Raw genomic sequence first — 144,179 nt, 5'->3', positions numbered from 1 at the left:
TTTGCCCATGTTCACGCATACACTGTGATTTGACCCCTATTATTTGACAATAAAGGTAGTCTATCAAGTCTCGTGGTCTGTCGTTGTCATTCCTGCTTGCGTACTACAAATGTGTATTCGTATATGCTTCTCATCAGTGGTTTCGGTAACATGACACTCCCCCTCCCTACGTCACGTCCCTTGCTGGTATTCCCCTCCAGACAGCCAATGGTTTGTACCTTACCTGCGTCGTCGTCCATAGTAGGCCATGACTAGGACGTGGTGGATCGCGAAGAGCATCGGGAAAGCGTGTAGCGCCGGGTCCATGGTGGTGGTCAGCTTGCGGTGGGTATCTCGGCTGTGTCACCTATGTTCGCTGTGGGGATTCCGCCGTGTTAAGACAGGTTGTTTTTCCGCAGCGGTTTTATGTGTGTTTTCCGCCATCTTGATTTGGGGGACGGTCTTCGACGTCAGTGCGTACGGCGGAGCGTCCGGATGTGTTCCGTCCGCCGCGTGGTCGTGTGTAGTTGGCCGGCGGAGCGTGTTTTTCCGTCGCGGACGGAAATTTGACACGTTTTCCTATCCTGATATGGCGGACGGAGTATCCGCGGCAGGCGGACACGGAAAAGGCTTTTTCCGCCTACTCCAGGGCCGCGGTGGCTCTTCCGTCCGCCATCCTGATCGACCCCATAGTTAGTTGCACTAACTATATATCGCGCACCCGCAATCCACTGCTGATGATGTCACATATTACATCATTCATGACATGGTCAGTGACATCACTGATGACATCACTGATGACATCTCAAATGACATCACTGATGACATCACTGATGACATCTCAAATGACATCACTGATGACATCATGACACACCAATACCAGTTACTACATACGCACTCACTGATTCCTACGTCTACACACACATTCACTCATTCACCCATACAATCACTCATACATACAGTCACTCATTATTACAACACTATCATATGCACTCATACACCTATGCAGACAGTCACACACTGCCACTCATCCATGGAGTTACTCACACACCAAGTCAGTCCTGTAAAGAATCAATCACACTTCCATTTCCTCATCTATACAGTTAAACACAGAACACCATACTTCAGTGACATCACTGATGACATCACTGATGACATCTCAAATGACATCACTGATGACATCTCAAATGACATCACTGATGACATCATGACACACCAATACCAGTTACTACATACGCACTCACTGATTCCTACGTCTACACACACATTCACTCATTCACCCATACAATCACTCATACATACAGTCACTCATTATTACAACACTATCATATGCACTCATACACCTAGTCAGTCCTGTGAAGAATCAATCACACTTCGATTTCCTCATCTATAGTTAAACACAGAACACCATACTTTTCACACATATACTAACACATACTTACTCTCTTATACAATCACTGATACAAGTACACATTGATATGCACAGAGTCACACACCTCCCAGCCAGCCACACACACACTCAGTCTTCCATACATCCACTCATTCTTCAATATGTAAAACGTATTTAAACTTTACAAAAACACACAGACACTAGATGATGTCATCAGTGATGTCATTTGAGATGTCATCAGTGATGTCATCAGTGATGTCACTGACCATGTCATGAATGATGTAATATGTGACATCATCAGCAGTGGATTGCGGGTGCGCGATATATAGTTAGTGCAACTAACTATATATGGAATTTCAATGGTTTTGTGTGAGTAAAATAAGGTTTTCTAAATGCTAATTCCTAACTATATATGGTCTATAACCTATGGTTTTTTCAGTGAATTTTCAATGTTTTGTAAATGCTAATTCCTAACTATATATGGTCTATAACCTATGGTTTTTTCAGTGAATATATATATATATACTAAAAAAAAACATAGGTTTCGATTCTAGGGAGGAAGCAAGATGGCGTTTGGCTGACGGCGGCGGGTTAGATCGCCCCAGATGCCGGGAGAATAATCGCGGCTTTATGCGCTGAATCACTGGGAAAAGAAAAGAAAAAAGAACTTTGCATCACCAACCAGAGCAATTCTTACCTGATGACATACGGCGTGGAAGATTTTTTCGTTGCGGCAGAGAGGCTGGTATCGGCAATCCTGTTCTCTGTGTCAGCAGCGCTCGAGGAGCTCCGAGAGCACAGAGGAAGAGCCAGCAGAGCCCACGGCGGAGCCGGCGAAGCTAGAGGCGGAGTCAGCCAAAGCCAAGGTCAAAGATCCCAGAGCCAGAGCTTCAATGGCGGAGCTCAGAGTAGCGGACCAGGACTAACGGGACTGAAAGTACCGGCGACCCAATCTGTACAGGGTGCATCGGGGGTCAAGCCTGAGACTAGCTGCATTGGCGAGCAGCGGGAGCACACAGGGAGAGCCAGTGGAATCTACGGGACCGGCGGACCCGGCGAACCTGGAGGCGGAGACAACCATAGCCAAGGTCGACCAGCGGGATTGGTGGCCCAACCTGTACGAGGTCCAGCGGGGGTCAAGCCTGGTGCAATAGAAATGGCGGAGACTGTCAGGATGGCACCCAAGAACACCCGCGGAGGACGGGGAAAGACCCATGAGCCTGAGCAGGGGGGCATACCCCAAAAGACAGTACTACAGACAAAAGATCTTGGCAAGGAGTCGGGGAAGGGCAAGAATAACCAAGCTGAGCCAGTGGAAACGCTTAAGGGAGTGGATTCAGGGGCATGGAATAACACGAGGGGGAGAGGACCCAAACCAGGGGAGGTGAACAGTAGTACGCGAAAGAATATTATTGGCTATTGTTCCCCTGCTAACCAGTCTGGTCAGTCAAAAAAGGCACATTGCTAACAGATAAGGATAGCACAAGCCTAAGAGGGAAGAAAGATGTGCTGACTAGCACCCAACAGACCCCAAATAGAGTAGCCTCCCCAACATGCCCGGCCGCACTCACGGAGCTAGGACAAAAAGCGCAAAAAGAGAACGTACCAAGAGCCGAATGGGGGGACAGTGAAATAGATACAGAGGTCCTTGCAACTAATATAGAGAGATGTGTGGAGGATTTCGTCACTCAACCCTCTGAATGAGCCCAGGAAAAGGTGCAGGAACAGCTAACCCAACAGGCCATAATAGAGCCAGGCCCAAATAAAGCATCTGTAGATCTCCTAAATGAAAACCAAAGGATTACGAAGGCATTAACCCAGGAGAACAACGCCAGCAGCGGAACAAGTGGAGCCGAGGACAATCCAGAACCTGGGGACCATTATTTCTCCGTGAGGGACGGATCAGAACCTACTACCTTTGAGGCAGAGGGCAGTGAAAAAGGCTCACAGCCTAGCTCAGTTATTAGTTCAGAGGTTGGAGCTGAGGCCGGGTTGAGAGATAAAGATGCAGCAGTAAGGGAGAAAAAAAGGCTGACAAGGAGACAAAGAGACTCCCTTTCCCAGGAAAGAATAGACCAGCCTCGGCAAAGTAGAGCAGGCTCCGATGCAGCCCTTAAGTGGGATTATTCAGATACCAGGAATGTGTACCCAGAACATCCTGCACAGGAAGCAATAAGAACAGACGATAAAGCCCCTTCCCTACGTACAATTCTGGAGTCTATAAAACAATTTCAGGAAGAAGCAAGAATAGAGGGGAAAAAGAACAGGCTGGCTACCAAGAATTTACAAGGAGCCGTAAGAAAGGTGGCAAAAATTTGCACTGACACGAACGCTAGGTTGGCGCAACTGGAAGAATGTACAAGCCAGCTGGAAGTTTACCAGGCTAAAGACACAGCCAGACTAAATTCATATGATAAGCAATATTCGGACTTGCAGTGGAAATTAGAAGATTTGGAGAATAGACAAAGGCGGAATAACCTCAGAGTCCTGGGAATAGAAGAAGGGGAAGGAGGAGATGATATCAGGGCTTTCGCTTTGAAATTAATGAAGGGTGCCTTCCCGGAATTGACCCAGTGGGAGTGGGAAAAAGAAATACAAAGAGTCCATCGTTTTCCACTAGCCCTCAAGAAAAATCATGCTAGATCACAGGAAAGAGCACCAAGACCTAGAGCTATTTTGATATATTTTGGGAACTATCTGCTAAGAGAGGAAGTCTACACTAAGGCTCGTCCAAACGCCAGAAGATCCTATGATAACCAGACATTTTTCAACACCCCGGATTTTTGCCATCTCACAGTCGAGAGACGCTGGCGATTGAGGGAATTGATAGAACCGTGTCGGCAGATGGGCCTACAGGCATACCTCATGAACCCGGCAAGGCTAAAAATTGTCTATAAGAATAACACAAGGATGTTCTTCTCGGAAATCCAGGCCAAAGTCTATATGGACACATTAAAATCACAAAATGGAAACGGAAATGCGGAAACCCGGCGAGAAGGAGGAGAGGGTTGATAAACGGCCTAATTTATATGCATAAAAATATGGATATTGACTCACTATGACAAGACTTGGCAAATATAGGCTGTTAAAAGAAGATTGAACAGCACTGAGGGGGATGAAGGGTGGGGGAAGGTGGTATAGTATTACACATATAAGGGGAACATCTTGGATATAGAAGCATAGTGTTGGGGGTGATTTTAAGAGTAAGCACTAAGGAGTGAAAAGCATAAAAAATGTCTTTTCTTTTTTTTTTTGAACACCTGCCATCTGGTGGACGTCTGCCAGGCACCATCACAGAGACTTTCAGTGTGCTTGCTTTCATATGCAGGGGGGGGAGGGAGGGAAATCAGGGGGAGGGGACATTTCAAAGGGGGGGGTGGGCCCTGGGGGTAAAAGAGGGAAAAAATCATCATCAACAGTGAACGAAAAAAAACAAAGTGGGGTACATATGAAGAGAGAAGGTGAATCTAAACAAACTTCATGCGGATAGTCACCTTAAACATATGTGGTTTGAATAATGCAGGGAAACGCAGGGATTTGAAAGAATATTTGAGGACTGTACGCGCTGATATAATATGCTTGCAGGAAACGCACGTAGAGGCCTCTCGCAAGGATTTATTAGAACAGTTGGGCTATCAACTTTTAACATATACCACGCAAGGAACTAGAACAAGGGGGGTGGCGATATTAGCTTGAGCTAGGATGATAACGGCAAAAAAAACACTTGCAGATAAATTCGGGCGTTGGGCCAAGGTAGAATGTCAGATACAGGGATGGAACTTCACTTTATGTTCTATTTATGCCCCCACAACAGATGACCCAGAAATATTGAACCAAATCAACAACCAAATGGCGTCTTGGCCTCTCCCAATAATAATGTGTGGGGATCTAAACATCAATGGTCTAAATGGCTTATGGAAAGATGATCCGGACAGATTTAAAGGTAGAAAGAAAAAAAGTCACAAAGCTCTTATTCAATTAATGAGGTATAGCGGCCTAATAGATATGTGGGAACAACAGCACTCAGTAGGGGGGGCAGCACATATTACTCAGCACCACACAAGGCAATAGCACGATTAGATTATTTTTTGATTTCTCCAACATTGATATCACTTTCTAAGATAAACAGGTTGCCACGGGTAATCTCGGATCATAATCCCCTCACATTAGATGTAGAAATTTCAAATAATCAAATACAAGCCACTAGTTGGTCATTTGAGAGATCCCTTTTACTGGACACAAATTAAGTCACACACATGGAAGGGTGGCTTAAATAATTTTTAGAAATAAACAGAGGGTCTGCACAGCTTGGGATAGTTTGGGATGTATTGAAAGCGGGTATCAGGGGGCAATCTTTGAGCTATTTTATCAAGGGCAATAAGGCGGAAAAACTAGGGATGGAGGAAAAGATGAAGCTGATCATGACACTGGAGGAAGACTTAGTTCAGGTTCATAGGCCGCAAGGCAGATCTCAACGAGATACTACAAAAACTTGCCTTAGCAAAAGCAGCAGTGGGGGAGTCAATTGCTTCTAAATCAGCAGCAACATTTTTAGCCTGGAAGCAGGAACGGTACGAGTATAGAGAACAAATAGGGCGCTTGTTGGCAATCAAAACTAGGCAAGTGGCTACTAGAGGGGATATCTCAAAATTAACATCAAACACTGGGGTAACAGCTACTACACCTAAGGAGATCTGTTTGATCTTCCAAGAATTTTATCAAAAGCTATACAATGCAGACAGGGGGGAACTAGAGAAGAAATAGATCAGTATCTGGAGTCAACATCTATGGAAAAATTGGGATCGGCAGATAAAGAGGCAATGGAGATATGCTTCTCGTATGAGGAGATACAGAGAGTGGTCAGTGACTTACCCGGCGGGAAGGCGGTGGGCCCGGACCTTATCCCATTAGAGTTTTATAAAAAATTCCTGCCGGTTATACAAGAGGACATATATAATATGCTGACTCAAATTCAAAAGGGCGCTGAACCCCCACCATCTTGGGGATAGGCTACAATGGTCGTATTCTTGAAGAAAAACAAACCTCCATCCCAACCTGGCTCTTACAGGCCAATTAGCCTTATGACTAGCGACACAAAAATTATTCAAAGATTTTAGCAAATCGACTGAGCTCCAAAATCGGGAAGATAATTTTGCCCAGGCAGCATGGGTTTATACGTGGCAGGGGTACCGCGGATCACATCAGAAGAGTTTGTACGCTCTTCGATGGGGCGGCAGCCTCACGAGACCCTATGGCCCTCATCTTATTAGACGCTGAAAAGGCCTTTGATAGGGTCTCGTGGGGCTTCCTATGGGCTGCACTAGAGAAAGCTAATGTAGGTAAGGGGTCTATCAAGGCTCTGCAAGCATTTAATTTAGATCCTAAGATAAGACTAAGAGTAATGGGTGAGTAAGTGGAGCAATAAACATCGGACGAGGGACACAGCAGGGTTGTCCCTGCTCCCCGTTACTCTTTGCTTTCTATATCGACTCTTTTATAAGAAGAATAAACTGTAATAGAAACATCTTACCGGTAATAACAAATGGGCATAAGACCAAAATCTTAGGTTATGCCGATGATGTGGCGATAACATCACCTGAACCAATGTCGGCAATGGTAGAAATAGAACGGGAGGCAGATATTTTCGGGCTATTATCAGGGTAAAAGCTGAATCAAGGGAAGACACAAATTGGGGTAAATGGAAAAATCACATGGGCAGATCAAAGTGTGACAGACTCAGCGGTCTATTTGGGTATAACGATAACGGCAGATCTAACGAACTTAGTGGAGAAGAACCTCACCCCAGTGCTTAAGAAGGCAAGAAAAGATTTGGACAAAATGAACAACCTACATTTGATAATATTAGGCCGCTGCAATATAATAAAAATGGTATACCTACCTAAAATGTTATATGTTTTTAGGACGATCTCATTAAGGTTTAACAGGATTTGGTTTAAAGAGATGGAAGGAGTCACGAATCGATTCATCTGGGCAAAAGGCAGAACGCGTAGAGCTATAAAATTTATGTCTTTGTCTAAAGAACGGGGGGGTCTGACAGTGCCTGACTTCAGGGTATATTATTGGGCAGCAGTTCTTCAATATGCAAGAGGCCTTTTAGGGGGAATTATCGAAGACAAGTGGAGAGGTAGTGAGAGTATCCCTGACACTTACGAGCTTATAACAACTATGGCTAAAGGCTGGCTTTTAACTTACAACGAGGCAAATTACTATAAAAAAGTAAAATTTAAGACACTGGGGGCCGCAATGTCAGTATGGACCTCGGTCCGGAAAAGACTAGGCATTGTCAGGATGAATTACTATACTTCATTATTCAAGAATCCCTCGCTACTGATGGTATTTCATGTTAACGTAATGAAACGGTGGGACGGGCTTGGCATTAAAACTATAGGGGATCTTGTAGATCCCACTGGCATAATTACATTCGATAAAGCACAGCACTTATACCATCTAGAATGAAGAGAATTTTTCAAGTACTTGCAGGTCAGGTCTGCCCTATCAAAATAACATGGAGGTAATATGGTATTTAATAGAGAGGATGTTATGGAACTAGCACGGAGTGAGGAGGGATGCACAGTCTCACATATATACGAAGAGCTGAGTCAGTATTCTGAGGATAATCAGGGGAAAGTTGCTGGAAAATGGCGAGGGAAGCTAAATTTAGAAGGGGGCAAGTTTGAAAAGTCTCTTAAACTGGGCAATACGGTACTAAAGGTAGCGAATCTTCAGGCGCAATATTTCAAAACTATTCATGGGTATTATTATACCCCACATAGAATAGCACCTTGGGGGGAACAAATGGTACAACCTGCCCACGTTGTCAGAGTGACAAAGCTGACACAGTACATATGTTCGCCTCCTGCCAAGGTTTGGATCCATTCAAACAGTCATTAGAACAGTTTCTAAGTAGAACATTAGGGATCACAGTAAATTTAACTGATGAATTAATGATATTGGGTGTAGTTAAGGAGGGTATCTCAGTAGACCATCACAAATTTATTTTCTTAGCAATGTCAATAAGCAGGATCTGTATAGCTTGGTTAAGGAAAGATCCAAACCCGCCAACTTTCCAACAATGGATTTCGCTGCTTCTAGCTACATATAATTATGAGAAAGCATTATACGAGAAAAAGGGCCGGAAAGCTAAACAGCTGGGGAGCCGTATCTGGACTCCAATAGCAGAATGGAAGCAGAGGTTGGAAGGAGGTTAGGGCTGTATCTGCGCATGGTGGTAAAAAGGATGTACTCTGCTGCTGAGAAATTCTTATCTTATCTTATTTTCTCTTTTTTTTCCTTGTGCTATTTTATGCAATACTGAAAATATTGATTCTTTGGGCCTTCTTCTTCTGGACAAGAAGTTCTAAAATAAATCAATTCACTCTCTGTAATGACGAAATATGATATATGAAATTTTGCTTTGATGATGAACAATAAAAAAAAAATTTAAAAAAAAGAAAAAACATAGGTTTCAGGGGCGTTATAGTTAGTTGGACATTTCACTCTTACAAAACCATTGCAATTAAGCATGGGCGTAAAATCCGTTCCGCTCGTGGATTTTGCGGGTTTTCGGCAAATTCGCAATCCACGAACTCTCGCGAATTTCCCGAACATTTGCAAATCCACGCGAGGCGGATTTTTTGCTTGGTTGCACTTGCCAAATAGAATACTATACGATTTTGCAGCTCGCAGTGTTCACTTACCGTCATTCAGCGTTTGAAGAGTTGTTTTTCTCCATGTTTGCGTGTGCTGCGCCATTTTGGATCTTGCTGCGGGATCCCACGGGAGTTTGTCGACCGCTATTGACTACGACGAAAGAAGGCTATGCGGAAAGATACTGAAAGATACTGCCATAATTTAGCTGCGTGACTGAATGCTAGTAACGCTGCTGTATTTGTACTTTTAAAATTGTGACCAAAAGCGCTGAAAACGAACGCTGTTCGAGCGCCACACTTTTTATTTCACTGCGCCGATTTTATTTTAAAAAACAGCACTGTGTGATCTAAACTGTGTAACTCACCTGGGAAAACTTATGTCCCCTGTAGCCCCGGTCCTCAGCAAGCGCTAGGCTTGTTTGTGGGGAATGCACAGGGCGGTTCCTTCTTCCTGCCTCCTGGCTGGGGCAGGCACTGATTGAAGAAATAGAACCATTAGAAACAACCTGGTTCATACATATAGGGAAACTAATCGAACTATCCAACCATGTATTGACAATGCACCGATGCCTACAGGAACCTTTCCCTGCTCAGGTTGCATGAACTGTAAAAACATCATTCGTGGTAACCCTATCACTATTAAAGACATTGTGCTAAAACCAACGAGCTTTATGAACTGCAGAACATGTAGTGTAATCTACCTTATGAGTTGTCCCTGTAAACTAATCTATATAGGAGAAACCTCTAGAGAAGTTCGAACAAGAATGAATGAGCACAGATCTGCGCTTCGAACGAATAGAGTAGGGGCCCCCCTTACTGAACACTGGAAGGCAGCCAAACACGATATTAATGATTTACGTTGGTGCTGCCTGGAGCATGTTACCCTGGGCACAAGAGGTGGTAACTTAACCCAAAAAAGAAAAAGACGTGAGCAATTCTATATGTCTAAATGCAACAGTGTCCGTGCAGGCCTTAACAGTAGAGAAGATTGGGAAAGGATAATCTAGAATCGTGACCATGTAACACTGTGATCGATCAACACTATTGATGAGTTAATTCTTTATATCTGTACCTAATTTTTGGTTCTATTTTTAAATTTTTTTCTATTAATAAATTTTTTTAACATGCATAGAGTCTAGCCGTATAATAATAACGGTTTTTCGGGGTGACATAATATAAAAATATCACATGGGCTGGAAACCGTTGGCGAGAATGACAGTAGTTTTATTCTTTATCCTTCTTCTACTTCATTTCACAACCCTTTGGTCTCCAGCTGATAGATAAAAAATGAAGCGGCTTAGATCGTGTAGTACCTCATCCTGGCCGCGTTTGCTTGTAATCAACACGAGAGATCAGGTAACAGCCTGCCCACCGAAATTATTCTCGTGGCATATAAAATATAAAACATCACATCACTTAGCACCCATGAACAGGATTGACATTAGCTATATATCGAAGTTGCTTGTATAATAGATATTTTGAGCTGGGTTAACATAAAGCAAGCTGCTTACACCGCGAGGCATTATTCTTTGCCGATGCATGTTTGTCCACAATACGAGTGGTCATGTGATCGCGTGTAAACCAATATAAAATGAGAAGACCAAGTAAACGTGGGCGTGATTGACATCTGCTATATATGTATTTTGCCTTGCAACAAATTAATCTCTAGCCGATATACAATAAACCCAGGTGTATACATCGCGAGGTATTATCCTTTACCCGCGGCTTGTTTGTGTACAAAACGGGAGGTCACGTGACAACGTGTCAACCAATAGTAAACGACAAGACTAACCGTCCAATTAATGACCTCGTACTATATAAACAGTGAAAACAGCGGTCGCTCGATATCTCCATTCCTAACGAGACCCGAGGATACGCTGACGTAGTAGGAGCAGGGAGGCCGAATTCTATGCCCAAGGTGAGCAAAGCAGGATAGATATTACTGCCTGTCGGATTAGCCTTCGGACCATAGAACTTACTACACTGTAGTGCTGGTTTGCCGCATATAACTTATTACGATGTATGGTAGGTTTGCGCTCCCCTAAACCACTTCCTTCATGACTGGTTGTAATGGCGTATCTAACCAGACTGATAGGGCATTGTTAAATAAATATACACGAACCCTTTGTTGCCAAATAACCATGGTATGCCGGAGCTTTGCCTGAAGCACTAGCAACCGCGAGGGCGGCGGAAGCAAAGCACACCCGAAGTGCGGCATAATCAATATAACATGCTAGTTATATGTCCGCAAAGCTAAAGACCCTAATGCTAACAATAACCATGACATGCCGGACCTGTGCCTGTAGCACTAGCAACTGCGAGGGCGCCTTAAGTAAAGTATACCCGAAGTGCGGCACAATCAACAGAACATGCTAGTTAAATCTCCGCAAAGCTAAAGACCCTAATGCTAAAAATATACTTTTTGAACAATACGGGGACTAAAATATAGGTCTTTTTAATACTGGCAACCTGGAACAGAGGTAACAAACCTAAGAATAAGTTAATTGCCACTAGAAACCCTGTAGCATATAAACATATATTAAAGTAACAGAGAGGCTGCTACTATTAATTTCGCAATACACCAATAACAGTGGCTCGTTGAAAATAAAATATCCCATTTTTTAATTATACAGTGGCAGGATGACCCCCACCAAGGAATGAATGCCAAAACTGACACACAAGCCCATTGAAAAGCTCGTGTTATCAATTAACCGCCAGATATTATAAACTGGGTAAGCATAATTAATTACAATTTGATGTGACAATTGATAATCACTCCTTTGGTTACAATACGGTAAAAGAGGTGTATTTACTTACAGTACAACTGAAGATACATATCGGTGGCTCCTACTACCAGAGCGATACTTATTCTCAGAACAATATAAGGTAGTGTTGTGCTATATTGATCTGTCACACCCAATATTGAATACCAATAGAGCACACATATTATTGATCGCCATCTTATTATCACTCACAGATATCGATACAGCGATTGTCACAATTGAGTGAACTGACAACATCTCCTGACCGGATTCTATAACCGGCACCCAGTATTCCAAGACTCATCTGGAATCCTTTTTTTAATAACACAGGTAACCTCACCCTCAGACATTTTTCACTAAATGTCTAGCCTTTGAAAAATGAGCCCAGTTATTATTGACTGGTGGCATGGTACTATTGCCGGAATGATATTAGTGTTAAGATGTTAATTTTTTCTAGCAATACCAATAATGCTGATGATCCACCTATGTTTGTAGTATAATTCACAGAATAATTGTAGCCAGTGTACAAGTGTTGTTCTAGTAAAGTGCTCTGTTTGAAAAATTGTGAAGGCAAAAAAGTAATTTTCTGTTTCTTTTTAGAACTTGGTCCTGAAGAAGGTTGTCTATTATTAGCCTGTAACCGAAACGCCGCGTCGACCCTTGTTCGTTTTGAACTTTTTAACTGATGTTTTCTTCATGTGATTCTCAATGTTTTTTAATGCTATGCTCAATGTACTTTACGTATATTTTTTAATAATTTATTATCACTGTGTACAAAATGTTATTATTTGAATAAATGCATAAAGTATATATATTTTTCCATACAATTACTTTTCTGGCTTTCCTTTTTATCTTGATTTGAAATATATGTGCTATAATGGTTTAACATTGTAAATCTCTGGTGGATTATTGACTATATCATTTGACCTATGCTCTGTAACGTAGCCTCCTGCATTATATACAATTTGTGTGATTGGTATTGCTAGACATCTTGCAACTTGGTACTTTGATTTCGCTCTTTAAAAAAATAACCTAATGGCAAAACCTGTGGGACAATAACTGGTGGGCAAACTAACTTTGAAGAGGCGGAGCTGAACTAAAGCACGTCCTCTACATAAATCAGTCCCACTGTATGACGCGCAGCGAATACGCGCAGCACCCGCGCCAAACACCGCGCCAAAGACTAGCCTAAGACATGCCCGTCTGGGCCCGTCCGGGACAGGACGGGGCATGGGGCAGGACATCCTACATCCCTCGTGTTGCAGGTATGACCTCCTTGCAATTAAAAGCGTTGCGCCCTAATTTACACCACGACTGTATTGGCCTCTCGCCACTAGGGGACACACATTGTAACAACTGCAACTTAGAACTTACAAATATCCAACCCTATTCGGACCCAATACCTACCTCCCAAATCACAACTAAACGCCCAAAACGCACTAACCTCAACTACTCCTTTTTTAGCGTTAATTGCAGATCCCTACCTCAGCACAAACTGGACATCCTCACCCTTTTATTGGATGATGCTCCAAGTGCCCTCTTCCTAACAGAAACTTGGCTACACGAAAGCTCCGGACCGGATGTAGCCATGGCTCTTCCTGATAACTATGCTATCACAAGACAAGATAGACAAGGCCAAGTGGGTGGAGGAATTGCAATTATATATCTTAAAGAATTTACTTGCAACTTGCTCCCAGTTAATATCCCAGACTGTGAAGCCGCTTCTTTCCAAATCGCCCTCAACCCGAATTTCAATCTGTCCGGTCTTCTAATATATAGACCACCCGGGAACGCAAACTCCTGGACAGACAACCTAGCAAACCACATTGCCCCACTTTTGTTAAATTTTAAAAACTTTACACTTCTAGGGGACCTAAATCTGCACCTTGAGGACCAAACAAATGTGGCCTGCTGTAATCTTATAGACGATTTCACTGCTCTAAACCTACCACTTCTCAATGTTGGTCCTACACACAGGGCAGGTCACCTATTGGACCCTATTTTTTCTAATACCCCTGACCTAAAATGGACCCAAACCAGCCCCATATGCTGGTCAGATCATCATCTTGTTAGTTTTAGCCTAACTAGACCATTTCCTCCCAGGAATATTACCTGGCCTGCGCAATCCATGAGGAATTGGAAATGATTAGATATGAATAAACTGAACAATGCACTTACAATTAGCACCCCCTCCCATGATCAAAATATGGAAAATATTGTCATAACTACCAACCAGTGGCTAGAAACAGCAGCAAACCAATGCCTTCCTTTAACGGAGGCAAAAAGAAATTTCCACCGCCCCCCTGCCCCTTGGTTTAATGAATTTCTCAAAACTGAAAAATCTAAATGCAAAGTTTTAGAAAAGGAAATGGCGCAAAGACTACAACCATGAAAATAAAATAATTTACAACAATGCAAGAAATGCGTATCATACCTCCTGTAGGAAAGCCCGAGCCCTTTATGTGGCAAACACCATCAACAATGCCACAAACAAAACAAAGACTCTATTTAGCATAGTAAAGGATCTAGCAGGTGCTCAAACAACGGTTACAGCTCACCCGTTAACAAAAAAACAATGTCAAGACCTGGCGACATTCTTTAATGACAAAATAGAAATCATTGTCACAAACTTCACTGCTAGACCCCAGGAAAACGTTTCAGAGCAGTATATCTTAAAAACCCCGGAGAAAACAAATTCTCTTGAGAAATGGCCTCCCATAACTTTGGACTCCCTAAAAATGTCTTTGAAATCCATTTCATCAGGATCCCCCTGCGATCCTCTCCCAGTCCGTTTTCTGAAACAACTTGACACCTCCCCCTTAACCACTATAGCAAACACGCTAATTACTTCCCTTCTAACTTCCACTGTCCCGTCAAGCTGGAAGCACGCCATCGTGACTCCATTATTGAAAAAACCTTCAGCCGACCCCACGGTCCTATCGAATTATCGGCCCATATCATTACTCCCTGTTTTTTCTAAATTGATGGAAAGACATATCCATGCCGCCCTCACTTGCTTCATGCAGAATAACAACCTCCTTCACCCATCGCAATCAGTTTTCCGTGCAGGACACTCAACGGAGACCGCTCTATTGGGTGTGACGGAAAAAATTCGAAAGCTCCTGGATGAGGGTCAAACAGTCGCACTCATTCTTTTAGATTTGAGTGCGGCGTTTGATACCATATCACACAAAACTCTCCTGACCACACTAGAGAGAATTGGCATCCGTAATGAGGCCCTTCAGTGGATAAAGTCTTTTCTAACCGACAGATCTTTTCAGATCAAATCTAGCATTGCATGCTCAGACACGTTCCCCACCCCTTATGGAGTCCCACAGGGCTCCATCTTGAGCCCGCTGTTTTTTAATTTGTACCTGAGACCACTGGCCGATCTAGCTGACAGCGTAGGCCTTACCTTAATGTCATACGCTGATGACTCTCAGATTATTTTTTCCCTATCTGAGTCAAACCCCTCAACCCCATCTGTTCTGAAAAATGGTCTCCAGGAAATCTTCAACTGGATGACAACCAACCAGTTGAAGCTAAACGGGGACACAACTGAGGTCCTCCTTCTAGGAAGAAATAAAGAGCTTTGGTGCCCCTTACACTGGCCACCAGAGATGGGTAACCTTCCCATCCCAGCCACACAAGTAAGAAATCTAGGAGTGATTATTGACAATACTTTGTCGATGAAACAGCAGGCAAATAAAGTGGCTGGCCTCTATTTCACCATAATAAAATGGTTAAAGAAAATTATTTGGATGTTGCCCCAAAACACCCCAAAAAACGTAGTCAACGCACTAATAACATCACGCATTGACTATGGTAACATTCTTTACTTGAGCTCAAACCTAGCAGTGATCAAACGACTCCAAATGATCCAAAACGCTGCTGCACGAGTCCTGTGTAGGATCCCAAAGTTTGATAGAATATCAAAACATCTGAATGATTTACACTGGCTCAGGATAGAACATCGGATCAGCTTCAAAACCCTGATATATATGTTTAAAATTAAAACCAGAACTGCGCCCGGCTACCTACAAGCTTTGGCCTCCCCCTACCTCCCAACAAGAATTCTTCGATCCCAAACAGCAGCGAATTTCGCTGTTCCGAGATTCAAACTGCAGAGAACGGGAGGGCGTTCTTTTGCTGTGAGAGGGCCCACTCTATGGAACTCACTCCCCCCGCAGATCCGGAAAGAAGAAAGCTATACGAAATTCCGGAAACACGTAAAAACCTGGCTGTTCCAGAAGCAGCTGCAGTAATACCACAATTCAGCAATTTTCCTTCAATTTAATCGAATGTCACAGGTGCCGGGAAACCCTTTTTGGGTAGCTGTAGCGCCATACAAATGTAAAAAATAAATAAATAAATAAATTACGTCATCGCGGCTTGCCACCTTGCACAGCGAGAGTTTGGCAACGCGAGTACGTCATAAAGGCCCGTGATCACGCATCGCAGGAGTAAACACTTGCGAACACGTAGATGCGGCGGGCAGCGACAATCTCGCAATTGCGAAATTGCAAAATTTTCAATTTCGCACAAGAAATCCACCAGCAGTCAGCATAAACCTTCTGAAAATGATTTGTTATCAGAATAACTCCTCAGGTTGACATTTGCCTGCACTTTTCTTTGCAAGGAGTCCATTTCGGGGGGGTGGGAGGAAGGAAGTGCCCCACAGTCTCCAACTTCCTGTTCCTGTCCATCAGGCTCCTCCCAGTGCTTTGTTCATGTCCTGGTCACTTTGATTTGGATCTTGACCTGGAAGGATTACTTTTTGTGGATGCTGCTGGATATTTGGATTTGAGGACTTTTTGACTTTCTTTGGATCACTTTTGGAGTAGAAATTTCACAAGTAAGTTTGTTTGGGGCATTACAGTTGCTGCAACTCCAATTTTGGAACTTTGTCAGAACATTAAATAAAATATATTGTGCAGAAAAACGATTTTTGCATTACTGAAAGCACTCAGCAGGTGCAAAAGTTCAATCTTATCATTAGTAACTATTCCCTGTAGTGCTTCCTGAGGGGCCCCTCCAGAGTTCAGTTGCCTACTTGCAACTAGTCTATGACTCTGCTCTGACCCTCACAGCAGGCTCAGAGAATAGCTACACGTATGCCACAAAGGTCCTGTTAAAAAAAATTACACTGCAACAGAAAGCAATTACAGATAAGGAAGCAGGTGCCAGACTGGAAGTTCAAATTCAGTGACACATTAATCAGCCCCTAATTCATTCATGTCAGTTGAGGCAGGGCAGGTGTGCTTTTCCACCCATAATCTACAGTGATGAAACAGAGGGTGACATAGGTGAGCCAGAGGGTGGCATGGGTGAGCCAGAGGGTGGCAGTGGTGAAACAGAGGGTGGCAGTGGTGAAACAGAGGGTGCTGTGATGAACCAGATGTAGAAACAACATGGTCGCGACCGTTGCTACCCGACAAGTAAGTTCGCGTTTGCGAACTGGTAAAAAACCCTTGCGAAATGGCAGAAACACTTGCAAACACAAAAAAAAGAGAATCCGCAAAATTCGCGAGAGTTCGCGGATTTTGCGGATTGCGAATCCGTAAATACGCAATTTCGCGGATTGCCAATTCGCAAAATCCGCCCATGCTTAATTGCAATTTCCCCATTATAGTTAGTTCAGCTAACTATAACTCACACGCCCGCAATGCACTGCAGATGACGTCACATATTACATCACTCATGACATGGTCAGTGACATCACTCCTGACATCACTAATGACATCTCAAATGACATCACTGATGACATCATCCAGCGAATGTGCGTTTTTCTGAAAATTAAATATGTTTTATATATGTATATCTCAAGGTCGATGGAGGAATAAATTGGTATATAAGTGTCTAAAAGAATGATTTGTTTTTTAAATTGATTGTGTAACTAACTGATTAAGTGTATCATAGTGAATACATGGGTTAGTAAGTAATGTTTAAATCTATAGATATCTGTATCAGTCTCTCAACTTGTATATTAGTGGCTGCATGGGTCGGAGAGTAGCTACATGAGTGTCTGCATAGGTTATTAGTTGTTTTTTTAGTATCAGTATGAGTGTCTGTATGGTTCGATGGGGAGTATTACATAGTGCCTAGATGCAGAATGAGTGACTCACTGTTTGTATGTTTTGAAGGCCGAATGTGTGTAGGACGGTATGGGTGGATTAGTGTGTGTATGGGTGTGTTAGTGAGTGAATGACTGTCTCAGTAGTGTCTTTATGAGTAACTACACATGTTTTAAACTAGTATATGTGAGTTTTGGTGTATATAAGTGAGTATATGTGAGAGTGAGAGATTGGAAGAGTTTCTGTACAAATTAGTCTTTGTTTCTATATGTGATTGCTTAAGAGAGTAAGTATGTACAAGTTTCTATAGCAGTAAGTGTGGTGGTGTGTGTATTACTGTATATGCAATTTAATGGATATTTGATACTTTGTTTGCATGTGTGACTATGTGTGTGAGTAACTCTATGGATGAGCGTCAATGTGTAACAGAATGTATAGGTGTATGAGTACATATGATGAGTGAGTACATGTATGAGGGACTGAATAGGACTGTTGGTGAATGAGTGGATGTGTATGTAGATCTTGGTATTACTAAATAGGTGTGTTGTAAGTGGTATTAGCATGTCCATTGTTTTGAAAATGTTAGTTTCCATTTTTGAGTGTGTGTATCAAATTTTATATTAGGGTGAGAGGAGGTCTGCCACTCTATCACAAGGATGATGTCATCAGTGATGTCATCAGTGATGTCATTTGAGATGTCATCAGTGATCTCATGAGTGATGTCGCTGACCATGTCATGAGTGATGTAATATGTGACGTCATCAGCAGTGCATTGCGGGCGCGCAAGTTATAGTTAGCTTAACTAGCTATAACGGGGGAATATCAATCCACCACTAGGTACCTCCAGTAAGCAACACAGAGCTGCGTTGCACAGAGGTGTAAAATGCGGCACGGCCTGGACCACCTCTCTGCAACGCAACGCAGTGGCGGTTACTGGAAGCACCTGGTGGGCTAGTTGCCCCCCAGGGGCCCTCAGGTTTGATGGGGAATTATTTCCCTAACTGAAAACTTGCCACAGGACATGTTTGCACACGTTACCTCAGGACCTGTCCCCTCCCTTCACCACTGTGTAAACACTCCCTGTGGCCATTTTAAGTTGAGAGATTAAGTCCCCTTGAATCCTGAGGGTCCCTAGGGTCCAACGAGCCCACTAGGTACCTCCAGTAAGCGCCACAGAGCTGTGTTGCAGAGAAGTGTAAAAAGGGGCATGGCCTGGACCACCTCTCTGCAACGCAGCGCTGTGGCAGTTACTGGAAGCACCCGGTGGGCTAGTTAGCCCCCAGGGGCCCTCAGGATTGAAGGGGAATTATTTCTCCAACTTAAACACGTCACAGGACATGTTTGCACATGTTACCTCAGGCCCCCTCCCCTCCCTTCACCGCTGTGTAGACGCGCCCTGTGGCTGTTTTAAATTGGGAGTTTAAGTCCCTTTGAATCCTGAGGGTCCATAGGGTCCAACTATCCCACTAGGTACCTCCAGTAAGCCCCACAGGGCTGAGTTGCAGAGAGGTGTAAAAAGGGGCAGGGCCTGGACCACCTCTCTGCAACGCACCGTTGTGGCGCTTACTGGAACTGCCTGGTGGACTAGTTAGCCCCCAGGGGTGCTCAGGATTGAAGGGGAATTATTTACCCAACTTTAAACGCACCACAGGGCATGTTTGCACACGTCACCTCAGGCCCCGTCTCCTCCCTTCCCTACTGTGTAAACACACCCTGTGGCCATACTAAGTTGGGAGATTAAGTCCCCTTGAATCAATCCTGAAGGTCCCTAGGGTCAAATTAGCCCACTAGTAAGCGCAGTTGCAGAGAGGTGTTAAAAGGAGTACAGCTTTTTTTTTTTGTGGTGATAACTGGATGTACCTGGTGGGCTAGTTGGCCCCCAGGGACCCTCAGGATTGAAGAGCAATTAATTCCCCAACATAATCCGTTCCACAGGGTGTGTTTGCACACATGTCAACTCCGGCCCACCCCCCTTCCTTCACCACAGTGCAAAGGCGCCCGTGGCACGTTTTAAGTTGGGAGAGCGGGCCATAAGTTTAGAAAATTTGGCGCAGATTAGTCAATCGGCGCCAAAGTTATTGCAAATAGAATGTTGCAAATTTCCTACGGAAAATAGGTCCTCACTATAACTATCTACTGGCGACCTCCAGTAGGTTATATATATATATATATATATATATATATATATATGTATGGCGGAATGCACAAAATAAAAATATTGCACGGAGAAAAACTGGTGTCTGTCCTGTTTCTGGCTCTATGGACATGGAGTGATGAAGATACAGTTTATTTGCATTCATATATATATTTATTTCTTTATTTCGGCCAAACGGCCATAAAAGACACACATATATACATACATTAAATCATATATCATAACAATATACGTGCATCAATTCATTTAAAACAATAATTTCAGTAATGGAGTGCAAGTTAATTTTCACCAATCAAATCATAAACATCATTCATTTAGCAGCAAAGTTCAGTTTTTAGCAGCAAAGTTCAGTATTTAAAATTAATCCAGCTTTAAAGGACCTGTCCCAATTTCTTTCGGACAATAAACACAGAGTAGAGAAACCTACTGATACTGAATACAATAAACTGTGCAGTATTAGTTTTTAGGATCCTGTATGCTGTTAAATAGGATCTGGTTCCTAAGAGGACACACATGGGTTTAAGCCATCTTTTCCGAGCTTTCAAATATGCTTTGCATATAAACAGCATATGGACCTCATTCTCCTTACATAAATCTGAGCACATAGGACATCTCTCACTTGTACTATTAGGACAATCCGGTTTTTTCTTTGTCCAACGCTCAATGTTGGAATTCAGCATGAGATTCCCATACCTAAACTTCAGGAAAAGAGTCTTAGCAACAGGGGGCTCTATTTCGTCCAAGAAGGATTCAAAACACGGTTCACTTTTGAAGGATAAAAAGTGTTTAGTTAAAGTGCCAATTCTACTTTCATGAACATATCTATTATCCATAAAGCACCAGTAGGCACTTTTTACCATGGTTTTAGCAAAGGCGGGTAGATTCTCTGGGTTTTCCCAGAACGAACGCAAGCCCAGATCAACGAGCCATTTTTTAACATGCCCGAACCACCGAAGGGAATTGAAAGAATCTAAATTCAATACTTCTCGAAGACCATTCCTGTAATCTATCAGTTCTGGGGTGGACCAAATCCTTATCCAGAACATTAGTGGTCTTATGATAGTTAGGTGGTCGGTTCGTTTGAAGTTCAAATCGAGCTGGAGAGGTATTAGTGGTGTACTGGTTGGGACCTTTACAATTGTTCTCATAAATTTGTTATCAAGGCCTTGGAAACTCTCCCTGGCCCAAGGTCCCCATATCTCAGCCCCATATAAAGCGGCAGATTGAATTTTAAATTTGAAAAGTTCAAGTACAGGTGTTATACTTTTACTTGTACTGGCATTCAATCTACAGATTATTGGTTTAGCATTATGGGCATATGACACCTTACTTTTCTCGATTTGGGCCTTCCATGTTAACTTAGAATCGAGTACTACCCCCAAATAAGTAAAATTCTCCACAGTACCTAGAGTTTCCCTATTCAGGGTCAGGTTCCCTCTGTCCGGTCTACTAGGATTTAAAGCCATACATTTTGTTTTATCAACATTTATTTCTAGCCCTTTGGTCACACAATAACTGCTGAAGGAGTTTAAGAGTGCCTGGAGGCCCTTCTTTGTTTGGGATATTAAGATGGTATCATCCGCGAAGAGCAACGCAGGCACTCTCTCTCCATTCAGCTGGGGCGAATCATTGTTACAAGCATTAAGATAATCAGGGACATCGTTGATAAAAATGGAAAACAGGGTGGGGGCCAAGACGCATCCCTGTCGGACACCACGCTTAATCGGGATATCCCGCGTCAGTTCGCCATTCGGACCCCATCTGATGTTTGCATGATTTCTAGCGTGTAACTCGATAATGTGGACCAAGAGGCTTCCTGGCAGGCCGGCTTTGTTTAACGATCTCCAGAGCAGGTTGCGAGGGACAAGGTCGAATGCCGCCCTCAAATCAATAAAGGCTACATACAAATGACCTTTCCTGATGTGAACATACTTCCAATACAGACAGCAAAATCTAAAGACCTGGTCTATCGTGCTGGTCTTAGACCTAAAGCCTGCCTGTAATTTGGAAAGTATAGCTGACTCCTCCAACCAGTCATTTATCCTAAATAGCAGATGCTTTGCATAGAGTTTTTGCAGGATGTCCATTAAACTAATAGGTCTATAATTTGAGGGAACAGATCTTTTTCCCTTTTTAAAGATCGGGACAACTTCTGCTGCACGCCAACTATCAGGAAAGTTACAACTTACAGACAGAGCATTAAACAAACAATTAATATAGGGAGCCCAAACTTCAGGTTCATGTTTATAGAGGTCACCCGATATTTTATCTGGACCAGGAGCTTTATTATTTTTTAATTCATTAATTGCCCTATTTGTTTCTTCCAAGGTAAAATCAAGACATACAGGTAGTGGAAGTGAACATGAGAACTCCTCCTCCTCGCCATTATCATACTGTTTATACAAGTTGGTAAAATGCGTCACCCATGTCATTTCATCAATGAACGAGTCCTTCACAGGTCTTCCAGCATGCCCCCCGTTTGCAACCAACCTCCAAAAACCAACATTATCATTATGTTTTGCAGCAAACAACATGTCAGCCCAAATTGACTCTTCCCATTTTCTTTTCGATACCCTTTGGACTCGCTTATACTCCTCCCTGGCGAGTCTAACATCATCTTGGGATTGATTTCTAATCGCATTTAGGAGCTTCCTCTTAGCCATTTTACAAGCATAATCATACCAAAGTTTTCCATGGCATCCCACACGTACATTTTGCTGTTTCTTCCTTGGCAATTTGGACATGTGGATTCTTAATTCATCGAAAAAAACCTTGTGTAACTCAACAAAGTGGTCACAATTGTCAGTAGACAAGGGTTGTCCTACTAAGGGTGTAAAAATCCTATCAAACAATGAATAAACTGCAGCCAGGGTCTTGCCTTCACTTAGGAGATGCGGCCATTTTAAAGCACGTCTGTTATTATTAATTGTATGTGCATGCTCGCATGGATCATCAGCAACTATCTCACTTTGGATGGGGCCGTGGGTGTCTCTGATTATGTGTGCATCAATAAAAAGTTCCAGAGGAAAATGATCACTCTCGACCCTTGATGATACTTTAAAATCAATCATAAAATGCCAAATAGTTAAAGAAACAAAAATAAAATCTAGCCTGCTTTTTGATTTCCCAAAAGTAGGTTGCTTTGTTAGGTCTGAGGGAAAACGACCATTACACGCTCTAAGACCGTGATCAACTGTTAACCTCAGTAATTGAACCGCCAGAGTGGTACACGGGACAAAGTTCGAGGTCTCAAGCTGAGGAATATTATTTGCTTGATCCTCATCTTGGAAAACATCAGAAATCCCAAGGATCGGTTCGAAATTACAATTCAAGTCACCCCCCAATATCACAGGGACTTCGCCCACCACCCTTTTCAGAAAGGTATCTAGGATTTCCAAGGTGGGCGAGACCTTGGAGTGCCCTGTAGGTCTGTTATAGACATTGACAATATAGTATTCACCCCCTTTTGCTGAATCAATTTTTAGAGCCAGAATATCAGGGGTTCCTGTGTCTATGAGATCAACTCTTATGGCTAGAGTAATTTTAAGCCATATGATCAATCCCCCAGATGGCCTTCCCCTATCGGACTGAATGGCCTCAATGCCAAAGGTTTTATATCCCATCCTGTGCGGGATATCCAGTGCCCAAGTTTCTTGTAATAGGCAGAAATCACTGGAGTCGACATAATCTGCCCATTCTGGGTCTTTCAGATTTTTGCCTACTCCGGCGATATTCCATTCATATATATATTATAGTGTCATTGCGGAACCCACTGTGGACAAAAACGAATGGCAGCAAGTACTTTATGTCCCAGAATTCATTGCGAGGGATCACGTGCACCAAGCACATACTAAGCTGCACTACTAAAGACAGCGGAGACTGCCTCACGATACCGCATTGCCATGTAGCCCTAGAAGAAAGTGCAGACAGCACTGAAACGCGTCGGCTGACAAGAGAAATTAACGGGAGCTGTATCACCCTCAAACATGCAATAAATGAAAGTTTTCAAACTTGCCTGCTGTCGAGTGCTCCTTTGCTGCAGAGCCTTTGGAAGAAAAAAAAAATATATATACACACACACACACATATATATATATACACACACACACATATATATATATATATACTTCGAGACTCGGGGTACCGAGATGTCCAGTGTCCGCCACTTCCTACAGGACGGCCCAGGCGGAGTGAGGAATTTTACCTCCAACAGGACGCTGTGCTGTTGCATGGCTGTCCCTGCTGAATCGCTATCTTGGACTAATGGGCGGCAGCAGTCCGAGGGGACCCAAGGAAGGCCATGTGGACTTCAGTTTTACCCCTGGTATTGCTTCATCACTTACCTGCACATTCCGGAGAATCCTGCTTCAATTGGTCACGCATCCCCCGTACCGCCGACCCAGATGCATCAGCATATTGTATCTTGGGAGTTGGAGTTCTTGCATTTACCACTACAGCCAAAAGGTGATCTGATTCAGCAAGGGGGAGGAGCACACTGGCCATTTCAGAAAGAAAAGCAGGACTCTAACATTAGGATGAAGAATACCATGCAGTGCAGGGCGCTGAGGAAGGCTAGATGCCGAAATGCATTCGCCGCCACTGTTTGTACTGAACAATAAAGCATGATGTTTTCCATGGATTCCCCTCTAGCCTCTGATTCTTCTTTCGTGGAGGGATGTGATGGCATACATTATATATATATATGTATATCTCAAACAATACCTTTCTTTCAGGCAAAGAGTGGCACATACATTTTGCAAAAAAAGAAGCAGGGAGCTCTGGGTAGTTCCCACTTTAAAATAGAGGGCTTGCTCCTGTATAGAGCACAATACAACACCAGCAACACTCTGACTTTACTCACCTCAAATGTCTTATTTTTTTCTATCAAAGTCTTTAAGCACAGGATTAGCACAGTGCCACACCAAGCTGTAAAATGACAAAAGCCTTTCACCACTCCAGGCACAGTAAGACAGCATTGGAATGGTAAAAGACCATCCAAGACGACCTGGAATGCACAAAAGCAACCCATGACACATGTATTGTTATTATTTTAGCTCTTCAGAGATGTTTAGCAGACACAAGGATGCACCCGGTATAAGTTAAAGCAATACCCTAGCAAGCATTAAATGCAACATAAATCCAAAGCTGCAATGCTGTGCCTGGCGTGGTGAAAGACATTTCTCATTTTACAGCTCAGCATGGGTGACACTGAGTAGAATACAATGAAACTACCTCAAGATTACTGCAAGAATATGATGGGACTATAAAAAAGGCACAACGTTTGGTGCTGTCTGTTGCTGTTTCACAACTGTGGGGAATTAGCCAGCAATCGGGTGCTGGCCAAGCTGAACTGCCTTAAATGTTTTTGTTGGAAATGTAAATGAAGACTCATCAAACATCACCAAGTAATGGCAACTTTCTAGGGGTTAGGCCCTACATCCAACCCCATACAGCATATGGCTGAAGGCTATGAGCAGCTGGGGTTGCTCACCTGGGAGGGTCTGGTGCTCATGGGAGTTGGTTCACAGAGTCTGACCCCTTACAGGTACTTAGAGGTGGTGTATCTCACACAGGTGTTGCAAGCATTGTTCTTAGGTTGTGTGCCATCTTCACTATCTCAGGAATGTGTGTAGTCTTTTATACTAACTATGTAGGTTTGTCCATAAGACCTAACAGGAGGAGACTTTTTTCAGTGAACTACTTTTATTAATGTAAGGGAAGATTTTATTACCATATCAACTTAAATCATATTTTTAACCTTTGGTGTTCAGTGAATATCTGGGCACGCCCGATGTGTACAACTAACCCCCTTTGCCACATATCCTGAGTTCTGGCCAACCCCCCCCACGTGCAGCCAACCCCCTGTTGCATGTGCAGTGGGGAGTTGATCAAAGGGATACAGACATTGGAAGTTTAGCTGCTGGGCCTGATTGGAGTCCAGAAACTGCTGTCAATACCCCACAGATGGCCAATCCCTAACTGTACACAACAGTGAATGATGCAGGACTTGGTCACCTGTTAGTTAATACACCCAAACTCCTACTGAGGCCCATGCCACATGGCACCTATCTCACATTTTTTTTTTTAAATGGTTGTTTTTATGAGGTACTCTGTGGTACCAGTGTACAAACTTCACTCTCTTGCTACTGCAGTACCTTGCCAGCTTCCCTGATCACGCGTGCACACTATCACAGAAGCATGATGGTGAAGCTTTAGCTGCGCCTCCCCTAGAAGTGCCACAGTAACTCGCAGGAGAGCCTTGCTTGGTCCCATGGTAGTATCTTTGTAACCAGGGAATTCATTATTTCTTTTATTTTTTTCATTTTGGCCCCTCTGGGGTTCCCTCTGGTTCCCTTTCACATGTGTAGGAGGCCAGGCTGGTCCTAACCTGACCCCTTGGCCCTATTGGTTTAAATTTTCAGGATGCAGGGACTGCGTCCTCAAATCCTGTAATAGTGGCTGCAATATTTTTATTTAGAGTGCCTGCAGTTGATTGCATCAATCTGTAAAATGGGACTGGCACCAGTCCCATTGTACCAAAAGGACAGGTGGAAGAAAAAAGAACTGCTGCCAATCACAGGGCTCTGTCATTTGAAATTACGTTACCGTGGAACTCTTGCAGGAATCCCATGGGACCAACCTTCCAAAATACCTAACTTTTTAACGCCTTGAAGACCAACCTAAGCACCTATTTAAACATACATTACATGAAAAGCATTGAATAGATTTGCATTAACTCGCAAAAACTACGCCTTCTAAGTAAAGTTCAACAGGTTCCAAATTTATTTTAATTCTATTCAGCGGTTTTTCCATATCAGAAAAGCAAAGCTTAATTTTGGAAGTAAAGTCCCTCCCCCCACATTTTATAGGCCCTAACTTATAGAATGGTGGAAAACTTTCCCGGGAGGATCTGAGGTGTATGAACGTCTTTCCTGGAAGGTTTTTTGTATATACACATATTACCTACTGGCGGTCGCTTATAGTTAGGACCAAAGTTTCCAATGGAAAAGCATTTATTTTTTGACGAATCCCTACTAAATGTTAAAAAAAGTCCCCTTTCTGGTTCTGCTGCTGTATTCAAAGTTTTTGTATGATCCGTCAAGTGGGGTCCGAGAAAAAGCAGGGTCCAAAAAGTCATTTTCACCATGTCAAGTCTATGGGGATTTTAAATTTTTTGAACACGACACAGTCTGAACTGCAGAACGGAATTGTACCAAATTTAGCAGAAAGCTAATTGTTGGACCAGAAAGCATGCTTTTAGTGATGTGGTGTAAGTCCATTTAGTAGTTTATGAGATATCTAACTTTAAATAAGTAGATATCTGGGGACACAAGTTCCAGTAGTGGACTTGTGGATCCCAGCAAAATTTTATTGGCTGCCCATAATTCAACCAGGAAGTGTTGGCAGCCGTCTTGGGACTCAACTTGAAGCTAAGTCCCAGAAAAAAAGTTAAAATAAAGTAAAAAGGGCAGATAGGAGCAGACAATTCAGTATTTTTTTTATTAAAGATTTGGAACTCCCAGGAGGTCCACATAAAAGTACATGCATATTATTACAAGTAATAAAACGTAACAGAACTCATTCCACTAACCATCATAAAATCATCAAGGACCTGCGTTGTCAAAGCTAGAATTCCTTTAAGTAAGAGGACCATATTATACAATAGCAGGTACATTTAGGTAAAATTAATATGCAAAAGCTCAGTGCTTAGAGAAGATTTTTCAATGATTTCGGCAGCAGCACATAGCCATTTTGACAAAAAATAGCATTTAGGATTAGCAACGTAAGAATTGAAATAACAGAGCATATCCTAGAATGTGCAAAGGACGTTACATAGCTGCCTGTTCATAAAAAAAATAAAGTCCTAAATTAACTGTTGGCTAAAAGATCAATTAAGATTAGCAGCAAGAAGAAAGTTATAAAAGAGCACCTCCTAAAATGTGTAAAGGGCATTAAGTATCAGACAGTTCTTATACAAGACGGAATCCAGAGTTCAATTTCCGCTAAAAGGTTCAATTTAAAATTAGCAGCAAGAACAATAAATAACTAAGCCTATTCAAACCTGTGCAAAAAGCAATTCAGTAGCAGGAAGTTCATGTTCAGAATACATCCAAAATCTCACTTCAATTACGTTTTGAAGTTAGCAACAAGAACAAAGTGGGAAAGAAACGCAACATATCCCTTTTGTTCAAAATAGCAGTAAGTAGCCGCCAATCACTGTGCAAAATACAATTTGAGAAAGGACGAAATACTAACACTTCGTAAGAGTATGACAAACAAGGGGGTTGGCCAACCGATTAAAAGGTATGTAAGAGATTTAAAATATATACATAAACTCCTTAAAATAATTAGAAAGTTTTACACAGACTGCTTCGTTTTTTGGACAAAAGAGATGGTCTTGGGCTGATGCTACATTTTTAACACAATTTTGTAAAAATGCGACTCGAAGCCAGTACTAGACAGACAAAGAAGACATGGTCCAGGGTCTGAATGTTCAGCTTACACAACTACACATTTTTACATTTTTCAAATTCCGGGATCAGTTTGCTGTTAAGTAGTTTAGAGGTAAGAGAATCATACGACATAAAATGAGCAAACATTGAGTTCCGTGTTCTAAATTCCAAAATAAGTATTTTTGAGCCAGTTTCAGAGAATTTGACCTGGCTTTTAGCTTTAATCTTTCTTAAGATTTGCAAAATGCAATCTCTCTATTCAAGCTGATTTTGCAATTTAAGGTTTTTAAGAGAGATTTAAATCCTAAAGATGGGAGTGTGAACACTGATTCTTCTTGTATACCGAAGATATTTAGTGCCATTGAGGAATCGCGGCAAAAAAGTAATTACCTGCCTTAACATTGAAGATTTCATGACACATAAGAACTCTTAATGAATCTGGCTCGCTATTTTTTAGCTGATATCCCCAGCGTAAAACCCTGGATAGACCTTGGTTATAGGAGCTTATCAAGCCAAATTCCAGTCTAATTGTGCCGTTGGGACTAACATGTTAAAATTACATATTTTAAATAATATCTGACCTTCAATCCCATTGAAGAAACTCCAGTCCTTAACAGGGATTGATTCAATCGCATAGGGTTGGAGGACTTTTTGCCTTAAAAACCATCAGTAGATGTAAAAAATGTCTTCTGTCCATACACTGTAAAAATACACAAAACATTGGTGTGGGTTTTAGCTTTACAAGTGCTATGTTTAATATGAGGTTTATACTTCGTACTACCTGTTAAAAGTTTCCCTAAATAAATGTATGAGTCTAGCACCTCCAGCTGTTCAGGACCAATTTGCTACTTAAAATTACATGATTTTCTACTTTTATTACTTTTACTACTTTTCATAATTAAGATTTTACTTTTAGAGACATTTATTGTCAAAAAGTGGCCCACTGTATATTTTTGTAACGATAACAGCTTTCTGTTCAACCCAATAGGGGTTATGTCCATTACAACTATATCATCTGCATATAAAAGACATGAAAAAGGCTGGGTACTCTTTTTTGGCGCATCTCCATCAGTTTGAGCAAAGCAATCGGGTAAATCTGCTATATATAGAGAAAATACCAGCGGTGCTAACAAGCAAGTGGGCAAACCCATTTTTTGCAATTTTTTCCATAACAGAGGTTGATCTACTCTATCGAAGGCTTTTGAAAAGTCTATGAAAGCCATCTATACATTTGACATCCGACAAATTGTGTATTTTTTCTCAAATAATTTCAACATAGAGATATTACCTAGATTGGAATGATTTTTCCTAAAACTAGCTTGTTCTATGGTAAGGACTTTCTTCTCCGTCACCCATTTCGTAAGGTGATCGAAAATACTACGTGCAAATATTTTCCTCGCCGCAACCAGCAAGGCTATTTGCCGATAATTACCTGAGTGTGTTCTAGGGCCCTTTTTGTACAAAGGGATAAAAATACTTACAGACCAAGATGGTGCTGTCTTACCCTGGGAGTAGCAAAGATTAAATAGTGGAGCTAGATAAGTAGCCCACAAAAGTGGCTCCTTTTTAATTACCGTCATGGGAATTTCCTCAAGACCCATTGCTCCTGAGGATCTAATTTTTTTTATTAGCTCCGGCCACTTCATTGATTAAATGAACATATTTGGATACAGAGGTTTTAGACTGATCGTGTGCCACTTTAGTTGATCTGAAGGAATTTAGATTTGCAGAGTACAGTTCTAACAAGTGAAGTTTCCATTCCTCTTCTTTTGTGGGTCTAGGGAGAGATTTCACTCTAGTGCCACAACAGTCGGCAAATATTTCCCAATACCTTTTGGAATAATTGTTAGAGGCTGCCTCTTTTAGCCGTATTCATGCAACATCTTCCTTTATTTGTCTTAGGGAGCGTTTTTTCCTCTGTGTTTTCCTCCTTAGTAGGTTTATTAAATTACTTTGCTCACATGAAAAAAATCAGTAACTGGGCCCTCACTAATTTGTTTATTTCCCTATTTATAGTAAGCAATGGGTTAAAATATGATCTTTGTTTACCAGGAGCATGTGTTAATATACAAGAATTAGCCAGGAGACCTATATTATTGGAATAGACTTCAAGTAAATCTAGTTGGAGAGAGTCACTCTCGACCCTTATTAAGTGTTGCTAATCTTGAGTATTCGAGTGTATTCTGCCATTTGTTACATTGAACCCTACTGTGTCACCTTTGAAGTTCCAAGGGCCTACCTTAGAAAAAGTGAAATCGAATTTAAAGCAAATCAGCACATGGTCAGGGAACACATTTCCCAAAACTTCCATTTTTAAAAGTTTACCGAAAAAATCAGCAGGAACAAGTAAATAATCTATAAAAGATCTCTCAGTTGGCGTCTTATGAGTGTAGTTTGCTGGAATATCTTTTTCTAGCTTCACATTAGCAATTATGAGAACTAACCTTCTCAAACCTTCGAGTAATAAGAGTCCTATTTTTTCTGTCCTTCTGTTATTTGGAAATTTGGCAATGGGTATATTTAGGGCCTCGTTTTTTTGTGGTGTTAGCAAGTACCCTTATTATTATTATTATTATTGGGACATTTGTAAAGCGCTGCGTTACGCGCACCGGCGTGTCCACGCGCTGAAAGTGAGAGAGGCAGCAAACAGGGAGCACAGTAGCTTAGTAGCCATTTACTTCGCATAGAGGTGGTTTTTAATTTCGCTCGAAACCTCGCTTCTTCAGGTTCCAGACGCAAGTCCACTGGAAGTTTATTCCAGTAGTTAGCCACTAGACACCTGAAAGATCTGCCTCCCATGCGCGCTTTCTTCACCCTGGGGACCCTAAGCAGACCCCCATCGGCGGATCTGAGCGCTCGAGCAGGTATATACGCTTCAACCAGTTTCCTCAGTAGTCGAGGAGCCCTATCATACAGGATACGGTGATACGTACAGAGGGCTTTATATTCAACTCTGCGCCTCACCGGAAGCCAATGTAGCTTCTGCAGTGCCGCCTTCGAAGGCGCCCTTTTGGGCAGCCTGAGGATCAGACGAGCTGCCGCATTTTGCAGCACTTGGAGGCGAGCCATGCTCTTCTCTGGCACCCCCAGGTAAAGCAAATTCCCATAATCCATCCTGGCGGTTACCAAAGCATGTACCAGGGTTTGGCGAGCTTCCATCGGCAGTAGGTCCAGGACTTTCCTCAATCTTTTCAGTACCCCAAAACACACGCCAACCACACGGTTGATCTGGGGCCCGAAAGTGAGACCTGCATCAAACCATACCCCTAGATTTTTTGCCTCCTGGCAAGGGTTGGGGGTTGGTCCTAAACAGGGTGGCCACCATGCCGATGACCATGCAGACTGGGCTCTCCCTACCACCAACACCTCTGTCTTGTTGCCATTGAGTTTCAGACAATTGATGGCCATCCAGTCGGCAAGTTCTTTCATGCACGACCGGAAGCCATCTGCAGCAAGACAGGGTGCGTGCGACAGGGAGATGACCAGTTGCGTATCATCGGCATATGATACCAATTGGAGACCATAGTTCTCCACAATGGAGGCTACCGGCGCTACATAAAAATTAAAAAGGGTTGGACTCAGGGACGAGCCCTGAGGCACGCCCTGGCCCAGAAGTACCCCTTTTGAATAGCAGTCGCCTTGCCTCACTTGAACGCTTCTTCCCGTGAGGAAGGCCTGGATCCACCTCAGCGCGGTGTTGGTGATACCACCTCTGTTCAGACACTGTAGCAAGGTGGTATGTGCTACAGTGTCGAACGCCGCACTGAGGTCTAACAGGATCAAGGCCATCGTTTGCCCCTTATCTACGCCCTGTCTCAGATGTTCCGTTGCCATAAGAAGGGCGGACTCGGTAGAATGGCGCGGTCTAAAGCCAAACTGCGTGGCATGGAGCAATCCCACCTCCTCCACATGTTTCATGATTTGGGTGTTAACCACCTTTTCCGCCACTTTGGACAGAAAAGGCAGGAGAGAGATGGGCCTCAGATTTTCCAACACCTCAAAACCAATGTGGGATTTCTTCCGGAGAGGGAGTACCACAGCCTGTTTCCACCCTTCAGGTAACATACCCGATTTGAAGGAGGTATCCAGGACATGCCTTATGTAAGGCTCCAACACTTCCAGGCTGTCCCCCAAATGTTTAGGGGACACCGGGTCCAAGGGGGAGCCCGATTTGACAGAAAGGCATACCCTGACTAGCTCTTCAGGAGGAGGGGTGCTAAAGGTCTCCATGCCCTCCGATGTTGCCACAAACTCAACCCCTACAGGGGGAGGATTAGGAAAAGTCGAATAAATTTTCTCGACTTTGGTGGAGAAATATTCGGCGATTCGATCGCAAGTTTCGGGCGAACAACTCTCTGGGTCTGCCGATGAGTCTAGAATAGTCAAAGACTTATAGATACTAAAAAGTTCTTTGGCCGAGTTTTTTGCCCCTAAAATTTGTCCTGCATAGAAGGCTGCCTTAGACTTTTTAATCAGCCTATGATGCTGCCGCCTTTTTTCTAGGAACAGTCCCCTAGCCTGGGTATCATATGTCACCCTCCACACTCTTTCGGCTCGCCTGCACTCCGCCTTTGTTTGCCTCAGCTCTCCACTAAACCAAGGGGCAGATCTTTCTTTACGGCCGGATGCAGATGTTCGACAGAGTGGGGCGGTCTGGTCCAGCGCTTGAATAATGCGCTTATTGAGGTTCGAAACCGCCGTTTCAATATCCTCCCCTCCAGGTTGGCCGTCTCTAATCAGAGCATCATTAAAATCCTCCAATGAGAACTTAGCCCACTTCCTCCTTAAATAATTTAAGGGTGCCTGACTGGGTTTAGTGGTTTTAGGGGTCTTTATAGAAAAGACCACCAGAGAATGGTCTGTCCAGGGGATTGGTTCAATAGTGGACACCTCAACCCCTTCCCAGTTAGCAAAAAACGGGTCCAGGAGGTGCCCCTGCCGGTGCGTGGGGCTCGAGAACTTAAGTTCAAGCTGAAGGGCTTGAATATCCCGGCAAAATTCCTCCACTCCTTTATCCTCCGGGCAATCTAAATGCAAATTCAAATCGCCCAATAGGAGGAATGTGTCCCTACGCAACGTTGCCTCTGTTAAGTTTTCTAACAGACTCTCCCTGAACTTGGCACAAGGCCCTGGGGGTCTATAAACCAAAAAGCCTTTGATCGTCTTGCCCCCATTAACTTGTATAGTGAAAGCTCCCACCTCACTCTCGGCAACCAACGTGCTTTCCAACAAACATCCCAAAGGTTTCCTAAAAATAATTGCAATCCCCCCTCCCCTCCCTACTGGCCTGTCCTGCCTAACCATCGAGTAGCTCTCAGGCATAGCCTCGATGATGTCCGAATCAGAAAACCGGTCTAACCATGTCTCCGTGATGAACAATAGGTCATACTTTCTCTCCGCAAGCAACTCGAAAATGTCGATTCTGTGCCTGCGCAGTGACCTCACGTTAAGGAGACCACAGTTAAGAGCAGCTAGCTCCCCGGCGTCTGGCAGCATGGTGGTAAAGCAAAAGCCACAATGAGCATATTATACTATGAGATGAGACTTTAGAGTTCAAATTTCCAACTAATGATAAGGATCTGCAGTCTTCAATTTCCAGGGTAGAGGAGATAAACAAAAATAGATATTTTAATAGGTAAGAATAAGATACGTCGGGAGGTAAATATGTGTTTATGATCAACAAGGAGTCTAAGTGAACCTGGCCATCCTTATGATCTAGCTCAATCGGCTGAATTATGTTAGAGGCAAGAAAAATGTTGTTATATAACCAACTAAGGCTTGTACTTAACAATGTATAATACCTTCTTTAGTGTGACCTCTATTTACAGGGAGCGCAGGCCAGCTCAGCACAATATAATCTTCGATAGACCAGTTCTCTGTGATCCAAATCTCTTGTAGACAAATAATATCAGCATTCTGCTCTTTCAAGAATAAAAGTTTGTTTTTATTAGTGCTTAATCCGGCTGCGTTCCAAGATATCACATTAATATCCTTGCTAGGAAGAATTCCCACATTTTAAGCCTAAGGGTCTATTTGAATTAAGAATGCCTGCAACACAACTCCATTTCTTATCTTCCTCCTCTACAAGAAGCACATACTAAGTTGTTTCTCTGTATGGAGCGAGGCCCTCCTACCTTCTTTACCGAGGAAAACCTGCAAAATACTCTCTTTCTCTGAGAAAGGTTTGCGTCTTGCAGATGTTTTGATATCGGTGTAAGGCAGCTTATTTTGGGCCACTTTTTTACTGAGAGCTCCACTTCTGGTATTAAAACATCAATGCCGCAACAACGAAGTTTATCGCTGTGTGCCATTATCAGGTGGGAGATAGCTTTGGATTCAAATGTTACTCTTGCACCCCTATGATTGTTATATTTTTGAAAGTCAACCAGAGTGATGTCATTACTATCATCTGTAGGCCCGAAATTTCAGCAAAGCAACCCTACAATAAAATACCTATTCATACATAGTTCACGGTCAAAGATAAACGAAAAGTCTAGGCTATAAGGGGCAGGATGGGAGTTATTACCTAGGCTAAATACCTCAGAAATATTATCATTGCAATTATAAATGATATTATTACCTAGAGAGGAAGCAAATAAAGAAGCATCAGGGTTCAAAATACTCTGAACAATAGGAGGAACACTTATGTAAATGTAGGTGTACTTATATAGCGCAAACCTGTCACCCAAAGGGAATCCTGGCGCTTGCTTAGGGAACCCGTCCTGGTATTCCCCTGTGAGAAACCCCGGCAGGGTGTCCACAAGGTGAAAGCCAGGCATCCCACCGCGAGGGGCCGTAGTGGAGATTAAGCAAGCTATTGCCCAGAGTTGCAGAGTGTGACCCCGTGATTCGAGTAGGCACCGGAGCGAGAATTGTCGAGTCCGTGGAATTTTGAGCCCGAGACCCGCCGAGGTGGGGAATCGGACCCTGGTCCACGGTCGATCTCAGCTTTTGGGTCTGCCGCCTCTAACCACTGAGCCACGCTTCTCCTCTTCACGCTTATATCTAATCTAACTGCATTTTGGGTAGATTTAATAGGTAGTTAGTTAAGAGAGGAGGAACAAGGACCCAATAGATTGCACTCTGTCCATTTTCAGAACATTTAAATCCAGCTTTGGTAATATATTATCGATAAGGTTAGGATCAAAACGTAACTGTTTTGTCCTTTTTTTATTTATCCTTCGACTTTTTTCCTTTTTTTCCTTCTTTTTATTACAGACGTTGTTACTTTTGTTCTTGATAGCATTTTCCTTAATAGGAGGGCATCTGACTTTAAGACCTTCCTCTATAGGCTGCTTTGAGGAATTTACACCAGTTTTTAGGAAGATAGAAAAAACCTTTTGAATTGTATTTGAATTTGTATTTTCTGTCTTAGTTTGCGGGCGTAACATAGGTACAACCACTATAGCTAAAGACTCAGAGTCGAAGAGCTGCTGTAGAGTAGTGGGGTGTAACTTATCAAGTATATCTTCATTTTCTTTCATTTTGGTTTTGTTATTTCTACTAAAGAAAGAATTAGCAGCCTGGGTGCCAAAATCCCGCCCTTTAGCATGAGAAAAAAAGTCTGTTTGAGTAGAATATAGCTTGTTGGAATCTTCCATCAAAAGAATGAGAGTGGAAGATTCCTTCCCTAGGTTAGACATACTGAGGGGAAGTACGCAAGCTTTGCCTGGCAATAGTTTTTGTCAGAGTCTATAAACTTTGTCAAGGCCAAAACAGAGTCCAAAATAGAGTCAGAGTTACTTATTGATATCTCCATTAGGGCTAGGATGGAAGCCATCATTCGTTCTAGGCAAAGTAACAATTCCAACATCAGCATTTTGACTCTTGATTATTAATTAAAGGAAGAAAATTTGGATATAGTTCAGGAGTTAAAGAGCCCCGTGAATCAAGTAAGCTTGTTCTGCTAGGTGTACTATTGAAAAGTTGCAGTTTAACAGAATGATCATTGGAGGAAAATGAAGTGGCAGGAATAGGAATCCTAGAGGATTCTAGATTATAAACATGAGATATTTTGTGAGACTGATCTAAATTAATGTCAGGTGGCGTGAACTCTTCCATTATGTGTTCTCCCACTTTTGGGACTAGCTGAAAAGCTCCTTCGGGTTCAAAGACTCCATTTACAAGGGAGTGAATGGTCACATTTGCCAGCAAAGAGTCAGCCACCCTAGATTCAGAGTGTTGACAATCTGTAGGCCATGACCCCTCGATTTTAGACGGTAGTATGAAGGGTACTACTGGTAATGGTTTCCAGGGAATTACTTTAGCCTCTACATGATCTTCTAGTTTTCGTTGCAAATACTCCGGCATCCCTACTTATTTTAAACTTGTTTCTTTTTTAGGAAATAAGGAAGGGATGCTAATAACACTTTTCAAAAAGTTTCTTTTCAGTGAGTTGTTTCTTAGAGGATTAGCTCTAGTTTTTTTGCAAGCTCTTGTGTACACCAATCTGCCAGAGCGTTATTCTTTTGCGGTCATATCTTTGTTCTTCTATTACAAGTCCCTTAGCCGGGCCAGATGGCACAGCCAGAGAGAAATGACTCCAATGCATTAGTGCGCTGATGCGTCAATGCGCCACTTATGCAACACCGAGCGCCGAGTTTCCACTCTCCAACGTACAGCACACTATCTCGCAATCGGGCAGGAGATTGAATTACTGGCTTCCAGCACAGGGCTTTGGGGCTCAAAAAAGATGCAGTAAGGTTCAGGAAGGGGAGCCACACTTGTCTCCAGTAGTCAGTGTGCTTGTCTTTAGGGATCTTCAATGATCAGAAGTCACTACTGGTATAGGCAACAGGCACCCTCCAACTCCAGCATACCTCCTGTGGATCTATCCACCAAGGACAATTTGCAGTTATAGGTTTGTAGGTTTGGAAATACCAATGTCTAATAGGATCTTAGCGAGGTAGTGCCAGAATTGTAGGGGGTTAGACAAGATACTAGGCCCTTAAATGCTAGAATGCTTGAAGGCTTGAGTATTTAGCAGCTTAACAGCTGAATGGCCTGGGAGTTTAGAATCTTGTTGGCCTTGAAGAGCTTAAGATGCTTAAAATGCTTAAAATGCTTAAAAGTGCTTAAAGTGCAAAAACCAAAAAACATCAGAATAAAAACAAGGCAAAAAGCCAAAGCTAAGCCGCAAGGGGGGGGAGAAGGGGTGAGGCAAAAGGCTTCACAATATCTCCTATGCCCCCGAACCGGTCAACCCCCCTCTACCCCTCCACCTCACCGCTCCGCTTTAGGCAAATTATTCAGGCCGCCTTCGCTGTCACACTATCACTGTCACTGATGCTCAACGTGGCTCTCCTCCTTTAGTTCACTCCGGGTGATCCCAGGTAAATTTTGGTGATATGAGAGTAATTTCAGAGTTTTATTTGCCCACAGCTCCCTCTGCAAGCCCCCGCCGCCAATCGCACCTACCATTCTCTGGACCCCGGGACTTCAGAAACCGTCACTTCTCTGGAATCGGGACTGCCTGGAACAACAATGGCAGCAAAGGCAGCGGTGGCGGTAGCAGTGGCGGCCCTCAGCCCTCAACCTCTGCAGCTCGGTGGCAGGACAACTAGTCTTCGCGGGCTATTTTCAGGCAATATTGGGCAGGTTCTGCGTATGGGTCTCGGCGGCGATGACGGCTGCAAGCTGCGGCTCCAGCTCCTCCTCCTCCCAGGCGTCACGGCAACACAGCAATGTACCAAGATGCCCACTCTTGGACACTGCAGTTTGCTATGGTGGTGCTCCCGCCAAGCCATTGCAAACTTGCTCTGCTTTCAGCAAGCAAAAGCAGAAATTGCTCTTGCATGCTGAAAGCAATGCATGTCTCTTTCCCTGCCCACTGTGAAGTGAGCAGGGAAAGAGACATTGCTTTGTGATCCAGGGAGCTGCATGAGCATTATCACTATAAATTCCAGTTTATTACCACAATTTAGTGGCCTTTAGAAGTAGATATTGCATTTTAATTACTCACAAATTGCATATAGCAGTTGCTAGATGCATCTAATCCTCTCTCCCAATGTTTAGGAGGCCTGTTGAATTTTCTGTTTCGTTACTGCACAAATTTAAGCCCTTTCCTCCTAGATTTTGGTTAAATATATTTTTTAAGCAAACAAACATGAAAAAATACAGGCACATAAACAATATAGGCAGATGTGCAGAATGTAATGTACTCTATGTATTACCATTGGTAAGGCAAGAGAGGAAATTGTGACTCATTTGAAGCTTTGCCTCTCATGAGTAATGCCCCTTCCCACTTGTCATCAAGGGGGTTCTGATAACATTTTAACCACAATGCTTAAGGTCACGTGGTTTGTAAACCTCAACATAACCCAGAAACGACAACATAGGACAATAATATACATAGTACCCATTTTGTATTTTTAATAATTCATATTAATTTTGAGGTAGTTAGCTGAAAAACCTACTTTCTTCAAAATGCAGCTAACAATGGCCGCTGTTTAGAATTCGAACATTTAGGCTTTGCTTAGCTTTCTTGATTATATTGTTAATAAAATAAGGGACAATGGGAGATAGTGGGTTTAAGTGATTCCGTTGCTGCAACATGAAACTCATAATAGGGATTCTCTGCATTTGTCACATAATTTGTCACAGTTTGCAAAATGTTTAAATTTCACTAGCAATGATGTTTCTATCTCAAATAGATAAAATCATTACCAACAGAGAATATGCAGCATATATTGAATTTTCGCTCCATAATTTAGATAACCTTGCCACATAATTTAGTCCTGTAATTTGGTGCAGTATAGTACTAGTAGCGCTGGCAATTTTAGAGTTCTTCAAAATGCTTTGAGGGCTGTCACTATGATGATGAAATCTAAATTTCACAGGTAACCATAAAATATATTCCCTATTTTCACTAAGTGAGGGTGGTGTCTTGCCCATGCACAGATTTACAACTATCAACACATGCTGAGTGTAGGAATTTGCATTTTTGCATAGACACCGACAGTTTTTAGCCTCTTACCTGGACCCTAATTTTGCTTGTATTTCATCTCTGTGAAACTTACCACTGCTAAACAGGAGTAAAGTGTCTGTGTTCTCCTTTTAAACATGGTCAAATTGACTTATATCAATTTACTTATTTAAGTTGCCTATCCTTTCCTCGCATATAGTAAAGAAAATGTACCCAGGGCCTAAAATTTAAATGCCACATGTGGACTGCAGTAACTATTGTACCATATGTAGAGAGAGCTGTAAAATCATGGTTTCAGGCCCACCATGTGTAGCTTGACTTCAGCAGTATAAAAACCTGCTGTAAAACCCAACAAAATAACTCTTTTAGACAGCCAAAAAACCCTGCCTTTAAGTGTTAATACATTACCCATAAGTACACCCTGTTGTCCATAAGGAAGTGTTTGAAACAGGTACATGTGTAAAATTTAAATGTTCATGTTCCTCCACTAGGTCCTAAAAGCTATATTCACTGGCAGGGCTGTAGCTGATTCCTAGAAAATGTCAAAGTCCTGAGTATGAACTTTAATCTGTAACCTTTCACAGCAACTAGTTAGTAAAGTAATTCAAAGTCTCTTTTTCATATCCATTATAGGCCCAATTCAATGAAGAAGATTGATTTTTAATAGACACTTAAGAAAAGTAACTGCAAGAAAATTACCTTTTCACTGCCATAAGTTACTGGAGGCTAACTTAGATTGGCTCTCCAGCAACTATCTAGCCAAGTGCTTAACCTTAATAGGATGTGAAACCTGCTTACAAAGCAGAACAATGGATCGGGCCTGGTGACAGGACGGACTGGGAGTGGGGCATTTGATCCCTCTCTGCTCAGGAAGGACAGAGGGAATAGACACTAGGAACTTCATCAACTTTAAAGGGACAGAGTGAAAGCTTGTCACTCATAGTCCAGTGTATGGGGAGATATGAAGAAGGTAAAGCCTTTGTCCCCATGTCCCACACTAGCCGAAAGGGTTTTCCTATGCTGGATTTCTGGAGTGAGGAGCACTGCAGGATTACTTGTATTAGGTAGTGCTGGAACTGCACAAATGTGAGTTAGGTTGCCCCTGGGAACTTTTATCTCACTGGTTAGTGAGGAGCCAGGAGTCACCTTACCCCCTAACTTGTGTCAAGCATACATGTTACACCCCAAGGCACCCCCTCAGAACAATGTCTGAGCCTGCAGAAGCTCAGAAGCGAACTGGACCTGCTCTCTGTGACCTGTGAGGTGCCCTGAAGTGCTGGGATTGCTCCCTCCTATACCCATGACAAGGAAGATAGTCTAATGGTCAGTTCACAGACCACCTCTGTGCCTACTGGGCCACAAAGAGCTGCAAGAGGCATTTTTCCTTAAGTGAACAGTTGGCCAACATAAATTGAACCTAGACGGGGCCTTGCTGATTCATCCCTGGCCCCTAAGTGCTGTCCCCAAGGTCCTGAGAGCCTCACAATCGACCCAGAAGAGCTGCTCCAAAATCCCTGAAAAGTGGGTACTTAGAAAATGTTTGGACTTTATCAAGGGGATCTTGCAGCAACAGTGCATCATTTTGATGCATCATTCTCATACTCAGCTTTTGTGGGACACCCCCGCGCCGCACGGCCACCAGCTGCTGCGTGTGCCCCATTGCCTTGCCCTCTGCCTCGCTGCCTGCCTCGCTGCCGGCTGACCCTGCTGTCGTTTGTTTTGTTTTGTTTTGTTCTCCATTTGTGCTTGTTTTTTAGTAGTTTTTGCCCGTGTTAGCGTTTTTTGATTTTCATTTGTGCTTGTTTTTTAGTAGTTTTTGCCCGTGTTAGCGTTTTTTGACTTTCATTTGTGCCTGTTTTTGTCAGCTTGTGCCCGTATTAGCGTTCTCCTTCTTGTTTCCCGCCTTCCTCGCCGCCCCCCGCTTCCCGCCACCACCGCTGACCCCGCCCCTTTTTTCCTTCTGTTCCCTCCCCGCTCCCGCCTCCCAGCTGCTCCGCCCACCCGCGCACTTCGCCTTATATGGCGACCGTGCGAACGCGCAGCGTTGACGCGCAGCGGGCGCGCCGATTGTGCGCCGAAGGCGCGCCAAAGGTAAGCCCGTCTGCGCCCGTCCGCGACCGGATCGCGACCAGCGCCAGGACCCCTGGCCCACGAAGACCCCGACCGACCCGCCTGACGTACACCGCCGCCACCCTCATCGCACTCAACACCGGCCGACTCCCAGATTGCCACCAAGCCTCACCACGACGCTCCCACGGACCTTTCAGCTGCCACGCCTGCAAATTCTCCTGCACCCGGACCTGCCGCACACCTGCACCCGCCAAGTCGAACACCAGCAGCACCCACCTCAAGTGCATCCTGCTCAACACCCGCTCCGTCCACAGACACGCCATCGAACTCTGGAACCTCCTCGACACCACTGCCCCTGACGTCGCCTTCCTCACGGAGACCTGTATGAACGCCTCCTCAGCGCCCGACATCGCCATCGCTATCCCAGAAGGCTACAAGATCGTCCGGAGGGACCGCAACGCCAACCAGATGGGAGGAGGCATCGCCATCATCCACAGGAACACCATCCGGCTCACGACCAGCACCGACAACACCCTGACCACCGCCGAACACCTGCATTTCCAGATCCACACCGACCCGAACACCACCCTCAGAGGCACCCTGATCTACCGACCCCCGGGACCACGCACACAATTCAGCGAGGACATCGCCGACTTCGTCAGCCCGCACGCCCTCCCCTCCACCGACTACATCCTCCTGGGGGACCTCAACTTCCACCTGGAGAACAACAACGACCGCAACACCAGCTCCCTGCTCGACAACCTCGCCAATCTTGGACTCAAGCAGCTGGTGTCCACCCCCACCCACCTCGCCGGACACACACTCGACGCAGTCTTCTCCTCCAGCCCAGACATCGACTTCAGCCACGCCACAGAGCTTCAATGGACGGACCACAGCTGCGTCCACTTCACCTTCAAGAGAACGACGACCCACCACCACCAGCAACAGACCGCCCGCAGAAGCTGGAACAAGATCACAGCAGACCAGCTCGCCACCTCCCTGAGCCAGCACCCTCCTGCCAGCTCAACGAACCCCAGCCAGGCTGCCGACAACCTCACGAAGTGGATCAGCATCTGCGCGGACGAGCTCGCCCCGCTAAGGACCCCGCCCAGCAGACCCGGCAGCAAGAAAGCCCCATGGTTCACCGACGAACTCAAGAGCTCCAAGAAGAACTGCCGAGCCCTCGAGAAAGTCTGGAGAAGGGAACCTACACCGAACAACAGGACCACCTTCAAGCTGGCCACCCGGAAGCACCACCAGCTGATCCGCGCCGCCAAGAAAACTGCATTCAAGGACCGACTGGACAACAACGCACACAACTGCAAGGAACTCTTCAACATCGTGAAAGAGCTATCCAACCCCAGCGCAGGAAACAACGACATCACCCCATCGCAAGACCTCTGCAACTCCCTCGCTTCATACTTCCACAACAAGATCGCGGACATACACAACAGCTTCAGCAACCAACCAACGCACACCAGGACCGAACAACCACCCCCCCACCGCCACCCTCCACGCCTGGACCCCGATCAGCACCGAAGACACCATCCAAACGATGAACTCCATCCACTCCGGATCACCGACTGACCCCTGCCCTCACTACGTCTTCAACAAGGCCGACGCTGTCATCGCACCCCACCTGCGAGATATCATCAACACATCCTTCGACACCGCCACCTTCCCTGAGAGCTGGAAGCACGCCGAACTCAGCGCTCTACTCAAGAAACCCACAGTGGACCCCACCGAACTCAAGAATTACCGCCCCATCTCGCTCCTCCCGTTTCCAGCCAAAGTCATCGAGAAGACCGTCAACAAGCAGATGGCCGCCTTCCTCGAGACGAATGGATCCCTCGACCCCTCACAGTCTGGCTTCCGAGCCAATCACAGCACCGAGACCGCCCTCATCGCCGCCACCGATGACATCCAAGCCCTGATGGACAACGGAGAAACAGCGGCCCTCATCCTCCTAGACCTCTCCGCGGCATTCGACACTGTCTGCCACCGCACCCTAGTACAGCGCCTCAGCAACGTCGGAATCCAGGACAAGGCGCTGGAATGGATCATCTCCTTCCTCGACGGAAGAACACAGAGAGTCCGCCTCCCACCGTACAAGTCAGAGGCATCCGAAGTCATCTGCGGCGTCCCTCAAGGATCCTCTCTGAGCCCCACCCTCTTCAACGTCTACATGAGCCCCCTCGCGGCCATCGCACGCCAACACAACCTCAGCATAATCTCCTACGCCGACGACACCCAGCTGATCCTCTCCCTGACCAACGACCCAGCCGCCGCCAGAGCCGACCTGCACGAAGGGATGAAAGAGGTAGCCGAGTGGATGATGACCAGCCGCCTGAAACTGAACTCCGACAAGACGGAGGTCCTCATCCTGGGCTCTTCACCCTCCGCCTGGGACGACTCCTGGTGGCCTCCCGCCCTGGGCACCGCACCCAAACCAACAGACCATGCACGCAACCTGGGCTTCATCCTGGACTCCTCCCTCTCCATGACCAGGCAAGTCAACAACGTCTCCTCGGCGTGCTTCAACATCCTACGCATGCTACGGAAGATCTTCTGGTGGATCCCCACCGAGACCAGGAAAACCGTCACCCAGGCCCTCGTCACTAGCCGACTGGACTACGGCAACGCCCTCTACGCCGGTACCACCGCCAAGCTCCAGAAGAGACTCCAGCGGATCCAGAACGCCTCTGCCAGACTCATCCTCGACATCCCACGAACCAGCCACATCTCCGGACACCTGAGAGACCTTCACTGGCTCCCCGTCAACAAAAGAATCACCTTCGCCCTCCTCACCCACGCACACAAAGCCCTACACGACCAATGCCCGAGCTACCTCAACAGCCGAATCAACTTCAACGCTCCCAAACGCCACCTCCGATCAGCCAACCACGCCCTCGCCGCCGTCCCCCGCATCCGAAGAGCGACTACAGGAGGAAGGTCCTTCTCCTACCTGGCCGCCAAAACCTGGAACTCCCTCCCGACCGACCTGCGCCTGACCCAAGACCACCTCTCCTTCAGGAAGAAGCTGAAGACCTGGCTGTTCGAGCAGTAGCGGCACCCCCCCTCCCCCAGCGCCTTGAGACCCTACGGGTATGTAGTGCGCTCTATAAATGCCATTGATTGATTGATTGACTTGCCCTGGTAGCCTGTTTTGAGCTCCATAAAAAACACTAACAATCCGCTAGGTGTATCCAACCCACACTCTATTTCAACTTGCCTGAGATCAATGCTATGTCCCTGCTTCCTTAAAATATTACTGGCGCTCAGTATTTTTTGGCACTAACTTTATTTACAATTTACCAAATTCATATCCCCAGTTCCGCAAATGAATCATTGTCATTTTGGTGTCATTCTGTTCATTAAAATTCACTCTATTTTTATATTTCAGTTTGGAATTGCTATTGTTTGGTCTTTTGACTTTATTACCGTTTTAATACTACATATTGAGTTTGTCCTAAAGACAAGCTTGTATGCTCTGTGCCACTGTCGTAATTTAGCAATGATTAGGTTAAGCATTAGCAGAAGACATCTTGTATTTAGAGACTATCTTGTCTGTTTACCGAATTCATTTTGTATTTCTGTCGGCCATTTTGTTTGCCATGTGCTCTGTCCTACCTTCCTGTTAACTGCTCTTGAAATCTGCCTAGAGACAAGATATATTTATCCTCTTCTGCTTTGCACATGCTCAGTTGCGCATGCAGCTGTCTGTCTCCAATTTGTAACTGTCAAGATGTGTCCACCAGAATTAGCTAACTGTCAGCCCTTCCCACTTGTTGCTAGCACACTTTCTGTATGACCTTATATGTATTTGAAACCAACACTCTGTCCCTTGTACCACCTTCATTTCAGCCCCGGTGTGGGTATAAAAGGACCAAGCTCCTTCTAGTCAGTGTGCTACCTCATACTATACCAAAGGGTGTTGTGTGAATGTAGTTCCACCTCATGAGGTTTAATAAACTCTGTTTTTTCTATTCCAGTTTCTGTGCCAACTTCTCACTATTGGTCTAAGGACTCTGAGCAGAGAAGGGCGAATCCCTTGCACTAGTGGGCCTGACTGGGGCTTGCTACCACACCACAGCTACCAGGGGCTGAGCTCATGTTAATTTAGCAACTTTAAGGTTTGCACTGACATGCCTGGACGGACCACCACTGCGTCCATTTCACCTGCATTACCAGCGCCGCACCTAACCCTGCCCCGCACCCACCACGACGGAACTGGAGCAAGGTCACCGAGGAACAGCTCAACACCACCCTCCTCCAAACCCCCCCTGGTGCCACGGCCGACACCAACGCTGCAGTCACAGAATTTCACCGCTGGATTTACAGATGCGCAGACAAGCTCACACCCCTCTGCAACCCAGCCAAGCAATGCTCCCCCAAAGGCTGCCTGGTTCACCACAGAACTACTTGAAACCAAACGCTCCTGCAGACCCCTTGAGAAAACCTGGCAAAAACAGAAAACAAGGGAAGCATGGAGCAACCACAGAAGCGCCCTGAAGGAATACCACCAGCACATAAGAGAAACCAAGAGGACCTTCATAATAAGACAGAGTCCAGAACAACGCGACCAACACCAAGGAACTGTTCAACGTCATACAGCAGTTCACTAAACCTCCCAGCGAAGCCACAGACATCGCACCTTCCCAGGAACTCTGCAACAAGCTCAGCTCCTACTTCCATCTGAAGATCAAGCTGCTCTATGGCAACTTCAATGAACAGACACTGAACACTACTACCTCCCTCCCCATCCCGGCCGATAAGCCACAGATCATGAACTGGGATCCTGCTAACATCGAACAGATCACTGCAACCATGGAACAAACCTGGTCAGGAGCCCCAAAGGACCCCTGTCCACCATACATTTTCCAAAGGGCCACCACCGCCATCGCACTCAAACTAGGATGGATCATCAACACTTCCTTCAGATCCGGCATCTTCCCAAACGACTGGAAGCGGGGGAAGGTTAAACCCCTCCTCAAAAAAACAACAGCCAACCCCACAGTCCTGAAAACCAACAGTACCATCTCTCTCCTCCCCTTCACGGCCAAAGTTACGGAGAGAATCGTAAATACCCAGCTGACCACCTTCATCGAAGATAACTCCATCCTAAATGCCTCTGAGTCTGGATTCCGCAGCAACCACAGCACCGAGACCGCCCTCCTTGCTGCTACGGATGACATCCGCATGCTACTTGACCAGGGATACACCACAGCCCTCATCCTCCTAGACCCTTGACCTTGCCATGTAGGTTGCACCCCCCGCTGCAGCACCACCTGGGTTCTCTGAGCACCCTTGTGTGCACTTTTGCTCCTCCGGTGCCCCGCTGCCCATTTTGTTCTGTTCCCTGTGCTCTTGTGTGCCCTTGGTTCCTTCTAAGCCCTGCTGCCCATTTCTGCCTTCTGTTCCCCAGGGTCTTTTGTGCCCTTTCCTGTGCCCCACTGGCCGTTTTTTTCTTCTGTACCCCATGCCCCCTGTTGTGCCTGTCACCCCCTTGCTGTTCCCGTTCCCGCCGCTGCATTACCTCTGGTCTGCGTCTGTCCGCGTCTGGACCGTTCCCAGCGCCAGAACGCCTGGCCCCCACACCAGCCATGAAGACCGCCTCAGATACGACGCCAGCACCCTCATTGCTCTCCACTCAGGACGGACCCTCACCTGCTGCCGGGCCACCCCTAACCGCACCCAAGGTTCCTTCGCCTGCCGGAACTGCAACTTCTCCTGCATCAAAGATGCAGAGGCACCCGCCACGACAGAACACAACCAGCTCCGATGCATCCTGGTCAACACCCGCTCTGCACGCAAACCCCGCCTTCGAACTTTGGGACCTACTCGACACCGCATCACCAGACGTTGCCTTCCCGACCGAGACCTGGATGAACGAAGCCTCTTCTCCAGACATCGCCATAGCCATCCCCGATGGATACAAGATCGCCCGCAGAGACCGCACCTACGGAGTCGGAGGAGGAATCACCAACGTCCACTAGAAGACCATCACGGTCTCAACAAACACGGACGACACTCTCAGCACCGCCAACAGATGCACTTTAAGATCCACACGGACCCCAAGACCACCCTAAAAGGCACCCTTGTCTACAGACCACCAGGACCCTGACCACAATTCTGCGATGCCATCGCCGACTTCATCAGCACGCACGCACTGACCTCCACCGACTACATCCTCCTCGGAGACCTGACCTTCCATCTGGAGAACAACAACAACAGCAACTCCTCCACCCTGATAGACAACCTCGCCAACCTCGGACTGGAACAGCTTGTCACAACGCCAACCCACATCTCCGGACACACGCTCAAGGCCATCTTCTCCTCAAGCCCTCGCATCTCTTTCAGCCACGTCTCTGAACTCACCTGGACCGACCACCACTGCATCCACTTCACCTTCCGGAAACCCGTAGCACATCACTGCACCCTACAAATCCTCCGTCGCTGCTGGGGCAAAATCACCGAAGTACAACTAGAGACAAACCTCGCACTCAACCCACCGACCAACCCCTCCAACCCCAACGATGGTGAACGCACCCTTAGATAATGGATGGACGACTGCGCCAACAACTTAGCCCGGCTGAAAAAACAAACCCCCAGAGATACCAGCAAGAGAGCCAACTGGTTCACCCCGGAACTCCTAGCATCAAAGCGCACCTGCCGGAAGTTGGAGAACATATGACACAGTGAGAAGTCACCGGGCAGCAACGCAGCCCACAAAGATGCCATACGCAACCACCACCACCTCATCAGGAATGCCTAGAGGACCTCCTTTAAACACCGCCTCAACAACAACACACACAACAGCAATGAGCTATTCAACGTCATGAAGGAACTTTCCAACCCCAGCCCCAATGCAAGCGACATCCTGCCGTCGCAGGCCCTGTGCGACTCCCTCGTCACCTACTTCCACCGCAAGATTGCTGACATCCACAACAGCTTCAACCCCGGGATGACCCTAACAGGCCCCTACACGCCGGACCCATCTCACCCCACGACCACAACCCCCTGACAACCTGGGCAAACGTGAGCATCGAAGACACAATCAAGACCATAGGCACAATCCACTCCGGCTCACCGTCTGACCCTTTTCCACACCACATCTTCAACAAAGCCGGCAGCCAAATCGCACCCCGCCTGCGCAACATCATCAACCTCTCCTTCGAGACCGTAACCTTCCCTGATAGCTCAAAACACACAGAGATCAACGCCCTACTGAAGAAACCCAAGGCGGACCCAAGCAAACTCACAAACTTCCGGCCCATCTCCCTGCTTCTGTTCCCAGCTAAGGTCATCGAGAAGATATTCAACATCCAGCTCACCCACTACCTCGAAGACAACAGCATCTTGGACCCCTCCCAGTCAGGATTCCGCAGCAACCACAGCACTGAGACCGCCCTCATTGCTGCCACAGATGACATCAGGATCCTACTGGACAGCAGCGAGATGGCCGCCCTCATCGTTCTGGACCTCTCCGCCACCTTCAACACCGTCTGCCACCACACACTACACACACGACTCCACGCCACAGGGATCCGAGACAAGTACCTGGACTGGACCTCCTCCTTCCTCTCCGGCAGGACCCAGAGAGTCTGCCTCCCCCCGTTCTGATCCAAAGCCTCCGAGATCATCTGCGGCATCCCGCAGGGATCCTCCCTCAGCTTGACGCTGTTCAACGTCTACATGGTGCCTCTCGCACGCATCGCCGGTCATCACAACCTCAACATAATCTCCTACGCCAACGACAAGCAACTGATCCTCTCCCTCACCAAGGACACCTCACCGCCAAATTCAACCTCCACCATGGAATGAAGGCCGTCGCCGACTGGATGGAGGAAAGCCGCCTTAAGCTGAACACAGAAAAGACGGAGATCCTCATACTCGGGCCCAACCCCTCAGCATCGGATGACTCCTGGTGGCCTGCATCGCTGAGGACCCCCCCTGCGCTTACCAACCACGCACGCAACCTGGGAGTCATCCTCAACTCAAAACTCACCATGATCAAACAAGTCAACGCCGTCTCCTCCACCTGCTTCAACACCCTCCGGATGCTCCGCAAGATCCACAGATGGATCTCAACATACACAAGGTAAACAGTGACCTAGGCCCTAGTCAGCAGCAGACTCGACTACGGAAACGCCCTCTACACTGGAGCCCCGACCAAGCTCATCAACAGAATCCAGAATGCCTCTGCACGCCTGATCCTCTGTGTCTCGCGCCGCGACCACATCACCCCCCACCTGAGGAACCTGCACTGGCTCCCCATCGACAAAAGAATCTCCTTCAAGCTTCTAATCCACGTACACAAGGCACTCCACAAGACCGGCCCAGCGTATCTTACCAGTCGACTCTCCATCTACGTACCCAACAGGGAACTCCGCTCCGCAGACCTCTCCCTGGCTACCATCCCACACATCCGTAGAACCACAGCCGGAGGCAGATTCTTCTCCCACCGCGCCGCCAAGACCTGGAACACCCTCCCCTTCAACCTACAACAAACTGAAGACCTTCTAACCTTCAGGAGACGACTCAAGACCTGGCTGTTCGACCAGTAGCAACAGCACCCCCCTTCCCCACCCTCAGCGCCTTGGAACCCTCGTGGCTATGTAGTGCGCTTTACAAAATATTTGATTGAATGATTGATTGACCTCTCCGCAGCCTTCAACACCGTTTCACATCGCAGGCTCGCAGCCAGGCTTCACTACTCAGGGATTCAAGGAACCACCCGCGACTGGAACCAATCCTTTCTCCCCGGCAGAACCCAGTGGATCAGAATCCCTCCCTTCCTCTCTGAACCCACCAATATCAACTGCAGAGTAGTCCAAAGATCTTCGTTCAGCCCCAAGCTCTTCAACATCTACATGCCCCCCCTCGCCGCCATTGTCAGACAGCATTGGCTTAGCATTGTATCCTACGCCAACGACACCTAGCTCATCCTCCCACTCACAAACAAACCCTCACAAACAAACCCGAAGACACCAAACTCTGCTTCGAGGAAAGAATGAAGAACGTGGCAGCCTGGATGAAGGACAGCTGCTTGAATCTCAGCTCAGAGTAGACCAAGGTCCTCTTTCTCGGCGCCTACACCTTCACCTGGGACAACACTTGGTGGCCACCCGCCCTCGGGAACCCGCCCACCCCTACAGACCAGGCATGAACCATTGGCATCATCCTCGACTCCTCCCTTTCAATGAACCGTCAGATCAATGCCGTCACCTCCACCAGCTTCTACTGCCTGCGCATCCTCCTTAAATGGACCCCCACGACTGCAGAAGGACAGTCACCCACGCGCTCATTACCAGCAGACTGGACCACGGCAAAGCCGTGTATGCTGGAATCAACAGAACTCTCCTACACAAACTCCAAAACATCCAGAACGTCGCAGCCAGACTTGTTCTTGTGATACCATGCCACAAACACATGACCCAGCGCCTACGAGACTTCCACTGGTTCCCCGTTGAGAGGAGAGTTACCTTCAAACTCCTCCTACAAATCCCTCCACAACATTGAACTCAAATACCTGAACAAGAGAGTATCCTTCCACACACCCAGGAGGAAGCTCTGCTTCGCCGACCTCACCTTGGCAGAGGTCCCCCGCAACTGCAGAAACAGAACAGGCGGGAGACCCTTCTCTTACATCGCGGCGAAGACCTGAAACGAGCTCCCGGTGAACATCAGACACTCCCCCACCCTGCACACTTCAAGGAAGGACCTCAAGACCTGGCTCTTCGACTGACCCGGAACTGCACCCCCCTAGTGCCTTGAGACCCTCACGGGTGAGTAGCACGCTTTATAAGCCCCTTGATTGATTGATTGATTGATTGATTATAGTTCCTTGATGTTGGTGATCCCCCACTCCCCTTAAAAAAAATATTCACTTTCTTACACTGGAGTAGTGGGAAATTTATCATTGGGAGCACCAATTGCAGATTAAATATTTTTCTTCTGGGAACAGCACAACAGCGAAGCACACATTTTGCACTGAACATGTTGGTTTATTGTTAAGATGGCAACATATTGAAATCTCTGTGGGATGCATGATTTATATTGTACAGCTTCCAATTATTATAGTAAAGAAAACTGCCCATTGAAAAAGTTTGATCAACCACCAACAACCCTTTATCAGCTCAATCAACTGAAAACCCTACTTCAAATTGTTTGTATGTAATACACACTAATTAGCTTCAGTAGTACAAGTGAAAAATCAGGATATCGTGATCTAAAGGTTGTATCAAAGTACCCCTAACTTTACCAAATTCAAAAACTTCAGCTACGAGGATCATATTTCAGATCTTAGGCTTTCAGCAGTGTGACTTGCTGCAGCTGGCATGATTTAAAGCAATAAAGTATTGTTATGGCTTGCATCAAGTAAACTTAGAGATTGACGGAGAGAATGAAATGTGAAAAATCTCTATTCTGTAATTTGAAGTAGAAAACATTTACTGCTGGGCCACATCAGGATGAGCCTCTTGGGCACGTTGCTCTTCTGTTGGCAAACAGTGTTAAGGGTTTGGTTTATGATTCCCATTTCGGTTGGGCCTTGTAAATCCCTTTGAATTACTCTGGTAATATGTCATAATTAGGGCTCCCAGTTTTCTGCTTTTACAGATTTTTACAGATAATTTCAGACAGAAAACTATTTATTTCCCTGTTTGTATTTATTTTTAAGTACAGAACGGAAAATAGGTCTTCTCTGAATGTCTTTTTTTCTACTGTCAATCGTGAGTGCAGGTCAATAAGTGTACAGATTGTAAGGTAGGGGAGATAAAGGCAACACATTTCCTAATTAAGCTGAATTAAGTGCAGATCTACAGTTATGTATGCTATTCTACATTGCAAGTGTTTTCAGATAACTCAATTGCACTGTATACTGCTGAAACCTTTTGGACATTCAAATGCAAATATATATTTATCAGTAAAATAAATGTGGAAACATATCCATAGCAGCTTCATTTATGCAGAAAACAAAAAATAGAAATGGATAAATACAGAAAAAATAAGTACAAAATAAATATGCATAAATACTGAAAGAAATGTTGAAAAAATAAATACCATAAAACCGGGAGCCCTAATTATAATTGATTAGGGTCATTTTCACCAGTGTAGTTTTTGTTGGAGGATTGATTTCTGACAGACCACAGCATGTTAATTATCCCTCCAGTGGTGAATAGTCCAGTGAAATATACAATGGTGGAGGTAATAGTGGTGTGGAGGAAATGGTGCAGGGTGATCATAAGAAGATTCACTCTTTGTGAGACAGTGTTATGCTCCTTGAGCTATGTGGATTTCAAGTGCTGCAGAAGATGTTAGAGGTAGATTGGTGGACCCATGTCTGAGTCTCACTAGAGAGTATCATGGGGTAATATTTGTTGGTGAGGGAGATGAAACAGTGACTGTGTGTGGTACCCCAGTTCCTGAGTAGCAGTGGTTGATGATGGTTAGGTCTCATATACATTGGCAAAGCTGTTCATATGTCCATCTTAAGTAGTCACAGGTACTGTTGCAGGTCCGAGTGGAGGTTCCTTGGTTGATTTGAGACGGACCTTTCAGTACAGAACTTCTCAATTCAAGAATCTCGCCAGTGAAGATTGATGTGTGTTGGTGCTTCTCTGGGTTTTTCCTAGTACTAAAACAACACTGTGTGCTGCAGACGAGAAACATAGAATATTTATGGTATGATCAATTAATAGAATAGCAGGAATTCTGTTTTTATTTAATAATGTATTTGTTTATCAATTGGTTTGCACGTATTCCCTTTTGGTTACTTTAGATCGGTTATCAGGATTGTGGTGCTCAGAAAAGATCTTAGTAGATCACCTGTACTGCCCATTAAAACAAGAGTGCCCCTGTGTGCAGTTATTGGTGCTTCTGTACCAGGCATAGAATGTTTAGCTACTCAAGCTGGTGCTTCAAAATTCTACGGGGGCTAAGCTTAAATTGCATTTGTAGTGTGAATAGTACTACAGTAGTACTACTAACATAATACAACATGCTGTTCACCAACCTACAGGTGGGGGCTTACACATCCCCCTGTCCTATCTTTTATGTGCAGAGATGTCTGTCATGCCACATAGGTACATGTTTTTAGAAGTAAATGTGGGCGGGACGTGGTAGTGGCTGCCGAATTGGAAATACTTACTGCTAAATGGGAGGGATTAATGGAGGTGTAGTGTGGGCTGGGCCTTGTTACGCACATTGTTAAGTTAGCATAGGCTTATTAGAAGTTTAAACGCCATTTTACCTTTTTGACGCTTTTTGCACACAACACTGCATATAGCTGTTGTTGTAAGTTAGGCTGTGTGAAATGCTTCAAATGGAATGACTTGTTTTCAGCATCCCTAGACTTACATCGTTACTCTAGTCTGCACACTGAGTGCTAAATCCTCCAAGGTTATCATAACAAAGTAGCTGTTGTCTGAGCTGATCGGCTTACGTTCTAGCCATAACATATATGCAGCTGCAAGCCAACGAGATTCTGGCGCCTTTAATATCACACTGTAGGCATTATTTCAGACACTTGGAAGCAGCCCATTTTTCCAGAGAGACAGAGAGCTTTAGCAGATCCTGATGTGATTCAAACCTGCCGATCTTGGAGGTATGGGGTCCCCCAAACAAGCCTAAGAGACCTTCTATATTTGATAAAACATAGTTCCTAGATGGAAAGGGTGATTTACTAGGTGCTGTAGGACCTATTTTCACCATCATTGTAATATGATTTCTCCCTTTGTGTTTTATGGAATTGTAACAATGCTGATCATATTATTTCTAATTATATGTCTGCTTATGTTAGCAAAGATACTGCATCTTAGAGCACCTCGTTAAAATAAATAATTTAACTTTTCCGTGTCTCTTTTTTACTCCTGTTGTGGACTGGTATGAGAGTATAACAAAGAATGTTCTTGCTTCCCACCATTCCTGAGTATAACCTAAGTCGCATGTTCTGGGTTGTCTAATCATTGGTTCCTTTGCTATAGAACAAAGAGCTAATGTCACACTGATGCTAGCTGGTTAGGGTTTCTAGGCACTAAGGTGAGTTTTTTGGTAACTCTGTGCACAGTTCTGTGTAGGAGCAGAATCCCTGCGACAGAGTAGTAAGGAGGATTAAGGGAAAATTTGTTGGAGTTTATGAAGAAACATACACCCACTCACAAAAAAAGACCCTTGCTTTACTATAGTTGCACCAACCAAAAAGTAAAAAACAGCAGCAAATATATTTGATCTCATCGCTAGTGTAAGTCCAGCACCGCACCTAGAAACCACTGTTATTCCAACATTCTCCCATGGAAAATAATGGAATCAGGGCTGTGAAATAAAAACCAATAGGAACTAATGTGAAATTAAATTCAATTACTGTAACTTAAAAAAATAATAATAATTAATTAATTTAATAGTAAAGCTCTATATAAAAATGAAGCATAGGTAAACGTTTAATATAAAATATGTTAATAACTTTTTAAAATAAAAAATAAATGTAACTTGAATATTTTAAAGAAAAAAGTATGTGTATAGTTCGCCAGTAGGTAGTTATAGATAGGACCTATTATCCAGAGGAAATTTGCAACATTCTATTTGTAATAACTTTGGTGCTGGTTGACCCATCTTCGCGAAATTTTTAAAACATGTGGAGCGCTCTGGTCCGCTCCTATCCTGAAAGTTTGGGGGTGATTTGTCAAGTGGGGGCCGAGAAAAAAGGGTGGTCCCAAAAAGTGTTTTTCCCATGCAATTTTCCATAGGAACCTTTAATCGCAGCTACAGCCCGAACTGCTGAACGGGATTACACCAAATTTGGCAAATTTATTTATTTATTTATTTATTTATTTTGTATACATATAAAGCACGATCCTGTCACCCAAAGGGCATCCTGGCGCTTGAACTTCGGTCAACATCAGTTTTCGCAGCTCAAACATTTTTTGGAAAGAGATGCGTTTTTAACGCTTTCCTGAACGGAAGGTAATCCCTATGGCTTCTCAGAGAGAGTGGCAGGGAGTTCCAAAGTTTAGCCGCTGCTACACTAAATGAGCGGCCGCCCATCCTAACTCTCTGAAACCTCGGGACCACCAGCAGTTGTGCCGAAGAAGAGCGGAGAGGCCGCGAGGCAGAGTACCAGGCGAACATGTTCTGCAGTAACACTGGACCCTGTCGGTGTACTGCCTTAAACACCAGACAAGCCGCTTTATACAGTACACGCAAGTGCACCGGAAGCCAGTGAAGATCACTTAAAGCTAGGGTAGAGGAGCTAAAATTGGGGCGAGAGAGAGCCAGCCTAGCGGCCATATTCTGCACCCGTTGTAACTTCCCCAGCAGAGTTTTTGGAGCCTCCAGAAGTAGCGCATTACAATAGTCTAAGCGACTTAGTATAGTCCCACGCACTACTTCTGGCCTGGCCTGAGCGGGGAGAAGGGGTAGAACTTTGCGCGACATACGTAACAGCATCATGCACATAGAGATGGTCTTGTTAACGTGCATATCAAGCTGTAAATTTGGGCCGAAGATCACCCCCAAGTTACGAGCTGACTCCGCCGCCGACACTGGCTCGGGAAAAGTCACAGGCCAAAAGTTCTCTGGAAGTACTCGCGGGATCCGGTCCATGGAGCAATGAAGCACCTCCGTCTTAGTGCTGTTAAATTGGAGGGAGTTAGCCCGCAACCACTCCGCTGTGGCAGCCATACAGCGATGGAAAGTCTCCAGTGGGACTGCGTTATTTCCTTCCAAAGAACAGACCAGCTGGGTGTCATCAGCGTAATTAAAAGCCGAGACACCAAAAGATTTTATGAGCTGGACCAAAGGGCGGAGGTATAGATTAAAGAGTATAGGGCTGATGGCCGAGCCCTGAGGGACCCCCTGCCCTACTTTCCGTGGTTCCGATCTAAATGGAGGTAGCGAGACCAGCTGCTGCCGATTGCTGAGGTAAGATACCAGCCAGTCTCTTGCTCCCTCTGTGACCCCGCACTCCTCAAGCCTCCCGATAAGGGTCCGATGGCAAAGCGTGTCGAACGATGCCAACATGTCGAGCAGCACTAAAAAGGCCGCCCGACCACTGTCGACACGCGAGCGAAGATTGTCCAGTACGGTTACCAGTGCGGATTCCGTCCCGTGCCCAGGACGGAAGCCAAACTGTGACTCATCGAACCATCCAATTCCCTCCAGGAAGCCCGAAAGTGAGCGGGTCACCCATTTTTCCAGGATCTTAATAGGAAAAGGGAGCAAGGAAATTGGTCTGTAGTTGGAGAGACAGGCGGGATCCAGCGTTGGTTTCTTGAGCAGAGGAGACACTACTGCTAATTTCCAGCATTCTGGAACAGTAGCCAGATCCAGAGATTGGAGGCAGAGGGAATGTAGAGGCTGAAATAGTTCAGCCTGAAATGCCTTCCAAAATTTAGAGGGCAGTGGATCGAGCGGAGAGCCCGATGACACCGTGTGTGCCATGCTGCAAAATTCCTCAAAGGAAGGGTTAGGAAAAGATCTTAGTTGGGGTCGACTGGAAAGATTTTCCGGAGCTACCAAACTAAGAACCGAGTCATTCGGCTGGGGTCGACTGGATAGATCGTCCGGAGCTCCCAGCCCGGTACCAGAAACAACCGGCCGAGGTCGACTGGACGGGCTAACCGGAGCTCCCAAGCCGAGATTGCCCAAACTAAGAGACCAAAGAGGTAGTCCTTGCTTCACACTCGGGCCTTTTGGTTAAATGTTGTAAATCTGTTCAGTAGTTTTTTTTTATATTAAAGGAAAAAAATACATATATATCTGAGAGGAGCCTGACGACACATCTCATTGTGAGATCTGATTGGCTGTCAGCACTTCATCCAAGAAGTGTTGGCAGCCATCTTGGGACCAATATACATGATAGCCTCTCATTAAAAAGCATTGCAGTTAATAGAAGGTTTTAAGACTTTAGTTACATTGTAAATCGTTTGTTGATGGTACCATACACATTTTAGGTATTGTGGTGTGTTCTAAAGTGATTTTACCATGTGAAAAAGCCTTCTGCTGGGATATCATGAATCATTTTTGGGAAAAACCTATTTTCTCATGCTGTTCCCACAGAGGTTTGGAAGGTGATCTATAAGCTAAACTGACAGCATATTTTCTGTAAATTCACATTATCTTTCTTAGTCATGTGAGAATGAAGTCTGACATTCTCAGGAAAACATGTACATTCAACAAGGGCAGATACTGTCAGTTGATTCCTTTGTGTTCTACTGCAGCTTCCTAGAGTTTTCTAAATAACTACTAGACTGCTAACAGCCTTATGACTTATGACAAAAGTATAGCACACCTGAAGATATCTTGATTGGGATAAAGTGGTAACTCTTAAAACATTTACTTTAAAAAGGAACAAAATGAGGGGGTTCATTTTGCCATAGAAAGTATGATTAGTGTTCCAGAAAGAAAAAAGAGGGCACATTTTGAGTGACTTCTCAAATCCTCTTCTATTTCATTAAAAAACATTCTGACATGCTGACTGAAACATGTTGGAATTTCAATACCAGCAGCAGACTTCCCTGGAGAGTAGTAGCTTCATTACAGTGATCTAATGAGCAACTAGAGTGCTAACATTCAGAATTTATGGCAAATGTGTGACACATCTGAATGCCTTCTTGATGGAACCAAAGTAAAACACTGAAAGTATTTCCTACTAAGGAGACTGTAGTAAATGAGAAAATTAGGAAACTTCATAACAAATAAGTCTCCCATGACGGCCACCAGAGACAAAAGAGCCCAAATGTAGCACAAATATCACCCAGATGTAGCCCAAGTATAGCCCAATGACAGAATGTCCCAGAGTGTTCTAAAGAACAACTAGAGCGTTAACAGTCTGACTTATGACAAAAGTATGGAACACCTGAAGCCATCTTGATTGGAATAAAGTGGTAACACATAAACTTTTAATTGGCAAAGGAACAAAATGAGGGGCTTCCTTTTGCCATAGAAATTATGATTAGTGCTGCAGAAAGAAAAATTAGGGCACATTTTGACTTCTGAAATCCTCTTCTTTTTCATTAAAAAATTCTAATATGCAGACTGAAACATGCACTTTGAATACCAGCAGCAGAATTCCCTGGTGAGCAGTAGCTTTACTACAATGATCTAATGAGCAGCTAAGGTGCAAACATTCAGAATTTATGGCAAATGTGTGACACACCTGAATGCCCTCTTGATGGAACCAAAGTACACAAACATTGAAATGCAATAGGTCTCACCATCGTTTTAATTAAAGCAATTATGTTTGTAATTAGGTGGCTTTTTAGCTTTGCTTTTATTAGTGTTTTTCAAACTTTCATGTACATAACATGCATATGTATACATATATGTATACAAATGCGTTCATTTATATTTGTATTTATATAGATATGCAGATTATATATATGTTTCTGTATATATATACATATAAATATATATAAATGCATATATATGCATATATATATATATATATATTACCTACTGGCGGTCGCCAGTAGGTATATATAGTTAGGATTTTTTCTCTATGGGATTTTTGAAAATTCTATGTCTAATAACTTTGCCGTTTGTGGACGGAATTGGCTGAAATTTTCAGGAAAATGGCACATTTTGTTTCTGAGCAGCCTTTGAAAATTTGGGGGGGGTTCGTCAAGGGGGGGCCGAGAAAAAAGGGGGGTCCCAAAACGCGTTTTTCCCATGTTAATTTCCATAGGGCGGTTGGCCTCACTTTTAGCCCGAACGGCTGAATGGATTTGCACGAAACTTGGCAAAATTGTAGGGACTGGTAGCCCGATGTGCCTTTTGTAGGTCTCAATATATGTGCTCCAGTGGATTTTGAGAAATTAACGTTTAAAAAAAGATATATATCTGTAACAGCGGACCGGGCAGCGGCCCAGGACGCGTACTTTTCGCGCAACGGAGCTTTGTGAAGCGAAGCTGATTGGTTCGCTGGCGTCTGTCAACATTCCAAACAGTCCGTAGCGGCCGCCATCTTGTCTCTCGGTAGGATCGAGAGACAAGAGGAGGCCAAAGCGAAGGGGCAAATGACCATAAGGGGGCATAGTAGATCCTCGCTGACCCCCTAGGTTTGATGTGGAGGTTTTAAAAGGGCCCCGCCGGGCAAAAAAAATAAATAATAATAATAATCGAACGGCTGAATGGATTTGCACGAAACTTGGCAAAATTGTAGGGACTGGTAGCCCGATGTGCCTTTGCTAGGTCTCAATATATGTGCTTCAGTGGATTTTGAGAAATTAACGTTCAAAAAAAGATATATATCTGTAACAGCGCACCGCTTCGCGTACTTTTCGCGTTACGGAGCTTTGCGAAGCGAAGCTGATTGGCTCTCCGGTGTCTGTAAACATTCCAAACAGTACGTAGCGGCCGCCATCTTGTCTCTCGGTAGGATCGAGAGACAAGAGGAGGCCAAAGCGAAGGGGCAAATGACCATAAGGGGGCATAGTAGATCCTCGCTGACCCCCTAGGTTTGATGTGGAGGTTTTAAAAGGGCCCCGCGGGGCAAAAAAAAATAATAATAATAATAATCGAACGGCTGAATGGATTTGCACGAAACTTGGTAAAATATTAGGGACTGGTAGCCCGATGTGCCTTTGCTATGTCTCAATATATGTGCTTCAGTGCATTTTGAGAAATTAACGTTCAAAAACAAGATATATATCTGTAACAGCGCTCCGCTTCGCGGAGATAAAATTATATCTGTATTACCTAGGTGTTGCTAACACCAGTTAGCGACGGCTAGTAGGAGATAGCGACCATCTTGGGTCCCACTTTGCATGTGAGTGATATTTATCACTAATGACATGCAAAGTGGGCATGCCAAGATGTTAGCGACTGGAAACAGTCGCTAACATCGCTATCTCCTATTATCAACTTTTGGAAATATTCGAGATAAGCGCGAATATCTCCAAAAAGTAACAGCTGCCCTGAGCAGTTCTTAGCCATGTTATCCAATGGGAGGTGGATAACATGGCTAAGAGCATTAGCTCGGTAATGCATGAATATCGCGGAGTTTTCAGCGATATTAATGCATTGCGCTCGTTTTTTATCGTATTTGCGATAAACCTTGATAATAGCAAGGTTTATCTGCGATAATTTCTGACGGTAAAAAAATCTTTGCAATGCATCGTTAGGGATAAATATCGCTTAACTTTGGTAATATGCCCCAACGTCTGTTAACGTTCGATTCGAAGGAAATCAGGAATTGTTGAAAAACATTGTGTGCGCCATCTTGTCTTTTTTCAAATGCCACACTTTTGTCGTGCACGGCAGCCAATTTAGATGCCTTGACCAGACCCACTCTGTGCACGCTGTCGATCCTTAGCATGGCTCCCCACCCTCGCAAGCATCTCACCCAGGCAGTGGTCACCCCCGCTCTCTGTCTTATGCATGGGTAATAAACCTCCCCCCATCTGCGCTGCTCTTCCCTGAGAATCACACCCTGTGCCCGCCCGACACCTCCCTTTCGCCCTATTCACTACCGCACCCTCTGACACTCCTTTTCCTCTGTGTCCGATTGTCCAGGCCGGTCCTAGGCTATCAGCTAGCCCTGCAGATGTAGTTTATGGCCACAGCTGTAAAGAATCACCCCTCTTCAAAGGAGTTATAGTAGATCAAGGCCCACACTCGATGAGATCCGTCACAGCAGAAGCGTTGCTATTATCTGAAAACCATCCTGTATTGTGATTGGGGAGGGGACCGAGCGTGAAGCGGAAGATTCCAGGGATGACTCTTTGTACATCAAAGTTTTTACAATTATGTGTCACATTAAAAATATATAGCACTCCGACAAAGTAGTAAGATTATAAAACTTTAATAATTTATAAATATATACAAGAAAACAAAAATAGTAATAACATATAAACATTTTTAGAGAAAAACAACGAAGTAGCGGTCGGCTGTGCGAATAGTCCCAACGCAGCACAACGTCCAGATTTCCGGCGTGGGGCGTCGCGGGGGGTGGGTGATCAGTAGCAAACTGTTGTGCGAATAGTTCCAAGGCAGCAGAACGCGCCGAAATCTAGATGACACGAAAGTGATGTCTAGTAAGTTGCCACCCAGCAAATAACGGCGTGGGGCGTCGCGGGGGGTGGGTCATCAGTAGCAAACTGTTGTGCGAATAGTTCCAAGGCAGCAGAACGATGGCACCAAGGTGATGTCCAGTAAGTTGCCGCACTGGTTTTGGTATCCTACAATGCTGCTCCGAATAACGGCGTGGAGCGCCCCGGGGGAGGCGGCGTGAACGGGCCTCTCCAGGTGGAGTCTCATCTGTTTTAGTGGGGCGCCCCTTTACCGTTTCAGTTGCCATTCCGTCCGCTTTTGGTCCACTGTGTCAAAATCCGCCATTCAGCTGAGTTGCGCCCACTCTTGCGGTGCAGCGATAGGCGGCTGCCACAGGACTCTCAAAATGGCGGCAGGCTCTTTCCTTTTTGGGCGTGGTCCACTGAAATGGCCCTGGGACACCTTGGAAATCGGACGCTTGTCTGCTAGGTCTTGGACCCCATTCTCGAAAGCGTCCCCTCCGCCTTGAGAATTCATCAAAAGTTTTGGGGGCCCGACTCCTGCAGGCTTCTGGTGGGGAGCGGCTGCCATGATTGCTCGCGGAATGACCACGACGGAGCTACGAGATGGTGGTGCTCTCATGGTGACGCCAGTTTAGTCTGAAACATCCAGAAACAAGGTGGGGCTTTCATCGTTTGGGGGAAAAAAAAAGTTTTCATCCAATGAAAAGTGTTGTTTTTAGGTCATATGATCAAGCCTTCCATCATTAGGAAACCAAAAGTAAAATGAACCAATGAAAAGTTTTATAAACAAGTCACATGACCTGTTATGCGGCATAGGGTATAAAATGCGGAGAAAATACGTTGGCACGTGAGGCGGCGTCAGTAGCGGACCGATGTGCGAATAGGCCGAAGGCAATACAACGCGCCAAGATCCGGATGGCACCGAGGTGGTGTCATAGTTGAGAGTTCTGAGCAGCGGTTGTAACACTGTCTGAAGCTTATTTGCAGCTGCTGCAGCTTCACTACGCGCCAAGATCCGGATGGCACCGAGGTGGTGTGTAGCAAGTTGCCGCACTGGTGTGGCCATCCTACAATGCTGAAAGTCGGCGTTGGGCGCCCCGTTGGCCTGTGAGTTTGCGTCAGTAGCGGACCGATGTGCGAATAGGCCGAAGGCAGCACAACGCGCCAAGATCCGGATGGCACCGAGGTGGTGTCTAGTAAGTTGTCGCACTTCTGTGGCCATCCTACAATGTTGAAAGTCGGCGTGGGGCGCCCCGTTGGCCTGTGAGATGGTGTCAGTAGCGGACTGATGTGTGAATGGGGCCAAAGGCAGCGCAACAATATTTTCTACTATATTTCCGGAGTAGAAGACACCACAAGGCGCTGAGATGCCAAGATCCGGATGGCACCGAGGTGGTGTGTAGCAAGTTGCCGCACTGGTGTGGCCATCCTACAATGCTGAAAGTCGGCGTGGGGCGCCCCGTTGGCCTGTGAGATGGCGTCAGTAGCGGACCGATGTGCGAATAGGCCGAAGGCAGCACAACAATATTTTCTGACTGACACCACAAGGCGCTGAGATGCCAAGATCCGGATGGCACCGAGGTGATGTCTAAGTTGCGGACTGATGTGCGAATGGGGCCAAAGGCAGCGTAACAATATTTTTTGTATGGAAGATACCACTAGGCGTTGAGATGCCAAGATTCGGATGGCACTGAGGTGATGTCTAGCAAGTTGGTGTGGTCATCCTACAATGCTGAAACTCGGCGTGGGTCGCCCCATTAGCCTGTGAGATGGCGTCAGTAGCGGACCGATGTGCGAATAGGCCGAAGGCAGCACAACGCGCCAAGATCCGGATGTCACCGTGGTGGTTTCATAGTTGAGAGGCACTTCATCTGCAGTGGGGCGCCGAGATCCGGATGGCACCGAGGTGATGTCTAGCAAGTTGCTGTACTGGTGTGGTTATTCTACAATGCTGAAAGTCGGCGTGGGGCGCCCCATTAGCCTGTGAGATGGCGTCAGTAGCGGACTGATGTGCGAATGGGGCCAAAGGCAGCGCAACAATATTTTCTGACGAGAAGACACCAAAAGGTGCTGACATTCCAAGATCCGGATGGCACCGAGGTGGTGTCTAAGTTGCGGACTGATGTGCGAATGGGGCCAAAGGCAGCGTAACAATATTTTTTGTATGGAAGATACCACTAGGCGTTGAGATGCCAAGATTCGGATGGCACTGAGGTGATGTCTAGCAAGTTGCTGTACTGGTGTGGTCATCCTACAATGCTGAAACTCGGCGTGGGTCGCCCCATTAGCCTGTGAGATGGCGTCAGTAGCGGACCGATGTGCGAATAGGCCGAAGGCAGCACAACGCGCCAAGATCCGGATGTCACCGTGGTGGTTTCATAGTTGAGAGGCACTTCATCTGCAGTGGGGCGCCGAGATCCGGATGGCACCGAGGTGATGTCTAGCAAGTTGCTGTACTGGTGTGGTCATCCTACAATGCTGAAACTCGGCGTGGGTCGCCCCATTAGCCTGTGAGATGGCGTCAGTAGCGGACCGATGTGCGAATAGGCCGAAGGCAGCACAACGCGCCAAGATCCGGATGTCACCGTGGTGGTTTCATAGTTGAGAGGCACTTCATCTGCAGTGGGGCGCCGAGATCCGGATGGCACCGAGGTGATGTCTAGCAAGTTGCTGTACTTGTGTGGTCATACTACAATGCTGAAACTCGGCGTGGGTCGCCCCATTAGCCTGTGAGATGGCTGTTCTTTGGATTTGGGCCTGGTCCACCAAAATGGCCCTGGGACACCTTAGAACTCGGACGCTCGATTTTTTTTCCCTTTCCTGTACATGCCAAAAAAGGTAAATGCCCGGTACGTTACACGCTTCATCTGCCACGATGAACTCTCCAGAGGAACCGAAAAAAAATATAGTTGTGGTAACTATACCATGCATCGTCATATGGAGAGGTGGCACCAATTAATTATAGTGCTGCATAAAAGAGAGATTTGGAGGAGAACCCCTGACCTGCTAGTACATTCATCAAAGAAGTGGCACTGAGAGCTTCAGAGGCAAGGGAAACGGTCCCAAATTTTTAGAAGAACTTTGGAAAGATTAAAATGACATGTTTAGATTGTGGCAAATTAATTTCATGTGGACAGATGAGTGTTACTCTAATAAATACAGCATATGAACATCATCATAGTCGATGGTTGGTAGAGACATTTTGACTATATCCTGGACCTGCCCGTCCTCGCCCAAAATGGCGCCGGAATAAATGGGACTCGTAACTCCTTGTTGTGTACTGGTTGCAGAACCTTGAAATCACGAGATACGTATGCAGTTTTGAAGCACATGGCGGGCGGGGACGAGAATTGATTGAATATTTCGACATCCCTATTGATATTAAGTTCTGATGTGTTATTGATTACTGTACTATTGAAAGTTCGAATTAACGTCACCCATGGTACTTGCCCGCAAATGTATATCTAGATAATTTTATTGTAACTGGCCCTGTCGTATTTTAATTATAAAATGTACGTCCACCGATTCCGTAACTGTTAGACACCTTAGTTCTTGCAACCTAATGGCCCGCCCGTTACGTTCCTCTACAGTGTAAATGTCTACTCATCACATACGATTACAGTTTGCTCCGTGGCCGGCCCACGTGGTTATAGGCTCGTATTTGTATAATGAAATTTTCACAATAAAGGTTTTTAAAAGAAAACATGGTAGTAGTATATACATTGGTAAAGTTTGTAATAATAGTCACTGTTTTAGAATCATTAAAAGGCAAGTGAAATAAAGCAGACCAATTACATGAAGGGTAAAAGGTATAATACGAAGGAACGCAGTAAAGATAAATGGTCAAGGGCTGTTGTGTTTTCTATTCCTGCAACATAAAGTGATCGATAAGAATCTCATATTCAGGCGTATCGGCGACTAAGACAGCAGGTCGACCCTCTTTTGCTCAACGGCTCCATCATGGGACGAAGAAACGCTCTTTTTCTCGAAAAAAGAATATATTTTACTTGCAGGACAGTTGTAAAATTTCCGGGAAAGTACATTAGTCTGGAACATTATAACATATATTTAAGAAAAAATAATGTTCGGAAGTAATGAAAAGCGTAATTTTTAGGTCATATGACCAAGCCTTTCATCATTACAATAAGAAAAGTAAAATGAACCAATGAAAAGTTTTATTAACAAGTCACATGACTTGTTATGCTTACGTTACGCGCTGCGCGCCCCGGATGACTTCCGGATGCGCTAACGCGGCGCGTCATATGACGCATTACGCGACAACGCAGGTCCAGAATATAGTCAAAATGTCTCCACCAACCAGCGGTCGGAACACAACCCCTTTCAGCAGGCTAAATAGTTCTGTTAAATGACAACAGAAGGGACAGGCAACAAGAACCATCAGTCAAAGAGGGGAGGGCTAGTTCTTCTCTACCGGGTTACATTGGGGCGCTACCGGAACTGATCGAATTGGTAGTCTACAGTGTTTCTGGATGTTTCAGACTGAAGCTGGGGTTAGCATGAGAGCAGCATCATTTCGTAGCTCCGTCGTGGCCATTCCGCAACCAATCATGGCAGCCGCTCTTTATCGTTATTTTGGGCGGGGTGGGTGGCGGAGCCGAGCTGTTTTGCAGCCATCATTGTGTGGAGTTCAGTTCATCTCACTAGTTTTGTATTTGTCATGAGGGGTTGTTCCTAATGTTTCTATTTTAGCGAGGTCAAAAAGAGATCCCATTAGTGGCCTACTGATTTTGCTCGATTCCTTTTCTTTTTTTTACACGATTTTTCGTTATCTGCAAAGACTAAACAGAGTATTGCGACTCTGTGTTTGTTTGTAAATAGAGAATGAACCAAAGAGAACTAATTCTAAAACAGTAAATACTTGGATAACAATCAATCAAATGGAGAGAGAAGCAGGCACGACGGATTACAACGGGGGCAAAGGCCTGCGTTAACTACCTTTCACTATCTGCAAAGAGAGAGTACTCCTAATAGAAATGGGGGGGGGGGGCACCATTCAAAGCAGATCAGTGTGCATAAACACGAAAATGTTTTCACTTACCACGTACTTGACATTCGACAGCTTATGATATTTGCTATTAAAAAACCATTGAAATTCACTGAAAAAACCATAGGTTATAGACCATATATAGTTAGGAATTAGCATTTACAAAACCTTGAAAATTCACTGAAAAAACCATAGGTTATAGACCATATATAGTTAGGAATTAGCATTTAAAAAACCTTATTTTACTCACACAAAACCATTGAAATTCCATATATAGTTAGTTGCACTAACTATATATTGCGCACCCGCAATCCACTGCTGATCATGTCACATATTACATCATTCATGACATGGTCAGTGACATCACTGATGACATCACTGATGACATCTCAAATGACATCACTGATGACATCACTGATGACATCTCATTTGACATCAATGACCACATCACTGATGATATTATTCATGTGACAATACAATGCATCTCTTCACATTTTAATATAACCTCTGTTTCACCCAGTGTTAAAAACAGAGTATAATTTTTGAAACCATTGACACACCAATACTAGTTACTACATACGTACTCACTGATTCCTACGTCTACACACACATTCACTCATTCACCCATACAATCATTCATACATACAATCACTCATGTTTACAACACAATCATATGCACTCATACACCTATACAGACACTCACACTCTGCCACTCATCCATGGAGTTACTCACACACCTAGTCAGTCCTGTAAAGAATCAATCACACTTCCATTTTCTACTCTATACAGTTAAACATAGAGCACCTTACGTTTTCAACCATATAGTAACACATACTTACTCTCTTATACAATCATTGATACAAGTACACATTGATCTGTACAGAGTCACACACCTCCCATCCAGCCACACACACACTCAGTCTCCCATGCAAATACTTGGGCAATCAATCAATAACCCATATAGTTACTCATATAGCTACTGATCAACACATGCAGCAGTTTACAGAACAACAGACATAATGATGCACAAATTAAGACAGTTTAGTCACTAACCCAAGCACTCAGTGAGACACATTTAATCACTCACTCATACATTCAGTCATGCACCTACTAAATCCTTCGTCCAGACACTTATACATCCACTCATTCTTCAATATGTAAGACATATTTTAACTTTACAGAAACATAGTCACTGGATGTTGTCATCAGTGATGTCATCAGTGATGTCATTTGAGATGTCATCAGTGATGTCATCAGTGATGTCACTGACCATGTCATGAATGATGTAATATGTGACATGATCAGCAGTGGATTGCGGGTGCGCAATATATAGTTAGTGCAACTAACTATATATGGAATTTCAATGGTTTTGTGTGAGTAAAATAAGGTTTTTTAAATGCTAATTCCTAACTATATATGGTCTATAACCTATGGTTTTTTCAGTGAATTTTCAAGGTTTTGTAAATGCTAATTCCTAACTATATATGGTCTATAACCTATGGTTTTTTCAGTGAATATATATATATATATATGTATATATGTATTTATATATATATATATATATATATATTCACTGAAAAAACCATAGGTTATAGACCATATATAGTTAGGAATTAGCATTTACAAAACCTTGAAAATTCACTGAAAAAACCATAGGTTATACACCATATATAGTTAGGAATTAGCATTTAAAAAACCTTATTTTACTCACACAAAACCATTGAAATTCCATATATAGTTAGTTGCACTAACTATATATCGCGCACCCGCAATCCACTGCTGATCATGTCACATATTACATCATTCATGACATGGTCAGTGACATCACTGATGACATCTCAAATGACATCACTGATGAGATCACTGATGACATCTCATTTGACATCAATGACCACATCACTGATGATATCATTCATGTGACAATACAATGCATCTCCTCACGTTTTAATATAACCTCTGTTTCACCCAGTGTTAAATACAGAGTATAATTTTTGAAACCATTGACACACCAATACTAGTTACTACATACGTACTCACTGATTCCTACGTCTACACACACATTCACTCATTCACCCATACAATCATTCACACATACAATCACTCATCTTTACAACACTATCATATGCACTCATACACCTATACAGACACTTACACTCTGCCACTCATCCATGGAGTTACTCACACACCTAGTCAGTCCTGTAAAGAATCAATCACACTTCCATTTTCTTGTCTATACAGTTAAACATAGAGCACCTTACATTTTCAAACATATACTAACACATACTTACTTTCTTATACAATCATTGATACAAGTACACATTGATCTGCACAGAGTCACACACCTCCCAGCCAGCCACACACACACTCAGTCTCCTATACAAATACTTGGACAATCAATCAATAACCCATATAGTTAATCATATAGCTACTGATCAACACATGCAGCAGTTTACAGAACAACAGACATAATGATGCACAAATTAAGACAGTTTAGTCACTAACCCATGCACTCAGTGAGACACATTTAATCACTCACTCATACATTCAGTCATGCACCTACTAAATCCTTCGTCCAGACACTTATACATCTACTCATTCTTCAATATGTAAAACATATTTAAACTTTACAGAAACACACAGTCACTGGATGATGTCATCAGTGATCTCATCAGTGATGTCATTTGAGATGTCATCAGTGATGTCTTCAGTGATGTCACTGACCATGTCATGAATGATGTAATATGTGACATGATCAGCAGTGGATTGCGGGTGCACGATATATAGTTAGTGCAACTAACTATATATGGAATTTCAATGGTTTTGTGTGAGTAAAATAAGGTTTTTTAAATGCTAATTCCTAACTATATATGGTGTATAACCTATGGTTTTTTCAGTGAATTTTCAAGGTTTTGTAAATGCTAATTCCTAACTATATATGGTCTATAACCTATGGTTTTTTCAGTGAATTTCAATGGTTTTTTAATAGCAAATATCATAAGCTGTCGAATGTCAAGTACGTGGTAAGTAAAAACATTTTCGTGTTTATGCACACTGATCTGCTTCGAATGCTGCCCCCCACCCCTCATTTCTATTAGGAGTACTCTCTCTTTGCAGATAGTGAAGGGTAGTTAACGCAGCCCTTTGCCCCCTTTGTAATCCGTCGTGCCTGCTTCTCTCTCCATTTGATTGATTGTTCTCTTTGGTTCATTCTCTATTTACAAACAAGCACAGAGTCGCAATACTCTGTTTAGTCTTTGCAGATAGCGAAAAATCGTGTAAAAAAACAAAAGGAATCGAGCAAAATCAGTAGGCCACTAATGGGATCTCTTTTTGACCTCGCTAAAATAGAAACATTAGGAACAACCTGTTGAAAATAGCAATGCGTATGTACATAAGCGGCGTTCATTTGTGTTCACAGTACCCCTTGTTGATTGTTTCAATCGAGCATTGAATTGTTCGAAGTTAATTCTCTTAAGGATCTTCTCTACCTGCAAACGAGGAAGAATAGGAATATTCTCTCTCCCTTTGCAGATAGTGAAGGGTAGGTAACGCAAGCCTTTAACACGTCGTACCTATTTCATTCCTCATTGATTGATTGATTGTCCGAACATTGACTGTTTGGGAATTAGTTCTTTTTGGAGGTATTCCCTGTTTGCAAATAAACGTAGGAAAATCTTTGCAAGTAGTGAAAGGGTACGTAATGCGGACCTTTCTCCCCCGTTGTAATCTGTCATGCCTATCTACTCCCCACTGATTGATGCACCTTTTTCACCCGGACCATTTACTAGAGATACGTCATCTGGCCCGACCAGAGAGCACCCCTAGTGAAAAGGACATATGCAATAATAACGAAGTGATCACTGTATCCTGTTAACAGAAACTTTACCATGAAACAACCTGGAAAGAAAAAAATAGGAAAACGAAAATCAGTAGGCCACTGATGAACATGAACTTTTATTAAACAACGAACAAAGAAACGATAACATAACGTAATGATAAAACCTATTAATGTCCTAGAAACAAGAAAACGTTAAAATATGCCAGTGGTGAGAGACCAGAAAAACAGTAAGAGAAACCAAATCACCCCTCGCTGTCCCACCGCCTGCCACGCCAAAAAAATCGATAGACTAGGGAAAATGTAAGTCAGTAGAACATCCGCCCCCACTCTGGAAACTTCCAAGGTGGGGCAGGGTTCCGGCTACGCCCAGCCGGGAGCAGCCCATATAAGGCAGGTCCTGCTGCCACGCCTCGGCCAGGAGATCCTAACGTAGGGTGTAGCCGGAGGAGAGGCCGAGGCCAGCGGGACCCGGCCAGGGGATTGCCTTTACAACGCTGAACAGTTGCAGGGGGGGGGAATGTCTCCTCGACCCTCCCCTCTCTCTCCCAGTCCGGCCGCGGTGGCCCTTGAGAGTTGCAGGTAGTCCCGCCACATGCTCTTCCGGTCCGGCCACCAACGGTCGGGGGGCCGAGGCCGACGGGATCCGGCTGCAGCCGATAAACCAAGAAACCCGTTCATGGGGCCAAAGCCAGGGGCGTCCGGCCGACATCCACCGGAAGCCCGGCCCGAAGACGGACGGGACACTTCTTTCTTTTATAATGGCTGCGACAACACTGGGGTGGGATGTCTTGCACATGCCTCCTACCCCCCCCCCCTCGTCCTCATCGCCTGGTCCGGCCATAACAAATCTCAAGCGAGACGCCGTGGGATGCACTGGGAGGGAGAGACGGTGCGAACAGGCCTCTCCCGCCTCCCCAGGTGGAGGCTTCCCAGCTGCAGCCTCAGCGCTCCAGGCGCCCGGAAAAGGGTTCTTCCACTGTGGCCATGCTGCAACGTCTCGCCCGGCAGGGTGGAGCCCGTCCGCTCATGTGACCCCGCGATCGCCGGTAGCTGCCGAACTCTCAAAATGGCGGTCGACCTGGCAAGAGCGGGCCCAGCATAAAGAAATGGTCCGGTCACTGGTTGACTCCACCACCGTAGTCCTCCACGACCTTCAAGATTCTAGAGGAGCCGCGGGAGTCTCCGACCCCCGATGGGGAATGACTGCCATGATCGCCCGTGGAGTGACGAAGCTGTATCCGCGGGACGTCGGCGCTCCCATGCTGGCGCCAGCCTCACTTTGAATTACTAGAATCCTGCAGACCTCACTTCCGGTGAAAGCACAGTGTGACCCGGTAGGAAAAATTATTGCACCCCCTCCCCTTTTTGACTGATAGTTCAAACCACCGATCCTTTCCTTTGCCCTTTTAACGGAACTTTGGACTGCCTCCCCCTCTTTTACATTTTCTAGAGAAAACAAAACATTAACCACTACATTAGCATAGCAGTTGACACCAGAACTGTTTTCAAATTGAAAACCAACAACATCTTCAACAGAATCCTTTTTGTTTCTGCTGTGACCCTGCTACAGCACAGGCATTGTCCCCAGCAGTAATTCTGCAATGCCGGTAAGAATAGCTGTGGTGCCTACTGGACTCACTCACCCCCGTAGCGCCCCACGCCGTTTTTTGCTGGGCAGCAACTTACTAGACATCACTTTCGTGCCATCTAGATTTCAGCGCGTTCTGCTGCCTTGGAACTATTCGCACAACAGACCGCTACTGACAAGAATATTTCATTATTGGTGCTGTCAATTTCAATAAATCTATTGGATAATTCAAAAGAAATTGCCACGGTCTCTTCGTTGTTTAAATGTTTTTACTGTTTTTGTTTTCTTGTATATATTTATATGTTATTAAAGTTTTATATTCCTACTACTTTGTTGGAGTGCTATATATTTTTAATGTGACACATAATTGTAAAAACTTTGATGTACAAAGAGTCATTCCTGGAATCTTCCGCTTCAGGCTCGGTCCCCTCCCCAATCACAATACAGGATGGTTTTCAGATAGTAGGAACACGTGTGGTGTGACGGATCTCATCGGGTGTGGGCCTTGATCTACTATAACTCCTTTGAAGAGGGGCCATAAACTACATCTGCAGGGCTAGCTGATAGCCTGGACAATCGGACACAGAGAAAGAGGAGTGTCAGAGGGTGCGGTAGTGAATAGGGCGAAAGGGAGGTGTCGGGCGGGCACAGAGTGTGATTCTCAGGGAAGAGCAGCGCAGATGGGGGGAGGTTTATTGCCCATGCATAAGACAGAGAGCGGTGGTGACCAGTGCCTAGGGAAGATGCTTGCGTGGGTGAGGAGCCATGCTACGAATCGACAGCGTGCAGAGAGTGGGTCTGGTCAAGACATCTAAAATGGCTGCCGTGCACGACAAAAGTGTGGCATTTCAAAAAAGGCAAGATGGCGCAGACAATGTTTTTCAACACTTCCTCATTTCCTTCGAATCGAACGTTAACAGACGTTGGGGCATATTACCAAAGTTAAGCGATATTTATCGCTAACGATGCTTACCAACCAATTTTTTACCACTAAGCATCGTCAGAAATTATCGAAGATAAACCTTGCTATTATCAAGGTTTATCGCAAATGCGATAATAAACGGCCGCAATGCATGAATATCGCTAAAAACTCAGCGATATTCATGCATTACCGAGCTAATGCTCTTAGCCATGTTATCCACCTCCCATTGGATAACATGGCTAAGAACTGCTCAGGGCAGGTGTTACTTTTTGGAGATATTCGCGCTTAGCGCGAATATCTCCAAAAGTTGGTAATAGGAGATAGATATCTTGCATGTTGTAATGCAAGTTATTGTGGTATATGGAACTCATACCATAATCTCTCAGGAAAGCAGAAACTGATCCTTTTGGGACCGCCTAAAAAGGCCTAGGGGGTGAGGAGTACTCTACTTTGCCCCCTTTTCACGTTCCGAACTATTTTATTTTACTCTCTTCTGTAATTACACAAAATAGCAGCGATAAGATGCATCGGAGACACACAGTGAGAGAAAGGAGGCCGGAGATGAAGAAGAGATGTCAAATACACATTGGAGATAATATAGTGGCAGAAGGGAAGTAAATATGAGTAAACTTACCATGTAACATAAAAATGTTGCACTCTATACTATAAGTCTCATTTTATACTACAATCACTTCGCTACAACCTCATAAATTAAAAATAAAAATGAATAATGTCTCAAACAATTTTTGATTTCTAAATATAAATTTATTCTTCAGAATTTTCTAAATTTGAAAGAACTAGTAACATGTCCTCATCAGCAATGTCCTCATTAAAAGTCTCCAATGATGATTCTTGTAACTCTATGGTCTCCAAACACTCGATAAATTCGCCATCAAGAGATTGATCAAAAAAATCATTCAAGTCATCTCCTCCTTGTGACAATATTTCATTATTGGTGCTGTCAATTTCAATCAATGTAGTGGAATCATTCAAGTCATCTCCTCGTGACAATATTTCATTATTGGTGCTCTCAATTTCAATCAATGTAGTGGAATCATTCAAGTCATCTCCTCCTTGTGACAATATTTCATTATTGGTGCTGTCCATTTCAATCAATCTAATGGAATCATACAAGTCATCTCCTCCTTGTGACAATATTTCATTATTGGTGCTCTCAATTTCAATCAATGTAGTGGAATCATTCAAGTCATCTCCTTGTGACAATATTTCATTCTTGGTGCTGTCCATTTCAATCAATCTAATGGAATCATACAAGTCATGTCCTCCTTGTGACAATATTTCATTATTGGTGCTCTCAATTTCAATCAATGTAGTGGACAATTCAAAAGAAATTGCCACGGTCTCTTCATTGTGAGCCATTTTATTTTGAAATTGCTTGCTGTAAATTGCAGAAAAAAATAATCACTTTCATTTATCGTTTTTAGTAATACATAATATAAAACTAACTTTATCAAGTATTTAGTATAACAGAAGGACTGCAAATAAATAACAGAAAACATTTTTCAAATTATCTTCAAGTGTACAACATAGTTCCCCTTACAAATTAACAACTCACCTTTTTAAAAGTAGCAGAAGTGTTAGTACTGTGTAAATCAAACACCAGAAATTCACCACCAAAAATTCCTCACAAATGTACCTCAGACAGTAGTATCCCAAAATGGCTGTGGTTTCCTCTCATTTGACATATATACATAACCAATTAACTTTCATCACACACAAATACAAAACCAAAGTAACATTTTAATTGGTTCTAAATTTCAACACTTTCAAATGTGTTTTCCCCATGCAATTTTCCATAGGACATTTACATACGTCTACAGCCTGAATGGCTGAACGGAATTACACCAAACTTGACAAAATGGTACATCAAACCTAAGAGGTCAGGAAGGATCTACTATGCCCCCTTATGGTCATTTCCCCCTTCGCTTTGGCCTCCTCTTGTCTCTCAATTCTACCGAGAGACAAGATGGCGGCCGCTACGGACTGTTTGGAATGTTGACAGACGCCGGAGAACCAATCAACTTCGCAAAGCTCCGTAACGCGAAAAGTACGCGAAGCGGAGCGCTGTTACAGATATATATCTTTTTTTGAACGTTAATTTCTCAAAATCCACTGGAGCACATATATTGAGACCTAGCAAAGGCACATCGGGCTACCAGTCCCTAATATTTGGCCAAGTTTCGTGCAAATCCATTCAGCCGTTCGATTATTATTATTTTGGTTTTTTTTTGCCCCGCGGAGCCCTTTTAAAACCTCCACATCAAACGTAGGGGGTCAGCGAGAATCTACTATTCCCCCTTATGGTTATTTGCCCCTTCGCTTTGGCCTCCTCTTGTCTCTCGATCCTACCGAGAGACAAGATGGCGGCCGCTACGGACTGTTTGGAATGTTGACAGACGCCGGAGAACCAATCAGCTTCGCTTCACAAAGATCCGTTGCGCGAAAAGTACGCGTCCTGGAGCGCTGCCCGGTCCGCTGTTACAGATATATATCTTTTTTTAAACGTTAATTTCTCAAAATCCACTGGAGCACATATATTGAGACCTACAAAAGGCACATCGGGCTACCAGTCCCTACAATTTTGCCAAGTTTAGTGCAAATCCATTCAGCCGTTCGGGCTAAAAGTGAGGCCAACCGCCCTATGGAAAACTCAATGTTAAAAACACGTTTTGGGACCCCCCTTTTTTCTCGGCCCCCCCTTGACGAACCCCCCCCCAAATTTTCAGGGGCTGCTCAGAAACAAAATGTTCCATTTTCCTGAAAATTTCAGCCAATTCCGTCCACAAACGCCAAAGTTATTAGACATAGAATTTTCAAAAATCCCATAGAGAAAAAATCCTAACTATATATACCTACTGGCGACCGCCAGTAGGTAATATATATATATATATATATATATATATATATATATATATATATATATGTCTATATATATATATATATGTGCATATGTGCGTGTGTAGAGAGAGGCAGAGAGAGGTAGAGAGGCTAGAGGTGTATAGGTAGAGAAGTAAAGATTAGTCGAGAGAGAGGTAGAGAGAGGTAGAGAGGTAGAGAGTAGAGAGTGAGTAATAGAGAGGAGAGAGTGAGTTGTAGAGAGTAGTAGAGAGAGTAACAGAGAGTAAGTAGTAGAGAGTAGTAGAGTGAGTAGTAGAGAGTGAGTAGTAGAGAGTGAGTAGTAGAGAGTTATGTAGGAATCTAGGACCCTAGTGTAATTTTCCTGATTCATGCCCATATAAAGGTTTAATTCACCCAATCCTTATATAGATATAGGAATCATTATCTTATTTAGTCTTAGCCTATGCAGCCCAAATACGGCATGGCTACTTCCACTAAACTCCGAGAATCCACAACGATTTCTTGGAAAAACCCACCTTCAGCAGTCAGGGACTTCCGCCTGCTTGAATTTTAATTTATCCAAGAACTCCTGGAGTTTTCAAGGAACTGAGGCACTAGTGACGATATTATGTCCAATCTTACGTCAAATTAGGCACCTTCAAAGTATAAATATGCCTACATTTGCCCAGTCAAACACACGGTGGTTTGGAGCAGATGGACTAACTACTTGCCCGACGCCCTGCTGCCGAAGGAAGCCGACACTCCAACTGATGCACTGAGAAGACGCTGTCTTTTCTCTTGTCGAGAAATCCAGCTCCGGTGTTTCCAGGCTGCCCTTGCGGGTTGCTGGGAGATCGAGTCCTGAGAGAGAGATACAAGACCTCTATCATTCTAAAACCAAGGTACGGAGCTGATTAGACCCTTAGACAATTCTTGGAACAGATTTGTGGCAGAAAATTACCAGACTTAAGCTACACCACACGTACTCATCCCTCGTACTAGACTTAGGTTAGGTACACCGGGGTAGGCGTATTTTAGAAGCACCAGTTGAGTACGTTTAGCCACAATTTTATCACTGTATGTATTTTATGCATTTTATGTATTCTATCTTTATGGCTTAGAAACCATATCATGCTTTTACAGTACTATTTTATAATACTATTCGTAGTATATGCATTGTACTTCTTAACCAGCATTTCAATTGTAGCAGTGCATTTCTTATGCTTAAGAAATAAGACTGTTCAATAAATACTTTTATTGAAAACGCCTGTCTCTCTATTTCTGAGCAACTCTGGTGAAACGAAGCATGCACATCTGACAGAGTGAAATAGCCGTCTATTGTTTCTGCGACTCTAGAGATACGTTTCATTCTGGGGAAACAAAGTGGTCATGTTATATGGTTGTCAGAGACTAATCCCTTCTTGTGCTTTTGAGAACGTTTCTAGTGACCTCTGAGCTAGCTGTCACTCACAATTAAGTCTAATATATTTGGCAGAGACCTAGTCGAATTAAGTCCTACGTCTAAGCTGCAGGATATATTATTCCAATGCGCAGAGCCTATTGGGAATATAGGAACTACACTACACGGCGCCCAACGTTTGGTGAGGCGATAATTTAGCGCTAGATACTAGAGTAACTCAGTCGTGCTTTTCACACAGACCTCTTTTCTCCCATAAAAACTCCAAAAGACGTCTGGAGTGGGTGAAAGGATAATATCCGCCAAAACTGAGTAGGACGAAAAATCCTATGTATTAGTTTTTGGTTTGTACAACGTTGAAGGATACAGTGTTCCAAAATATTGTGCACCTAATCTTTGTTTCCTTGAAACTTTTTCTGCAAACTCTCAGCCAACTAAAATGACAGATAGTGATAGCGAAATAGAGAGAGCTGCAGCAGCAGCTCAAGTAGTTTTAGATGACGCTGCTATCCTAGAAAATGACACGGATGCTATACTGCTCCCGGTAAATGTAAGGAAAAGTATAACTTACAGACTCATAAATAATGGAATATCATCAAAAGGCGGCAGGGTAATGTTTGTCATAGAGGCACATGAGTATCGGCAGACAGAGGTATTCTATTCATTGATTCAGTTTCCAGCAGCTAATGCGGGAACACGTGAGTTCCACTACTACAAAGCAGAGGAACCTCCAGAGGAATACGTTAATTACGAGGACATTGAAATTCCATTAACTTACCAAGAGCATCAGCTCTGGTTTAAAAGCACCCTAAAACATCAAAATCACAATACCAGGCTCGGTCCACTAGGTAGACCAGGAGCAACATGGCCGGTACTAGCCAGCTATACAACACATCCAGACATTGAAAGGATGTCAGATTTAGAATTGTTTGCTCAGCTAAAACAGTTAATTAAAATACATAGACAATTGGTTCAATATGTCATGTGGACATTAACAGTCCAACCAGCTGTAAGAATTGCACAGCACACCCCTCACCAGGGGAACACAAACAAAATCACACAACAGACTATACAGTCAGTTATTGGTAAACTACCAGCAAAACGAGAACAAATTCCGTTCTGGTTAGCACAAAAAAATACTCAAATAGAGGCAGTATTTCCTGATAGTACCCCTCATGAGAAACACAGGATTCTGACAATCTGTTTACCTATGGGGATTGCACCACAGGTAGAGGATTGTGACATTTGGGGCACAGTCTTTCCTTCAATCTACACCAAAACACATGGTGTTCCGTCCATGGCGGTAATACCAGATGTTCTAAGACAGATTCAAAATGAATACAGTCCAGAACCTGCTTTAAATCTAGGTATGAAATTACTGAAAGATTTCAAACAGGTCTCGGCTATACTATTAGCCAACATTAAAGGTGAAGCAGCATCAGTGGCAATCAGCCAGAAACTAAAAGAAACAGATATTACTGAGCAACCATATGAGCTTGCCAGAATTATTGAAAAATCCTATGAAGAACTAGGTAGAGATAGTTTGGATGGGAAACCACTAAAACCACAACTAACAGAGAATCCGGAAAAAACTTTTATTAAAAATAATCTCACTACTCCTAAAAAGAAGTGGGAGAACACTAAACAAACGCTTCCTAGAGAGAAGCATTCCCAGTCCAGAGGAAGATCTCCCCAACGAGGAGGTAGGTCTCCCCAATGGGAGCCCTCTGAAAAGAGGAACAACCTCAGAAATAGGGATACTTTAAGAAAACCTGATAGATATCAAGATAATGATACACATTCCTCTCGTACCTTTCAGACTTCACAGCAGAAATCCGAAAGAAGAGGACGGTCAGAACTGAACGAAGAACGCGTGAAGTCCAAAGACAAATAGCAAGTTCTAAAAAATAAGAATACTCAATTCACCAAGAAGAAGGTAGCAAGTGTAAAGATCAGACATGCCGAGGATTCTGAGGACACAACTCAAGAACGGGGAATGGGCTCAGACAATGCTAGACAGCCCAGCAGAAGTAATCATAGTTCACAAGATCCTGAAGGATCATCTGGAGACAGTGGACTTGAATGAATGCATTCAAGTTGAAACTGCCGACACCAGGGTTAATGTACCCCACAAGTTATATGAAGTAACACTCCGGATGGAGGGGGACATAACTAGAAAAATAAAAGCTCTCTTTTGGGACAAGCTTTCCAAGGGTTATGACATACTTCTAGCTGAAAGAGACTGGCCACCTGCAGTTGTTAGGGACTGCCCACACGGTGAAGAGATAATTATGCCAGCCTTCTCAAATCACATTCCAATTCATAAAAAATATACATATGCCAGGAAATGGGCTGTAGCTCAGGCTCCTGCATTATATAAAAATCACGTAGGATGGGATGGGGATTCTTCTCACCACAAAATCCAGTTAAAAAAAGAAGTTAAAAAACAAGTCAGGGAAATCTTAGATCAACTTGAATATCAAGGGGTGATTGAAACATGCACCTCATCTATGAACAATCCTTTGTTTCCTGTCTCCAAGCCAGACAATTCATATCGTCTAGTTTTGGATTACAGACACCAAAACTCTTGTTGCAAAACCTTGCGTACAAAATTCACATAGTACAGCACCGATGAATAACATCGTGCGCAAAAATATAAAACCACATTAGACATTTCAAATGGGTTTTTCTGTCAAAACATTGCACCGTACAGTAGGCACTTGACCGCTTTCTCAATCTTGGGGACAGAGCGACAATTTTGCCGTCTCCCCAGGGATTCAAGAATAGTCCAGGGTTATTTTCAGCCAGAGTAACAGAAATACTACAAATGTACGATGATGAGGCATTATCATATGTCGATGACATCTATCTTACAGATGATGATTTGGACGTGCACTTGAAAAGAGTTAATACCATAATACTTGGGTTCGCTTCTGAAGGGTACAAATTCAATTTTAAGAAATCACGAATTGCCCACCTCCACGTCCCATTCTTAGGATACAAGTTGTCAAGTGAAGGCAAAAGCCTGGCAGCAAACTTTCTTGAGAAATGTGCCCTGCTCCAACCTCCAAAGACGCTGAAAAACTTACAGTCAATTCTAGGTTTCCTAAATTTTGGAAGAACTTATGTTCTAAATTACGCAGAAAGGGTTAAACCTCTCTACGAACTAATCAAACCTGATTTCAAACCAACAAATGGACTCAGAAACATACAGAAATTTAGCTCCAGTACAAACAGACATGTTAGCAAAAACACAATTAGATACACGCGACAATGCACGCAATCTCGTGATCCGTGTCATCCAAGGGAAATGCAGATTCACATACCTGACCTTTAATGAAGGTGAAAAGGTACCAATTGCATACAAATCACACTTGTACACACAAGCTGAAATGACATTTACTTCAACAGAAAAAATTCAGTAGCAAAAGAGAGAGCTCTCGCGCAGGGTAAACGCATAATGATCGTTACACCTGTACCTGCCTTAGAGGCAGTGACGAAAGCGAGCATTCCAAATGCTAAAGCTTTACATCCAAGATGGATACAATGGGTTAATTCTCTTGCTGTAATAGACGTTGAATACGTTTTTGACCCCTACTTAAAGACACAAGAATTCCTACAATAGGAATACGAATGTCCTCTGCCGAATGAAATTCTACCTCTAGAACATTACGGCTGTATAATCTTTACAGGCGGATTAACACAACCCGCAATTGTGGGTAAACAAGCCTATAGTGGTACATGCGCGATCGTTAAAGGTCGTTGGCGCAAAGGTAAATTCAGACCTATGGTCACTAAAACTCAATCACTCGGAGACTGTACAGTTCAGCGAGCTGAACTACAAGCTTTCAAGATGGCACTTGAAAATACCGATCGCGAATTCCCCACACTCATAGTGTGCTATTCGTATTACTGCGTCCAGTCTTACAATGAATATCTGCAGAACTGGGCTCAAAACGGTTTCAAAGACGCAAAAGGTGGCACAATAAAGCATAAAATGCTTTGGGAACAAGTAGTTCTTTTGCAGAAAGAACTACAAACGACTCATCTGATTCGTACACTGAGTCATCAACGTGATGGCGTTCATGTTGCAGGGAATTCATTGGCTGATGAAGCCGCGAAGGCAGCTGTGCAAACGTCTTCCGTAGCTGCGATTACTCGGTCAAAAACAAAAATAGACAGCAACATAATGCAAGCTGTCACTGCTTCAGTTAAAGACAGTGGTAAGACACTCCCGAAAGGCTTTCCAATTAAGTACTCATATATAACTGATGCGAATAATGTTCCTTTTGCTCGAATCCCTGGAGTGGGGGATAGGGCAATTCCAAACATGGAACATAGGTTAGGACTGATCTTAGCAGCACATAAAGGACTAGCATCTACACATGCAGGCATTTCCGCCACAGTATCATTATTAAAACAGAGATATTGGTGGCCGCGCATGAGGAAACAAACTAGAGACTATGGGGCAGATTTATGTTAACTGGCGCATCCCTAGGGATGCGCCAGTTAACATGCGCCACAGTGCGCCACTGCTCCGCCACCCATGGTGCGCCGCATTTATGATGCGTCGCACCATGGTGCAAGGAAGTGAGGATGCGTGACGCATCTCTTGGCGTACGGGCGGCGCATTTCAGGAGTCATGTCGCAAGTGCGTCATGACTCCTGCAATGCACAGGAGCCACCTATTGAATGCATTGTGCGTCACCCTTACGCCTGCTTCAAGCAGGCGTAAGGAATTGACGTAGAAAGTGGCTGAGTGAAATCTCATAGATTTCACTCAGCCACTTTTAGGAGGCGTTCCTGCACAGGAACGCCCCCCCCCCTGCGCAGGAACGCCTCCTTATGGCGCAGGGGTTTCCAACGTGACGCATCTCCTAGATGCGTCACGTTGTAAATAGGGCGCATTGTTTGCGCCGCCGTTGCGTCACATTACGTGACGCAATTGCGGCGCAAGGAGGCGCAAGAGCCTCATAAATCTGCCCCTATGTTCTAGAATGTGAAACTGCCAGAAAATAAAAGTGTCAACAGTGAAACGTCCTGCACAGACGCCCCTCCTGATTGCAGATAAACCGCTAGCGTGTGTTTATCTGGACCACTGTGGTCCCTTACAAAGGGATGGTCACTATAAATATATCATGGTCGCAGTGGATTCCTGCACAAGATTTATTTGAATGTGGCCCCAGCGCTCGGCTGACGCCAGAACTGTTATAAAGGATTTGCGAGTCTTTATCGGCACATATGCAATTGGCAAGCTACATTCTGACCAGGGTCCTGCGTTTAGCTCTCTAGCTTACAAGGAGGACATGGCTAGCTTGGGCGTTGCATTGCGGTATTCTAGTCTCTTCCATCCTGAGGGTATTGTGGTAGTGGAAAGAAAAAACTGTGACATAAAGCAATCCATAACAGCTAAGGTATGAGGTTCGGGTGATGGGTAGGTAAAACATCTAATAAGTGTCCAACAATCTGCCAAGAAATTCTCTGGTTGGAGTCACTCCGTATGAACTAATGTTTGGTACTAGAATGATAATCGAAGACCTCGATTGTCAGACTTCAGTGGTGGAACAAAAACCATTTGATGTCAAAGATCTTTTGACTGTTTTACAGGACTTAAATGAAACAAGAAGAAGTCTGAGTAATACAATACAGAAGCAAACGCCCACTGAAGAAAAACCACTTGTCTCAGCAAGGCCTGTCTGGATTCCAAAGATTGGGGATCTGGTCAGGGAGAAAATCACGGTAAAGAAGGAATTTGGGCCTTCTTACAGAAAAGCAGTACCTGTCTTGGCAATCCACGGAACAAGATCAGTTTTACTACCGCCCCTTGCTGGTAAAAGGGAGAACAGAGTTGTATCCATCGACCTGGTCAAACCACAACATGTGGCCGATAATAAGTAGTAGACCCAGTGGACTCCCGAGAAGTAGCAGACGACCAAATCTTGCTACAATCCAAGAGGTTCAAACTGAAAGACTTATCACTTTTGATAAACCTGCAGTAAGAAAAGAAGGACTATGCAACAAAGCCATGAAACTTGTACCTCTGGAAACCCAAATAACAGTTCGTCAAGACACGCCTGTCAACAATGATGTGACATCTGACTATACAAACATGGCGAAACAAGAAACAGCTCCAGTGATTTCAAGTAATCCTGATGCAATCCCAACAATTGACAGAACTGCTTCTGGCTACTTTATCAACTTCGATAACTTTTCTGAGGATCCCAGTGAACCTGAGGATAAGCCAGCAAAGAAAAACTTCAAGGAAAAAGTAAATGAACTCCTTCATCTACTGGAAAAAAACATATCTGGTTTCACCATGGGTTGAATTTTGGATTGGATTAGGTATATTTTTCCTCCTGTTCTGGCTCGTACTAGTGTTAAGCTTGGGAAGGATGATTGATGGGAAATATAGTACTATGGAAACAGCAAGTAAGAAAATCAACTTGGTCCTGAAACCTTACAAATCATCTCATTGTGAAAGAAGGGGCCTGTCAGCAGTGAACATCACAGCTGTTCCTATACCTGGGGGTATAGTATGGGACAGAACTGATTATGACATCTATGGTCCGGTGGAATTATTGAAGATTTCACATCAGTTTAAGGTTTCTTTGAGTGACTTTGTCGCACCCAGTAAATTTTCTGATGATTGGGATTTTGAGACTGTTAACAACATGATGAAAGATTTAGAAATGTCAGCTAAATTTACAGAACATGACTACTTAGAAGGGTCATCAGATTATGAACAAATGTATTGGTTTAATCATTATGGTCACCATTATTTGCATAAATCTGCAAGCCCTAGAAATGTGTTTCATTACAATCAATGGGAACATTGACATGTTTAAGATTGTCCTACTCCGCCAAAAGGCAGGGTTTAATGTTACCAATCCAGAAACGTTTTATTTTAAAAATCTAAATAAGGGAGGAATAAAAACAATGTTGACCAATACTAAACAAATTTATTCTGCAAACTTTTATGCTCAATTGTCTGCATTAGGTTTTAACTTTTGGAAAGACAACATTGAGACGAAAACAGTCTGGGGCTCCAAAGATTGCACGTACAAGGTATAGAAGCCTTATTTAGAGCCTGCATCATCCCAGAACAAATTATGTTTTTAAATGACACTGTTCAACAGACGTCTTGCCTTGGCCTGGCTAAGATTATTGATTTAAACAAACCGTCTATACCTAAACCCACAAGTGACATTAATAGCACTTCAGATGAGGAGGTAGACGTACCCTATATCATTAAACAGAACAGAACTAATCCTGATTGGAAAAAATGCTTAATCTGGCAAACAGACACTAATAACTGTCAAGATAGATTCCTGAACAAGACACAAGGGTTCACGGTGAATAGGCCAGATACAAGATATTCCCAGAGACAACATCCAGGGATAGTAACCACTTACAGTGTAGGGAATCTGTGCCTTGAGTGGCTTCAGAAATCTACACTTCCAGAAATTAAACAACACTTATCTTTACTTAAAGAAAGCAATGATTTGCAAAATTTCTTAATGGGGCCTCGCAAACCACGGCAAAAACGTTTCATATACGCCGGAATATACGCAGCATACAACGAAATATGGAAAGTGACGCAAATGGAAACTGCAGAAAGAATACGAGAATTTGATCGTATTAATTTAGAAAAAAGCCTCTTTGTAGTGGACAATGGGTTAACGACTCTGTCCTCCAGAATTTATTCTTTGGACAGCATCGTGTCATCTGCCATTGACATCATAGAACAAGACTTGTTAATGTTACAACATGGTCAGTCTCAATTACGTTCTATCATGCTGCTAGGCTGGACGTTGCAAAATCTGCGTTCAGGCTATGTGCCGTGGCATCTAATCAATACCACGTCATTGTTTGCTGTAGTTAACCTTACAGATAAACAAATCTCTTTGGCACAAAGAGGAGCAGACTATACGGTGCTGAGCATTGAAAAACTCGAAAGATTACAATTAACAGTTTCTGAGAAACCTGTCATTGAATGGATAATTCACGGCACTATTACGATACCAGTGACGTCTTTCCTGTCTCAGTATTGTCTGGAGCATATACCAGTGGGCCTGTATGAAAGGTTGGGTAAAGAATACATTAAGTCGACCTGGGTTTTACCATACACACACAAATGTTGGAATGGGGGACATGAACTATTCCTTAGTGGTAAGAATTGTAAAAATTTACTGAGTGGTACACTTTTGTGCCAGGGTATTATTTGCACGGAGCCTGCGAAGGTTCTGCAAATTACCTCTCTTGCCACCTGCACGGTTCACCCGCCACAACGATAGTACCGATTTTCAGGCAGCTATCCAATGACAGCTACGTTACGCTCAATGATCACAGCTGTTGTGGCATGTTTCCAGGAAAAAGTTATCTGGTAACTGTGTCATCCACGGTCACTAGTTATATGCAAGTATTGTATCCAAAAAGTGAGACAGGAAGGGAGACGGCTTTATGGCCTTCACTGAATATCTCTTCTATACGAATTGATACTTTAAGCAGAATGAAAGTCATTACTTTACAAAAAAATGTGCCACTGACCTCATCTAGAGAAACGTATGATCTGCAAGTAGCAAGGTCTTCTGCAGAGATACATGCATTATTATGAACAAACTGCCCAGTACACTTCACAGAAATGTTAAGTCAAATCTTAAACATGTCTGATACCAGCGGCATCGCACATGTATTTGAGACGATTTTTTCGGGACTGTTAACACCATTTGAAGCAGTGCTCGGTATTTTTCCAAATTTCGTGCACTCTGTGTTCGGCGGCCTGCCTCTCATCTTGGGACTAGTAGCAGGAATTCTATTTTTATTTTTTCTGCTCCGATATGGCAAGTCTGGTCACCAGCATCACTGAAACTACCATGGAACAATGCCTCCTTGCCATGAGGTATCGTGAGAGGATTTCACAGATTCTTGGCTTGGCTCGTTTAAGAGATCTGACACACAACCTGGTTTCTATCATTCAGACCAATCTGGCAAGATTGCATCTTACCTGTTCTTCGATGCCTGCTTTGCGGAGAAGAATCCATGTTGGACATCTGTCTTACACTTCCGTCAGTCCTGCCTACGGATGTTGACGCTTTGCTAGGTCCAGTAACAGCTCATGCATCGTGTTGCCCCCAACGGCTGCCGATTCTGATGACGAACAAAGAAAAACCAAAGGAAATGACGGACGGAGTGTTGACAATACAAGCACTCACCCCCAGTCAACTGATCTGGGTTTAATCCATCACCGTTCTTTAGCCCACTCTGCCACCCCAGTTCAGACATGGCCATATGCAAATCAGTCTGACCCTGTGCCTCATGGGAACAGTCCAGCCCGAACTGCCAAGCCATGCCTTCCCTGGACCGGAAACAAGCTGCAGAGGACCGGTTTCTGGCATTTCAGCAGTCCTCAGCCCGGCTTGCTTGAATCCAGTGGCAAAGTGAGCAAGGGACTCACGTCTGAGCATACCGTGCCAACTTATGGCGAACAAAGAAAACCCAAAGGAAATGATGGACGGAGCGTTGACAATACAAGAACTCACCCCCAGTCAACTGATCTGGGTTTAATCCATCACCGTTCTTTAGCCCACTCTGCCACCCCAGTTCAGACATGGCCATATGCAAATCAGTCTGACCCTGTGCCTCATGGGAACAGTCAGCCCGAACTGCCAAGTCATGCCTTCCCTGGACCGACAACAAGCTACCGAGGACCGGTTTCTGGCATTTCAGCCGTCCTCAGCCCGACTTGCTTGAATCCAGTGGCAAAGTGAGCAAGGGACTCACGTCTAAGCATACCGTGCCAACTTATGGCGAACAAAGAAAAACCAAAGGAAATGATGGACGGAGCATTGACAATACAAGCACTCACCCCCAGTCAACTGATCTGGGTTTAATCCATCACCGTTCTTTAGCCCACTCTGCCACCCCAGTTCAGACATGGCCATATGCAAATCAGTCTGACACTGTGCCTCATGGGAACAGTCCAGCCCGAACTACCAAGCCATGCCTTCCCTGGACCGGAAACAAGCTACCGAGGACTGCTTTCTGGCATTTCAGCCATCCTCAGCCCGGCTTGCTTGAATCCAGTGGCAAAGTGAGCAAGGGACTCACGTCTGAGCATACCGTGCCAACTTATGGCGAACAAAGAAAAACCAAAAGAAATGATGGACGGAGCGTTGACAATACAAGCACTCACCCGCAGTCAACTGATCTAGGTTTAATCCATCACTGTTCTTTAGCCCACTCTGCCACCCCAGTTCAGACATTGCCATATGCAAATCAGTCTGACCCTGTGCCTCATGGAAACAGTGCAGCCCGAACTGCCAAGCCATGCCTTCCCTGGACCGGAACAAGCAACCGAGGACCTGTTTCTGGCATTTCAGCCGTCGTCAGCCCGGCTTGCTTGAATCCAGTGGCAAAGTGACCAAGGGACTCACGTCTGAGCATACCGTGCCAACTTATGGCGAACAAAGAAAAACCAAAGGAAATGATGGATGGAGCGTTGACAATACAAACACTCACCCCCAGTCAACTGATCTGGGTTTAATCCATCATCGTCCTTTAGCCCACTCTGCCACCCCAGTTCAGACATGGCCATATGCAAATCAGTCTGACCCTGTGCCTCATGGGAACAGTCCAGCCCAAACTGCCAAGCCATGCCTTCCCTGGACCGGAAACAAGCTACCGAGGACCGGTATCTGGCATTTCTGCTGTCCTCAGCCCGGATTGCTTGAATCCAGTGGCAAACTGAGCAAGGGACTCACGTCTGAGCATACCATGCCAACATATGGCGAACAAAGAAAAACCAAAGGAACTGAAGGATGGAGCGTTGACAATACAAGCACTCACCTGCAGTCAACTGATCTGGGTTTAATCCATCACCGTTCTTTAGCCCACTCTGCCACCCCAGTTCAGACATGGCCATATGCAAATCAGTCTGACCCTGTGCCTCATGGGAACAGTCCAGCCCGAACTGTCAAGCCATGCCTTCCCTGGACTGGAAACAAGCTACCTAGGACCGGTTTCTGGCATTTTATCCGTCCTCAGCCCGGCTTGCTTGAATCCAGTGGCAAAGTGAGCAAGGGACTCACGTCTGAGCATACCCTGCCAACTTATGGCAAACAAAGAAAAACCAAAGGAAATGATGGACAGAGCGTTGACAATACAAGCACTCACCCCCAGTCAACTGATCTGGGTTTAATCCATCACTGTTCTTTAGCCCACTCTGCCACCCCAGTTCAGACATGGCCATATGCAAATCAGTCTGACCCTGTGCCTCATGGGAGCAGTCCAGCCCGAACTGCTAAGCCATGCCTTCCCTGGACCGGAAACAAGCTACCAAGGACCGGTTTCTGGCATTTTAGCCATCCTCAGCCCGGCTTGCTTGAATCCAGTGGCAAAGTGAGCAAGGGACTCACGTCTGAGCATACCCTGCCAACTTATGGCGAACAAAGAAAAACCAAAGGAAATGATGGATGGAGCGTTGACAATACAAACACTCACCCCCAGTCAACTGATCTGGGTTTAATCCATCATCGTCCTTTAGCCCACTCTGCCACCCCAGTTCAGACATGGCCATATGCAAATCAGTCTGACCCTGTGCCTCATGGGAACAGTCCAGCCCAAACTGCCAAGCCATGCCTTCCCTGGACCGGAAACAAGCTACCGAGGACCGGTATCTGGCATTTCTGCTGTCCTCAGCCCGGATTGCTTGAATCCAGTGGCAAACTGAGCAAGGGACTCACGTCTGAGCATACCATGCCAACATATGGCGAACAAAGAAAAACCAAAGGAACTGAAGGATGGAGCGTTGACAATACAAGCACTCACCTGCAGTCAACTGATCTGGGTTTAATCCATCACCGTTCTTTAGCCCACTCTGCCACCCCAGTTCAGACATGGCCATATGCAAATCAGTCTGACCCTGTGCCTCATGGGAACAGTCCAGCCTGAACTGTCAAGCCATGCCTTCACTGAACTGGAAACAAGCTACCTAGGACCGGTTTCTGGCATTTTATCCGTCCTCAGCCCGGCTTGCTTGAATCCAGTGGCAAAGTGAGCAAGGGACTCACGTCTGAGCATACCCTGCCAACTTATGGCAAACAAAGAACAACCAAAGGAAATGATGGACAGAGCGTTGACAATACAAGCACTCACCCCCAGTCAACTGATCTGGGTTTAATCCATCACTGTTCTTTAGCCCACTCTGCCACCCCAGTTCAGACATGGCCATATGCAAATCAGTCTGACCCTGTGCCTCATGGGAACAGTCCAGCCCGAACTGCTAAGCCATGCCTTCCCTGGACCGGAAACAAGCTACCAAGGACCGGTTTCTGGCATTTTAGCCATCCTCAGCCCGGCTTGCTTGAATCCAGTGGCAAAGTGAGCAAGGGACTCACGTCTGAGCATACCCTGCCAACTTATGGCGAACAAAGAAAAACCAAAGGAAATGATGGACGGAGCGTTGATAATACAAGCACTCACCCCAGTCAACTGATCTGGGTTTAATCCATCCCCGTTCTTTAGCCCACTCTGCCACCCCAGTTCAGACATTGCCATATGCAAATCAGTCTCACCCTGTGCCTCATGGAAACAGTGCAGCCCGAACTGCCAAGCCATGCCTTCCCTGGACCGGAAAAAAGCAACCGAGGACCTGTTTCTGGCATTTCAGCCGTCCTCAGCCCGGCTTGCTTGAATCCAGTGGCAAAGTGAGCAAGGGACTCACGTCTGAGCATACCGTGCCAACTTATGGCGAACAAAGAAAAACCAAAGGAAATGATGGATGGAGCGTTGACAATACAAACACTCACCCCCAGTCAACTGATCTGGGTTTAATCCATCACCGTCCTTTAGCCCTCTCTACCACCCCAGTTCAGACATGGCCATATGCAAATCAGTCTGACCCTGTGCCTCATGGGAACAGTCCAGCCCGAACTGCCAAGCCATGCCTTCCCTGGACCGGAACAAGCAACCGAGGACCTGTTTCTGGCATTTCAGCCGTCCTCAGCCCGGCTTGCTTGAATCCAGTGGCAAAGTGAGCAAGGGACTCACGTCTGAGCATACCGTGCCAACTTATGGCGAACAAAGAAAAACCAAAGGAAATGATGGATGGAGCGTTGACAATACAAACACTCACCCCCAGTCAACTGATCTGGGTTTAATCCATCATCGTCCTTTAGCCCACTCTGCCACCCCAGTTCAGACATGGCCATATGCAAATCAGTCTGACCCTGTGCCTCATGGGAACAGTCCAGCCCAAACTGCCAAGCCATGCCTTCCCTGGACCGGAAACAAGCTACCGAGGACCGGTTTCTGGCATTTCTGCTGTCCTCAGCCCGGATTGCTTGAATCCAGTGGCAAACTGAGCAAGGGACTCACGTCTGAGCATACCATGCCAACTTATGGCGAACAAAGAAAAACCAAAGGAACTGATGGATGGAGCGTTGACAATACAAGCACTCACCCGCAGTCAACTGATCTGGGTTTAATCCATCACCGTTCTTTAGCCCACTCTGCCACCCCAGTTCAGACATGGCCATATGCAAATCAGTCTGACCCTGTGCCTCATGGGAACAGTCCAGCCCGAACTGCCAAGCCATGCCTTCCCTGGACTGGAAACAAGCTACCTAGGACCGGTTTCTTGCATTTCAGCCGTCCTCAGCCCGGCTTGCTTGAATCCAGTGGCAAAGTGAGCAAGGGACTCACGTCTGAGCATACCCTGCCAACTTATGGCGAACAAAGAAAAACCAAAGGAAATGATGGACAGAGCGTTGACAATACAAGCACTCACCCCCAGTCAACTGATCTGGGTTTAATCCATCACCGTTCTTTAGCCCACTCTGCCACCCCAGTTCAGACATGGCCATATGCAAATCAGTCTGACCCTGTGCCCATTGGGAACAGTCCAGCCCGAACTGCCAAGCCATGCCTTCCCTGGACCAGAAACAAGCTACTGAGGACCGGTTTCTGGCATTTCAGCTGTCCTCAGCCCGGCTTGCTTGAATCCAGTGGCAAAGTGAGCAAGGGACTCACGTCTGAGCATACCGTGCCAACTTATTGCGAACAAAGAAAAATCAAAGGAAATGATGGATGGAGCTTTGAAAATACAAGCACTCACCCCAGTCAACTGATCTGGGTTTAATCCATCACCGTTCTTTAGTCCACTCTGCCACCCCAGTTCAGACATGGCCTTATGTAAATCAGTCTGACCCTGTGCCTCATGGGAACAGTCCAGCCCGAACTGCCAAGCCATGCCTTCCCTGGACCGGAAAAAAGCTACCGTAGACCGGTTTCTAGCATTTCAGCCATCCTCAGCCCGGCTTGCTTGAATCCAGTGGCAAAGTGAGCAAGGGACTCACGTCTGAGCATACCGTGCCAACTTATGGCGAACAAAGAAAAGCCAAAGGAAATGATGGACGGAGCGTTGACAATACAAGCACTCACCCCCAGTCAACTGATCTGGGTTTAATCCATCACCGTTCTTTAGCCCACTCTGCCACCTCAGTTCAGACATTGCCATATGCAAATCAGTCTGACCCTGTGCCTCATGGGAACAGTCCAGCCCGAACTGCCAAGCCATGCCTTCCCTGGACCGGAAACAAGCTACCGAGGACCGCTTTCTGGCATTTCAGCCATCCTCAGCCCGGCTTGCTTGAATCCAGTGGCAAAGTGAGCAAGGGACTCACGTCTGAGCATACCGTGCCAACTTATGGCGAACAAAGAAAAACCAAAAGAAATGATGGACGGAGCGTTGACAATACAAGCACTCACCCGCAGTCAACTGATCTAGGTTTAATCCATCACTGTTCTTTAGCCCACTCTGCCACCCCAGTTCAGACATTGCCATATGCAAATCAGTCTGACCCTGTGCCTCATGGAAACAGTGCAGCCCGAACTGCCAAGCCATGCCTTCCCTGGACCGGAACAAGCAACCGAGGACCTGTTTCTGGCATTTCAGCCGTCGTCAGCCCGGCTTGCTTGAATCCAGTGGCAAAGTGACCAAGGGACTCACGTCTGAGCATACCGTGCCAACTTATGGCGAACAAAGAAAAACCAAAGGAAATGATGGATGGAGCGTTGACAATACAAACACTCACCCCCAGTCAACTGATCTGGGTTTAATCCATCATCGTCCTTTAGCCCACTCTGCCACCCCAGTTCAGACATGGCCATATGCAAATCAGTCTGACCCTGTGCCTCATGGGAACAGTCCAGCCCAAACTGCCAAGCCATGCCTTCCCTGGACCGGAAACAAGCTACCGAGGACCGGTATCTGGCATTTCTGCTGTCCTCAGCCCGGATTGCTTGAATCCAGTGGCAAACTGAGCAAGGGACTCACGTCTGAGCATACCATGCCAACATATGGCGAACAAAGAAAAACCAAAGGAACTGAAGGATGGAGCGTTGACAATACAAGCACTCACCCGCAGTCAACTGATCTGGGTTTAATCCATCACCGTTCTTTAGCCCATTCTGCCACCCCAGTTCAGACATGGCCATATGCAAATCAGTCTGACCCTGTGCCTCATGGGAACAGTCCAGCCCGAACTGCCAAGCCATGCCTTCCCTGGACTGGAAACAAGCTACCTAGGACCGGTTTCTGGCATTTTATCCGTCCTCAGCCCAGCTTGCTTGAATCCAGTGGCAAAGTGAGCAAGGGACTCACGTCTGAGCATACCCTGCCAACTTATGGCAAACAAAGAAAAACCAAAGGAAATGATGGACAGAGCGTTGACAATACAAGCACTCACCCCCAGTCAACTGATCTGGGATTAATCCATCACTGTTCTTTAGCCCACTCTGCCACCCCAGTTCAGACATGGCCATATGCAAATCAGTCTGACCCTGTGCCTCATGGGAACAGTCCAGCCCGAACTGCCAAGCCATGCCTTCCCTGGACCGGAAACAAGCTACCAAGGACCGGTTTCTGGCATTTTAGCCATCCTCAGCCCGGCTTGCTTGAATCCAGTGGCAAAGTGAGCAAGGGACTCACGTCTGAGCATACCCTGCCAACTTATGGCGAACAAAGAAAAACCAAAGGAAATGATGGACGGAGCGTTGACAATACAAGCACTCACCCCAGTCAACTGATCTGGGTTTAATCCATCCCCGTTCTTTAGCCCACTCTGCCACCCCAGTTCAGACATTGCCATATGCAAATCAGTCTGACCCTGTGCCTCATGGAAACAGTGCAGCCCGAACTGCCAAGCCATGCCTTCCCTGGACCGGAAAAAAGCAACCGAGGACCTGTTTCTGGCATTTCAGCCGTCCTCAGCCCGGCTTGCTTGAATCCAGTGGCAAAGTGAGCAAGGGACTCACGTCTGAGCATACCGTGCCAACTTATGGCGAACAAAGAAAAACCAAAGGAAATGATGGATGGAGCGTTGACAATACAAACACTCACCCCCAGTCAACTGATCTGGGTTTAATCCATCACCGTCCTTTAGCCCTCTCTACCACCCCAGTTCAGACATGGCCATATGCAAATCAGTCTGACCCTGTGCCTCATGGGAACAGTCCAGCCCGAACTGCCAAGCCATGCCTTCCCTGACCGGAACAAGCAACCGAGGACCTGTTTCTGGCATTTCAGCCGTCCTCAGCCCGGCTTGCTTGAATCCAGTGGCAAAGTGAGCAAGGGACTCACGTCTGAGCATACCGTGCCAACTTATGGCGAACAAAGAAAAACCAAAGGAAATGATGGATGGAGCGTTGACAATACAAACACTCACCCCCAGTCAACTGATCTGGGTTTAATCCATCATCGTCCTTTAGCCCACTCTGCCACCCCAGTTCAGACATGGCCATATGCAAATCAGTCTGACCCTGTGCCTCATGGGAACAGTCCAGCCCAAACTGCCAAGCCATGCCTTCCCTGGACCGGAAACAAGCTACCGAGGACCGGTTTCTGGCATTTCTGCTGTCCTCAGCCCGGATTGCTTGAATCCAGTGGCAAACTGAGCAAGGGACTCACGTCTGAGCATACCATGCCAACTTATGGCGAACAAAGAAAAACCAAAGGAACTGATGGATGGAGCGTTGACAATACAAGCACTCACCCGCAGTCAACTGATCTGGGTTTAATCCATCACCGTTCTTTAGCCCACTCTGCCACCCCAGTTCAGACATGGCCATATGCAAATCAGTCTGACCCTGTGCCTCATGGGAACAGTCCAGCCCGAACTGCCAAGCCATGCCTTCCCTGGACTGGAAACAAGCTACCTAGGACCGGTTTCTGGCATTTCAGCCGTCCTCAGCCCGGCTTGCTTGAATCCAGTGGCAAAGTGAGCAAGGGACTCACGTCTGAGCATACCCTGCCAACTTATGGCGAACAAAGAAAAACCAAAGGAAATGATGGACAGAGCGTTGACAATACAAGCACTCACCCCCAGTCAACTGATCTGGGTTTAATCCATCACCGTTCTTTAGCCCACTCTGCCACCCCAGTTCAGACATGGCCATATGCAAATCAGTCTGACCCTGTGCCCATTGGGAACAGTCCAGCCCGAACTGCCAAGCCATGCCTTCCCTGGACCAGAAACAAGCTACTGAGGACCGGTTTCTGGCATTTCAGCCGTCCTCAGCCCGGCTTGCTTGAATCCAGTGGCAAAGTGAGCAAGGGACTCACGTCTGAGCATACCGTGCCAACTTATTGCGAACAAAGAAAAATCAAAGGAAATGATGGATGGAGCTTTGAAAATACAAGCACTCACCCCAGTCAACTGATCTGGGTTTAATCCATCACCGTTCTTTAGTCCACTCTGCCACCCCAGTTCAGACATGGCCTTATGTAAATCAGTCTGACCCTGTGCCTCATGGGAACAGTCCAGCCCGAACTGCCAAGCCATGCCTTCCCTGGACCGGAAAAAAGCTACCGTCGACCGGTTTCTAGCATTTCAGCCATCCTCAGCCCGGCTTGCTTGAATCCAGTGGCAAAGTGAGCAAGGGACTCACGTCTGAGCATACCGTGCCAACTTATGGCGAACAAAGAAAAGCCAAAGGAAATGATGGACGGAGCGTTGACAATACAAGCACTCACCCCCAGTCAACTGATCTGGGTTTAATCCATCACCGTTCTTTAGCCCACTCTGCCACCCCAGTTCAGACATTGCCATATGCAAATCAGTCTGACCCTGTGCCTCATGGAAACAGTGCAGCCCGAACTGCCAAGCCATACCTTCCCTGGACCGGAAACAAGCAACAGAGGACCGGTTTCTGGCATTTCAGCCATCCTCAGCCCGGCTTGCTTGAATCCAGTGGCAAAGTGAGCAAGGGACTCACGTCTGAGCATACCGTGCCAACTTATGGCGAACAAAGAAAAACCAAAGGAAATGATGGATGGAGCGTTGACAATACAAGCACTCACCCCCAGTCAACTGACCCGGGTTTAATCCATCACCGTTCTTTAGCCCACTCTGCCACCCCAGTTCAGACATGGCCATATGCAAATCAGTCTGACCCTGTGCCTCATGGGAACAGTCCAGCCCGAACTGCCAAGCCATGCCTTCCCTGGACCGGAAACAAGCTACCTAGGACCGGTTTCTGGCATTTCAGCCGTCCTCAGCCCGGCTTGCTTGAATCCAGTGGCAAAGTGAGCAAGGGACTCACGTCTGAGCATACCCTGCCAACTTATGGCGAACAAAGAAAAACCAAAGGAAATGATGGACGGAGCGTTGACAATACAAGCACTCACCCCCAGTCAACTGATCTGGGTTTAATCCATCACCGTTCTTTAGCCCACTCTGCCACCCCAGTTCAGACATGGCCATATGCAAATCAGTCTGACCCTGTGCCTCATGGCTACTTGACATGTCGGCCGCGTTCGACACGGTAGACCATGAAGTACTACTTGGCCGTCTTCGGAGTGCGGGAGTGAGCGGTCTGGCCCTAGACTGGCTCACTTCTTATCTGGACAACAGACAACAAGCCGTGGCATTACCAACATTTCGATCAGTCACTCGGCAGGTGAATCAAGGAGTCCCCCAAGGGTCGGCGATTAGCCCGATCCTATTTAATATATATCTCCGTCCCTTGGAAGCACTGATAAAGTCATTCGGCATATCAGTCATCAATTATGCCGATGACACTCAGTTGATTTTTTCATTTGAGGGATCGGAGACAATTTCAAGGGACGCCTTTCACCGCTGTATGTCGGCAACAGCAGCATGGCTGCGAGTCAACTCATTGCAATTCAATGGGTCGAAAACGGAGGTACTTTACTGCTCCTTGGACCGAATTCCTCGCACACTACCGGTTGATTTTTGGCCAACTTCTATCCCGGGTTCGGTGGAGGCTGCAGAATCAGCTCGTAATTTGGGAGTCCTGTTCGAACCCAATTTGCAGCTTGATGCTTCCGTAAATAGGACGGCAGCGACATGTATGGGCCTGCTTCGTGCCCTTCGGAAAATCTTGCCACTTCTTCCTCAGGGATCCAGAGCAGAGGTATTGCGTAGTTCCATCCTCAGTAGGTTAGACTACTGTAACGCACTACTTCTGGGAGCCCTGAAGACTCTGGTCCTTAAACTCCAAAGGATCCAGAACATGGCCGCTAAACTGGCCTTGTCTCGACCGCGATCTGCCTCCTCATCGGCAGCCCTGGCCGACCTTCATTGGCTACCAGTCCAGCAGAGAATTGCATTTAAAGCTCTATGCCTTGTTTTTAGGGCCCTGCATGGACTGGGACCAATACCCCTTCAGAACCTTTTTTCCTGGTATCAGGCCGCCAGACCTTTGAGATCTTCCTCGGCGTTCCTGGTAAGGGTCCCCAGGATGAATAGAGTGAGGATGGTTGGACGTGCCTTTAACTTTACGGCCGCCACGTTGTGGAACACTCTACCTCTGGCACTGAGGAGTAGCCACGGCCTACCCACGTTTAAAAGGGACCTTAAGACCCATTTGTTCCCAAGAGTAATGTAGCCTACCTAATAGATGTTTGGATCGGTCTCAGCGCCAGGATGCCCTTTGGGTGACAGTTGCGCTTAACAAGCAATAAATACATACATACATACATGGGAACAGTCCAGCCCGAACTGCCAAGCCATGCCTTCCCTGGACCGGAAACAAGCTACCAAGGACCGGTTTCTGGTATTTCAGCCGTCCTCAGCCCGGGTTGCTTGAATCCAGTGGCAAAGTGAGCAAGGGACTCACGTCTGAGCATACCCTGCCAACTTATGGCGAACAAAGAAAAACCAAAGGAAATGATGGACGGAGCGTTGACAATACAAGCACTCACCCCCAGTCAACTGATCTGGGTTTATTCCATCACCGTTCTATAGCCCACTCTGCCACCCCAGTTCAGACATGGCCATATGCAAATCAGTCTGACCCTGTGCCTCATGGGAACAGTCCAGCCCGAACTGCCAAGCCATGCCTTCTCTGGACCGGAAACAACCTACCGAGGACCTGTTTCTGGCATTTCAGCCGTCCTCAGCCCGGATTCTTGAATCCAGTGGCAAAGTGAGCAAGGGACTCACGTCTGAGCATACCGTGCCAACTTATGGCGAACAAAGAAAAACCAAAGGAAATGATGGATGGAGCGTTGACAATACAAGCACTCACCCCCAGTCAACTGATCTGGGTTTAATCCATCACCGTTCTTTAGTCCACTCTGCCACCCCAGTTCAGACATGGCCATATGCAAATCAGTCTGGCCCTGTGCATCATGGGAACAGTCCAGCCCGAACTGCCAAGCCATGCCTTCCCTGGACCGGAAACAAGCTACCGTGGACCGGTTTCTAGAATTTCAGCCATCCTCAGCCCGGCTTGCTTGAATCCAGTGGCAAAGTGAGCAAGGGACTCACGTCTGAGCATACCGTGCCAACTTATGGCGAACAAAGAAAAACCAAAGGAAATGATGGACGGAGCGTTGACAATACAAGCACTCACCCCCAGTCAACTGATCTGGGTTTAATCCATCGTCGTTCTTTAGCCCACTCTGCCACCCCAGTTCAGACATTGCCATATGCAAATCAGTCTGACCCTGTGCCTCATGGAAACAGTGCAGCCCGAACTGCCAAGCCATGCCTTCCCTGGACCGGAAACAGGCAACAGAGGACCGGTTTCTGGCATTTCAGCCCTCCTCAGCCCGGCTTGCTTTAATCCAGTGGCAAAGTGAGCAAGGGACTCACGTCTGAGCATACCGTGCCAACTTATGGCGAACAAAGAAAAACCAAAGGAAATGATGGATGGAGCGTTCACAATACAAACACTCACCCCCAGTCAACTGATCTGGGTTCAATCCATCACCGTCCTTTAGCCCACTCTGCCACCCCAGTTCAGACATGGCCATATGCAACTCAGTCTGACCCTGTGCCTCATGGGAACAGTCCAGCCAAAACTGCCAAGCCATGCCTTCCCTGGACCGGAAACAAGCTACCGAGGACCGGTTTCTGGCATTTCTGCTGTCCTCAGCCCGGATTGCTTGAATCCAGTGGCAAACTGAGCAAGGGACTCACGTCTGATCATACCATGCCAACTTATGGCGAACAAAGAAAAACCAAAGGAAATGATGGATGGAGCGTTGACAATACAAGCACTCACCCCCAGTCAACTGACCCGGGTTTAATCCATCACCGTTCTTTAGCCCACTCTGCCACCCCAGTTCAGACATGGCCATATGCAAATCAGTCTGACCCTGTGCCTCATGGGAACAGTCCAGCCCGAACTGCCATGCCATGCCTTCCCTGGACCGGAAACAAGCTACCTAGGACCGGTTTCTGGCATTTCAGCCGTCCTCAGCCCGGCTTGCTTGAATCCAGTGGCAAAGTGAGCAAGGGACCCACGTCTGAGCATACCCTGCCAACTTATGGCGAACAAAGAAAAACCAAAGGAAATGATGGACGGAGCGTTGACAATACAAGCACTCACCCCAGTCAACTGATCTGGGTTTAATCCATCACCGTTCTATAGCCCACTCTGCCACCCCAGTTCTGACATGGCCATATGGAAATCAGTCTGACCCTGTGCCTCATGGGAACAGTCCAGCCCGAACTGCCAAGCCATGGCTTCTCTGGACCGGAAACAAGCTACAGAGGACCGGTTTCTGGCATTTCAGCCGTCCTCAGCCCTGCTTGCTTGAATCCAGTGCCAAAGTGAGCAAGGGACTCACGTCTGAGCATACCCTGCCAACTTATGGCGAACAAAGAAAAACCAAAGGAAATGACGGCATTCATTGAGGTCTCACCGGCAAGTCTAACTGAGGAGGAGATACGAGAAACTACAGGCATAAAGTAACCATCTACTACGGACATTGCTAATGCATCAAACGCTGACGGCGATGATTCACACTTCTGCACTTTTGATTTGCTAACTGAAGTAGTTCAACTTTCACCTACAATGGTGAATAGTTTCTTTGCCAGCCTAGATGATCTGATGTTTTCTACTGACGCTCCTGAGAATAACTTTTGATTATTTCACACAGCGTTCTCTGAACTCTGAAATTCGGCCTTCATTTTTCAAAACAATCTACTAATTTGAACTTTAGAACTTTTGGCACAGAGTAATCTGCTTAAAGTAGAACTATTCTTGGAGAACAAGATTTCGTGTTTGAACTTCGTAAATGACAATATTTGGCTTCAACCTCGAAAACAAAAACAGTTAAAAACTTATGCTATGGTACATATTTCAGGTATCAATTGATGAATGTACTTTCATTTTATTTAATGGGAGAATATATGCTCATGATTTATGCTTGATTTCAGATCACGCCTATAACTTTTGCATTCAGTATGTACTCATTTCATGTGAACAAACCTATTCAAATGCATTCTGTATTTTGGGGTGGGATTGTGAACACTTTGCTTTAGATATGTTCAGTGCTTAGGTATTATTGAACTTAATAATCGTGGAGTGGGTGCTATGTAGGAATCTAGGACCCTAGTGTAATTTACCCGATTTATCCCCATATATAGGTATAATTCACCCAATCCTTATATAGGCATAGGAATCATTACCTTATTTAGTCTTAGCCTATGCAGCCCAAATACGGCATGGCTATTTCCACTAAACTCAGAGTATCTACAACAATTTCTTGGAAAAACCCGCCTTCAGCAGTCAGGGAGTTCCCCCTGCTTGAATATTAATTTATCCAAGAACTCCTGGAGTTTTCAAGGAACTGAGGCACTAGTGATGATATTATGTCCAATCTTACGTCAAACTCGGCACCTTCAAAGTATGAATATGCCTACATTTGCCCAGTCAAACACACGGTGGTTTGGAGCAGATTGACTAACTACTTGCACGACGCCCTGCTGCTGCAAGTGCCGAAGGAAGCCGACCCTCCAACTGACGCACTGAGAAGACGCTGTCTTTTCTCTTGCCGAGAAATCCAAATCCGGTGTTTCCAGGCTGCCCTTGCGGGTTGCTGGGAGATCGAGTTCTGAGATAGAGATACAAGACCTCTATCATTCTAAAACCAATGTACGGAGCTGATTAGACCCCTAGAGAATTCTTGGAACACATTCTCGGCAGAAAATTACTAGACTTAAGCTACACCACACGTACTCATCCCTCGTACTAGACTTAGGTTAGGTACACCCGGGTAGGCGTATTTTAGAAGCACCAGTTGAGTACTTTTAGCCACTATTTTATCACTGTATGTATTTTATGCATTTTATGTATTCTATGTTCATGGCTTAGAAACCATATCATGCTTTTACAGTACTATTTTATAATACTATTCGTATTATATGCATTGTACTTCTTAACCAGCATTTCAATTGTAGCAGTGCATTTCTTATGCTTAAGCGATATGACTGTTCAATAAATACTTTTATTGAAAACGCCCGTCTCTCTATTTCTGAGCAACTCTGGTGAAACGAAGCATGCACATCTGACTGTGTGAAATAGCCGTCTATTGTTTCCGCGACTCTAGAGATACGTTTCATTCTGGGGAAACAAAGTTGTCATGTTATATGGCTGTCAGAGACTAATCCCTTCTTGTACTTTCGAGAAAGTTTCTAGTGACCTCTGAGCTAGCTGGCACTCACAATTAAGTCTAATATATTCGGCAGAGACCTAGTCGACTTAAGTCCTATGTCTAAGCTGCAGGATATTATATTATTCCAATGCGCAGAGCCTATTGGGAATTTAGGAACTATACTACAGTAGAGAGTAGTAGAGCGTGAGTAGTAGTGAGTGAGTAGTAGAGAGTAGTAGAATGTGATAAGTAGAGTGAGCAGTAGAGAGTAGTAGAGAGTGAGTAGTAGAGAGTGAGTAGTAGTGAATGAGTAGTAGAGAGTAGTAAAGAGTGAGTAGCAGAGAGAGTAGTAGAGAGTAGTAGAGTGTGAGTTGTAGAGTGAGTAGTATAGAGTAGTTGAGAGAGTAGTAGAGAGTGAGTAGTAGGGAGTGAGTGGTAGAGTGAGTAGTAGAGTGACTAGTAGAGAGCGAGTAGTAGAGAGTAGTAGAGAGTGAGTAGTAGAGAGTAATAGAGAGTGATTAGTAGAGAGAGAGAGTAGCAAAGAGTGAGTAGTAGAGAGTAGTAGAGAGTGAGTAGTAGAGATTGTACAGAGTGAGTAGTAGAGAAAGAGTAGTAGAGAGTAGTAGAGTAGTGGAGAGTGAGTAGTAGAGAGTAGTAGAGAGTGAGTAGTAGAGTAAGTAGTAGAGAGTAGTAAGGAGTGGGTAGGAGAGTGAGTACTAGAGAGTAGTAGAGAGCGAGTAGTAGAAAGCAAGTAGTAGAGAGTGTGTAGTAGAGAGTGAGTAGTAGAGGAATAGAGAGTGAATAGTAGAGAGAGTAGTAGAGAGTGAATAGTAGAGAGACGTAGAGAGCAATTAGTAGAGAGTGAGTAGTGGAGAGTGAGTAGTGGAGAGTAGTATAGAGTGAGTAGTAGAGAGTGAGTAGTAGAGTAGTAGAGAGTGAGTGGTAGAGAAAGGTAGAGTGAGTAGTAGAGAGTAGTAGAGAGTGAGTAGCAGAGAGAGTAAAGTAAAGTAAAGTAAAGTCCACATTTGTAAAGCGCACAATCACCCGTAAGGGTCTCTAGGCGCTGGGGGGCCGTCGGGAAGATTAAGCGAGCTATTGCCCAGAGTCACATGGTGCTGGGCTAACCTGCCGCCGGAGCCGGGGATCGAACCGTGGTCCCCAGATTCCAGCGTCAGTCGCCCTGGCCGCGGCGCCACACCTCTTCCTAGAGTAGTAGAGAGTAGTAGAGTAGTAGAGAGTGGGTAGTAGAGAGTGAATAGTAGAGAGCATGTAGTAGAGAGAGAATAGTAGAGAGTGAGTAGTAGGGAGTAGGAGAGTGAGTAGTAGAGAGGGGGTAGTAGAGAGAGAGTAATAGAGAGTGAGTAGTACAGTAGTAAAGAGTGAATGGTAGATAGTAGTAGAGAGTAGTAGAGTGAGCAGTAGAGAGTAGTAGAGAGTGAGTAGTAGAGAGTAGCAGTAGAGACTGAGTAGTATACAATACTAGCGAGTGAGTAGTAGAGAGTGATTAGTAGAGAGAGAGTAGTAGAGAGTGAGTAGTAGAGAGTGAATAGTAGTGGAGAGATAGTAGTAGATCTGGTTCTCGGGCTCTAAAGCAGCTCTGCTGACCTGGTTCTCTCCTTCTAGAGCAGCTCTGCTGACCTGGTTCTCTCCCTCTAAAGCAGCTCTACTGACCTGGTTTCTCTGGCTCTACAGCAGCTCTGCTGACCTGGTTCTCTGGCTCTAGAGCAGCTCTCCTGGCCTGGTTCTTAGGCTCTAGAGTATCTCTGCTGACCTGTCTGCTGTCTCTAAAGCAGCTCTGCTGACCTGGTTCTCTGGCTCTAAAGCAGCTCTGCTGACCTGGTTCTCTGGCTCTAAAGCAGCTCTGCTGACATAGTTCTCTGGCTCTTGAGCTGCTCTGCTGACCTGGTTCTTTCCCTCTAAAGCAGCTCTGCTAACCTGGTTCTCTCCCTCTAAAGCAGCTCTACTGACCTGGTTTCTCGGGCTCTACAGCAGCTCTGCTGACCTGGTTCCCTGGCTCTAGAGCAACTCTGCTGACCTGGTTCTGAGGCTCTAGAGCAGCTCTGCTGACCTGGTTCTCTGACTCTAGAGCAGCTCTGCTGACCTGGTTCTCTGGCTCTAAACAGCTCTGCTGACCTTGTTCTCTGCCTCTAGAGCAGCTCTGCTGACCTGGTTCTCTGAGTCTAAAGCAGTTCGCTGACCTGGTACTATGGCTCTAAAGCATCTCTGCTAACCTTGTTCTCTGGCTCTAGAGCAGCTCTGTTGACCCGGTTCTCTGGCTCTAAAGCAGCTCTGCTGACCTGGTCTCTCCCTCTATAGTCTAAGAAGCAGGTCAACAGAGCTGCTCTAGAACCAGAGACCAAGGTCAGCAGAGCTGCTCTAGAGCCAGGGACCCAGGTAAGCAGAGCTGCTCTAGAGGCCGGGAACCAGGTCAGCAGGTCACCTGGCTCTCTGGCTCTATAACAGTTCTGCTGACCTGGTTCTCTCCCTCTAAAGCAGCTCTGCTGACATGGTTTCTCTGGCTCAACAGCAGCTCTGCTGACCTGGTTCTCGGCCTCTAGAGCAGCTCTGCTTACCTGGGTCCCTGATTCTAGAGCAGCTCTGCTGACCTTGGTCTCTGGTTCTAGAGCAGCTCTGTTGACCTGCTTCTTAGACTATAGAGCAGCTCTGCTGACCTTGTTCTCTGGCTCTACAACGGCTCTTCATAGCTGGTTCTCTGGCTCTAAAGCAGCTCTGCTGACCTGTTTTTTCTGGTGTTACAGCAGCTCTGCTGACCTGGTTCTATGGCTCTAAAGCAGCTCTACTGACCTTGTTCTCTGGCTCTACAGCAGCTCTGCCGACCTGGGTCTCTGGCTCTACAACTGCACTGCTGACCTGGTTCTCTGGCTCTAAAGCAGCTTTGCTGACCTGTTCTATGGCTCTAAAGCAGCTCTGTTCACTCCTACAATCATCCTGACAGAAGCATGTCCTTATCTAATCATTCTGCTGAAACATAATTACTTATAAACGTATCCTGCTGTCAACTACTAGCACTCTAGGAACCCAGTCACTGTCTATGCACTTGCAGAACGACTCAGGCATTGCGAAAAGCAGTGGTACAGTCAATTGTGCACAATGTATGCGGTCCCTTAAACCCTTGCAGACTACTGAGTCAGTCCTGCAAAAGTCCAGGCAATAGTCATATGTGTCTGAAATCACACTGTGAGTCTGTGTCCACTCCTACAATCATCCTGACAGAAGTATGCCCTTATCTAATCACTCTGCTGAAACATAAGTCCTTATAAACTTATCCTGCTGTCAACTACTAGCACTCTAGGAATCTATCCACTGTCTATGCACTTGCAGAATGAATCAGGCATTGAGACAAGCAGTGGTACAGTCAAATGTGCACAATGTATGCGGTCCCTTAAACCCTTGCAGACTACTGAGTCAGTCCTGCAAAAGTCCAGTTTATAGTCATGCATGTCTGGAATCACACTGTAAGTCTGTGTCCACTCCTACAATCATTCGGACAGAAGCAAGTCCTTATCTAATCGCTCTGCTGAAACGTAAGCGCTTATAAACTTATCCTGCTGTCAACTACTAGCACTCTAGGAACCCTGTCACTGTCTATGCAATTGCAGAATGACTCAGGCATTGAGACAAGCAGTGGTAAGTCAAATGTGCACAATGTATGTGGTCCCTTAACCCCTTGCAAACTACTGAGTCAGTCCTGCAAAAGTTCAGGTAATAGTCATGCTTGTCTGGAATCACACTGTGAGTCTGTGTCCACTCCTACAATCATTCTGACAGAAGCATGTCCTTATCTAATAACTCTGCTGTAACATAAGTGCCTATAAACTGATCCTGCTGTCAACTACTAGCACTCTAGGAACTCAGTCACTGTCTATGCACTTGCAGAATGACTCAGGCATTGAGACAATACCTAAGAACTTATAAATTAACTGAGCACTCTGTTTGCAGCACTGTTATCATTCTAGTTACTAGTGATGTTCTTATAGAATGACCTAGGCACCAACACAAGTACACATACTTTTCTGTGCACAATCCCTTCAAACCACTAGGCAGATACATACTAATGGTACACTCCACTATATACTGAAGTAGTACTCATGAAGCCTATGATACTTCCTGTCAGTCTCATGCAGTTCGTCAATCAGCCATCCAGCACTATGTTCTTATTGTATCACTCTGCCAATACCTAAGTACTTATGGGGTAGATTTACAAGCCACCTGTGCCACCAGTACGTCACATTTTGTAACGTAGTGATGGCGCTAGGGACTCCTCCATATTTACAAGGAAAAGCCAAGCAGGGTGCCTTTTCCTCTCCTTGAAAATACAACCCATTCAAACGCAGCAATTTGCATTGAAGGGGTGTTCCATGGGTGTTGCTATGTCTGTTCCCACACAACACCCATGGAATAGCACATCTCAAGACTTACAAGAAAGTGTAAATCTGTAGATACGTGTGAATGGTGCGCCACCCTAGAGGAGGTGTAGCGAGGCACAACAAGGAAAAATGGTTTCATTTTTCCTTGTTTTTTTACTTTTTTAAGGCATGCTGCATTCCAAAGCACACATTGAAGTAGGAAAATGACTTTAGTGATTGTTTTTGTGCAGGAAGTAGTCCCTTCCTGTACAAAAACAATCTCTCCACGACACAGATATCCTTGCACCATGGTGCAAGGGTGCCTCCGTCACTGCATGGCTGCAGTTTGTGTGCTAGTGCAGAGGGGGCACAGAATTGCGACATATTCATGTAAATATGTCACATCCCTGTGTTTCAGAAGTGCCGCAGCGCGGTGCAGCTAAAGGTATGCAGAACTTCCTCATAGATCGGACCCTATAAATTCACCATACAGTACTAATGCATTATTTCAGTCAATCATGCTCTACACATACATTCATCCAAACTTTCAGACATTACCATGCAATTATAGTATTTTTTAACCCAGATAAGGTAGTTCTGGGATGTTTTTTTTCTTCTGTTTTTTTGTTTTCTATTTTCCTGTAGATTTGTAACAATTTTGTACTTTTTTTGGTGTTTTTTAAAAATTAAACAAAAAAAGGAACTACGTAAAGTGTTAGCTCTTGGAATTCAACATCATTCCAAAAACAAACTAACAAAAAAATTGCATTTGTGGTTTCATTGAGCTGCACAAATTGCGTCCACTGACTGTTCACATAACAGATGATGGTTTTGCACTTAGTGCAGTGCTGCTGCAGAAAAGCAAATTCTGGGCAAATGTCTACTGGTGGTGCTATAGTTGACGCTCCGGAGGTGCTAGCAATGCCTGGTGGTGGATTTTTTGCAGCACGCCTTATTTCTTCTCGTGTCAGATTCTTCGGGTGAATGGTCTGCAGATGATTATACATACTCGCTGTTCCACAGGAGTATTTCTTGTCACTGCCTTGAGACAGGACCCTGTCACACAGCAAGCATGTGACTTTTCATGCATTGACCTTTTTTTTCTGGCAGGAAAGGTGAAAAATTTCCATACCACTGATTCAGGTCTCTGCTTGGGTGGATCTTCCTCCAAGATATCTTCATCTGAAGAATGATGAGGAGCTTGAGAACCAGATGCCATTTCTCCAATGCAATTTTTGTAAAACACCAAAAATGTCATTTGGGATGTCATCAGTGATGTCATCAGTGGTGTCACTGACCATGTCATGAATGATGTAATATGTGACATCATCAGCAGTGCATTGTGGGCGCATGAGTTATAGTTAGCACAACTAACTGTAACTGTAACGGAGGAATAACGGAGGGTTTTTTCAGTTTTTTGCTGGTTTAGATGCTTCGGACACTCTGCCACTGCTGATCAGTGTCAGAGTGTAAGTGCTCCCTGTGTAAATTTTTATTATGATTGGATATACATGATTGGCATATTTGTATCACCATGAAGTCCCTAGTAAAGTGCACTGGGTGTGCCAGGGCTGGTGATGACAAATGTACTAGTGGGCCTGCAGCACTGATTGTGTCACCCACATGAGTAGCCCTAAAATCGTGTCTCAGGCCTGCCACCGCTGTGCCTGTGTGCAGTCTGTGAACTGCCATTTCCTCCAGGTCAATTTCCCCACTGACTAGGCCTAACCCTTCCCTTTCTGTGCACATTGGTCACCTCTATGGAAGGCCCAAGTTACCCCCTTGGGCAGTGTGCAGTGTATGTGAAAGGTAGACAATGTACTTGTGCAGGTGACATGCTCTGGTAGTGAATTACAGCCATTTTCATTTTTCAGTACTGCAAGGCTATCTTGCGCCATAGGCTATCATGAGGGATGCTGGCTACAGTGGCTACCAGCATATCTTTCCATAAGAGCAAGATAGGACATACAAGTCTGGTATCCCTGAACTCAGAATTGAATAACACATCTTTTAGGAAAGGTGGTTTTTAACTCCTGTGTTTGAGAATAACACTTTTAGAAAGTTGCTTTTCTCTTGTCTGACCTTTCTGTGTGCCTTGGCCTGTTTGTGGATTGACTCTCTGGTTTGAGAGTGACAGGGGCTGGATATTTCCCAGGACGCTGGCTGAGTCAACCCTAGGCTGAATGACTACATTTGCAAATTGAGTGGTGGGAGGAAATAGCACCTGGGCTTGAATATGGCTGTGCCTGCCTTCCACAATGCTGGCTCCACTTCCTGCTGGGCAGCTGACAGCCCTGCCCCTCACTCTGAAGGGAAAGGAGAAGCCAGGAAAACAAAGTGCTCAAGGAACACCCAGTACTGGTTCAGAGCGGGCTCAGAGCCCTCCTGCACAAAGGGAACAACAAGTTTTAGGGGTATAAGTACAGGACCCCTGACAACAGTAAATTAGATAATCCTGGAATCAAGAAGGAACCTCTGCCAAGGAGAAAGCTTAATCTGAAGAAGGAAGACTGTCCTGCTGTTGCTCTGCTGAACTGACCTGCTGTTGCTTTGCTGCCGAGGAGAGGGGAAGGACTTTGCTGTTGTCCTGTGTCCCCTGCCTTGAAGGAATCTCCAAGGGCCTGAGAAGAGCTGGCTCCCTGTTTTTGAAGTCACAGGAACAAAAGGACTTCACCCCAGATTCCCTGAACTCTGCTGAGAGAGTTCTGTCCTTCCTAGCGTGCTTGGGCCAGTTGTGGTGCCTCTGGAAGTTGTACCTGTGCTGTGAAGCTGGAACCTAAGATTGAGAGACTTTTGCAACTGAAAAGTTATCGCATGGCTCACTTCGGAGCGCATCCCCGACAGTGCGAGGAAATTCCCGCCGCTATGGAGGTCAATATCGTCGCATCACCTGTTGCTGCTGCCTAAGACTACGCATTCTTCGATTGCGGGAAGATCACCATTGCTGCGAGCTTCGTCACAGAGCCTGTCATCGCTGAGGGAGACCGCCGCACCGCCGGCTTGCGGACCGCATCACATCGCTGCGAGCATCGTCGCAGAGCCATTGCATCGAGGAGCTGCGAGAGAGAGGATCGCCGCTAGATCCGCATCGTCGCCCCAGAGATTGTCGCAGCCCCTATGAGATCATAGCATTGTGCCTTTGCGAGAACAAACTTCCTACGGAACCTACACACCGGAATCCTTACAAGTGGCCTTCCTCCCCATACAGACCGGATTCATCGCCACATGCCCGCTGCTGCAGCGGGGTTGTCGCAAACGCCTCCCCAGGGTCTCAGGGGCAATGCATCACTTGTTTTCCACCGCACCAGCTTCCGCTTTTGGAACTTTGTCGCAACTAAAGGTACTGTTGGCTAAACATGACGCAAACGTGAACTTTTCACGCATCTGTGGATTATTTTATCGCAACCTTAAGAACTCTTTTGAAACCATATTCTTGAACTGTGTATGTTGGATTTTTGTTGTTTTGGTCTTCTGTAGTTTAGAATAAATACCTTTATTTTTCTAAACTGATGTGGAGTCAGATTGTGATGTTTTCACTGTGTTACTGTGAGTGTTGGTACAAATACTTTACACATTGCCTTTGGTTAGCCTTGACTGCTCGTGCCAAGCTACCTAGAGGGTGAGCAGGGGTTATCTCAGAGCGTTTCCTCTATACCCTGACTAGAAGCAAGGATCCCTATTTGGACAGTGGTACTTACCCCTGCCAACTAGAGACCCCCAGTTCTAACATTGTTGGTCAGCGGTGGGAAATTGAACTTGTATTTGTACTAGACCCACAGTGATTGGTGTACATCACTACTGAGTGCAGATCACTACGCCACCGCATACTACATTTTTGATTTTTGTTTCTATTTTTGAGTAACTCTTCTAAGCATCATGTCTGTGAATGGGAAGGCAGCCAGTGTGGAAGCAGAATTGGAAGTAGAATTTGTAATTGAAGATTTCTATTCCTACAAAGCAAAAGTTCTTAGGAAATTCTGCCAAGAGTTTGGCTGCCCCGCAAAGGGCTCCCTCAGGAAAGAGGAGTTGCAGAGAATCTTGAAGGCCCATTGGGAGGCACAAGAGGGAAATGATGCAAGTACAGGGAATCTTTTTCAAATCACAGATCTGCCTGTGAGCAGAGTAGGCTCAAGGCCTGGTAGCACCCATTCCAGTAGGGGTTTCACTCAAGAAGAGTTAGAGGAGAACCAAAGAGTGAGAGAATATGACTTGGAAGTCATGAAGATAAAAATGAAGCAATTGGAAACGGATAAAGAGAGAGAAAAGGTGGTGGAGGAGAGTAAAAGTGCCCGCGCATTTGGAGGAAAAGAAATTGCTTCTGGCTCATGAGTTGAGCATGAGAGAACTGGATCTTAAAGCCAAGGAGGTGCATGCCAGTTCAAATGGTGGCAGGGCACAACCAGTGCAGGGGGTAAAGTATCTATTCCCAAGGATCTGGTACAGAATTACCATAGGAGTGAGAATATTTATGTCTGGTTTACTCCTTATGAGATTGCATTGAGAATGAATAGTGTGCCTGAACAGCATTGGGGGGCGGGACTGTGGAAACATTTTGAGGCTTCTGGGAGGAGTGCCTAGAGCCCTTTGAGATGGCAGGTGCCATAACCTACCCCAATATGAAGTAGGCCGTATGTCTCAGGTATGGCCTTAATCCAGAGCAGTATAGACTGCAGTTTAGAAACTCTAAGAAGAGAGAGTCTGAGACTTGGATGGAGTGTGTGAATTTGTACTAACATGCACTGGAAGGTTGGATGAAGGGCAGAAAAGTAACTGATTTTAAGGGGTTATTGCATTTAATCAGTTGGGAGCACTTGAGTAGTCTTTGTGTTCCAGAGCTGCGCCAGCATCTTTTAGACAGCAAGCTGACAGACCCCATTTCTAAGGAGGCGGACCACTGGACCAGTACCAGGATCCACAGAGGAAATGAGGGTACCACAGCCAAAGGTGGGCAGGGTCCCCAGCAGAAGAGTGGGGGGGACAAGGGTAACCAAAAGGAGTTCTCTCGAGGGCCCCAAAATAGTTCCCAGGGAAAGGAATCCCAACCCCCCAGACCTAGACAGCCATGGCCCACTAGGGGCAGGCGGGACAATAGGGACCGTAGAGATAACAGAGACAACAGGGCTCCGCCTACCTGCTATCACTGCAAAGAGGTGGGCCACATGGCTCCTAAATGTCCCAAAAAGGTGCTCCAGCCCCAGCTTTAGCGAATGTAGCTTTGGGCGGGGATTGATTTCCAGTGGGGAGAGGGTTTAGAAGTTATGTCCCTTGTCTCTTTAGGAGACCAAGAGATGGTCCAGAAAACCTTACTGCCCCTTTACACTAAGAAATATGGGCAGAAGGTGACCGTCAATGGGAGGGAGATAGAGGCTCTGAGAGACACAGGAGCCAACGTGACATCCGTGAGGTGTCAGTGGGTGTCTGAAGAGCAGGTCATCCCTGATGTACTCCGCCCTGTAGTGGCAGCTGACAGCTCAGTGTGCCTCTGCATGTTCCCTTTGAGTGGGAGGGAGTCTCTGGTCTTCTGGAAGTTGTTGTCAGTGATGCCTCCCTGTAGACTGTCTGCTAGGAAATTACCTGGAGAGCTCTCCATGGAAGGACGTAGAACACAAACTCATTTGGAGATGTTGGGTTTGCCTGCGTGGATCTGTGTGACCACGCGTGCTATGGCAGCCAGTAGGGGTGATTCAGCAGAACTGGAGCCTGAAACAGTGTCCCAGAGACCTGCCCGGCGAGGAAGGGGCAGAGGGTGCGGGAAACCAGCCCCCGCCGTTCCCACAGTCCAAGAAGGAGCAGAACCTGAGGGGGATGCCCTGGAACCTACAGGGGAACAGGTGGCCGAACTGGGCGACCTACCTGAGCTGACCCATTGGCATCAAGAAGGTGGGCCCTCCACGGAGGAATTCTGTAAGGAGCATAAAGAGTGCCCTTCTCTCGTCGGTATGCGGCAAAAGGCCGGGGACCAGGCAGCAGATCTGAACTTTCACCTAGAAAACAACAACGACAGCGCCACCACCACACTGCTCGACAACCTCTCCAGCTTCGGACTCAAGCAACTAGTGGACTCCCCCACTCACCTCGCTGGCCACACCCTCAACGCCATCTTCTCAGCCAGCGACCACATCGCCTTCAACCACGCCACAGAACTACACTGGACCGACCACAGCTGCGTACACTTCACATACAAGAGGACCACATCTCACCACCACACGCTTCGGATCCCCCGCAGATGCTGGAGCATAATCACCATGGACCAGCTCACTACATCACTGAGACAGAACACACCTACCGACACCAACATTCACGACACCAACATTGCAGCGCTCAACCTCACACATTGGATCACTAACTGCGCTAACAACCTCGCCCCACCCAAGAACATCCACAGCAAGTCCACCACCAGAAAACCCTCATGGTTCACGGACACCCTCAAAGCTGCAAAGAAAGCCTGCCGAACTCTCGAAAAGAACTGGCACAAAGAACGGACAACGGAAAATTTGACAGCCCTCAAATCCGACTCCCGCAAATACCATCAGCAGATCCGGAACACCAAGAGGAATCGCTCAAAGAATGACTAGACAACTGTGGAAAAGTACATTTTGCCCTGTTCTGTGTCCCTACGTGTCCTCCATCTTATGTTATGTGTGCATGATTAAATATGCATATGTATCCCCATGTTTGATTAAAGACGCAATTACAGTTGTGTCCATCTCTAGTATGCCAGTTTCCAGTTCTCGTGAAAGCTACGAGTATCAGGCCTATGTAAAGTTACGTTGCCACGTTTCTCAGTGTGCACGTTATTTTATTGTAAAGTCCCCGTTTCTAGGCCTCAAAAGGGCCCGGACACCAGATTCAGCTCCTGTCTTCTGAGACCTCGCTGAGAAACGATACAGCCCCCACCTGTATCCTCGACCCTTCACTTACTTCCTGCCTCACAGTGCCCGGCTCAGCCTGGCTCTGCCTCTGAGTCTGCCAAGAGTATGTTATGATTCTAGTTATCAGTCCAGCCCTCCTTCTCTGCATTCCTAAGCTACTGAATCGCATCAATAGTTTCCGTCATTGTCTAGCCTTTACGTCTCCATGTAAGAGAAATACTGCATTTAATGGTCATTTAATATTCTTCATCACGCACTACATGTAGAATAATGCATGCTCCAGTCTTAGAGTCCGTTAGCCTCTCCCCTCCTGACTCTTAGTTTCTATCAACATGTTCCCTAAACATCAGATACTAGATAGTGTTAGGTACATGTCGCCCTGACTCTCCAGACTTCAGTCTCTGCTCCTAGCACAGAGTTCATAGCCCCCAGCTTCTCCTAGTAACACGTCATTGTCAGTTTGCGCGCACCATTAGGTTAGAGGTCCCGGCTCCTTAGGTAGCCCCCTCCATGTTTCCGCCCCATTTATGACATATTCTGTTACGTTTGCATCACATGTCTATGTATACGCCCCTGTTACACCCATTTTCACCCTTATCTTTCGCGACTGCTATTGACCACACCCACTGCTCCGCCTACTGTAATTCATTGTAATGCAACTGTTTTAATATATATATTGGTGCACTGTTATTAAATGTTACCCATTCCCTTACGCCGATCCTGATCCTGTCCCAGGCAGCGCTGCCATCCCATTCCTGTGCAGGTTGTCCTGTTCCTGTCCTTATGCTGTATTAAACCTGCAAACTCCTACTACCTCGAATCTTGACTCTTATTTATTGAGCTATCTGTTATTGCTATGTCCAGACAAACCTAGATCCGGTATTATTTATTTATATACCACATAATGGCGCCCGAATAGGGACTTGCCCTTTCCCCACGCGCCGGTGAAGCCACGCCGGCCCCCTGACCCTCTGCAGCCGTGACGGAACCATACCGTGCACGTGCAGATATTTCTGCTTCAAGTATCCCTCAGGCCCACGGAGGAGACGGAGGTGGCGGTCCAGCATCCAGACGAGGCGGTGGAGGAACGCGGCGAGTCCCGACCAGAGCCCAAGCCGAGAGTCCAAGGTCCGAGGTATCCGGAGGCCCACCCGTAACAGAAGTCCGAAGTTCGTCCGTCCGGCGTCGAAGCAGTCCAGTCCAGTCCGAGGCCTTCCGTTCTTGCTGCCCGGTGAGTACCATTGCTGGGGTAGTATCTAGACAGGGTCAATCTAATTGACTCTGGTCCGTGGGTTGGTGGTACACAGACCCACAAACGAAGTGTCCACTTCGGTGGACGCGGGTCCTGACGTGTCTCTTTATGAGACCGGTAAGTTTCGTACTGTTTCAGCAGTGCATCTAGTTTCTGTTCTAGTCAGTTCTGTTCTCGAGAAAATTCATGTATTCTGAGTATTCCAGGTAGTATTCTGTTCGAACTGTTATTTTAAATGTTCTTCATGTATTTTTAATGTCGTGGTATGAAAGTGGTGTAGTTATCGTGTTCATTGTGTATTGTATTGTGTCTAGATTACGGTTCAGTCATGCCCTTATTCTCGAAATTACGTCAGTTAAAAACTAGAAAAGGTCTGCTAGAAGCAGCAGTTCCTGTCCCGCCTAGGGACAGTCCAGGTCATTTTATGTATCAAAAGCATGGCATAAGTGCCATATTATATCTAGATTTATGGGTAGAGTATACCAAACAGTTAGAAGAAAAGTATAGATGGCCTGTATCAGGCACATGGGATGCCGAGTGCATCATGAGAGTAGAAGAAGCATTATGGAAGAAGAACGCCAGACAGTCACAGAAAGATGCCATCGAGTTATGGCGCAAAGAATCTCATAAAAGAACCGAAAAAGAAATCAGAAAGTCAGAACTAAGTAGAGAATCCTTAGAACGAGCCCAAGAAAGGGAACTAATCGAGATAGGTGAACGAGTCAAAACAGAACAGTCAGACAGACAGAGGCATGCCCTTATTAAGGGTATGTATCCTCTTCTTGCCGAGGGCTTGCCAAAAGCGACCCCGGAGGCATCCAGTAATTTTCCGCCACCACTAGTTCCGACTAAGCTACGTCACAAACCGACCGCAGCTGATATTTTCATCTCGTCCTATTTGGACGACACAGTCCCAGAATATGCAAATCCTGTTCCGCCAGTCCCTGTAAATAATGTTAATCCTGCTCCTCCAGTCACCGGAGTACCCGCTACGGTACCCCCGGTCCAGCCTACATTACAATTTCCCGCCGCGCTAGTACGAAGAGTATCAGTCGGCGATTCCAGTTTAGGGGCCGCAGGAGGAGGTCCTCCTGGTACCCCGCCACCGCACCAACGTAGAACGTTGGCCGAGTTACATGAATGTGCGTTACAGCGTACGCCCAAATTTAAGTCCGTTGCAGAAATCCGACGAGCTCTTACTGAATGCCGCTATGATCCAGTTGCAGGTGATGATAGTACAGTAATATATTCCATCCGTGTAAGACGGGTGACCGGGTATTTAGACACCCTACCAGATATGAAAGGAGATCTAGACAGAATATATCGTTTCATCCGTACAGGGGATGATCCAGAAAGTATTGGCGAAGCCATGTCTCAAAGGAAAGCTGAGATCCAGCTCATGATATTAAAGTTTCTGATTAATTGTCTAATAAGAGAACAAGATTCCCCGACTAAAGATCAGGCTGAAATGAAAATCCTGACAAGGTGGAGTGATAATATAGCCGAGGGTAAACACAAGACTATCAGTAGTATAGAGAGTATGTACAAGAAAATCCGTAAAGAAATAATAAAGTTACACGAACAACGTAAAGCAGCACAAGTAAGCGAGAAAGAAAATGACTCTTCTACTGAAGAGGTAGAGGACGAGAATCCCGCCAGAATAGCGTATGTAGGAAAATCTAGATTTCCAGACCGACATTCACGTCTAGACTACAAGAAAACTGTTCCTCATCCAGTACCAGAACAAGGTTCTCTAGAACAAGTATTTCAAGCTACCGATCACATTCTGAAATCACGAATCGGTTACAGTGAGTTAAGTACTATGCATGAACAAGAACTAGTCCGATCAGCAGTCCGATGGATTACTGATTCTACCACTTTTCCAGACGAAATAGTGGCACAAATGTTTCTGAAATTGCCCCCAGCCGAGCAACGACTGGTGGGTATGTATATGATCCAGCACCTCATTACTCTGTATGAGGGTCAACATTCTGATCCAGGTCCGTTACACGATGTCCTGAACGAGTTACTCCAGTATAGATGGAAAGGTTTAGGTACCGATTTAATTAGTGTCATTCTAGAACAGCGCCACAAATATAGAACCTTTCTGAACCCGCATTTTGTTCATGACTCACCTCCAGAAAGTAAACCCTTTTACATAGACAGACAGAATCCGTTACGAGAAGTACACCCAGTTAGGACAACAGATGGTGAAATGCAACGAGTGTTTGTTTACACTCCGATTACAAAGATGGAACTCTTAGAGATGAAAAAGTTAATTCCCTGTCATGCTAAAGATCCAGCAGGGTTCCACCGGGAATTAAAAGACATGCTCCGTATGGGAGAATACACGTATCCAGATATAATTAAAATGTTAAAAGTCTTATTGCCTGCAGGGGTATACGAGAAACTCAAGGAAAAAGATTGGGAGGTGGGAGAGAAAAAGATCGATTGGGCAGTTCTAGAAGCTGAAGATAAGGCACGAGTACCAGGTACCGGTCTTGGAGAAAAATGTAAAGAATTACCTGAACTGTTAATACAAGTTTTGCCCAGATTATTAGCAACTAAAAAGGAAGACTGGGATGCAATCTCAGCCTGTAAACAGAAACAAGATGAAGACACTAGTGATTTTTATTCTAGATTCGAGAAATGTTTTAGTATAAACAGTGGCCTCAAGACGAGTAGCGAGTCATACCCTCATCTTTTTGTTACTAAATTAGTCGAGAATTCAAGTCCACAAGTTAAGAATCGAGTTTTGAAAGTCGAAAGTACCTGGCAAGCTAATACCCCGTCCCAGATGTTACAGATGCTTCAATATCACCAGAATAGAATCAGAGAAGAGCAAGAACACGAGAGAAAACGTATGAAAGACACGAAAATGAAAGTGCTGGTTGCACAATCTATTCCACAAGACAGTCAGAAGAGGGGTCCGAATCAAGCCAGTCATCCTGCAGTTCCCGTTAAAGGGACATGCAATTATTGTAAACAGCCAGGTCATTTTATAAACGAGTGTGCAGTTCTGAAACACAATATAGCTACCGGTAAGACTAAAGAAAGACCACGTCCGCCTAGACAAGAACAAGTTTCACAGACTTCTCAGTCACAGAATGCACAACAGACAGTTCCAGCACCGCAGCCTATTGCTGCAACACAGCATGTTACACAGCAGATGTACCAGTATGCACAGTCCGAGTATCCAGAGTATCAGCCATATTCATGAAACAGCCTAGAGAGGGAGGTAGGCTTGCCTCTCATCGAGATACCTGTAGATCAAGAGGGTCCCTATGTTCATAGTCAAGTACTAGGGAAAGACAGAAAGTTTTTGATTGATACAGGGGCAAGTAGGACCACCATCAGCCACGCCGAAGTTCCAGGGGCTCCGCTCTCAGGCTCAAGAAATGTTTCCCTTGGATTTTCAGGAAAGCCTATTGTAAACGAGATATCTAAGCCAGTTACTTTAGAAGTGGGTCCATTGTCCCGCACTACTGATCTGTTACTTACGAAGTCATGTCCAGAAAATCTGTTAGGCATTAAGACACTGAAAGAATTAGGTGCAGTTATTTGCTGTTCCCCAGAGGGAATACGACTGTTTCTACGTGACTTCAAGGGTCACTATGTATTACGAGATTTTGATCCGAGATTGTCTAATGTTCCGCAGCATCTATGGGCGCAAGGTCCAACTGATGTTGGTTATATGCAAATCACACCCCATCGTGTGACTCTCAAGCCAGGTGTAGTGTTACCACGAATCAGACAGTACAGATTGCCACCTGAGGCTGTAGCAGCCTTATCCAAAATTATTGACGAGCTCATGGCTCAAGGAGTAGTTGTAGAAACTGACTCCAATGTATGTAATTCTCCGATCATTCCAGTCATGAAACGTACTGATCCAAATGCACCCCCAGTATATCGATTAGTGATTGACCTCCGAGAGCTTAACAAAGGTATTATTCCCCAGTACCCAGTTGTCCCAGATATCTCTTCCCTATTGACAGCCATTGATTCTGAAGCCTCATTTTTTTCAGTCATAGACCTCAAGAACGCATTTTTTAGTGTCCCCATTCATCCAGACAGCCAGTTTCTTTTCGGATTTTGTTTAAATGGAAGGAGCTATATGTTCACACGAGCTCCTCAAGGTTTCACAGAAAGTCCTAGTATTTACAGTCAAGCACTTAAAAGACAACTAGACAATATTCACATGCCAACTGACACTGCCCTGCTCCAGTATGTCGATGATCTACTGATCACAGCCCGTTCTGAACGTGCTTGCGAGCGAGCATCACTTACAGTCTTGTATTTCCTTGCCGAAATGGGGCACAAGGTGTCCCCTTCGAAGCTTCAATTCTGTGTCCAGCAAGTGATCTACTTAGGCCACTTATTGTCCAAGAGGGGTAGGCAGTTGACACCTGACCGTATCCAGTTAATAGCGAGTCTTCCTCAGCCCAAGACCCAGAAGGAGGTACGTGCTTTTATCGGCCTCACTTCTTACTGCAGACAATGGATTCCTCAGTATGCATTTCTAGCTAAGCCACTGATACAGTTAACGACACAGGAGGCAGCCGTATCGACTGTCCTCCCTTGGACATCTGAACATACACTTAGTTTCAATGAGTTAAAGAAAGCTTTATGCCAAGCTCCAGTTCTAGCTACACCGAACTACAGTAAGCCTTTTACACTTTTTGTCACTGAACGCGAAGGTACAGCATTATCTGTTCTCACACAAGATCAAGCAGGACAATACAAGCCCTGTGCTTATTTTTCGAGCACATTAGATCCTGTAGCCCAGGCTCTGCCTGCGTGCCTCAAGTCAGTTGCAGCCACAGCACTAGCTATCAGACAAAGTGATTCCATAGTATTAGGACATTCCTTGACAGTACAAGTTCCACACTCCGTGGAAGTTCTTTTAAACCGAACACAGACTCAGCACTTGACAATTGCACGTTTAACAGGTTATGAACTGACACTGTTCCAGCCACACATAGAAATCAGACGCTGCAACGTTTTAAATCCTGCTACACTGTTACCGTCAGTTACTTCAAATCCTGCCACACATGACTGTGTGGAAGTAGTTAACATTATGACTAAGCCAAGACAAGACTTGACAGATATTCCATTACCAGATCCCGACCTGACACTTTATGTGGATGGTTCATGTATGAGAACAAGTACAGGAGAACTAGTAGCCGCGTATGCAGTGACTACTGACACTGAAGTTATTGAAACACATCGTATTGACACCCTGTCTGCTCAAGCAGCAGAGCTAGTTGCTCTGACACAAGCCTGCATACACGCCAAGAACCTGAAAATTAATGTTTACACAGATTCACGTTATGCATTCGGAGTCGTACACGACTTTGGAGTGCTCTGGCAGGAGAGAGGTTTCATGACTTCTCATGGAACCAAGATTCAGCATGGTCTCCTTATTCAAGCTCTGTTAGATGCCATACACCTACCGACATCTATTGCTATCATGAAATGCAAAGCACATACGAAAGTTACTGACATTATTTCTCAAGGTAATGATCTAGCAGATCGCACAGCCAAGCTTACAGCACAGACACCAGACATTCCAGTTAATAAGACACCGACATACACTCCAGATCCGACTACCTGTATGACAGTTAAGGACCCTACTCAAGATGTCATAGATATTCAGTTACATGCTACTCCCGATGAAATCAAGAAATGGTCCGAACAAGGAGGGGTCCAGACAGATCAGGGATGGGTAACGAAGGGTAAAGCCACATGGTTTCTCCCCGATTCTATGGTTCAAGTCATTATCAATACCGCACATAGTCCAGCACATTTAGGAGAAATAGCTATGTTAGACAGTATCCAGAACATTTGGTTCAACAAGCATTTACGAGCTGCAGCCAAGCAGAAAGTCCGTACCTGTATGATATGTTGCCAGTTTAATCCAGGTAAAAGTGTCCCGGTGGAACAAGGTGGATTCCAGCCCCCTGACCACCCTTTTGAAGTCCTCCAGATGGATTATATTCAGATGGAGCGATGTCGAGGTTTCAAGTATGTCCTTGTAGTTGTATGCGCTTTGTCCAGGTGGACAGAAGCATATCCAGTACCAGATTACACAGCCGCGACCACTGCCAAGCAGTTGGTTCGTGAATTCTTCCCCCGCTATGGACTCCCTAGAGTCGTATATTCTGACAACGGCCAGCCATTCTCATCCGAGTTGATGAAACATGTTTCCCTTTTGTTAGGGTACCAGTGGAAGTTCCATTGTGTACGCCATCCAGAAGCAGCCAGTCTCGTAGAGAGACATAATCAGACCCTGAAAATCCGAATTGCAAAAGTATGTAAAGAGAAGGGTGTGGACTGGCTAGTAGCTCTGCCAGTTGCTCTGTTTTATATGCGCATGGTCGCACATTCCAGATCAGGTCTGTCCCCTTATGAGGTCGTATTCGGCCGCCCCCCTAACATGTGGGGTACACCTAGACCCCGAAGTATTACCGATGTTTCAAGTAATATGCTGACAGATTACCTAGCTTCCTTGATGTCTGCCCTCAACTCTTGTCGTTCACAGGTTGCTGCCGCATTTCCAGACAATACCGAGGTGGCACCGCATGAAATCGTTCCCGGATCCATGGTTCTCGTCCGGAATTTTGATCGTTCAAGTCCGCTGGAGCCTCGCTGGAAGGAACCCCGACAGGTCCTCCTGGCCACCCGTACTGCCGTCAAGCTGGAAGGCAGGAAGGGCTGGGTCCATTTGTCACATGTGAAAAGATTTTTTGGACTGAAACCTGTTTCAAAGAACATTTCCGAGGATTCTAAAAACTGCCAAAGTACTATTCTTAAGGACTGTCCCGCAAAAGACACTGCTACGAACCCTTCCCTGTTAGAGAAAACTCCGCAGCAGGAGTATAAGCTTAAACTAAGGTCTAGTAAAATAAGTCAGCCAGTTTGATTGTCTAAGTCCTCCCCTAGGTGAAACGGTTAGACCGGTTTCTGACATGTATATAATAGACCCCCACAGAGAGAGAGTTAGTGAGAACTCTAAAAGTTGCACTATTATTTTATGTTTTCTGCTATATTTTAGCATTATGATTTCCTGCACCAGTTATGCTTTTTATTTGTATTTTTCAGTTTCTCATGTAAATAAGTCTGCTAATGTTACAGTAGAGCACACGTTTAGTGATCTGCCTCCTCATGAACTCTCATATCGTCTTGCTATGCGTAATAACTCTTTTATCCGCATGTTACATTATTCACACCAGACCAGCAATGCCACAAATTGTTGGGTGTGTGGTCGACTCCCCCCTTTCCAGACACCGAAGGGAGTTCTGCCACTCTTTCCTTATCCATTTTCACATAACGGTTCGTGTGGAGCATGGTCCACGTTAACGTCATCCTCAACAGATATGTCTTTTCTTAACAGTACATGTTTCCCAGACAAGCAAGGTCTTCCCCACAGAACAGGGTTAGATCTAGAGAATGAAGTTTATAATCTAGGTAATTATTCTTCGAATTTCATGGTCCTGAATGTTCAGTCTGATTCTACTCCAGACTTACCTGCTATTTCAGTACTACCAGTTAAAGGCGAATTATGTGTCCGAAATAATGGTTCCGTACATGTAGGCCATAGTGATTGTACTACTATTGTCAAGTATAGTGACAGTAGGAAATCTATTTTCAAAGCTTCACGTCATTCTTATTTTGTTTGTGGTCAGACCGCATATGTTCGTCTGCCCCTCGATTGGGAGGGAACATGTTACATTGCCTTCCTACTGCCACCAGTTTTCCTAGCCCCACCTGACTACCATAGGAATTCCCACCTAGTACATACTAGACACAAGAGAAATCTCCCGATTGTCGATTATACTGAAACTGCTCTAGAACAATACATAGATATCAATAAAGGTGTCTTCCCTTATTTAGGTACTGTCGTGAATAGTAAACTGATACGTAGATTAACCAGAACCCTTGAAGCAGTAGTGATCGAGACTACTTCTGCTCTAGGTAACTTAACCGAAGAACAATCCTTTATGAGAATTGTCGTGCTCCAGAATCGTCTCGTCCTTGACGTCATACTGGCCGATAGGGGCGGGGCCTGTAGAGTCATCGGATCTAGTTGCTGCATTTTCATTCCTAATAACGCACCGTCTGTTTATTCAGCTATTACCAGACTCCATAAAATTGCCCATATGTTACACCAAGATCCAGGCACCTGGACATGGTCCGGTTGGTTCTGGAATATAATTTCCGCCTGGGGATGGAAAGTATTGTCATTTCTGGGTATTGCAGTAGCGATCATATTCAGTTGCTGCCTCTGTTTACAATGTGGCCCTGCGATTTGCGGCATTTGTGCTACCTCTTGTATTCCTAGTCCTAAGTCCCGTTCTAAATCCCGTTCCAAGAAAATTCGAGACGAGCAAATGATACTGTATGAAATGATAGATGGTATCATGAATATTGATGTTTCCTGATGGAAACGTAGTGACAAGGAGGGAATGTGGAAAAGTAAATTTTGCCCTGTTCTGTGTCCCTACGTGTCCTCCATCTTATGTTATGTGTGCATGATTAAATATGCATATGTATCCCCATGTTTGATTAAAGACGCAATTACAGTTGTGTCCATCTCTAGTATGCCAGTTTCCAGTTCTCGTGAAAGCTACGAGTATCAGGCCTATGTAAAGTTACGTTGCCACGTTTCTCAGTGTGCACGTTATTTTATTGTAAAGTCCCCGTTTCTAGGCCTCAAAAGGGCCCGGACACCAGATTCAGCTCCTGTCTTCTGAGTCCTCGCTGAGGAGCGATACAGCCCCCACCTGTATCCTCGACCCTTCACTTACTTCCTGCCTCACAGTGCCCGGCTCAGCCTGGCTCTGCCTCTGAGTCTGCCAAGAGTATGTTATGATTCTAGTTATCAGTCCAGCCCTCCTTCTCTGAATTCCTAAGCTACTGAATCGCATCAATAGTTTCCGTCATTGTCTAGCCTTTACGTCTCCATGTAAGAGAAATACTGCATTTAATGGTCATTTAATATTCTTCATCACGCACTACATGTAGAATAATGCATGCTCCAGTCTTAGAGTCCGTTAGCCTCTCCCCTCCTGACTCTTAGTTTCTATCAACATGTTCCCTAAACATCAGATACTAGATAGTGTTAGGTACATGTCGCCCTGACTCTCCAGACTTCAGTCTCTGCTCCTAGCACAGAGTTCATAGCCCCCAGCTTCTCCTAGTAACACGTCATTGTCAGTTTGCGCGCACCATTAGGTTAGAGGTCCCGGCTCCTTAGGTAGCCCCCTCCATGTTTCCGCCCCATTTATGACATATTCTGTTACGTTTGCATCACATGTCTATGTATACGCCCCTGTTACACCCATTTTCACCCTTATCTTTCGCGACTGCTATTGACCACACCCACTGCTCCGCCTACTGTAATTCATTGTAATGCAACTGTTTTAATATATATATTGGTGCACTGTTATTAAATGTTACCCATTCCCTTACGCCGATCCTGATCCTGTCCCAGGCAGCGCTGCCATCCCATTCCTGTGCAGGTTGTCCTGTTCCTGTCCTTATGCTGTATTAAACCTGCAAACTCCTACTACCTCGAATCTTGACTCTTATTTATTGAGCTATCTGTTATTGCTATGTCCAGACAAACCTAGATCCGGTATTATTTATTTATATACCACACAACAACGCCCACAACAGCAAAGAACTCTTCAGCATTGTCAAAGAGTTCTCAAACCTGATCGCCAGCAACAACTACATCACCCCTTCGCAAGACCTCTGCAACTCCCTTGCCACGTTTTTCCACCGCAAGATTGCAGACATACACAACAGCTTCGGACCCCAACCTCCACCTCCGGACACCAGCCCTACGACCCCCACCAACACCATCAACTCCTGGACCCCCATCAGCAGTGAAGATACCATCCACGTCATGAACACCATCCACTTCGGCTCCCCCTCCGACCTGTGCCTCCATCACATCTTCAACAAGGCCGACACCATCATCGCACCCCACCTGCGGAACATCATAAACAGCTCCGTCACGTCAGCCACCTTCCCTGAGAGCTGGAAGCACGCAGAGATCAACGCCCTCCTGAAAAAACCCTCTGCAGACCCCGGGGACCTCAAAAACTTCCGGCCAATCTCACTTCTCCCCTTCTCGGCTAAAGTCATCGAAAAGACCATCAAAAAACAGCTGACCGCATTCCTCGAGGACAACAACTCGCTCGACCCTTCCCAGTCCGGATTCCGAGTAAACCACAGCACCGAGACCGCCCTCATCGCAGCCACAGACGACATCAGAACCATGATGGACAACGGGGAAACAGCCGCCCTCATCCTCTTGGACCTCTCAGAAGCCTTTGACACCGTATGCCACTGTACCCTAATACACCACCTCAATGACACAGGAATCCAGGGGAAGGCCCTGGAATGGATCATCTCATACCTCACCGGCAAAACCCAGAAAGTCCGTCTCCCCCCCTTCTGCTCCTCGGCGACCGAAATCATCTGCGGCGTACCCCAAGGATCCTCACTCAGCCCAACACTCTTCAATATCTACATGAGCCCCCTCGCCACATTCGCACGCAAGCACAACATCAACATCATCTCCTACGCCGACGACACCCAGCTGATACTCTCCCTCACCAAGGACCAAGCCACCGCCAAAACCAACTTCCAGGAAGGAATGAAAGAGGTAGCAGAATTGATGAAGCGCAGCCGCCTCAAACTTAACTCGGACAAACAGAGGTCCTCATCCTCCGACAAGCCCCCTCGGCATGGGACAACTCCTGGTGGCCCTCGGCGTTGGGCGCCACACCGACACCCACGGACCACACACGCAACCTGGGCTTCATCCCGGACTCCTCGCTCACAATGACCAAACAAGTCAACGCCGTCTCATCCTCATGCTTCAACACCCTGCGCATGCTCCGGAAGATCTTCCGATGGATCCCCACCAAAACCAGAAGAACAGTCACCCAGGCCCTCGTCACCAGCCGACTGGACTACAGGAACGCCCTCTACGCTGGAACAACCGCCAAACTCCAGAACCGCCTCCAGCGCATACAAAATGCCTCCGCACGACTCATCCTCAACATTCCTCATCATAGCCACATCTCAACCCACCTGAAAAATCTCCACTGGCTCCCCGTCAGCAAAAGGATGTCTTTCAGATTGCTCACCCACGCACACAAAGCACTCCACAACAGAGGCCCGGAATACCTCAATAGCCGACTCACGTTCTACACCCCAACCTGCCAGCTCCGCTCCACCAACCTCGCCCTCGCCATCATTCCACGGATCCGCAGAGCCACCACCGGAGGAAGATCATTCTCCAACCTAGCAGCAAAGAACTGGAACGCCCTCCCCACACACCTACGACTGAATCAGGACCACCTCAGTTTCAGGAAGCACCTCAAGACCTGGCTCTTCGAGCAGTAGCAGCGCCCCCCCAGCGCCTTGAGACCCTAAGGGGTGAGTAGCACACTCTACAAATTTGTTGATTGATTGATTGATAGGGTCCAAAGATCACTACAACCACTGGGAAGAGGACTTGCTTTATAGCGAGCCTAAGTTTGCTGAGCCCGGTGCAGCCCGTGTGCTGGTGGTACCCACGCGCTTCAGAAACTTCCTAATGGGTCTGGCTCATGACGTGCCTCTCGCAGGACATCTGGGGCAAGACAAGACCTACCACAGGCTTGTCGCCCACTTCTACTGGCCCCAGATGAAGAAGCACATTGGTTCCTTTTGCAGGTTTTGCCAAACATGTCAGGCCAGTGGCAAGACTGGAGTAAAGTGCAAGGCACCCCTCTAACCCTTTCCTGTGGTGAGCACCCCTTTCGAGCGGGTGGATATCGACATCGTGGGGCCCCTGGACCAAAAGACAGCCTTAAGCAACAGGTTCATCCTGGTCTTGGTGGACCATACAACCCGGTACCTGGAAGCAGCCTCTCCTAGGACAATCACAGCACCCGTGGTGGGCCGTGCATTGATGGGGATCTTTTCCCATGTGGGGTTCCCCAGAGACGTGGTCTCCGACCGGGGTACCAACTTCATCTCTAGGTACATGAAGTCTCTGTGGGAGGAGTGTGGGGTAACTTATAAGTTTACCACTCCTTACCACCCTCAAGGAAATGGGTTGGTTGAAAGGTTCAACTGCACCCTAAAAAGTATGATTATGGGCCTAGCGGAGCCCATGAGAAGGTAGTGGGACATCTTTCTTCCATGCCTGTTGTTTGCCTACAGAGAAGTGCCTCAGAACTCCTAAGGGTTCAGTCCCTTTGAACTCCTGTATGGCCAACCTGTTAGAGAACCTCTCACACTGGTAAAGGAGGGCTGGGAGAAATCCCGTGAGAAACCCCCCCAGGATGTGTTCAGCTATGTGCTTGAAATCCACAACCAGACACAACGCTTTGGGAAGCTTGCTCAGGAGAACCTGAAAGCTAGCCAGGAAGAAATGAAAAGATGGTACAACCAGAATACCACTCTGGTCGAATTTCAACCTGGGCAGAAAGTGTGGGTGATGGCGCCAGTGGAGCCTTGTGCCCTCCAAGACAAGTGGACTGGGCCATACGAGGTGGTGGAATGCAAGAGCGAAGTAACCTACCTGGTTAACTTGAAGACTCCCAGGCAGCCCCTGAGAGTCTTGCATGTGAACCGCCTCAAACCACACTTTGAGAGGTCTGAAGTGACAATGCTCATGGCTACAGATGCTGGAGGGGAAGAGGATAGTGATCCTCTCCCTGACCTCCTGGCAGCTAAGGAGCAAGACGGGTCAGAGGATGGTGCGGTCCTCTCGCCCACCCTGACCCCAGAATAGCAAAGGGACTGTCGCCAGGTGTTGGGTTAGTTTTCCTCCCTGACCCCAGGTGTCACCAATTGGTGCGTCCATGATGTGGACACTGGAGATAGTCTGCCTGTGAAACAGAAATTTTGCTGGGTAGCTGACAAGGTCAGGGCCAGCATCAAGGAAGAAGTTTTCAAGATGTTGGCGCTAGGGAAAATTGAGCCCTCCTGCTGCCCCTGGGCTAGACCAGTGGTCTTGGTACTAAAAGCTGCTGTGCCCGGTGCCACTCCAGAACTCCGGTTTTGTGTGGACTACCGTGGGCTCAATGCGGTCCCGAAGACTGACGCACACCCCATCCTCAGAGCTGATGAGCTCGTTGATCGGTTGGGAGCTACCCAGTACCTCAGTACATTTGATTTGGCTTCTGGGTACTGGCAGATTCCCTTAACTGATGGGGCCAAAGAGAGGTCTGCATTCTCAACGCCAGAGGGGCACTTCCAGTTCCGAGTCATGCCCTTTGGGTTGAAGAATGCCCCTGCCACCTTACAGAGACTGGTTAACCAGGTACTGACCGGGCTGGAGGAATCCAGCGCCGCATACCTGGATGACATTGCTGTGTTCAGCTCCACGTGGGAGGAACACTCGCAACACCTCTGTGAAGGGTTTTAAGGCTCTGCAAAGGGCAGGCCTCACTATCAAGGCCAGCAAGTGCCAGATAGGGCAGGGATCTGTGGTGTATTTGGGACACCAGGTGGGGAGCGGCCAAGTGGCTCCCCTGCAGTCAAAAATGAATACCATTCTGGCTTGGGAGTTCCCCAAGACCCAGACAGGGGTGAGAGCCTTCCTAAGACTCACCGGGTATTACAGACGGTTTGTCAAAGGGTATGGCACCATCGTTGCCCCCTTGACAGAGCTGACCTCCAAAAGACAGCCCAAGAAAGTGAATTGGACCGAAGCCTGCCAGACTGCTTTTGATGTCCTGAAGACTGCAATGTGCACAGCACCGGTGCTCAAGGCGCCCGACTTCTCCAGTGAGTTCATAGTGCAGACAGATGCTTCAGAGCATGGTGTGGGAGCAGTACTCTCACAGATCAATGACGAGGGCTGGGTTCAGCCTGTGGCTTTCATTAGTAGGAGGCTACTCCCCAGGGAACAGAGGTGGAGTGCAATTGAAGGGAAGCTTTTGATATGGTCTGGGCTCTGAAGAAGCTGAGGCCGTCCCTGTTTGGGACTCACTTCTGTGTTCAGACAGACCACAGGCCCCTCAAATGGTTAATGCAGATGAGGGGTGAGAACCCAAAACTGTTGAGGTGGTCCATCTCCCTACAGGGAATGGACTTTACGGTGGAACACCGCCCTGGAACAGAACACGCCAACAGTGATGGTCTGTCCAGATTTTTCAGCCTTAGTGAAGAGAACTCCCAAAAGGGTGGGTAGCTCTCCCCACTTTCAGCTGGAGGGGACACGTGTTAGACATGGCATCCTTGGCATGGTTTCCCCCTATCTTTTTGCCTCTACCTCCTGTATTTTTGATGCTGCGCTGGATTTTGTTTTTGCTGGTTTAGATGCTTTGGACAATCTGCCACTGCTGATCAGTGTCAGAGTGTAAGTGCTCCGTGTGTAAATTGTTATTATGATTGGATATACATCATTGGCATATTTGTATCACCATGAAGTCCCTAGTAAAGTGCACTGGGTGTGCCAGGGCTGGTGATGACAAATGCTACTAGTGGGTCTGCAGCACGGATTGTGCCACCCACATGAGTAGCCCTAAAATGGTGTCTCAGGCCTGCCACCACAGTGCCTGTGTGCAGTCTGTGAACTGCCATGTCCTCCTGGTCGGTGTCCCCACTGATCAGGCCTAACCCTTCCCTTCCTGTGCACATTGGTCACCCCCATGGAAGGCCCAAGGTACCCCTTTGGGCAGGGTGCAGTGTATGTGAAAGGTAGAGCATGTACTTGTGACGGTGACATGCTCTGGTAGTGAATTACAGCCGTTTTTGTTTTTCACTGCTGCAAGGCTAGCTTGCTCCATAGGCTATCATGGGGGATGCTGGCTACAGTGGCTACCAGCATATCTTCCCATAGGAGCAAGGTAGGACATAAAAGTCTGGTATCCCTGAACTCAGAATTTAATAACACATCTTTTAGGAAAGGTGGTTTTTAACTCCTGTGTTTGAGAATAGCACTTTTAGAAAGTTGCTGTTCTCTTGTCTGACCTTTCTGTGTGCCTTGGCCTGTTTGTGGATTGACTGTCTGGTTTCAGAGTGACAGGGGCTGGGGATTCCCCAGGAGGCTGGCTGAGTCAACCCTAGGCTGAATGACTGCATTTGCAACTTGAGTGGTGGGAGGAGATAGCACCTGGGCCTAAATAGGACTGTGCCTACCTTCCACAATGCTGGCTCCACTTCCTGCTGGGTGGCTGACGACCCTTCCCCTCACTCTGAAGGGAAAGGAGAAGCCAAGAAAACAAAGTGCTCAAGGAACACCCAGAACTGGTTCAGACCGGGCTCAGAGCCCTCCTGCACAAAGGGAACAAAGACTTTTAGGGGTATAAGTACAGGACCCCTACAACAGAAAATTAGATCATCCTGGAATCAAGAAGGAACCTCTGCCTAGGGGAAAGCTGAATCTGAAGAAGGAAGACTGTCCTGCTGTTGCTCTGCTGGACTGACCTGCTGTTGCTTTGCTGCCAAGGAGAGGGGAAGGACTTTGCTGCTGTGCTGTGTCCCCTGTCTTGAAGGGATCTTCAAGGGCCTGAGAAGAGCTGGCTCCCTGTTTTTGAAGTCCCAGGAACAAAATGACTTCACCCCAGCTTCCCTGAACTCTGCTGAGAGATTTCTGTCCTTCCTAGACTACTTGGGCCAGTTGTGGTGCTTCTGGAAGTTCTACCTGTGCTGGGAAGCTGGAAACTAAGATTGAGAGACTTTTGCAACTGAAAAGTTATTGCATCGCTCGCTGCGGAGCGCATACCCGAGGAAATTCCCGCCACTACGGAGGTCAATATCGTCACAGCGCCTGTTGCTGCTGCCTAAGACGACGCATCCTTCGATTGCGGGAAGATCACCATTGCTGCAAGCTTCGTCGCAGAACCTGCCGTCGCTGAGGGAGATCGCAGCACCGCTGGCTTGAGGACCGCATCACGTTGCTGCGAGCATCGTCGCAGAGCCATCGCATCAAGGAGCTGCGACAGAGAGGGTCGCCGCTGGATCGCGCATCATCGCCCCGGAGATCGTCGCAGCCCCTACGAGATTATCGCATCGAGCCTTTGCGGAATACATACAAGTGGCCTTCCTTCCCATACAGACCGGATTCCTCGCAACACGCCCGCTGCTGCAGCGGGGTTGTCGCAAACGCCTCCCCAGGGTCCCAGGAGCAACGCATTGCCTGTTTTCCACTGCACCAGCTTCCACTTTTGGAACTTTGTTGCAAGTAAAAGTACTATTGGCTAAACGTGACGCAACTGTGAACTTTTCACGCATCTGTGGATTATTTTATCGCAACCTTAAGAACTCTTTTGAAATCATATATATTTTATAATGAGTGTTTATTTAAATCTTAGGAAACAAATAATTGTAATTTATTTTAATACATTCAAAATAATTATTTTATTCAAAATAAATTTACTAGTGGTGTAGCACTTTCTATTTTGTTGTACATTTAAAAGAAACATTTAAATTTAATTGTCTTCAGTATTTCTATTTAATTGTTTTATTTTTTAATTTAATCAACTTTTCAACTTTCTCTATACTGCACCATAGTGAAATCTCGGCCCCACGAGTCGAGACTGCCACCTTCATGTGAAAAGTTAAAAGTAGTTACTAAGAAATTAGTCTCTACTTCATGAATGTCTACATCTTTGAGCAACTTTGCACTTGTAAATATTGAATAGACATAGCAGCAAAGGTGCTTAAAAGTGTAAGTGTAAATGTACTTGTAGTAAATCTGCATATATAAATTGACCTTTGAGAATAAATCCCAATATTTGTCATCCAAAAATAGTCTCCATAGTGCCTACCTTGGGTTGTGTACGTAAATTACTCTTACAGATGGAAATAGTTATGTATGAATTAGATTTATATTCAGAATTCCCAACTCTTGATTTAAGGAATTTCATGATGCCATGTTTGACATAAAAACTGAGGAATAGGTGGTGGTATGGGTGAAAATGTTGATGCTGCCAAGTTAGGAATACAAGCTTGACATCTGGAATATGGTAGATATACACTAAGGGGTTGATTACATTGTCGGGTAGAGTTGCCTCCTCCTGAAACGTCTCGGTAATGGGACCGACCGCCACCCGGTTGGCTCTCCTGACCGGCCCATTAGGATGCGACCGAACACTTTTCGGTCGCATTCTTACATTTACAATGGGAGCATGCATTCCAGCCATAAACCAACTGGAATGCATGCTCCCATTATAAAATGGGAGATGCAGTTCGTCCCTGCACCCGTGGCAGGCACCTGAGATCAACAGGGGGTACAGTAGGTGGCCTCTCGGCCTTCAACTGGAGGCTGTGCACCCAAGGGGACCCTGCTGGGGGCCCCCATATGCAAGTTCCAACAGCCTTTTAGTGTCGGAAAGGCTGGCATGGAAAGGCTACCGAAATCCAGCATCGTAATGCCAAGGGTGACTCTTTCCGCCCATGGGATTACAGGCCGAAATTCCGAATTGCTGATGGGCTCTCTGAGCCTGTTGGAAGCTAGCCGGAATGACCGATAGGATTCCTTTCTGACCACCTCCATTGCAATGATGCGGTCAGAAATGTATCTGATCGGCTTATAATGATGTGGTCTCCTTTTACGACCGCATCGTTATCGGCCCCTAATGTGGAATTTGTGGGAAGTGACAGTCCTAAATGTGTTTCATACCCAAAGTGTGTAACTAAATGTAGTAGTAAAATAATGCTCCAGCAAGTGAGCATATTGGGATTGAAAGTGCTGTAAACACTCATATATAGCAATAGATTTCTATAAATAATCAGGTCGAACCTTATGATCAACCATACTTGTAGACAACTACATTTTTAAAAATTTCTGTGCGAAAGCAGTATTATTGTTTTGAGCCTATAAATGTGAGCAACCTTATGAAAATTGTAGACGTAATCCTATGAATCTTGAAGTTACACATTTTTGTGTCACTCAGAGTGGAGAGGTGTGGTGTGGTGCAGTGGCTGGGGCAGCTGACTTTGGAGCACAGGGTTCAGGGTTTGAACCCGGCTCTGGTGGCAGCTCAACTAAGCACCTTATGACTCTGGGAAATAGCTCACCTAATTTCCACAATGGACCCCAGCACCTTGAGACCCATAGGAGTGAGTAGGTTGTGCTTTACAAATACAGTTTTTTTTATTTAGTCATAGTGTTAGTGTCAAGTCAAGCACCTGAGGTTCAATACATTGATAATCCTTAAGCAACTATTTCGACTTTGCGAGTACATTTCTATAAGGAAGAGTTTTAGGGAAAAAATGCTGCAGTTTAATTTTCAAAGGTGAAAATGTTCTTTTTTAGGTTTTTTTTCATGATGCTGATGCATTTATTAAATGTTGATTTTTTTTTCTGTTTTATGACTTTTTTTGTGTTAGCATTTAATGGCTGTAGATTTCTTTGTACATTGCTCTAGTTCATTGTTTATGAGACTAAGAACACCACTGTTGGCACATGTCTAAAACGTTTTATGTGTTTTTTTATACAAATGTGCTCCTGTATAATATATGTGCTACTTTCTCGTTCTTCTGGGAATGTTCTGAACACCGATTTCTTCCTGGAGCAATACTCTTGTTAGAGGAATGGTCCTTTATGGCTGAGCCTGTCAATTCTATTGTATTTCTTGATAAAATGAAAAGAAAAAGCTTCTGCAGAAAATGTCATGACAGTAGCTGGTTGTTTTCTCTTTGGAAAATACAACTGTATGGTAACCTATAATTATGACTGTGTGATCCCAAACGAATATTCCGTGTGCACAATCTAATTAGGTCGCAAAGATTAGGAATAAAATAGAGGGGATGCGCCTAAATACCTTACAGTTGCCATGGAAAATGACGGTGCATTATAAATAGCCTTGAAACTTAAAATAGGGCTAAAACTGAAAAGCGCATTGTTTCACAAATAAAGCAAGAACAACTGTATCAGTCACACTTTAACGTGAAGAAAAGAAAGAAGGCTGCAGCAACATATTGACAATGACATAAGCTAAATAATACATTTGCATTTTATATTTGCTTTGTGTGGTTCTATTGTTGGAACATTGAAATGTTGGATATTTTGGTGTAACTTTGAGGCACAATGTTATCTTGTTAAAGTGATTTAAATAGTGAAGGGATTTGTGAGGTGTGCTGATGTCACGTGCAAAGTAGTTGTTTTTTCTAGGCCTGGGTGAAGTTTGTGGAGTTCACAAAGTGACTAGAAAACTCTGCTGAGCTACACAGAGTTCTGCGAGTGGTGGAGTGTGTTTGATTACACTGGTCGCGTTGAATTTCAGCGTCAGGTGTTTGTCACACACTGAAAAATCAGCACAAATAGCACTATGTGCAACGCAAGAGGGCGCTACTTCTTTTCTACTGCTCAAGTTGATTTTCTACTCAAGCAGCAGCTTTTTCAATGTGAACAGAAGGTTTCTAATCGCGAGTGGTCACAACTGCCCATGTTGAGAAATCCGACCAGCCCTTTTGAGAAATCTCGACAGGATGTAGATTTCCTTTACTCGCACTCACCAAGCTGACGTTGGCAAGCATGAGCAAGGAAAAAACTCCATGTGTGCTGTGGAGCACGGAGTGCAGAAAATTGCAAACTCAGCGAACAGAGTGAAGTTCCCAGCTCAGGTCTACTTTTTTCTATTATGAGTTTTTATCTGGAAACTAACAATTGTGAATCTTGTAGTTTGTGTATTTGTCGATGAAGATATGTGAGGTTGCCGGTGTTATGTTTTTTTTCAGCAAGGTTTTGCTTCCCCTCTAAACACACAGTAGAACTGTTTTCTGACATTGTGGTAGGCGTTAGAAAATGCTTCAGCATTCTTATGTTGTGGTTATCCACATGTGCCAAGTGATTGAGGCTAACTTTCCACCCAAGTGTGCAGGGAAGTACACCTTCATGAATGGCTCTCAAAGGATCATCTATGGCAAAGTGTGTGATATAATTTCAGGAAAAGTAATATATTTTATAAAGTGCAATAAACACTGAGGTATCTGAGTGGCGGTAGCAGTAACAAATGCAACTTGTAGCCCGGGTATCATTATCATTGTGTGCCACTTCTTACGGAAGAGTGGCTGTCTGGTAGGATTCATTTGTGCTCCAATTTAGCAGTATACCTGAAACCTTGTTAACCAAATTTAAGTACTTTTATTATTGTTTGTGAAAAAAGCTCTATAGTGAAAGCATAAGACATACACCAAACTCAGGGGCATATTATCAAGAATGGGCGTTACATTATCGCCGCTTTTATCGACAGGAAACTGCCGATAAAGCGGCGATAATGGGCTTGATAATATGCTCTATGAATTCCAATCGAAGCCCATGCTAGATGTGAAGACATCTAACATGGGTTTCGATTGGAATTCAATAGAGCATATTATCAAGGCCATTATCGCCGCTTTATTGGCAGTTTCCTGCCAATAAAAGCGGCGATAATGTAACGCCCATTCTTGATAATATGTCCCTTAGTACCTGAAACATTCCTGCGTCCCATCAATATATCCACCACATACGTTCATACACTTAGGTGTGTTTGTGCTAACATACATGGTTTTCAGAGATTCTGAACCTGTACCATTGCTTTTAAGAATTCTTTGTCACATACAAAACATACCTAACCATGGAGTTCTGTAACAACTTGGGAGTTTTCAATGAGGTAGAGCTAAATTTAGAGTGTTGCTACTGCCTCTTCAAATCCACAATTCACCCGGTTCACTTAAGGGTGAAAACCACTAGTTTTTCAACAGCAGAGAATTAGAGGACTATTTATGAGCTGGTTTGCATCATTCTTGCACCACACAGTGTGGTGCAAGACCGACGCAAACCTTACATGTGATTTTTGAAGCCACTCAAGGCCACTTTGCATGGCATTGAGTGGCTCCATAAATCAGGAGTAAGGCAGTGCAGTGCAAATCGCTGCCCTGCCTTACTCTGCCCTGGAAAGGCATTGGGTGGGTGTTCCTCTGCAACTCCTATGGATTTCAACGCATTCCTGTAACTGATAGACCAGGAAATGTACCTAAAAGATCTGCCTTCTCAGGTGTGGTGTAAAGAGGAGAAATATATTTATTTCTTCTCATTACTTCATCTTTAGAAAGAGGAATATGCCTCTCAGGATTGTTTTTGTGCAGGAATGTGACCCTTCCTGCACAAAAACAATCCTGCATGCAATGCCGGCACCTTTGCATCATGATGCAAGGGTGCCTTCATTGGCACTGACTGCCAAACGTGTGCCAGCACAGGAGAAAAGTCAGAAATGTGCTTAATTGCCTTAAATATGAGACATCCATGCCCTTTCCCTGTCACGCAGTGCAGCACAGCATGTTTATTGATGCTCTGCACTGCTTTACAGTCCCAAAATAGGACCCAAAGCCTTTACATTCTTTTTTTTTACATGTAAGGCATATAGGGCCAGATTTACAAGCCCCTTGCGCCACTTTTGCGTCACTTTTCCCTTGTTAAAAATGATGCAAAAGTGGCGCAAAGGCCTTGTAAATCTGCCCCATAAAGTTTATACATGTGACTCAGAATTTGCCCGAGTTAATGCATGCATTTTTAGACAGAAGGCAATCAGTTGTTAGTCAGTTCCCTTTTATTTGCTTTTTAACATCAATTTAACTTTGATGCTAAAGCATTTGCAAACAGGAAGGGGTCCCCAAAGGACCCTTTACCCTTTGTGAATGAATGCATGCAAAAGTGTTTTCTCAGAGCAAACAGTGGTCCCACAGAATGAAGAATACTTTATTTTTTACATGTATTCATTTTTCCATTAAGGAAAATGGGCTGCATTTATAAAAAAATAAAAGTTGCTTTATTTTAAATCAAACACAGACATGTGGTCTGCTGTTCCCAGCAGGCCAACATCCCAGTGTTTTTTAGCGATTCCCAATGGGTCGCAAATTGCGACCTACCTCATGAATATTAATGAGGTAAGTCATTCCCACTGGAAATCGCCAATGAAACTCAATGGAGTTTTGTACATTTGATATTGCGATTTCCTAATTGTGATTCACATGTGTTTATGTTTATTAGCTTATAGAGCGCGCAAGTGCCAGCTGGGGTCTTTGAGCTAAAATGTCTGCACACAATATTTGAAAAAAAAGACTAATGAGACCTAATTAATAATGAAAGGGATAAGCCAGGTTTTGAATTGTTTCCTAAATATTGAAAGGTTTGACTTAAATCTGAGTTGGCCAGGTAATGAATTCCACCATTTGCATGTGGTATAAAAGAATCTTCTTCGTCCCCAGTGAGCCTTCTTTATTCTGGGAATAACTACCCTTCTTGCTGTACTAGACCGCAGGTTATGAGTGGGTACATACTCTTGATCTCCAAGGCGCGCCAAAGGCAAGCCCGTCTGCGCCCGTCCGCGGCAGTTCGGGGCACGGGGCCAGAACCCCTGTCCATTCCACCCCGAATGCCATAAACAATAGGACACATATTAGGTACACCACCAAGGATCTGCTTGCCATACGCCCCAATGCTAAAGAGAGTTGCTGCCACACTATGTCAGTAGACTCTCCCACGATGCACTGTGCGTCCTGCCATTTTACGATCAAGGAGGGAAAGGATGGTAAGCCAATAGGGAAGACCTTGAAAATGTCACTACTTAATTGTAGATCCCTCAAAAAATACAGATTAGAGATACATGATCTTGTGTTAGATGGTGATCTCGATGTACTCTTTTTAACTGAGACGTGGCTTGACACAGCCTCGACTCCAGAAATCTTGGAGGCGATCCCGGTAGGATATAGCCTGCTTAGAATCGATAGAGAAAAACAGATAGGAGGAGGACTGGCTATAGTGCACAAGAGCGACCTACACTGTACCTTAGAGAAGGCTACTCTGCCGAACAGTGAGAGTGGGTTTTTTTGTGATAAAGACTAGTCCCAAAAGTAATATCAATGGACTTCTAGTATACAGGCCCCCGGGTAAGTCTTCACAATTTGCCACTCAGCTGATAGAACTAATAACGCAACATGCACTCCGACATAAGACATTTCTTATTCTGGGAGACCTTAATTTTCATTTTGAAGATTTTAAATGTAGAGAAGCACAGGCCGTGGTAGAGGCTTTGAATTCATTGTCACTAACACTGCAATCTTTATCTCCATCTCATCAACTCGGCCATCTTTTGGACCCTGTGTTTGCTAACTGGGAGGATCTTAAAATGAACACTCCGTTGCAGATCACATGGTCCGATCATTTTGTCATCCCCTTTGAGGTGCAAAATGTTCCACAGGAATGCAGCGTGACTAATTTTAATGTGCTCAATTCTAGACCCTTGAAACGCAGAGACTGGAAGAACTTTACAGAGGAAAAGTTTAAATCTGCCCTAGGTAGAGAACCTCCTCCCTCCAACGACACCCTGCTTAAGGCATGGGAGGACTATGAAAAATGGATGTCCAGGGCTATGGACACAATAGCACCATGGACATTTAAACCCCCTGTCAGAAGGACTCAAACGGCTCCATGGTTCTCCAAAGAACTCAAGGAAGCTAAGGCCAAATGTAAAAACATTGAACGAGGATGGAGAAAAAACTATGATCCAGAGGACAAGTCAAAATATAAAAAGGAATTAAAAATCTATCATAAACTTATTAGAGCAGCTAAAGGTGTGCATTTCAAAGAACGGATTGAAACCGCAAAAAACCCTACTAAGGAACTTTTTTCAATATATAAAGAGCTCACGGTTCCCACTAGATTTGAGGCTCAAGACACATACTCTAATGAGCTATGTGATGAGATTGTGGATTTTTTTGTGAATAAAGTAGACTTAATACATGCCACTTTCACAGACAGCCCACATGACTATCACTCAATAGTGAGAAATGTTCCTGCTACCAAGCCCCAGTTGACAAGCTTCTCAGTCCCTAAGAGATCAGACCTGCTTCCCATTATGAGAGGAATACACTCTGGATCCCCTCTGGATGTGATCCCCCCTAATCGATGTATGGGAGTTCTTGATGGCATGATCGAGCAGATTGAACAGCTTATCGCTCTCTCTTTTCAGGAGTGCCATGTGTTGGAGGCTTGGAAAACCGCACAGGTTATACCCCTGAAAAAGAAAGCGAATATTCATATCTCTCAACTGCAAAACCTCCGTCCTATATCCCTCCTCCCCTTCTGTGGCAAAGTTGTGGAGAAGGTTGTGAATAAGCAACTTATGAAATTCATCGAAGAGAACTCTTGCCTCCACTCAACCCAGTCAGGTTTCAGAGCAGGATATTCAACTGAATCCGCGGTCCTCTTTTCCACAGAACGCCTGAGACAGCTTGTTGATGGAGGGCAGACAGCAGCGTTGGTGTTATTAGACCTCAGTGCAGCATTTGACACCGTGCTGCACTCAACGCTGCTGTCGCGCCTCTCAGACATGGGAATAGAGGGCCCAGCCCTGGAGTGGATAAGATCCTTTTTGGAAAACAGGAGTTTTCAGATACACTGCCCTCCGTATAAGTCATCTCCCCGCAAGTTGAGGCATGGGGTTCCACAAGGCTCAAGTTTGAGCCCCACGCTGTTTAATATATATATGGAGCCCTTGGCACATATCGTGGAATCCTATGGTGTGGATATCGTCACATACGCTGACGATACCCAATTAATAATTCAACTTGCCAACAACCAGCCTGAGGAAGCCATTAACTATTCCAATTGTATGCGGGCAGTGGCTGGATGGATGAACAGCAACTGCCTTCGCCTAAATGGTGATAAAACCGAGTTGCTAGTGGTCGGTAAGTCTCCCTCCACCTGGTCGCAGGACTGGTGGCCGACGGAATTAGGGCCAATCCCTCGCTCAGCAGAGGTTGTAAGAAACTTGGGAATTATGATCGATGCGGAGCTTTCCTTCAAGCAACAAATTAGCAAAATCACTGGAAAATGCTTTGGAATATTAAAAACCCTCCGCAAAGTTCTCGACCTGCTCCCCTTTGGGGCCAGGAAGAAACTTATCCACGCCCTAGTCACGCCACACCTGGATTACGGCAACGCCCTTCTCCTAGGCTTGAGCAAAAAAGGCGTTCAACAACTACAATGTGTCCAAAATGCCGCTGCCCGCCTGGTAATGAACCTTCCACGCAGGGCATCCGGTACGACGGCATTGCGTAAACTTCATTGGCTCCCTATTGTGGAGCGCATCAAATTCAAGGCACTATGTATGGCTCATCGTATTGCCCAGGGAAAAGGCCCAAACTACCTGCAAAGACTCCTTATTATCCATCGCCCTACTCGAAATCTTAGATCCGCTGGAGTGATGCTATTCAAACTTCCCCGTGTTCACAGGTCCAGAATGGGAGGTAGCTCCTTCCGTTTCTTGGCTAGTAAACACTGGAATAGCCTCCCCTTGAACCTTCGGATGGAGCCCTCCGAAACAAGATTCAGACAAAATTTTAAAACTTATCTCTTTCCCAAGTAAATAGTATCCTGATATATTCTAGGATTTTAGTGAGACTTGGTTTCAGCTTCATCTGGGAGCAGTAGTTTTTCAGCGCGGGGACACACCGTCATAGGTGTAACCAGGCGCTTTAGAAATGGTCTTATTATTATTATTATTATTATTAAAGGTTTTTTGGAAAGAAAGAGGGCCAACCTTGTGTAAGGTTTTGTGGGCCCAGCACAAGGCTTTGAACTTTATCCGTTCCCTGATAGGTAGCCAATTTAAATCAAAGATAGTTTGTGAAACTGATGAAAACATGGACATGAGCATGGAATCGCAATTAGGAACTGGTAATTTTCTATGTTAGTACTCGCGGCCCCATGTTTTAAACACGAGTGAATGTATTATGCATGCGCACATCGTGCGTGCGCATGTGCCTTTGTAAATTATGTGCAAATTGGGTATTAGCAAATTGCACATGTTTCTGTGTAAGAGGCATACTTCCTCTTGGACTAGCGGTATGTTAATTGAACCCTTATTCTAGAATTCCTTGGACCAAAGGGATACTTTTTACTTAGCAAAGAAAGTGGAATGTCTGAGCCTGGAATGAGCTTTGTTCTTTCTGCTATTGCTACTGAAGGCCCCACAAATCACTGGCTCCGGGGAATGCCATGTACAATAAATGACTAGCTGTTTCAGCACTAAAGTGAGATCAGCAAAGTTCTCTAATGACAGTAAAGTTGCAGAGGTAATGTCCTGAGCTTGATCTGCTATTAGGAAACAGATATGAATCAGGTGTTGCAATCTCCTGGTAGAAGAGATTTTAGTGCAGTCTCCTGGAACTGCCGTTCTACAACTTCCCTATCTGTTCTTCACTAACACTTTCCACTCATACATACATTTATAGACAGACACATACACACAAACACATGTACGCGCACAAATGCACACACTCATTTACACTTCCAACAGTGCAGGAGTAATAACAGAATATCGACAATCGTCAAAGATAAAAGAAAGTGAATGCAGGTGAACTGAAAGGTTTGTGTGGCTTCTCTTTAATACTTTTTCACCACATACTGACCTGTGATACCACTCGCGATAGCATATAAAAAAGCATACAACCCTTTACTTTTTTTTTTTTCATTTGTATGGTTTATTGTTTTTTTGGAGTATTCTGTGCCACTTTTCACAAGCTTACAATATTTCCGAGAATTTGAGCTACATAAACAAAAACGCTGTTGTCTATTTTTTCTACGGAGACCGGCATTGTTATCAGGAGTCTGCCTATCTAGTATTCCTTAAAATCTCTTTGAGGGTAGCTGATATTTTGGTAATCCTTAGTTATTAATAGAGTTCACTTCTCAGTGAACATGTGCCTGGTATGTGACCAAGCAGCACTAGCCAGTCTTGGGGGCCGATTACGGTGGCGGGCGGATAAAGTCCGCCAGCCATCGCAGTCAAAAGAGACCGCCCTCCATAGGCGCGGCGGTCCCGCAATGCAAATTACGATGCGCCTGCCACACTTGCAGGCGCATCCCATATTTTTACATTGTGGCGGGCTGCAGCACCCGCAACAATGTAAAAAGACATGTTTTGCATATGCATGTGCAACGTGACAGGCACCGTGCGGTGCCTGCCACTTGTACATGCATATGTAGGGGTGGTACCAGAGGTACCCCCCAGGTGCAGCACCCCACCCCTCCAACCCCCCAGGAGCCCGCAACGGGCCTTCAAAGGCATTCACTGCCTGTCTTTTTGCATCGCCAAAAAAGACAGGCATCCTAATGCCCACAGCGGTGCCTGCACGGCACCGCGAACATAGCCCCATTGTACCTTGTCCCGGAAGGTGGGCAGAACAGGCCCGCCTTGCGGGACCACAGCTGACGGTCTTTCCGTCTGCCGCGGTACCTTTCCCATTCCCACCGCCATCCTAATTTGGCAGAGGGAATATTCAGGGTGATGGAGGGAAATCCGCCACCACCGGGCCGGTGATCCTCACCCCTGGCCCAGCGGTGGTAGACTTCCCGCCGTCATAATCGGCCCCTGGGTGCCCTTATTCATAGTGCCTCAGAGGAGGATTTGATATGTATAATTTCTAATAAAATCCGATATCACATGGTTTTGATTTATTGGATGTGATAATTGGCATCTACTATCCATTTTGTCCTACAAAGGGGCATGCACTATATCAAAAGAAATTAAAGAGAAAGCTGTTCTGCATGGGCACCCCTCTGTAAAATACAATAATACAATTGTAACCCTGAGCAGAAGGCTCACCAATACTTCAGCACTGTATCTCAATTATTAAGTCACATATTACAAAGTAAATAGCTCTTTCATATATATCCAGTACATCGCTGTGCCCATCAACTAGAAAGAACAAATTGCTGTCTTAACAGATAACACTCATTCCAATACTGACAGCAAGGATTCAAAAGTAATGCATTCATACAAAGAAATAGATGGGGAACACCACACAGGAGCAACAGACGAGGTGGCACTGTCACAAACATTAACCAGCTGTTGAAAGGTGGTTTATTAGTAGATGCAAGTAGGTACCTACAGCTAGTAATAATGCCACAATCACAAATAAGGTCCAGTCAACTCTAAATAAATTAATCCTTGCTCAACCCTTCGAAGCTTGGCTCCTAAGCATTCAGGCTTAACTTGACTGAAGCAAGTGTTTAAAGTATTTTTAAAACACCAATACAGTAAATAAGTAAGACACAACACACAATATAAATAAATTAATCACCAATTATAATAATAATAGGAAATATTTGTATGACTAAAATGACACCAATATGACAACGATCCAATGTAGGGAACCTGAGATATGAATTTTGAAAGATTAAAAGTAAAACTAGCGCTTAGAAGCAAATATTGCTCAAAGGGTTAACAAAGGGTGACGCTGGACTGGGATAAAGTCAAGAGTTCAAGACCCCAGTTATGTAACACTTTTACACCTGCAGCCAGAAGTGTTTCTTGATGCAGGAAAGTGGTCCACAGCACCAGCTAAGGGTTCAGAAGATCTGTTATGCCTCTGGTCAATCCAAGTAAAATCCAGGTGAAGCTTGTCAGCTGGAGTTATCGTTAATGTTGTAGGTAGCCCTTCCATGTGTACCAGTTGTTGACCAGCGAGTCTACTCCTTGGTCCTGAAGACAGGCAAATACCTTTTGTTATGAAGCCTTGTGAGTGCTTCAGGTACAGTCCTTATTAGGGCAGTCCTCTCTTGTGCAGTTCAAGGGCCCAGCAGGGCAGTGCTTCTACTTCAGACTTTTCTTTTGGGTATTTGAGGGTCCACAACTCCAGCCAAGGGCCATGAAGCTCTGATTCACCTTACTGGAGGTTTGGGACTACCATTCCCTGCACCTGGTCAAATTCACTGATGTTGGTAAGCTGGGTTCTTCTTGGTGGAGTTGATGCAGGTTACTTCTTGAAGCTCTTTTGTACCTGTTACTTTCAGGGTGTCTACTCCTCAAACTGTGAAAACAAGGCACAGTCCTCTTTTGTGAAACACAAAGTGAGCAGCAGGTGCAGTCACTTTGGTACAGACCGGGGGTTGAGCAGGGCAGTCCTTCTCTAGATGTCTCAGGCAGGAATCTGAGTTAATGAGTAGTCCATACTTATCCAGGCCTATGGGCTGTCAAGCAGAGGGGAATACTGCAAAAAGCCCTGATTTCTCACACACCCTCCACCCAGCCAACAGCACAGGAGCCCAAGCCCAATCCTGGGAGAGTTTCCCTGGTCTGTCAGGTGAGGAAGAAAGTAAAGAAGCCAGGTTGTCCAATTTCAGGGCCTACTCTGCATTACATGCTCTTGTTAAGGTCGCTTCTTCTTGGAAGCGGATCCATCTCCACTGTAACAGGACCCATTTTAAACAGAAACGTAATCACAGCTGTTTAATTTTCTTTCTCAACTTTTAATTTAGGTAGTGAGGTGCCCACCTACTTTATCCCTAACGTTGCAAGGGCAACCCCTAACTTACCCACCGAGGCTACCCAAAACTCGAGCAACACCACTACGACCGAAAGGTTCGGGCGTAACTTACGCTTGGGTATGTGGTCTGCCTCCTATGCCAAATGAAGTGCTGGCATGAAGGCTAGCACCAGCAGAGGCTACTGACAGCTGTCAGAATCCAGAACCACACCATCAGGTATTCATTGACAGGTGGCTGAGCTGCTATATGTGCAACTATGGGTTCCTGATACATCTGATGCTGTTTTGAGTGGGGGACTACCACATCCCGTGGCAGACACCCTTCTTTGACTCTTCCTTCAGCATAGGGGTGGCCCCCTGCTGCTTGACAGCTGCCTGACCACTCAGGTCATTCTTGTTCTCAGATGAAGCCTCACCAGTGCCAATGTAGGTTTCTGCCTTACTGGGACAGGATACCCTTGGCTCATTGGGACTCTCTTTGAGAGTGGCTTACATTCCCTCTTCTTTTTCCCTATTTTTGGAACCCTGGTCTCCTAACTGTAGGGTGTGGTCCCCCTGTAATTTTGAGTGGGGGGGATGCCCTTCTGAGATCAAACCAACCTCTGTGAGGTTATTGCCTAGGACACAATCTAAGGGGAGGTCAGAACTGACTACCACCCCACATCATCTAGGGGTACCCTCCCTCTTCAGGGGCATTATGGCTACAGGTTTGTTTGTGACCTCACCTGGGGCTACCCTTACTCTTCTTGTCTTTGTCTTGTCTCTGGCACATACAGATCTAGGGATACTAACCTGTCAATCATCATGGTGTGTCTAGCACATGTGTCTCTCAGGCCAGTGATAGGGATCCTAATCACCTGAATGGGGTGGAAGTACCCCACCCTCAGGGATCACCAGCTTACCATCTATACCTGTCTCCCAGTGCAATGCTATGAGGGCTGCCCCATCTAAGGAGTCCTCCTCAATGGCTTCACTAGACAGCCCACAGCTAGTCACCTTCTTAAAACAGGTGGAGTCACCCCTGAAGTGACCTGTCTGATGACATTCAAAGCAAACTCTGTTGTGGAAGTACTTACTAAGTCCTTGTATCCCCTGCCTTTGCCTATTGAGGAGTTTGGGTGGGATCTACTCCCTCCTTTTTAGAGTTCAGGGGTACTAAGGGAGACCCTGAAGTGGGATTATCACCTCCCTCCTTTGGCTTTTGTGGGCCTAACCCCCCTTTTTGGATTGATCCCCATGGGACTTCTTGGGTACTCTTGCACACACGCACCTATCAGCTCTCTCTCTTCTTTCTCTATGACCACACAACTCAGAGTCAACTAAACACTGGCATAATTTGTCAGAGGTACAATTACTCAAAATGGGTTCTGTCATGAACAGATAATAAAGCC

This window comes from Lissotriton helveticus, chromosome 4_1 (genome assembly GCF_964261635.1).
Source record: "Lissotriton helveticus chromosome 4_1, aLisHel1.1, whole genome shotgun sequence".
In the NCBI taxonomy this organism is placed as follows: Eukaryota; Metazoa; Chordata; class Amphibia; order Caudata; family Salamandridae; genus Lissotriton; species Lissotriton helveticus.
This window is presented reverse-complemented; position numbering follows the sequence as displayed.